General features: G+C 36.4%; 7 protein-coding genes across 7 annotated transcripts in view; 1 reads left to right on the forward strand and 6 right to left on the reverse strand.

The window, feature by feature from the left end:
* The window catches only part of nptna (neuroplastin a), a 54,787-nt gene extending 50,612 nt beyond the window's left edge, over positions 1-4,175 (reverse strand). The window contains exon 1 of the mRNA XM_056452194.1: positions 3,820-4,175. Within this exon, the coding sequence (XP_056308169.1) occupies positions 3,820-3,892 (73 nt within the window). The 5' untranslated portion in view covers positions 3,893-4,175. The remainder of the gene's footprint in view (positions 1-3,819) is intronic.
* A 3,769-nt stretch (positions 4,176-7,944) lies between these two features.
* On the reverse strand, positions 7,945-10,587 carry ugt5a5 (UDP glucuronosyltransferase 5 family, polypeptide A5). The gene is made up of 2 exons (XM_056452191.1): positions 10,505-10,587; positions 7,945-10,406 (listed from the first exon to the last, which is right to left on the reverse strand). Exon 2 carries the CDS (start codon positions 10,393-10,395, stop codon positions 8,818-8,820), a length of 1,578 nt encoding a protein of 525 aa, XP_056308166.1. The 5' UTR covers positions 10,396-10,406; positions 10,505-10,587; the 3' UTR covers positions 7,945-8,817.
* Positions 10,588-18,170: 7,583 nt separating this feature from the next.
* LOC130219738 (UDP-glucuronosyltransferase 2A3-like) lies at positions 18,171-31,274 on the reverse strand. Its single transcript, XM_056452193.1, has 2 exons — positions 31,189-31,274; positions 18,171-20,093 (listed from the first exon to the last, which is right to left on the reverse strand). The coding sequence occupies exon 2, from the start codon at positions 20,078-20,080 to the stop codon at positions 18,506-18,508; it is 1,575 nt and encodes a 524-aa protein (XP_056308168.1). The 5' UTR covers positions 20,081-20,093; positions 31,189-31,274; the 3' UTR covers positions 18,171-18,505.
* Positions 22,777-31,277, reverse strand: LOC130219740 (UDP-glucuronosyltransferase 2A1-like). Its single transcript, XM_056452196.1, has 2 exons — positions 31,189-31,277; positions 22,777-24,283 (listed from the first exon to the last, which is right to left on the reverse strand). Exon 2 carries the CDS (start codon positions 24,268-24,270, stop codon positions 23,131-23,133), a length of 1,140 nt encoding a protein of 379 aa, XP_056308171.1. The 5' UTR covers positions 24,271-24,283; positions 31,189-31,277; the 3' UTR covers positions 22,777-23,130.
* Positions 24,780-31,279, reverse strand: ugt5a1 (UDP glucuronosyltransferase 5 family, polypeptide A1). Its single transcript, XM_056452192.1, has 2 exons — positions 31,189-31,279; positions 24,780-27,345 (listed from the first exon to the last, which is right to left on the reverse strand). Exon 2 carries the CDS (start codon positions 27,330-27,332, stop codon positions 25,758-25,760), a length of 1,575 nt encoding a protein of 524 aa, XP_056308167.1. The 5' UTR covers positions 27,333-27,345; positions 31,189-31,279; the 3' UTR covers positions 24,780-25,757.
* Positions 31,280-43,440: 12,161 nt separating this feature from the next.
* On the reverse strand, positions 43,441-67,558 carry ube2q2 (ubiquitin-conjugating enzyme E2Q family member 2). Its single transcript, XM_056452197.1, is given in 15 exon segments — positions 43,441-45,929; positions 46,019-46,065; positions 46,067-46,083; positions 46,160-46,255; positions 46,331-46,379; positions 51,316-51,361; positions 51,364-51,373; positions 51,483-51,573; positions 51,665-51,725; positions 56,078-56,162; positions 62,481-62,618; positions 62,715-62,771; positions 62,868-62,990; positions 65,873-65,977; positions 67,294-67,558. Coding segments are annotated over 15 exon segments (1,116 nt in total). The 5' UTR covers positions 67,453-67,558; the 3' UTR covers positions 43,441-45,897.
* A 9,915-nt stretch (positions 67,559-77,473) lies between these two features.
* Positions 77,474-99,025, forward strand: il17rel (interleukin 17 receptor E-like). The gene is made up of 18 exons (XM_056451928.1): positions 77,474-77,666; positions 78,816-78,843; positions 79,002-79,142; positions 79,503-79,609; positions 79,764-79,878; positions 80,055-80,099; positions 82,230-82,372; positions 82,463-82,534; positions 82,611-82,665; positions 88,192-88,352; positions 88,454-88,498; positions 88,891-88,948; positions 89,034-89,182; positions 89,491-89,556; positions 89,650-89,707; positions 96,667-96,789; positions 97,153-97,205; positions 98,793-99,025. The coding sequence occupies exons 1-18, from the start codon at positions 77,562-77,564 to the stop codon at positions 98,799-98,801; spliced, it is 1,533 nt and encodes a 510-aa protein (XP_056307903.1). The 5' UTR covers positions 77,474-77,561; the 3' UTR covers positions 98,802-99,025.
* Positions 99,026-144,179: the final 45,154 nt, after the last annotated feature.

The raw sequence follows: 144,179 nt of genomic DNA on the forward strand, positions 1-144,179 counted from the left end.
GGGGGACAACTGGGGTGGGTGGCTCTTTTGCAAGAGCGAGCCGCGATCTTAACTGCGCAACAGACATGACATCAGTGATGGTATGCACTGCCCGCGAGCACCGCATTAACATGCTGGACCCCCAGACATGAAACGCTGTGCTCGTGCCCATCATCCGGGGATAGGAAACCACCGCATCCAGAAACGCACGGTCGGAGTGACGTCTTGAAAAAGACGCGCTGCACGACCGTGTTGCTCTTTTAGGAAAGCTTTTTTCCTATATACAAACCGCTCTTGGAGGACCGGACCCAAAGGACGCCAGGCAAGGGAGAAATACCCAGCTCGACCATCTGCCACTGCGTATACGCGCTCTGGACCGGGAGAAGCTGCTTCTCGATCTCTCTCTGTAGACACAGGTTGGAGATACCCTCAAAGACTCTCTCAGAAGCTTCGTGAAAGGCTCTGAAAGCGAAAGGATGTCGAGCATGGCACTGGCTGCGTCTTTATAGCATGACTGATTGTCATTGACGCCAGCTGTGCACGCTGACGCTGCCAACTCATTGGCATTTCATTGGCCCGTTTTTATACTCTTTCAGATGATTGGATTCTGACGAAATCCCCATAGTGGAAGTTTCCACATAGCATTGGAGTTCCCCATCCGAAGGGGAACTGATGTTCTCCACTGCTGAAAACTTCATACGCGATCAGAGGAGTCTGTTCTCACCTCTCAGAGCATTCTGATCAGTTAAAGAAAAAATATTAATGCATTAAAAATATTACAAATATTTATTGCATGATTGTTTATTCAAAATAATCCAGGGCTAAGCATAAAAACTTTCCATGTTTTCATAAAATAAGTTCATCAAGTTGTTTAAAGTTTACAGAAAACTAGATAGCAATAATTGACTATTTAGACAGTGTTTTCTTAAATGCATATTCCACAAAATTGAGATTCTGTTGCTATGATAGAGATGATTGTGATTTTCAATCACAAACTGCTCTTTGCATATCAGCATTGTTAAGTTGTTTGACAGCGGAGCGCTTGTTTTACATTGTTGCAATTTTATAAACATGCTGTCATTAAAAGAAACGCATCATAACCTTTTGATGCATTTTTTCCTTTTTGCATTTTTTTTTTATAAATTTTTTTTCATTTTTGATGCATTTTTTTCATGATATATTTGTGATTGGTTTTCTGTTGATTTATCGCAGAATCACTGATATCGTGATATTACACAGCCATTAACTGTGGATGGTAAATACACTGCAAAAATGATTTTCTTTCTTCTTTTTTTGTCTAGTCCAAATATCTAAAAAAAAAAAATTTACCAATAAACATTTTCTAGACAGATTTTTAGTCAAAATTATGTGCGTTTTTTTTTTTTTCATAAAAAAAGCTCAATAATCTGCCAATTAGGGTAAATAAAAGAATATTGTTTTTGGTTTTAAATAAGATTATTTTACTTATCTCATTGGCAGATTAATTTGTTCACTTTACAGAAAAAAATTCTCTTAATTTATAATTATTTATGAAAACTGAAATTTTTTTTCTAGATATTTAGTGATATGCTATATGCGAATACGTCTACAAAATGCTTCCTGATTTAATTTGAATTTGATGTAAATAGTTTTAAGCTATTTGAACTACAAAATGCATTTATGTTAACATTTATCCATTTTTAAAAAATTATTTTTATTGTCACTATTTTTGACTGTTTGGCAGCGTTTTGTGACTGAATAATAATAATAATAATAATAATATAATAATATAATAATAATAATAATAATAATAATAATAATAATAATAATAATAATAATAAGTATGCTATTGGCTACTTCCAACTGTTTTTGTTTCTGTCAACATTAATTACAGCTTAGATTAATGTTTTGTGTCTAATTGTTTAGTTTTGTGGCAAGTAGTCATATAAAAAGTGGGATCAATAGGCAGTTGATCAATAGGCAGTTGTTTCTGCAGTATAATATTTGGAATTGTCTTTAAACATATCTTATGATTTAAGTAAAACAACTACAGCAAATAAAATCGATAATGCATGTTTTAAATTTACAGTGTGCGAATAATCAAGGATCAACGATAATTTGTCACATTGTTTGCACCAAGGGGGCCCCAACTAAAATCCTGCTTAGGGCCCACTGAAGGCTTGGGCCGGCCCTGGCCCTAGTTATAGGTAATAATATCAGATGAATAATGAATAGTGGCCTAATAAAATGCTCGCGGTTTAATCGGCAATACTGCGGACGAAGACCAAGCGGTGAAATCGGACAGGCTCATTGTGTTACCGCTCATTAACTGAGCGCATCCGTGACGTCATAATGCACCGCGGTGTATGGAGAGAGATTAGACTCAATAATAATTCACGCAAAAGACACGATGTACACATGCGTAGCCAAATTCACGTACGTAAAATATTTATTTATACTTAAAAACAATTCACATGCACAAAATAAAAATACATTTTCATAAAATACGTTTCACAAATGCAAAACACCATTTGCAAATATATAAGAGTGTACAAAAAGTTTTGAATGTTTAAAATTCACGAGTTCATCCTGAATGAGAATGTGCAAATCCTCTCTCATGTACGACTCACCCTGAATACGAGTGTGTGCATTTTTGAGACTTTCCTGTCAGCACACACCTCCCACGTGAGTCACTCGTGCCCTGTAGCCAATAAGATGCGAGCTTACATGTTGGTTAGAGGAACAGACTGCGCAAAAGGAGCGCAGAGTGGTTGACATCGAGTACAGCTCTCATCTGATTGGCTGAGAGGTACGAGTTGCCTGTTTCTGGCAGGAAAGTCTCAAAAGTGCACACACTCGTATTCAGGGTGAGTCGTACATGAGAGAGGATTTGCACATCCTCATTCAGGATGAACTCGTGAATTTTAAACATTCAAAACTTTTGTACACTCTTATATATTTGCAAATGGTGTTTTGCATTTGTGAAACGTATTTTATGAAAATGTATTTTTATTTTGTGCATGTGAATTGTTTTTGTAAGTATAAATAAATATTTTACGTACGTGAATTTGGCTACGCATGTGTACATCGTGTCTTTTGCGTGAATTATTATTGAGTCTAATCTCTCTCCATACGGTGCTCCTCCGTTAAGACTTTAACGGGTCCGAGCGCACGGGGAGGACATTAACGCCAAGCACACCGCTGCTGCATCGGCTCTATAAATAGAAACATGCAGCAGAACGGACTGCTGCTATTTACGGCGCTGCAGAGGACCGCTGTTCAAAGCGGGTTCCTGCAATTATACCGTTGTTTCTCGTTTGAAGCGCGCAAGGATGCGTCAGTAAGTGCGAATTCCTGTCAAATAATCAAGCACAATTGCGAAATCTGCATTCCGGTATTATCAAGTAGGTTTGGGCTGGTGACAAGCAGCCGATGACCCATCTAAACACATCCAAAGATTCCTCTCTAAAAAAAAATCCATAATCGCAGCCACAAATAGACGCTCCCTGTGGGACAAGCCGCCAAATATTAAAATGTAACCTATTTGAGCATTTGAAGCAGGGCGGCGAGCCGCATCAGTGTGACAGAAATTGCTCTTTCAAGGAGGAATTGCAATGCGCTTTGACGTTTAAACCAGCAAGGACACGTTCTGTTAAATATTTAATTCACATAAATGTCACCTTTCGCAGTCTGGCTGCTCGTTTAGTTTTGGGCATTTCCAAAAGCATTGCTGAGGGTTGCTGAGTTTATCCTGTGTGGTTGAGGCAAATTACCTGCACGTGCCGCAACATACCCTAATTAAAGGAGCCTCCGCAACCCCATTTAACCGTAAAACACTTTTGGTTTTTAAAAACACCTTACCGTTTTGAGCAGAGCCCGAATGCAGCATCAAGACTCCGACTAATATCACAAATGGATTCCCGGCGAAAGACATTTTTCTAGGTCGTCCGTGGACCCGGAATATGTGTGTGAAGGGATGCGGAAGAGAGGGAGAAGAGAAGAGGTGCTGCCGAGGAGGATGGGAGTGGAGCGGGAGCTGCTACAATGACGAGCGACCCTGGATGGAGCTCGAATCGGGTCACTCAAAAAAGCCCGTCGCCTAGCAATAGCGAACACGGTAAGTGGATGCCGCCGCTACGCTTACATCCGGTTTAAAACGAGGCTTGTAAAGACGGTGGCGCTGTACTCTTAATCCCGCGATAGCACGAACACACACACACACACACGCACGCACTCCTGCCTACATCCCGGAAAGGTGGATGCAATCCTCAGGTGATTTTGAAATACGTGTAGGAGTTTCGTGGAGAAAATGGACTCGTTTGCTCTTAAGTTTACTCCTACCATACTAAATAGAAGGTTGCCGCAAATAAATAAATAAATAAATAAATAAATAAATAAATAAATAAATAAATAAAAAGATTTGTGACTAAATTATGTTAGTTTTTTGGCAGGCTGCGAAGCTGGCCCATTAAATGTTATTCACGGACACAAAACAAGCACATAAATTTACATTAATGTAGTAAAGCTAACTGCATTAATGTAGCTAAAGCTAAACATTAACTAGCTTAAATAACATTACATGTAAATACTCAAATGCAACAGATAAATAAAAATAGATATTTTTTATTTACAAATAACACAAGATAGCCTAGCTTGTGAATGAAATACTAGAATTCTTATTTTAAGTAAGTTACATTTTGATTTATACATTCAAACAATAAAAACACATTTATATAGTTTAGTCACCAAAATATGTAAAGGGGAGAGTGGGGGCAGTTGCAACATGGGACAGTTGCAACAAGACTTGTTCCTCCAATCAGTAATGTGCTATAGTGATACTACATATTCTCAGTTAGACCCTCCTTCAATCTGAGAGAAATCAGCCATTTGTGCCCATTCCTTCAGTATAAAACTCATTTTTTAAAAATAATTTACATTTTGCCTGTTTAAAATAAAAACCACCCTGATATTTTAGAATTTTTATTATTATTAAACTTTAATGAATGTTGCAACTGTCCTTGTGGGTTGTTGCAACATCCCCCTGCTCGGAGTCAGTTGCAAGTTTGTTCAAGTTTCAGTTCTGCATATATGATCTGGGTGTCTGATAGGGGTGGGTTTATTATATTATGATTTGGGGTTTCCACAAAAAAAATTGTCTCTGAGAAACTGAAGGAAATGTAAAAAGTGTTGCATCTAAAGTAGGCCTAGGCCTAAAACAATTTTGTTGAAAGAGCCAATTTACATAAAAAAATAAATACTCTTCAGAAGATTTTAGTTTAATTACGTTTTTGTATTTTTTCTACTCATTAAATTAGTTTATTTATTTATCCAATTTTTTAAATATGTTGTTTATATTATTATTATTATCAAATGAAAGATTATTTATAGTTTTGTATAATTTATTATTATTATTTTTTATTTTATTCTGATAATCCCATCAGATCCCCATCAGTTATGTTATTATTCAATAAACATGTACACATAGACATCACGTATATGCAATAAAGTTGCAGGTTAACTATGTCTGTATATAATAACTTATAATTGATTGTAACTTTAACTTGTAAGTTTTAACTGAAACAATAATTATTGTAAAAAGCTCTTTACAAATAAACTTGAATTGAATTATTGCAGTTACAGCCGTTAAAGGCTTTAACTGTATGTATGGATGTGTGTGTATGTGTGTGTGTGTGTGTGCGTGTGTGTGTGTGTGTGTGTGTGCGTGTGTGTGTGTGTGTGTGTGTGTGTGTGTGTGTGTGTGTATATATATATATGTATATATACACACACACATGCACACACACACACACACACACGCATGCACAGTATTTATGCATCATAAAATGTTTTAGTAAAACAACAATGATTTATTTAATTATATCTACAGATATAGTTCTGTAGCGAAACGGGCATTGCTCATTGTTTAGTTTATTGCAGGGATGTAAAATTAGGTTCCTGGGGGGTTGCTGCCCTGCACAGTTTAGTTCCAACCCTGTTTGGTTTCAACACATTAGCCTGTGGGTTTCAAATAAGCCTAGCTGCATCCCTCCAGGAACTGAATTTGACACCTGTGGTTTATTGTATTCAGACTAAACAGTCTATTACTGCCACACTGATCACATGACAGCATTGCCATTCTCTGACAAAACAAAGCACTTAAAACAAAACTAATTTCCCAACATTCTTCAAGTTTGTAGTGGAGAGTGGAAAAAATGATGGCAGAAATGTATTCTTTGGTGAATTGTCCCTTTACCTTTCATTTTTATTAGTCTCCTGCCATCTATTGGACATAGGAGGTACTGCTTCAGCAGAATAGTATTTCCCTTATTCCCTCGAGATTAAATGTTAGTAATAATATTAACAAAATGGAGTGCTGCAGTCCTGCCGTTAAAAGCCAGAGGCCTATCTGCTCCCTCCAGAATGTTCTATGGGTTTTCCTGTTTTTTTTTTTGTTTTTTTTATACAAGTCAAATAAGTTCTGTGTTGTAACATAGATCATAGGTCTCAAACTCAATTCCTGGAGGGCTGGTGCTCTGCAGTGTTGCTCCAACCCTAATCAAACACAGCTGATCCAACTAGTCAAGGAGTTCAAGACTACTATAGAGAGCTGCGGCCCTCCAGGAATTGAGTTGAATTTGAATTTTGAATTTATTGAATGGCATAGCCCCTTGAGATGAATCATCTAATTTTCGAGTCTCTAAGTTTGAGAGCATTGCGATACTAGGACATTTTGTTGGCGCATAAACTGCACAGATTCACATTTCAAACATTCTAATATAATTTACATTCCATATACTATAATAACCTTGTTTTATTCGGAAATGGAAAAACACCATTATGAAAAATCTTAAACAAAAATCTTAAAAAATCTTATATATATATACATTTTGTCATTTGTAAACACTTTTTTAATAAATACAGCAATAGTAATAAACGATATTTGAACAATGCAAGTTTGATTTCAAGCAAAAGCATTAACAAATCTCCAAGATTAAATATGAATAAATAACACTGTTGTAGCAATTCTCTTTTGTCTTCATGCATTAGTTTGTGAATGCTTGCACTTTTAGCCTTCTGATTAGACAAATTTGGCACTTTATCATGCACAAGCTGTTCACGGTGAATCTGATCAGAATAGATGCTATCTGTGAATTTTTCTATTATTTTTTATTGTATTGTTGTAAATGTCATTTAATATACAATTTCAGCCACAAGTGTGATAAGCGTGAAACATTAAGATAAAGATATAAAATCTGGGTAATACTTTATTTTGATGGGCCCAATTGCACATTTTGTTGACTAAAAGTTGCATTGCAATTACATGCCAATTCTCATTTGAGTATTAGTAGACTGTCTGCTTAATTTTTGCTGATACTTCTCCTTTAACAGACATTTAACTAAGAATCTTTTCAAGAACATGTCAACTTACACCAACCCCAACCTAATAATCTGTTTATAATCTAATGGAATTAGTTGGCATGTAGCTGCAATGTAAGCTAAATTCAACAAAATGCATTAAAGGGACCATCAAAATAAAGTGATACCAAAATATGTACTCTTACAAACACAGATATTGCACCAGGAAATAGAAATTAAGCCGTTAACTGTAATAATTTTGTGTATTTCGCCACCGTTTAATTTGATAGTCTGTTTGTTGAATTTAGGTTACATTACATCTACATGCCAACTAATTCTCATTAGATTATAAGTAGACTGTTAGGTTGAGTTTAGGGTTAGTGTAAGTTGACATGTACTTGCAAAGTTTATTAGATTTAGTTAAATGTCTGTTTAGCAGAAGTATCAACAGATATTAAGCAGACGATCTACTAATACTCAAATGGACCATTAAAATAAAGTGTTACCATAAATATTTTTTATTTTGTCTAAATATGAATTTATGTTCAAAACCTTTATATAATATGCATTTATCATCAATTTCAACTGTGAACTTCAAAATTAAGTTGACATCAATAACAACAATAAATGTAAAACAGAAAACAATTTATTACACTTTCTAAAACATCCCACAAAATGTCCCAGTGTGTACATTTAAGTACTGATCAATATTAATTAACAATTAATAATATTAATTAATTATGCACTTGTAAGTTATAGCTTGGAATTATTGGATGTAATTATTCCCTGTTATTAATACAGTAAGTAGCTGAAATGTGTGACAAAGACAGTGTAAATCTGTGTGTAAACCTCCTAAAACTGAATTATTTTTATTAAAAACTTTATTAGTATTTATGATCAACTTCCCACAAAACATTGAAATTCTGAATTAAAAAATAATAATAATAATAATTCCTGAGATTTGAGCAAAATATTCATTTAAATCTTCAAAAAGACATTGCAAAATAGTGTTAACAACCAAAAACAAAAACACTTTAAAATTGAATAGCTTTTGAGATCATACTGAGCATGTCTACAATAGTAAAAATTTCTTAGAAAATATATGAGATGTTCAAAGTCAATAAAAGGAGCCATCAAAACAGTCCATGTGACTTCAGTGGTTCAACTGCAATGATATGAAGCTCCAAGAACACTTATGTGCCATCAATCTGTAAAAATGACATAGTTTTTCTGTCTTCTCTTCCACTCATTTACATTAGAGTCAACAGTGCAATACACAAGCATAATTTTCAACTATGGTAAATGTGCACCCTGATCTGAGATGATAGGCGAACAGTCATTTTTAAGTCATTGTAGAGAATGCATGGAATGTTTTGACAATGTTTTTGGTTCCTTTTGGACTTTGAATGTCTCATGACCATTGCTGTCAATGTAGGATGAGAGAGCTTAATTATTTTGGGTGAACTAACCCTTTATTCCCTCAGATTTCAGCCAAATATTCAATCACTGAGTTTTTACTTTCTTTTTAAACACTACTTTAATACACGTGTATTTTACGATAGAGTAAATTATGACACAAAACAACACCAATATCATCAGCAGAGTCAAAATAACATCTATAGAGTTGTACTCAATCCAGGACATTCTGAAAGACTGCGTCCGTAAATGGGAAGCTCCTTTATTCCTCATGACAAACTCAATCCAGAACATGGCACGATCGAGAGGTTTCATTGGCTGGTCATGGTGCAGCTTGGACAGTCTCTGAATGTTTTCCTTGTAAGATGGGTTGTACAACACTTCCTTTAACGCCTCCAGAAACATTGTCCTGTTTAACTCCGCAATATCCACAAGATTTGCTGTGCCTCTAACTTTCATTCTAGACAAGTTGTCAGGTTGATCGAACACTATAGGGAGACCCAAAATGGGAACTCCATGATAAATAGCTTCTTGGATTCCATTGGTGCCTCCATGTGTTATAAACACTTTAGTTTTAGCATGTCCAAGCAGGTCATTCTGAGGTAACCAATCGACAAGTAATGTATTATCACCAATATTGACAGGTCGAGGTCCGGCATGTCTCCAAATGATTTTTTGGGGCAGTCCTGCAAAAGCTGCAGCAATTTCCTCTGTTATATCTTCTGGAAGATGGGTAAAAAGAGTCCCGAGGGACATAACAATGAGTCCATGATCTCCAGAACTCTTCACAAACTCTTCAAGAACATCTGGAAGTGGCTTGGATGGTTTGCACTGGAAGCCTCCCATATACACAATATTTGGCATTGTGGGTCGTGGAAACTCAAACGTGAAATCGTTTCTCATAAGCCAGATGTCTGCATCCTGAAGGATAGCTTTGTAATTGATTTCTGATCCAAAGTATTTTTCGCAGAAGGATTGGTAGTGTTTGGAGACGGTCCTTGCTTTCTGGAATTTTAAAAACATGTATACCAAAATGTTCTGCAAACGTTGACCAAAGGTCATCTTATCGGTCAGCTCTAATCCTGGAACAGGAATATATGAAAGAGGTGAAGGTGCTATTTCAAAATGTGCCTCTCCATTCATCGTCCAGCGGACATTTAACACAAGAGGAAGTCCAAGACGGTGGGCCAAGAAAAATCCACCACCGACAGCTGGATCTGTCAGAAGTAAATCATACTTTGCTGTCTGAAGTGAATCTATCAAGTCTTTATTTTCAAATATGCTCCCCATTAAGTGAAGCTGATTGCGATGCATCTCTTCAAATACCGCTCCAACCTCTGAAACTAGTTTGAGGTTTGTCCAAAAGGACCGTTTCTGTCTCCTGATGACCAGAATATTTCTTGAAAATTCCTCAAACAGCTCTTTTTCAATGCCACCTTTATTATAAACAGTGATGGAGGTGTAGAAAGGAGACTCCTCTTTGATATACCAGCTGTTTGAGGCTCTAAGCACTGTCACGTTGTGTCCTCTTGTATGTAACTCCTCAATCAGGACCTTCATGTTCACCCAGTGACTTCCATCCAGAGGAAACACCAACACTTTACCTCCAAACACTAGAGAAAATATGCTCAAGAATGCTAACAATGTAGCAGGAAGGGAATGCATCTTTATTTTACCTTTAATAAAAAATTACATTGATTGTTACTTTACATATCAATTTAACACCGCTTCAAATAACTGTTGAGGTAAAATGAAGTTAATCACTCTCACTTACCAGGCCGCCTGAAAAATACAACCACGCAACCAGCAAGGTGAATTACTCACTGCATTCCGCTAGTAAACTTGTGTGGAAACAAGTCCAGCCCTGCTAATATGAGCAACACAATGGGAGTGTGCATTGGAATATTACACCTCTGTCGTACAAAGCATGTTTAAGCTTGTGCATGGTTTTGTTTAAGGAAAGTGCACAGATTTAGTCTTACATTTTCTTCTGCGCAAGTAAAAAAAGCCTGCAGAACCACTACGACACTACATTTTTTCCAAATGTTCATTACATAATTCACAATGTAGACAATGGCGCAAGTGAAAAGCTTAAGATAAAACACAAATCAGGAAAGTAGAGAACATTTCAAAGTATCACTTTGTATAATACACTCACCAACCACTTTATTATGTACACATTACTAGTACCGGGTTGGACCCCCTTTTGCCTCCAGAGCTGCCTTAATCCTTTGTGGCATAGATTCAACAAGTTACTGGAAATATTCCTCCAAGATTTTGGTCTATATTGACATGATAACATCATTCATGTGCTGCAGATTTGTCGGCAGCACATCCATGATGCGAATCTCTAATTCCACTTCATCCCAAAGGTGCTCTGTTGGATTGAGATCTGATGATTGTGGAGGCCAATTGAGTAGATTGAACTCATGTTCAAGAAACCAGTCTGAGATGATTCACGCTCTACGACATGGCGCGTTATCATGCTGGAAGTAGCCAACAGAAGATGGATACACTGTGGTCATAAAGGGATGGACATGGTCAGCAACAATACTCTGTATTCAGTTGGCTGTGGCGTTGACATGATGCTCAATTGGCACTAATGGGCCAAAAGTGTGCCATGAAAATATCCCCCACACCATTACACCACCACCACCAGCCTGAATCGTTGATACTAGGCAGGATGGATGTTTTCATATTATTGATGCCAAATTCTGACCCTACCATCTGAATGTTGCAGCAGAAATCAAGACTCATCAGACCAGGCAACGTTTTTCCAATGTTTTATTGTCCAATTTTTGGTGAGCCTGTGTGAATTGTAGCCTCAGTTTCATGTTCTTAGCTGACAGCAGTGGCACCCGGTGTGATCTTGTGCGTTCAGAGATGCAAAAACATTTGCATTAACGAGCAGTTGGATGTGTTTATTATTTTTGTAACTGATATTTAATGCAAATAATAAAGAAAATTTATGTGTAACACTACTGCCACAGAAGGATTTAAAACACAAAACATAATTTGAAATGAAAATGAGTGACACATTTCTGTATAAACACAAACCAAACGTGCTGATATAGTCGCAGAGCCATTCATATGTTTACCTCCAACCACAAAATGCAAAGAAACTGCTTGAACTCATTGAAGTTTCAGTAATTTACCTGCTGCTTTTCTTTTCGACACAAGATGGCGATGAGGACTAACGTTATTTGTAATTGAGGTCCAGTGAAGTAATAATTTTAATAAGTCTTATTCGTTCATTCATTCATTTCTTTCCGGCTTAGTCACTTTATTAATCAGGGGTCACCACAACGGAAGGAACCACCAACTTATCCAGCATATGTTTTAAGCAGCAGATGCCTTTCCAGCCGCAACCAAACACTGGAAAACACCCATACACTCTTGCATTCACACACATACACTATGGGCGATTTAGCTTATTCAATTCACCTATACCGCATGTTTTTAGACTCTGTGGGAAACCAGAGCACCCAGAGGATACACGAGGAGAACCAGCGACCTTCTTGCTGTGGGGCTATTGTACTTGGACGCCCTTAATTATTATTATGTTTACAATTATTATTACGAGAGGCTGATGCTCAAATAAAGATGGTTTCTTCATTTATTTATAATTTTATTTTGTCGTTTTATAAAATATGCATTTGCTCAGCTGTCACGTGCTCCGCGCAAGTGCGTGGCTGAAACGGCGAGAATTTTACTTTATCCTACTTAAAATACCACAGTTTGAGTAAGTTATGGATCACTTTTTAACTTTGTATTATAGTTTTGCATAACAAATAAAGGAGCTTGGAAGTCGTTGTTTATACGTCCTCAGATGACGCAAGTAAGTGAAACAGTGCTATATTTATTAAGAGACAGTTGTTGTAAAAATCAAATCATAGCTAATAGATAACAGCAGCATCTCTCTCTCTCTCTCTCTCTCTCTCTCTCTCTCTCTCTCTCTATCTCTCTCTCTCTCTCTCTCTCTCTCACACACAATTGTTTTATAAGTTCCTAAATTAAGATAATATCCAGACACAAACTTGTTTTCCATCAAACAAAAATGATATGCTATTATCAAAAGTTAATACTAATTACATAGCGAAATTTTCATTTTTCATAAAATAGTAAAATCAAATCAAATCACTTTTATTGTCACATCATCAGCAGCACGTGTGCTGTGATGATTGAAAAGCTTAGGTGCTGGCTCCAGACTGTGCAAAATACAACAACATACAACAGCATACTCCCATAAAAACAGGACAATATACAATTGGCAGTGTTGACAGCAATATGTACAATGAATAGGTGTATACATAGTTGTAGGCAGTATTGTTTTTAAGTATGGATTGGTTAAAGTGCAGTGCATGCTACATATTGATGGTGTGCAGTGAGGGTGTGGAAGAGTTTGTGTGGGGTGTGTTAAGTCAGCCTGATAGTCTGAGAGAAAAAAATTTCCTTCAGTCGGCTGGTGCGTGACCGGATGCTGCGGAACCGTGTGCCTGAGGGTAGCAGAGAGCAAAGTCTATGGCTTGGGTGGCTGGAGTCGCTAAAGATTCTCTTGGCTTTCCTCATGCACCGCCTGGTGTAGATGTCCTGGAGGGAGGGAAGCTCACCTCCTACTACGCGTCCAGCAGTTCGCACAATCCTATGTAGGCCTTTGCGATTGCTGCTGGTGCTGTTTCCATACCAGGTGGGGATACAGCCAGACAGGATGCTCTCCACAGTGCAGGTGTAGAACGAGAGGAGGATGTGGGGGCTCATTCCAAACCTCCTGAGACGCCTGAGGAAGAAGAGGCATTGTTGTGCCTTCCTCAGCACTGCGTCTGTGTGAGCAGTCCGTGTCAAATCCTCAGCGATGTGGACTCCAAGAAACTTGAAAGTGCTGACTCTCTCCACTGGTGTCCCGTTGATGGTGATGGGAGTGTGTTCTCTCTTCTCTCTCCTGAAATCCATCACCAGCTCCTTGATTTTGCTGATGTTGAGTGAGAGGTGGTTTTCCTGACACCACTGCGTCAGAGTGTGCACCTCCTCTCTGTAGGCCGTCTCATCATTATTGGTGATTAGGCCCACCACCGTTGTGTCATCAGCAAATTTAACGATGACGTTGGAGCTGTGTTTGGCTGTACAGTCATGTGTGTACAGGGAGTACAGGAGTGGGCTGAGAACACAGCTCTGTGGAGCACCAGTGTTGAGGATCAGTGTGGATGAGGTGATGTTGTTCATTCTGACCACTTGGCGTCTGCTTGACAGGAAGTCCAGGATCCAGCTGCACAGACAGCTGTGTAGGCCCAGAGCCTGGAGCTTCACCACCAGCTTGGCAGGCACTTTGGTGTTGAATGCTGAGCTGTAGTCCACAAACAGCATTCTCACATATGTGTTTTTGTTTTCCAGGTGAGACAGAGCAGTGTGCAAGGTGAAAGCAATTGCATTATCAGTGGAGCAGTTATTTCGTCACCTTAGAATTGTTAGGTTCTATCTGCGTTCTGAATGATTTTGAGATATTGGGCTTCAAAGTTTTTGCATTCCATATAGCAAACAATATGTGTGTAACAGTTCTCTTTCGTACACTAACATGACAGAGACCCTAAGGGTTCTCTAAATGTAAATGATCAAAGTTCTCTTACATTTGCAAATTGGAGTAAAAAAAACACAGTAAATGCAGATAGAACCTTCTCATTCTGAAAAGTCATTTTCTACTTGGAATTATAAGGTTCTATCTGTCAAATCATTCATTAAAACATTACTTTTCAAGAAATACAATCAAAAATATATAATTTGGTGTTGTAACAATATGTTGATGTTTGAGAAAGTTGAATTTTTGCTTTCTATAACATTTATTTTATGTTTTAGGATGAATATTTTTCTTGTTCAAATTAAGCATACAAGGCTGTGCTAAATAATTTTTTTCTAGTGCAGATTTATCTAATTAATATGTTAATATTTATAAAAGTTTTATGCTTTATATGAATTATTTAATTATATGACCCATGAATTAAATTAAGTATTTGCCCTTCAAGGCTTAATATTAAGTTTAAAGAAAGAGACGATGACCAGTTGAGTTTAATAAACACTGAAAAGTGTTTCACTGGCTATATGTAAACAAATAAATATATATTCACATTTAATATATAAATTTTTTAATATTCATCTCTTTTTCAACAATGTAAAATTTTACATTTCATCTAAATAAAGAAACACACACCTCCTCCTTTGCTTTTCCCTGTGAGTTCTTTCGTTATTTCCGCGCGGTGCACGGAGAACCCCGAAAGTTAAGTCAATGAAATCAGCCAATGAAAAGAAATAAAATAATTTTAATATTCTTCTTTGGTGTGTAGAACGTGAATGAGTTCAATCAAAATATCAACCAGAACAAAAAACAAAACTTCATATGAACATAATTAGAAATGTGATCGTAAAATGTTATTACATATTTTTTATTTCATGACTGATCTGAGACAAAACAAGGCAAATAAGTTAAAAGAATTACAAACGTGCAGTATAGCCTACATCCTATCAAATTACATTTTGTAAATTGTGAAGAACTTTTGAGTAAGAAATACATACATTTTCTTTTTTGAGTATGCTTTGAGTAACACTCAATCTCATCAAACCTTTATCTCAATAAGATCTCGATAAACCAGATTACAGTACAATCAATCGAACCTAATAATTAGAAAATAGAAGGATGCTTATTACCTTTGATAATCCATTCATTGATTTTCTTTTCGGCTTAGTCCTTTTATTAGTCCGGGGTCGCCACAGTGGAATGAATCGCTAAGTTATCCAAGATATGTTTTACACAGCGGATGCCCATCCAGCTGCAACCCATCATTGGGAAAGATCCATACACACACATTCACAATTTAGCTAACCCAATTCACCTATACCAAATGTTTTTGGACTTGTGGGGGAAACCGGAGCACCCGGAGGAAACCCACGCGAACATGGGAAAAACATGCAAACTCCACACAGAAATGCCAACTGACTCAGCCAAGGCTTGAACCAGCGACCTTCTTGCTGTGAGGCGAACGTGCTACCCACTGCGCCACCGTGCAGCCGCAAAAGGGAATAATATCACGGTTAAATAATCAAAACTGATATTTCACAAATTGCAATGATAAAACGATTCTGCACTGCTGTCAAAAATAGAATTAGGTGTTAAATCTTTAATATTATAGCTTGACTTGTGAGTAATTCCAGCGTTATGGATGTGACATTTACAGTAAAATCTCAAAACACAAGTCTCAGAGAAAGTATATGTTAACATTAAATTGAAACATCTGTTTATATTTTCCAAAACAACTAACCACATAGTTATGGATTAGAAAAATATCAATGTATAAACATATTTCATACTTTAAATGAGGGAAATAAACATGCGTTATGGATGTGACAAAAAACCATTAGCGAACTGTACAACTGTAATGTGTAACTTTGGTAAATCAAATGTAATAGTTTGAAAACATTAAAAGAGACATTTGAGAATTTTTACAGTACTGTAACATTCAAGCCTGCTCAAAAAACTTAGAAAGGGTTTCACTATTTTAGTGAACACTTAATTTTTTATGGCAAGGTTGACATTTGCATGGAATTCCTCCTGTACAACTGGACCATTATTTGGGTATATTTTAGCTTTGAAAATGTAAGATAACAACATATAAGTCCCTCTGCATCAGATTTAAAAGATTCTCAATCGGTATAAATGTTAGGAAGAGATAGTATACCATGATTGGATGCCTCTTTATAGCATGGTATTCACAGAACTTTGTCAGATAAGCGTTATAATTCAGAGAAGACGTCATAATTCTCTTGATTTCATCACAAATGCAAAGGTTAGAATAATAGCCCTTGTAAACTCTTTCTCTAAACTCTAGACTATGTTTCCATCTAAAGATGTGAATTAAACTTACAGTATGTACAAAACTGTAATATCGCATAAAACATTTGAGAATAAAGCAACGTTTCCATTAAAACAGTTAGAGAACAAAATCATCACTTCCTGATAAATAGGTGCTAAATATTTTAGAAAATGGAATTCACCGGTTAGGAGAAGCAACTGGGGGCTTTTCTATATAAATCACTTGTGCCTCAGAAAAAGAATGTAAAACTCAATGAATGTGCAGTGGCTTTTGGCAGTGTGAGAGCACTCTTTGGAAGAGCAGCCACTCAAGGCAGTTCTGAGATGTAATAATAAAACTGAACCACTTTGATGATGGACTTTGGCTAAGGGCTTTTAGAATGACCAAAAAACATTTCAGATGTTGTGTAGTGTGGTTGGTACCATCAAGACCATTTTCGTTATAACATGTTTTTGATGTACACGCTGGAATGGTTAAAGTGTTTCCGTCATGGTTTTGTGTGCATAAGTTAACCCATATGTACTGTTGGGGATGTTTTCCTCCACTCTGGGGTGATTTTGTGTCGTAATTTAGCCATAACTTTTTCTGTGTTTCAGCTAGCAGAATGATTTTTGGTGACAAATCTTATTTTGAGAAAATGCTTTGCTTTTCTAAAAAAAATAAAATAAAATAAAAAAAACCCTCAACAATAGACTCTGGGCAAATTTATTACCCTTTTGTTATGTTAGGGATGAACACATCCACTAAATTAACTGCTGTAAAAATCAGATAAAGATTTTTTGCATAAATCTGTTAATCTCAGTCCTGACCAAAACTACTAAACTACTTTTAGAAAATTACAGGATTTTAACTCTTTAATTGCCAAATTCACAAATGATGTCACTGATTTGGTGAAAAACACACACAAAATGACATAATTTCAATATAAAAAAGTAATCGTAGACTGGATTTTATTTAACCTTTTATAAAAGTCTTGGACATGTGAAACAACATTGCCTTTGATGCATTGTTTTTAATTAATTTAAATTTTTTTCTCCTAAATTTACAGTTTTTTCCCCATTGACTTCCATTATAACCACATTTTTTAATTGCAAAAGCATGGCACCATATAATCCATGCATTTTTGATTGTTGGTGGTTTTCCCTGTTGGAAAGAGGTAAAATTTGTAATTTTTACTGTTGATCATCAGTTGGCACCATTAAGCCCTTAGATAGGCCTGTGCAAAAAAAGCTTTGTTTCTGGATTTTTTTATGGAGTATAACAGCAAATTAAAGTGTGTGTATGTGTGTCTGTAAGTGTGTGAGAGTGACCTTTGCACACTTACTTTGATGTGTCTGAGAATATCAAAATATCCATCTCAGCTCTCAGAACTACATGGAGTAAACGAAAACAAGGACTGTGTATTTATGCACTATCAGATGTGGTTATAATGAAAGTCAAGGGGGCAAAAGCAGCCAGCAACAGTAAATTAGGGAGAAAAAAATCATAGCCAATGTTATTTTTTATATTGAAAATACGTGCTTTTTTTCACCAAATCAGTGACATCATTTGTGAATTTGGCAATTAAAGAGTTAAAATCCTGTAACTTTCTAAACAATTTAGTAATTTTGATGAGGACTGAGATTGATTAACAGATTTATGCAAAAACAAATTGAAAAAATTATATATCTGATGCATTTTTACACCAGTTTAATTCAGGTTAGGGTTAATGTGAATTTTCAAAATTTATGCACAACAAGTCTATTTTATTAAAAATGTGAATAAAAATTGTTGAATGGAAATAGCTACTGATGGCTGTAAAAATTATTGTAATTGTCAATTAAAGGTATTGACAGGACTAGATTTGTCATTTTATGTTTATACACTAGATTAAAATGATGTGGGAAAAATTCAAATTAATGATATTTCCAGTCAATATGTCACTCACGCTTTACTTTCTTTCTGAATAAACGAAGGCAAAAATATTTGGTCGTATAAGCAGTCACCAATGCAAATACAAAAACCATCACCATTAATGTCAAAATAACATCTATAGACTGATACTCAATCCAGGACATTCTGAAAGACTGTCCCCGTAAATGAGGAGCTCCTTTATTCCTTATGACAAACTCAATCCAGAAGATGGCACGATCAAGAGGTTTCATTGGCTGGTCGTGGTGCAGCTTGGACAGTCTCTGCATGTTCTCTCTGTAAAATGGATTATGCAACACTTCCTTCAACGCCTCTAGAAACACAGCCCTGTCCAAAGTTGCAATGTCTACAATTTTTGCTGTTCCCTTTGCTCGCATCCTGGAGAGATTGTCAGGCTGATCAAAAGCTAAAGGAAGGCCTACAATGGGCACCCCATGATAGATGGCCTCCTGAAGTCCATTGGTGCCTCCATGTGCTACAAACAGTTTAGTTTTAGGATGTCCAAGCACGTCATTCTGGGGCAGCCAGCTCACAATCAAAGTATTGTTACCGAGGTTTGCAGGGCGTGGACCTGTGTATCTCCAAATGACTTTTTGAGGCAGTTGAGCGAATGCTGCAGCAATTTCATCATTGAGTTCACTCAGAAGCTGACCAAAAACTGTTCCCAAACTCATGATGATTACCCCATGTTCTCCAGAGCTCTGCACAAACTCCTCAAGATCACCTGGAAGTGGCTTTGCTGGTTTGCACTGGAAGCCTCCCATGTAGACCACATTTGGCATCGTGGGTCGTGGAAACTCAAAAGTAAAATCATTTCTCATGAGCCAGAGGTCTGCATCCTGAAGGAGCGAGAAGAAATTAACATTGGGGCCAAAATATTTCTGGGTGAACTTTTGGTAAGGTAAACCAAAGTACTTGGTATTTTTATAAAGAATCATTATATATGTCATCATGTTCATGACTCTCTGACTGAATGTCATCTTGTCTGTTATTTGTAATCCTGTAACAGGTATATATGAGAGAGGAGATGGAGCTATATCAAAATGGGCTTCTCCATACATGGTCCAGCGGACATTATACACAAGAGGGAGACCAAGGCGATGTGCCAGTAACACTCCACCTCCAAAAGCAGGATCTGTCAGGACAACATCATATGCAGCATCTTTAAGAGAATTCATCAAGGTTTCATTTTCAAACATTGTAGCTGTCATATTGCATATTTGCTGATGAATCTCTGTAAATCTGTTATACGTTTCGTCAGCAAGTGCCATTTCATTCCAAAATGATTTTCCTTGTCTCTGCATTTTCAGTAAGTGGGGGAGGAACTTCTCCATGAAGTCATCATCAAATTCACCATTGTCCACTGTGATAGAAGTGTAGAGAGGAGACTGTTCCTCAATGTACCAGCTGCTAGAACCTCGGACCACAGTGACACTGTGACCCCTCATATGTAATTCCACAATAAGGACTTTCATATTGACCCAATGACTTCCATCAACAGGAACCACCAGTAGTTTACCAGCGTAAGATCTTGAAAGGGCACATAACAGAATGAACAATCCAAGATGGGTGGAGGGATGCATCTTTGCTGCCAACCTTAATAAAGAAAGAAAATAACAAAGAATTAAAAAGTCAAAACTAGTGATAAACAAATTATCTGTTATTGCCTATAAATATCACTGAACTGTTACACCCCTTCATCTAAAAAAAAAAAAATTACCAAGATTTGCAGATCATCGTTCACACTGGAAGGTGTATATAACTGACAACAAATATGTTTCTAACATCTCAAGCGTGAGTCAAAGAGAACAAAATTGTCACTTTTTGATAAACTGGCGACAAAAATCAAAAAGAAATTCAAAAGTTCACATTTAGCTGATGATTGATTATAAGCTTGTTTGGCATATTGTCCTGGGAGAGGGCCCTGAGCTCAAAAGATCCTTAAGCCCTCGGCTCCCTCCCGTTTGCAGTGCGAGAGGGGAGTTTAAGCTCAGTTAGATCTCAAGGACTCCCCAGCTTATTTGTGGCTAATCACAAATTGCTTTATGCGGAAAAATACTGGCTAGGAACTTGACTATAGTGCCAATTTGGTTTAGTCAGTTTACTAATGACACATGTCTTTGGACGGTGGGAGGAAACTGGGGAACCCGGGGGAATCCCATGCAAACACAGGGAGAACAGGCAAACTACGCACAGAAATACCAATCAGCCTGGCAAGGACCAGAACCAGCTGTGTTCATGAAGTGAGGCAACAGTGCTAACCACTGGGCATCTGTGTCGCCCAATCTAGAAAGAAAAAGTAGGGGAGGAATAGGGGAGGACGGGGGTTTCTTCAGGATGAAGATGACTGTGATATGAAGTCTATAGTTATTTATAGTGACTTAGGAATCATCTGATAAGAGAATCGTGTATTAGGTAATGCGGGTCCAGCCATGATCAATCATAAGCACGTGATCCTCTTGAAATTAGTTCATGAATAAATTTCACAAAATGAAATTTGCTGCATTAGGAGAATCAACTGTGGGCCTTTTTTTCCTTATATAATAAATGACTTGCATATCAGAAGACATAATTTAGATGAAACTCAGTGAACGCAGTCATAATTGGAGGAACTCAATACAGTTCTGGGAGGTATTAACAATCAAATTTCAATTTGATGATGGACTTTGGCTAAGGGTATAAGGTTTAGAATGACTAAAACAACATTTTCAGATGTTTTATAATTTGGTCGTTTCGCCGCAGTTTGTCCATTAATGCCGTCCCACCTCACACATTTTCACATAAGTTATCACATCATCTATTAAAACTAAATCTTGACTGGTTTAATGAGCATGCTGGAATTATTTGGTAATGTTTTTTTATTATAATTTAGCCTACAAGTTTTTTATGCACATTTTCAAAATGTATGCACATCCTGGCATTCCCATTAAGCATTTTATGCAATATTCCAATATGCACAAAAATAGGTGGAGAGAAACATATATAGTGAGAAAGAAACCTCACCAGGAGGCCATTATCAACTTCTTTGGTGTATCAATTATTAAAGAAATGACATTGATGTTTTAATGTACCCTGCAGGCACAGGACATCAACATGACGTCATATTGATGTTGTACCCCAACGTACCCCAACGCCATGGGAACGTTGGATTTTGTTTGGAAATGAAAATCGGGTTTACGTCAGAACCCAATGTCAGGCCGTTGTCAATGTCCAACTTAAAGTCAACCTAGAATCAACCAAATATCAGCGTCTAATCATGTTACACCTTGACGTTGTGTGGACGTTACCACTATGACATCTATCAGACGTAAGATCTTTGTCAATTTCCAACACAAACTAAAACCAACCAAATATCAACGTAATTTCACGTTGCTATTGGATGTCAAAATAGCGTTGTCCTTAGACGCTGGCTAGACATTGAATTTAGGTCACCTGACATCATGACCTAAATTTAACCTAATTTTAGCGTCTTATGATGTTGTGTGTTTGCTGGGTAACTACTGAAAAATGAACTTCATTTTAATTGAAGGACTTGCATCTAAAAAGAACATCATCTCAATATTGAAAAGAGTGCACTAATGGTTTTGCTTTAAAAACATTCATTAAGAAAGGAAATAATCTGAATGAATATGCTTTAGAAAAATTGCCTATTAATTTCCTAAAATATTAAGCATTTATTCTATATTTCAGTTGTTTAGTAATATATATTTCATCTAAAACCTTCACTACATTTACATGATTATTACTTAGTCCATTCATAAGGATAAATTGCAACGTCTTAAACTTGCAAACGTCTTAAACACAATGCAGAAGCTAGTTGTAATCTGATTAAATGTTTGGTATCGCTTGTTGGAAAAAAATTGCAATGGTGCAAAAGTCTCAAACTCAATTCCTGGAGGGCCGCAGCTCTGCACAGTTTTGCTCCAACCCTATCAAACACAGCTGATCCAAATAATCGAGGTGTTCAAAAGAGTCACGAGCACCTTCATTAGTTGGATCAGCTGTGTTTGATCAGGTTTGGAGCAAAACTGTGCAGAGCTGCGGCCCTCCAGGAATTGAGTTCGAAACCTATAAGCCATGCAAATGACATAAAAGTTTGATGAACTTTTTAACCTCAAGTAAAGAAGCTTATTACCTTGAGCATAAATTCAATAATAGCGTCTCTCATAAAAAGTAAACATTAGCCATCGCGTGACATTGACAAGAGTATTTTCCTGTACTTCCAACCACAAAAACAGTATGAAATGATCAGTAAAATCATGAATCGGTGAAATGAATTAAAATTTTAATCTCATTGAAATTATCTTTTACATCTCAAACAAATTCTCAACATTGAACACATACAGTAATTACTTATATCAGTCATGTTGTACTTTCTTTTTTAATTTAATTCTAAAAATGTATTGGATCACATATATAAACAAAAAAATCTAATGCTAAAAATGTTGCTGTTGAAGTTACATTTACATTTCTTATGACAAACTCAGTTCAGAATATTCCATGTTCTGAAGGATTCATTAGCTGATTGTGGAGGAACAATTGTGAATGTGTTCTGAATGATCATTTTATTTTGATGCACTGGATTAAAATAAAGTGAAACAATTTCAAACTAATGATATTTCCAGTCAATATGTCACTCATGCTTTACTTTCTTTCTGAATAAACGAAGGCAAAAATATTTCATTGTATAAGCAGTCACCAATGCAAATACAAAAACCATCACCATTAATGTCAAAATAACATCTATGGACTGATGCTCAATCCAGGACATTCTGAAAGACTGTGCCCGTAAATGAGGAGCTCCTTTATTCCTTATGACAAACTCAATCCAGAAGATGGCACGATCAAGAGGTTTCATTGGCTGGTCGTGGTGCAGCTTGGACAGTCTCTGCATGTTCTCTCTGTCAAGATCACCTGGAAGTGGCTTTGCTGGTTTGCACTGGAAGCCTCCCATGTAGACCACATTTGGCATTGTTGGTCGTGGAAACTCAAAAGTAAAATCGTTTCTCATGAGCCAGAGGTCTGCATCCTGAAGGAGCGAGAAGAAATTAACATTGGGGCCAAAATATTTCTGGGTGAACTCTTGGTAAGGAGAACCAAAGTTCTTGGAATATTTATAGCGAATCATTATATATGTCATGATGTTCATGACTCTCTGACTGAATGTCATCTTGTCTGTTAGTTGTAAGCCTGAAACAGGTATATATGAGAGAGGAGATGGAGCTATATCAAAATGGGCTTCTCCATACACGGTCCAGCGGACATTATACACAAGAGGGAGCCCAAGATGATGTGCCAGTAACACTCCACTTCCATAAGCAGGATCTGTCAGGACAACATCATATGCAGCATCTTTAAGAGAATTCATCAAGGTTTCATTTTCAAACATTATAGCTGTCATATTGCATGACTGCTTATGAGTTTCTGTAACAAAGCGAATCATTTCGTCAGCAAGTGCCATTTCATTCCAAAATGATTTTCCTTGTCTCTGCATTTTCAGTAAGCGAGGGAGGAACTTCTCCATGAAGTCATCATCAAATTCACCATTGTCCACTGTGATAGAAGTGTAGAGAGGAGACTGTTCCTCAATGTACCAGCTGCTAGAACCTCGGACCACGGTAATACTGTGACCCCTTGAATGTAATTCCACAATAAGGACTTTCATATTGACCCAATGACTTCCTTCCACAGGAACCACCAGTAGTTTACTAGCGTAAGATCTTGAAAGGGCACATAACAGAATGAACAATCCAAGATTGGCAGAGAGATACATCTTTGCTGCTAACCTTAAATAAGAAAGAATATAAGAATTAAAAATATATACAAATAATTTATCAAATTGAGTGGTAAATAAATGACATTTTATTGCCCTCAAGTTTCACAGAATTGTTGCAGCTCTTCATCTTAAAATTATTACCTAGATTTGCAGATCATGGACCATGGTTTACACTAAAAGGTGTATATAACTAAAAAGCGAAATAGTTTCTAACTTCTCGTAGGAGCAAAGCTACAACAAAATAATCTTTACCCTATATTGTCTAGTGAACAGTTAGCACAAGTAGATCATCAAGACAATGTGCCAGTACTTTGCATATTTGCTTTTAAAATCTTAAAGACCTATCCCATTCTAAAATAAACTTGTCTATGGATCTGTAGTAAAATGGGCAGAAATTTCACTGAAATCATCATCATGTTTTTCAGTATCCACACAATGTGTAGAGAAAAAACTGCTTGTCAGTGTATCGACTACTAGAAAATCAGATGACGATGAAGACACAAGCAAAGTTTCCATCCAAAGATGTGGATTAGATTTATTCACAAACCTGGAACATCACATAAAACATTTGCATATTAACCACTACTACCAAACAATGAATCAAAGAGAGCAAAATCGTTACTTCATGATAAACTGGGGGCAAAAAGACAAAATGAAATTTGCTGCATTAGGAGAATCAACTGTAGGCCTTTTTTCATATATAATAAATTACTTGCATTTCAGAAGACATACAGTAAATCAAACTCAGTGAATGCAGTCATAACTGGCTTTTGGAGACATTCAAGACAGTTCTGGGAGGTATTACCAATCCAATTTCAATTTAATGATAGACTTTGGCTAAGGGTGTAGGGTTTAGAATGACCAAAACAACATTTTAGATGTTTTACAATTTGGTCGTTTCGCTGTAGTTTGTATATCAATGCCTTCTGACCTCACCTATTTTTGATATCACATGATCTGTTATTACAAAATCAAAACTTGCTGGAATTTATTAGGTAAATGTGTTATCATCATAGTTTAGCCTACAAGTATTTTTTAATGCACATTTTTAAAATGTATGCACATCCTGGCATTTCCCTTAAGCATTTTTTATGCAATTTTACATTCATTAGGGAAGTATATAATCTGAATTAATATGCTACAGAAAAAAAATCACCATGAATTTCCTAAAATACTAGGCATTAGTCTATATTTCAGTTGTTTAGTAATACGCTGCTTCCTAAACCTTGTTACTAAGTTCAAGAATAAGGATACATTACACTGTCTTAATCTTAATCTTTGACTTTCACAGCATTCACACAATGCAGAAGCTAGTTGTAATCTGTAATCTGTTCAGTATTGCTTGTTGAATGTCTGATGCTGAACCATCATTTCAGGGACAATTGTGTATTTGTTCTGAATGATCATTTCAGTTTTATGCACTGGATTAAAATAATGCTTCTTAAATTCGAAAATTTCAAATAAACAGATATTCAGCCAATATGTCACTCACGCTTTACTTTCTTTCTGAATACACAAAGGCAAAAATATTTCATTGCATATGCAGTCACCAATGCAAATACAAAAGCCATCACCATTAATGTCAAAATAACATCTATGGACTGATACTCAATCCAGGACATTCTGAAAGACTGTGTCCGTAAATGAGGAGCTCCTTTATTCCTCATGACAAACTCAATCCAGAAGATGGCACGATCAAGAGGTTTCATTGGCTGGTCGTGGTGCAGCTTGGACAGGTGCTGCATGTTCTCTTTGTAAGACGGATTATACAAAACCTCCTTTAATGCTTCCAGAAAGACAGTCTTGTCCAAAGTTGCAATGTCTACAATTTTTGCTGTCCCTTTTGCTTCCATTCTGAAGAGATTATCAGGCTGATCGAAAACTAAAGGTAGACCCAAGATGGGCACTCCATGGTAGATGGCTTCCTGAAGTCCATTGGTTCCTCCATGTGCCACAAATACTTTAATCTGAGGATGTCCGAGCAGGTCATTCTGGGGGAGCCATTCTACAAGTAAGGTGTTGTTACCAAGAGTCACAGGTCGTGGTCCTGTATACCTCCAGATCACTTTTTGAGGAAGCTCTGCAAAAGCCGCTGCTATGTCATCAGTGATATCTTGTGGAAGTTGAGCAATAAGAGTGCCTAAAGACATGACAATGACTCCATGCTCTCCAGAGCTTTCAACAAACTTTTCAAGATCATTTGGAAGCGGCTTGGCAGGTGTACACTGGAAACCACTCATATAGACAATATTGGGCATTGTAGGTCGTGGAAACTCAAAGGTAAAGTCATTCCTCATGAGCCAAATATCTGCATCCTGGAAAAGTGAGAAATATGTAACATTGGGGCCAAAATGTTTGTGACAGAAAGGTGCATAGATGGGTTGAACCATAATTTCCATTTGGATCTGGCTGATAAAGTATGTCAAAACATTCTTGACACGTTGTAGGAAGGACATCTTGTCTGTAAGCTCTACTCCTGGAACAGGGATATAAGACAGAGGAGAAGGAGCAATAGCGAAATGTCCCTCTCCATGAATTGTCCACCGAACATTGAAAACTAGAGGAATATTAAACTTGTAAGCTAGGATTGGACCACCACCAACAGCTGGGTCTGCTAGCACCACGTCAAATTTAGCATCTTCGATGGAGTTCATAATTTTTTCATCTTCTAACATTCTGTCCATCATCTGCAACATTTCTTCATGCATGGTTTTAAACTTCATCATGATTTCAAACTCCAGACGAACACTGTTCAGAACAAAATACCCTCCTCTTTTAATTTCCAAGAGACGGTTGATCAATAAACCAGTAAACTCCTCATCAAATCCTCCTGTGTTTGGAATTGTGATAGAACTGTAGAAAGGAGACTCCTCTTTGATATACCAACTGTTGGAAGGTCTTACCACTGTCACATTGTGACCTTTCCTATGCAGTTCCTCAATAAGGACCTTCATGTTCACCCAGTGACTTCCATCTAGTGGAAATACCAGCACTTTACCACCATATGTTCCAGATAATACACATAAAAGAGAAAACAAACAGAGTGCTGTATGATGCATCTTTGTACGCGACCTTTGAAAACAAAAGAGAAGAAATCAATGATTGGTTCATATAGAGTGATTTTTTTAAAGAAATTATAACAGCACACAATCTCCCCATAGTCTTCCTGTTCTCTATTGCAGATATCTCTTTAACATCCTCCTGTCCAATCACCCCTGTCCGGTTTTTCAATTCCATCTCATCTCCTTCAAACCATTTGTCCTGTTGTTCTCAAATCATCAACACATCTCTTCATACTGATCTTTTTCTTACTTCTTGTAAGCAGTTTTGGATTAGCCAACTGCTTAAGAAACACACTAAAAACCCAGCAGTTTCACAAAACTACAAACTGGATAACTTCTTTTCTACCCTTCATTGCTAAATATACTTTAGCGAGTCATGTTCATTTCTGCGTTTTGTCACAATGAACATAGATAGACAAAAAATAGAAGATACTGATGAAAATTGTAGCAACTTATCTGGTAGTTGAGAACACGCCGATCCACAGTGTAGAAAAACCTGCTTCCCGAGAAATGCTGGCAGCGGAAAAATGAAGCAAGAATCCCTCTCTTGGCCACGGTTGCAAAAAGTTTCTGCATTTATGCTACAAGCACACCATCTGAACGAGAATTCAGTGCTGCTGGAAACATTATAACCCCAATTAGGTCTGTATTGTGTAGTTTTATCAACGAAAGTTAAACAATAAACACGTACGCTTGTGCGGTTATTTTAGCTTAATTCTTTGGTCTTTGTTATTTCATAATTTTACATAAAATGTTAATTAACTTAGGTAGGCTACTTGGGTACATACAGAGGCGTAATTTGTTAGTTGTACGGGAGGAACATTTTTGCCTGAATATTGTCCTCACCACTTTAAAAAAAAAATATATATATATATAAATAAATAAGCAAATAAAACACCTAGCGAAAAGGATGCTATAAAAGAATTAAATTATATTTTATTCACCTTGTTTATAATTAAGATTATCATTCAGCCTACCTGCAGCGCATGTGAGAGGTTGATCCGGGGCAAATGCACTTACTCACGCACTATATACCTATTTCATTTAGAACACTGTAAGCTTGAATTAATAATTAGTTTTTAATAAAATTAATAATAATGATTATAATTAATTATAATATTAATTATAGTGTAGACTACTGTGGGTCTGTGCAGTGTCCAACTAAACATTTTTATTAGGCTACTCTAATATTAATCCCTAACTAAAAATAAATGTGAAAATGACTGCAGGTTGCGTCTCTGCTAAAATTAATTTAACGGCAAATTTCTTTTGCAATTTTTTCCCTTTAGAGCTCAAGCGAGTTGTATTTAAAGAATTAGTTAACCAAAGCATGAAAAGAATTAGGCCGTTAGCCTTCATTTTATCCACTTGTCTAGTTTTCTCCCGTGTGAGTTTAAAGTGCACCTCAGCGTGTGGACACACCCTGACCTGACGCTGGGACCAGATCTCTGGGCTATTGCTTTAATTTCACAATCTATATAATTTAATTGCTTTTTCATATTTGAAAGTATCTAAATTTGTGTTCTGATGGTTGGAATGATGGGAGTGTTAGTAATTAATGACTTTTGAGTGAACTTCTATCACAGATTATTTTACAGCAGAATTGACCCAACGCCCCAACACCACCGCAACACCAATGGTTGTGGGTGATTTCCTACCACAGTGGTAGCTCAGACGCGAGAATACACTGAAGCAGATTTCAGTGCATGCCAGAGTGTGTATGGTCACGTGATGTGCAATTTCAGCGGTGTAGTGTTTACAGAGAGCTTTTCAAAAACGCAAATTGACACGCATGTGTGGACATAAACAAACGAAAATGTATTAGAGTACAGGGCCTAAGAGACCATTTAAAGGTCTTTCATTTGGGGGTTTTTATTAGTTGTCATCAAAATAATCAAATTAAAGGAAATAAACATTTAAAATATAGAAGTCTGTGTGGAATGAATGTACACATTATAAAAGTTTCACTTCTAAAATGGATTTAGTAAAATAAATCAGCTTGAAGATTTTCTAATGATATGACCCACCTATAAATGTCACAACTATGATCTGTCATTCAAAGACATGGCAAATAGACAAATAGCTGCTTTGCTTATGACACCCAACATTTCATTCAACCCGAATAATTCACACTATGGCCTTTGCCTAAATGAGAGAAAATACAGTATGGCCCGGTTACACAGAGTGGTACAATATGGCACGGTTCGGTGCGCTTTTATGGCCGTTTCCACTGTCAAAAGGTACCTAAAAGCGAACCATACCATCCCACTTTTTGGGTACCCTTTGCAAAGGATATATATATATATATATATATATATATATATATATATATATATATATATATATATATATATATATATATATATATATATATATATATATATATACACCTAACAATGAGCTATGGTCGACACGAGCTCAAACAAACCTTGTCGTCGTTTCGATAAACAGCCACAAAGCCAAGAAGAGCAGAACTACACTGTGCCCTAGAGTTATTTACAATGGCATCTAAATTGCGAGCAGTTTTGCTTTCCAAGCTTGCCAAGCGTCTGTATTTGAAATAACTAACTTCTTGAGCTCATGGAGAAGGAGAAGCCGGACAAAAAAACAAAGGAGCAAAGGATTCTTTCAGCAACCTAAATCATGAACAAACGGCCACATTTAACTATTATGAATTCGGAATGACGAAAATACTTTCTAACGAGAGGTTACATGTGCTGGCAAAGATTAAAGATAAAGATGAGAGGTTTGCATTGACTGTACAATTTGTTGCGTGTTGTTTTTAAACCCAATTAAGGACTAAATATATGCTATGTGTAGTCTTTCTGTAATTGATAACATATCGGAGACTGTAAGGGTCTGTGTTTATTTATGTTGCATTTATTTATTTTATATAAATCGCAGACGTTACAGTAGGCTATTTCACCTTAATTTCGCTATTTATTTTAGTAATGACCATTTAATCTCATTTGTGACAGGTGCTTCTCATATGACATGTGAACGACCTGTACAGCTTTACTTTGACATTTCCTCAAGTGAAAATGACGTCGACTGAAACTTTCTGTCGTACAGCATGCCTACCAAAAGAGTACCATTGGTACCCTTTTAGCAGTGGAAACGCAAACCTGATAAAGGTGACCTGCACCAACCCATCCCGTATCACTCAGTGGAAACAGGCCAAAAGTGTATTAACAGGTATTCTTTGGCTTGAATTCTTTGCTTGATTTCATTAGTTGAGCTCTATTTCTCAGCTTTAATGTACTGAACTCGCTAAACTGAACAGCCTATCAAGTTCTCGTTCTCTCAATAAAGCAGTTTAGTAATTTACTCTGACATGATGATTCTAGAACTTGCACGTTGAAACTCGTTTTTAAAAAGCTGCCATTTTCAGGCCTCCAGAAATCAATGTGGTGACAAAAACAGAGAAAATAATTGTGTACTTTCGGGTTGAAGCAGAACATCTTGACCATTTTGCATCAGAATCACAAGGCAAATAAGTACTCTGTATTTCACAATTAAAGTTATGCAATCTTTCACTACTCGTGCTTTAAAATCTGTACATTTTCACTCCAACAAAGAAAATAGCTTTGTGTGTGCGTTAACCCCATAAAACAATCATTAAAAAAAAACTAAAATATTTTGACACTTTTGATATACATTTATCAGAATAACAAAAGTCAGATGCTGAATTTTACAAATCTCATGTATGATAAAGCTATAAGAGTGTTATGCTGAGATAATACCTAAAGAACAGCTAAATGTAAACCTCAAATCGTACCTAAAGACTAAGAAAGAACAAACATCTACTTTTCCCAATTAAATTTTGAAAAATAAATAATATTTTAAATCTCACCTGACAACCTGCAAGTACTCCTTGAATTTCACCTCAGCGCAATGTAGCTTCCGAAACCTTCAGCACATTTATAATGCAATGCATTTACAAGCTTTTCAACTGCATTCAGGTGAAAGGTTCCTTTGAACGTGAACACAGCAAAAGCCTATCAGGTGCCTTCAGGCAGAGCAGTTAAATAATGCCACCGTAATACGGGTCAAAGATCTCTGAACGTATTTTGAACTATAAACAGCCGAACATCATAGAGTGTTTAAAGAAATGTGTTAGATTTAATAAAATAATAATAACTGATTACACACATGCCAGAAGTCCACATGATACTTCAGATTAAATGTCTGCTTTTGTAAAGACTGAGGATCATGCTACACTCTCACCATTAAGACATTCCGGGGACGAACTGTACTAAATGAGTGATATAGTCCGAGTTGGTTAAATAACAGGGAAAGAAAAAAAAGGGAAACCTGAGCTTGTTCTTCTTTTGTGTATAACAGAATGAATAAAGCCAATAAGGTTTGAAACTAGTAAAGAGTGAGTAAAGGATGACCAAACTTTCATTTTTTGGGTCATTTACACCTTTAACCACTTATCTAAAAAGGGCAAAAAGTTCATTGGTGTCTTTAGGACTCAAAAAGACTGAATTGCGCAAGACAGTGTACACTCACCGGCCACTTTATTAGATACAACTGCTTGTTAATGCAAATTTCAAAATTCAAAAGAATCAAATAGCAGCAACTCAATGCTTTTAGGCATGTAGACATGGTCAAGACGATCTGCTGCAGTTCAAACCGAGCATCAGAATGGGGAAGAATGGTGATTTAGGTGACTTTGAACATGGTTGTTGGTGCCAGACGGGCTGGTCTGAGTATTTCAGAAACTGCTGATCTACTGGGAATTTCACACACAACCTTCTCTAGGGTTTACAGAGAATGGTCCGTAAAAGAGAAAATATCCAGTGAGCGGCAGTTCTGTGGGCGCAAATGCCTTGTTGATGCCAGAGGTCAGAGGAGAATGGCCAGACTGGTTCCAGCTGAGGCAACAGTAACTCAAATAACCACTCGTTACAACCGAGGTATGCAGAGCAGCTTCTCTGAACACATCAGACCTCTACAAAAAAAATACACCAAGAAAAGTAGATGGTAATGAGGAAGTCATATGACGAACAAACGCTTATCCTCAAGCAGAGACACTTACTAATATATAGAAGGTGCTCAGTGTCATTCTCGCAACTATTAAACACCATCTTGGTAACACACATAACACTTACAGTAAGTAATGTGATAAACAATATCAACATTAGAGTAACATGAAACTCACTAAACAAAAAACCCAATAAGAACCACAGACTTAATGTGAAGTGTCTGGAAAAGTCCATTTCTGGTTATTCAGCGCAAATAAATTACTTGCTGTGCCGCAGGTAACTGATTTACTGTATGCAAAGCTTACTGTAGCATTTCTTTTCTTAATGTACCTTTAAAATGCCTATTTTGGCCTTAAATATAAGCAGCTTTCCCTTAACGTTATTATTTGGATAAGGCACTTACATCTCCTTTGATTTAAAAAATGTCTGTGGTGACTGCAATATACGTCAAGTTAACCTATTGATCTTTGGCATTTGTTGACTTGTAACAAGAAAAAAATATATGAAAACATTTATTTTACAAGTTATTTTATAGACATTTAAGAAAATATGACAAATGTTTTGTGCAAAACTGTGATGGAAACATTTGTGACTGATGGATTAATGGTCCATTTAATGTGAGGTGATACTGTACACATGGAATCTGCGCACACAGATATTCGCAGATTTCCCCAGATTTTTAGCCCATCATTTAGTCTATTTATTTACTTGTGTATATTTATATTTATTCAGTTTTTAAATTAATTTTAGTAATATTATAATAATTCAGTAATAATTCATTTGACTTACAATACAGTTTGTAAAGTAATATTTTCTATCTTTTAGTAAAGATATTATATGAGAGACTTGCTTTGTTTAAGTGAATCTAGATGGATTTGCATTGTAAACTTTAAATAAAAGTTAAAAACGTATTATATGAGTTTTTTATTAAGTTTTTACTTATGATACTCTCAAAATAATTGCGGATAAATCCACAGATTTTCACAAAACTCTCCGCAGAAATAGCAAACAATTTCAGCAGAATCTGTCTGGCCCTAGTGTTAAGTGAAAAAACCTCTTTTCTCATCAAAAACACGCTGGAAGCTGTTTTATTCTGGGTTGAGCAGCATTTCTGCACGCAATAGTGTCTGAACTAGTGGGATTATGAATGCTCAAAGTACAGACAGGTTTAAATCCATTATGGCATTTCTTCTAGAAAGCACCTCATTGATTTTTTTGTTCAGTGTCATAATGATTCCAAACACACTTCTATGCAGTCATGTTTGTTTGTGATATATACGTAAAGACAGGTCATGACATGGCCTGCACAGAGTCCACACCTGAATATTATTAAAGCAGTAGAGTTACCTGAAAAGAAAAACAAATATATGACTGACTAAATCTAAAGAACTCTGGGAAGTGCTAAAAAAGGCTGACATTAGAGCACATTTCAGAAAACTTCAGGAAAGTCTCCACAAGAAAAAAATTAATAAATAAATAAATGAACAAATAAATAATTTTTTTTTTTGTGGATTCTTCTTTTTCCTTTTTTTTCTCTTAAATAGAACCTCAAAAATTAGATATTGATAAATTATTTTCATTTAAAAAAAGGCTTTTAGGATCAGGTTTTCAACTGAAATAGCTTCAATCACTCCTTAAATTACCCTGTAGATCAGTGGTTCTCAAACTGTGGTACATGTACGACAAGTGGTAAGCGGGCTTCCTTCTGGTGGTACGCGGAGAAATCAAATGACATATATACATGCTATACATATTTAAAAATATATAAAAAATGATTTGTATATAAATATGATGACATATAGCCTATATTTCTGAGGTCCAGACAACATTTCCAGGTGTTAATAAATTCTACTATTTGTTAATACTTTACATTTGAGTACAGGAGTTTTTTTATTTTTTTTTTACTTTTTAAGAAAAGTAACCTTTCATTTTTAACTTTTAAAAGCATATTTTAATTTAACATTGACTTTTTATTTGTTTGTTACATATAAACACAGTACAGTGTTAATGTTCAAACTATTTCTAATGTTAAAAGTGGCTGACAATAATGAATATTTTTAATAATAGGAATTAATCTGCCTCGTTTTTGAACTGCACAGTGCTGTAGCTGCTTCATCGGGCCTACTAAGTTACTGTATTTCAATACTGCTTATTGAGGTGGTACTTGATGAAAAAGTTTGAGAACCACTGCTGTAGATAAAGGATAATTTTTCTACTCTTGGTTCCTTCAGGTCTTGTTTCAGTTGGAATAAATGTCCTTTCGCATGACTAAACGTGAGAATGCACAGCACTGCACCAAAGCTGGTGGTGGCTCAAGACTTTTAGACATTACTGTACATTACATACAACAAATAAATAGAAATATCAATTTGCTGTTTATAGACATTCACATTTTTTCAGTTACAGATATATTACAATAATAAAATACATGTTAAATACATTTCCTAATGTTAAGCCTCATGGACTTGAAGGGTTAGTTCACTCCCAAAAACAATTGTCATTAATTAATTACACAAAAATATAAAGCAAATCAACAAGTCAGAGTTCTGTCCATTCAAAACAATCGGACTTTGCAAAACATATTTTTAAAAAATCAAAAAATAAATCCATTGAAATGGAGTAACGAAATCCAAATCTTCTGTGTGTTTACAGCAACACATTTGTTCACAGAAGCTTGTGTGTGTTTGTTTGATGTGCAAGAACCAATGAGGCCCAATCTCGCATTACAAGATATGGCTGATCTTCACAGATCAAAAAATATATGTAAATAAATTGAAAAGTATTAATCATAAACAGCAAGCTTTAGAAGACTTGCATTAACACACTCAATTCCTATAATTTTTTAAAAATAGATGACGTGAGGAAAAAAATGTTGATTTAAGAGCAAAATTGGAGGGACAGAAATGTGTCAGACTAGAAAATAATAGATTGACATAAGGGTGAGAAATTGATGAAAGTGTTCGATACACCGCAAATTAAACCTTTAAGTATCAATTGCAAAACAAACACAGAACATTGTAATACAATGGAATGCCATAAACACAAATCTCTTCAACTTACAAAAGAGAACGCAAATGCTTAGTCTGGGCGTCAATTAAAGAGGGGAAACTGCACACATACAAAAAAATGGCAAATAGCTCCCCCATGTGGCGACACAGAATTATAAAACAAACGAAATCTTCCATTTTGAAAGTCATATATTTTCTTTCCTCATGTTTTCATTCATAGCTCAATGACTACTGCAAATATACTGGTATCTTATGATGAAAACAGACTATATATGAAAATAAAATAGTACTATATTCACGACGTTGAAGACTGTAGATTAAAAAGTGTTTCACTTGTCACTAGTTTCAGGATATTGTAATACTGTACATTTTAAACATATGCACACATCAAGCTGTTGTCTAGCTGAGTCCAAAGCCTCATGAATAATTTCCTAATATTTGTAACCGGGACAATGCTTTTAACCAAAAAGTCTGATATTCACTAATTCTGAAATTGATTAACTAAAACATATCTGATCAAGTCAAGGGAAATCTGAGGCCAGACACTTTGATGATAACATTCATAATAAAAATTAAGGCTGATCATTTCATATCACATTGCCCTTGCCATCCTGCACAGTCATGATGAAATCTTGTTTAGCTATCAGTGAGATTGCCATGTTAACCTTTCACCAGCTACATTAAGATAAAATAGATTTTCATCAATCAGTATAACTTTAATAGCAGAAAATGACTTTGGTCAAATTAGAGAGAGTTTAAAGATCTGTGATTACTTGATTGTCTGTTTACACAGAACATTAAACATAATACTGATTAATAAATTTAACGGTATCACTTTATTTTGATGGTCCCTTTAATGATTTTGTTGAATTTAGGTTACATTGCATCTACATGCCAACTAATTCTCATTAGATTATAAGTAGACTGTTAGGTTGGGTTTAGGGTTAGTGTAAGTTGACATGTACTTGCAAAGTTTCTTATAGTCAGTTAAATGTCTGTTTAGCAGCAGCAGTATCAACAGATAATAAGCAGACAAGTCTACTAATACTCAAATGAGAATTGATTGGCATGTAATTCAACATTGCAATGCAACTTTTAGTCAACAAAATGTGTAATAGGGACCATCGAAACAAAGTCTTACCAATTTAACTAAAGGAATTTCATAAATCTTTGCTGTGTTATATTAAATGAATATGCCATCTGAAGACTGGCATTATAAAGCTTGATTCATAAGAATATCTGATTATTTTGGAGCATCTGGGTCTGGGGAAAAAATTGTGAAGGGACAGAAAATTAAAGGGTTAGTTCCCACCATAGACTGTAAAAGATATGGACGTGGTATCCGTGACGTCACCCATAGGTTTCTGAAGAACGCAAAAGAAACTACAAGTGGGCGTGGCCAACCGTCGCCATTTTGTTCGCACGTCATCGCACCGACCGGGGGATACCAAACAAGGGAAAAGAGATGCCTGCTAGCATTTTGCTTACACAGGCTTTTCATCGGGAGAAACGCTTAATACTTCATTACCTGCGACTTGTTTGTGTTCTGATGACATGTGCTTGGTTGTTTACAATATCAATAAAGTGTTTGGTCTTTTAAAAACATTGTTGTAATACATTGAGCCACTAAACATTGCTCTTATCATGCTTTTCTACAGGAGAAAACGCGAATAACTTCCAAACACTTCAAATATAGTCTGTGTTACACTGTAAAAATAACTCATAATTATACGGTTTATTTCCGGCAGCAAATATCAATTATGTGTTATTAATGTGGACTTAACTTTAGGACAATAAACTGTTTATTTTAGCCATATATAATTGCAATCCAGCAATAATTAAACAATTACTAGTTTGTTGTTCAGTTAATTAAATATGTAATGAATCAAAGTAATAACATACGGCTTATCAAACTGTACTACAGTGCATCCGGAAAGTATTCATAGCGCTTCACTTTTTCCACATAAACATGTTTATGTTACAGCCTCATTCCAAAATGGATTAAATTCATTTATTTCCTCAAAATTTGACACACAATACCCCATAATAACAACATAAAAGAAGATTTTTTTGTAATTGTTGCAAATTTATTAAAAATAAAAAAAACTGAACAATCGCATGTACATAAGTATTTACAGCCTTTGCTCAATACTTTGTTGATGCACCTTTGGCAGCAATTACAGCCTCAAGTCTTTTTGAATATGATGCCACAAGCTTGGCACACATCTCTTTGGGAGTTTTTGCCCATTCCTCTTGCAGTGCCTCTCAAGTTCTATCAGGTTGGATAGGAAGCGACAGTGTACAGCCATTTTCAGATCACTTCAGAGATGTTCAATAGGATTTAGTCTGGGCTCTGGCTGGGCCACTCAAGGACATTCACCGAGTTGTTGTGAAGCCACTCCATTGATATTTTGGCGGTGTGCTTTGGGTCATTATCCTGTTGGAAGATGAACCGTCGCCCCAGTATGAGGTCAAGAGCACTCTGAAGCAGGTTTTCATTCAGGATGTCTGTGTACATTGCTGCATTCATCTTTCCCTCTATCCTGACTAGTCTTCCAGTTCCTGCTGCTGAAAAACATCCCCACAGCATGATGCTGCCACCCCCATGCTTCACTGTAGGGATGGTATTAGCCTGGTGATGAGCGGTGCCTGGTCCTCTCCAAACATAACGCCTGGCATTCACTCCAAACAGTTCAATTTTAGTCTCATCAGACCAGAGAATTTTGTTTCATATGGTCTGAGAGTCCTTCAGATGCCTTTTGGCAAATCACCATACTGACTATGTGGTGGATTGCTGCACAGATGGTTGTCCTTCTATAAGCTTCTCTCTCCACAGAAGAATGCTGGACATTTGCTTAACGCTTAATTTGCTGGACAAAGTGACCATCAGGTTATTGATCACCTCCCTGACTAATGCCCTTCTTCCCCGATCACTCAGCTTAGATGGCCAGCCAGCTCTAGGAAGAGTCCTGGTGGTTAAACATCTTCCACTTACAGATGAAGGAGGCCACTGTGCTCACTGGAACTTTCAGAGCAGCAGACATTTTTCTGTAACTTTCCGCAGCCTTGTGTCTCGAGACAATACTGTCTTGGAGATCTACAGACAATTCCTTTGTCTTCATGCTTGGTTTGTGCTGGGACCTTATATAGACAGGTGTATGCCTTTTCAAATCATGTCCAATTAACTGAATTTACCACAGGTGAACTCTAATGAATCTGCTGAAACATCTCAAAAATGATCAGTGGAACCAGAATGTGTTCAATTTAGAGCATCACAAAGGCTGTGAATACTTATGTACATGTGATTTTTCAGCTTTTTTATTTTTAATAAATTTGCAACAATTTAAAAAAGTCTTTTTTCACATTGTCATTATGGGATATTGTGTGTAGAATTTTGAAGAAATAAACACATTTAATCCATTTCGGAATAAGGCTGTTACATTAAAAAATGTGGAAAAAGTTAAGCGCTATGAATACTTTCCAGATGTACTGTATAGGTTCAGTTAATTGTGAATTATACGTTTGCTCATGCTTAACTGATGCATAATTGTGAACAAGTTATTCATGGTTAAAAAGTTTAACTGAGCTTAACCACTGCATAATTCGGGACCCTAAAAAGGTAACCATTAAATACTAGTGTTTTTTCTTTACTAATGCTTAATTGTGAACAAATTAACTATTAAATAATGCTTACCTAATGCATTATTTTGGACCCTTAAAATTAATTGTTACAAAGCATTTCAGTATTTGTTTTTTCTATATGGAAGAGACAAGTTACAGAAAAAATTGTCTGCAAAATTGTTGCAAACAATTGTGTTGAATTTAAACAAATTAATTTGAGTAGTTCAACTTAATTTGTTTAAATTCAGCCCAAATAAATTGTTTACAACCCACTTAACTTTAAAAAGTTGAGTAAATCCAAGGAATCATCATTGAATGTTTTTTTTTTGCAGTGCAGGTTCAGCTATCTGCTAAATATCTTTTGTTCAAGAGAATAAAACCCATAAATGGTTAAAACCACTTCAAGATTAGTCAACAGTGAGTCAATTTTGATTTTAGGGTGAACTATCCTTTTAATAACATCATCCCTGAGGCCTTCATTCTTTTTCTGAATAAAATCAAAATATTTTAGATTAAATCTGAATGCTCCCTCATCCTTCATAGACAGAAAGGTTTCAGACTCAAAGTCCAGAAAAATAGCAAAAAACATCCTCAAAACAAACCATTTGCCTTTACTGGTTCAATTGTAATATTTTAAAGCTATGAGGATACTGTTGTGTACAAATCAAGGAAAAATCCATTCAACAGTTTATTTTCCTCAGTGTCAGAATAGGGCACACATTCACAAATGTGATGTGCATGTCACGCTGATACATTAGATACATTAGTGCCTTTGCTTTCTTTCAAAAAGTGGAAGTGCACAGGCATCTAGGGTATAGACTGATTTCACGTGGCCGCCATTTTAAAAGCGAAAGTGAAGCTGCGGTGGGAAGAAACCCGGAAGTTTCACCTGGAGTCACACAGGAACGGCATCCGCATCTGTGTACCTGGTAGGGATGTCCAGATCCAATCACGTGATCAGAAATCAGGCCTGATCACGCAGTTTCAGACTCGATCGGAATCTGACGTTACTTCCCGATCAGGTCTTGAATATATATTCTCATTACTTTTTAAACCCATTTATAGTTTTATAGACGGATTTATACTTCTGTGTCCAGCGCACGTGTATGCTCCGGCGCAGCCTGCATGTGGTAGCACAGCCCTCGCCGTGGTCGTCGCTGATGCTGACGCGCACCTCTCAAAAAATGTAACTACACTTCGCAATGACGCACATCGCAAGATCTGTGATTGGCTGGCTTGGTATCGTTGACGAGTGTGGGTGGGGCCGAGAGCCACGCGAACCCATTGGAGCGAGTTTACAAGTGTCGAGTCTCGTGAAGGAGGTATAGATGGAAAGTTTTGTTTGTGTTTCCCCTATGATTAAAGTTGCTGCACGTCCGCCGGTTCCCACCTCAAAATCAGCGAGTTTGAGCTATTTCTACATTAAGGTAGCGTTCAGAAAAAAACAAAACACCAGGGAAGAAACTCAACACAGAAGTAAGTACAAACCTCACTGTCAGCTAGGTCTTTCAGAAGTGTTGTTGCAGAGCAACATAAACAGCGCACAGTAATGTAAATGCACGACAACGCGCAAGGCATGCGCCATGGGTCACGTCGATCACTCGAGGCAGAAGTATAAACCAAGCCTTAAATTTCTTTCTGGACAGAAACAGCAACGTGTGCGACATGACATCAATAGTGTCTCTGCAATAAAGTGGTTTAACGATGGCAAAGTAGAACATGAAAGCAGCTTGAAGAGGAAAGTGCGAGTATGTCTGCGGTCTGGAGGTATTATAAAGTTGATGATGACAACATTGCCACAGCAAACTGTGAGATATGTAAAATTGGGATTGCTTGCTGGGTATTTTACGTTGAGGAGCTCTTTGTTTTTATATTAGATTTTTTTTTTTTTACATTTACTGTCACGCTAAAGTCCAAAAGTGAAGAATTTATGTTATTTATTACTTGATTGTTACCTCAAAGAAGTGCTCTGTTTGTTGTCTAGGAGTTGTTGAATGTTCAAATAAGGTGAATTAATAAAAAAATAAGGAACATCCTGAATCTGTTTCTTCACTTTTCTTTATTCTCTTTTTGCATTATAGAAGTATTGGATCGGGTTTCGGTATCGGCAATATCGGGCAAAAAAAAAAAACCTGATCGGGACATCCCCTAGTACCCGGCTGTATATCTTATCAGCAAAGAGAAAGTGCCACAAATTTATATTTTCACTGCTTTCCGAGAGACCCGAAGGTCCATTCGGAGAGGATAGGGAAAATAAAATGAGGATATTTCAGCTACGTTAAGGGAAAGGGCACTACTTAGCTAATGCTTACTTTCCCAAACACGTTTTAAATGCCATTTATCAATCTCACGTTAATGAACTTCTTTCACTATATTAGACTTGAATTTCGGAACTGAAATTTATAAAAAAACATCAATTTAAGCACTCTTAAGAGCGTTCTTAAACACCACTGATTTGCCATAGTATTCACCAGTGCTCAACAGGACATAACTGTGATGGCCATGAAAGTCATCCAGTTCACTGCACTTCAACGATGTTTACCGAGTGCAAACACAGACAAGCGATCCGCTGATGAACCGACTGATCTTTAAATCACTCCAGTGTCCGTGTATCTGTGTTGGTGAACTGATGACTTTCACAGGCATTTCTGCTAAGCACTGGTGAATACTACAGCAAATCGGCAGTGTTTAATAACGTGCTCAACAGCACTTAAATGCTAGAGGGAAATTGACGTTTTTAACATTTTAGTACTGGTACAACACTATTACAGACAACACGAGGGTGTGCTACAGAGGACTGCATTGTTTTATCGCTCACCAGGTTACATAAGTTGAAGCAGGGAAGCGTCCCCATGGTGTTTACCTGGTGACATGAACTGAAGCCTAGGACGACACCTAAGCGTATTACTCTTAAAAGGGATTATAATTTTGTTTGATGCCTAATATGCTTTTAATTGTTTAAATTAAACTTTAATATCATTCAGTTAAGTGATGTTTACACCATATCTGCATTTGAAAATCACGGCAACAGCTGAAGCAGCCTCGCTTTAATTTTTCAAAATGGCGGCTGCGTGTAATAAGAGTATACATCAATGATTGTGAAACCTGGTTTACACTCAACGTGTCCGGTAGTTTTCTTGAGTGCACGGCGAATGTGACGTCATCACTGTGTTTGCGGAGTTTCGATTTGGGTGCGCGCTACATGATTTTGGCTGACGGAGCGCACAAAATTTGACACTCGAGCAAACGGTTCATGCGGTGCTGCATTTGATTTGAGTTGAATATGAATCATTTTGAAGAGATTTTGTCTGAAACAGGTATGCCTGTACAGACATCTTTATGATCCATCCATGCGTGACCATAAGGATAACCAGATGAACAATAAATATTGGCTAGAAATTGCAACAGCCATGGGAAAGGAAGAAAGTTTTTGCTAAAAAGATTAGAAAAACTTGAGGGATAAATTTGTTAAAAGCCAAAAAGAGAGGCCATGGCAAAAGTGGAGACCCGGGTGGTTATTACGGAATATGTTTTTCTACCATTCATAGGTTTTAATTTAAGTTATAAATCTAAAATGAAGTTAATTATTTCTTTGATAACTGGAAAAGAATATTTGAACCTATCGGTTTACAATATAGTGATGCCCTGTTTTTCTAGGCTTTATTGGTGACAATGCTTTATTCTTTCCATAAAAAAAAAAAATATATATATATATATATATATATATTTGTAGAGCAACCAGTGTTCTGTTGTCATTAATATTTTAATACATTTTAGAAGGTAGAGATATGAACAAAAGCAAGTGATGCATCAAAGTTTGATTTAAAAAAAATCTTTAATGGTTACAAAAATAATAATAATTCATTTAAAAATCTTGAACGATGATATGACGTAGTTCCGGAAAATCCCTACTTCTGTTTATCCGTCTGATATTATGGTGTTTCTTTTGACTGCCCCCTGTCGTTTTAAAGAATATCACAATGGCGAACACGTAGGGCATAAAAGACTCGTCTGTTTCGTGAGGTGCGCACGCACTCAGCAGAGGTGCGCAATTCCAAGTATAAATCAGGTTTGAGAGTGCACCCTATACTGACACTGAGTCAATGAAATTGTTGAATAAACTCTTGAGGACTTTTTGACTTGAGGACAGTTTCGAGGACTTTTTGAGAGAGTATTTATCAGGACTTTGAATGAGTCAGGACTGTTGCAGTCTATGGAGGATGAGGGAGCTTTCAGATTTAATCTAAAAGATCTTAATTTGTAATTCAAAGATAAGTCTGAGGGGCTTGAAAAGTGAGGTTGACAAGATAACTAATATAATTTTAAATTATTTGGGTGAACTAACCCTTTCATAAATCTCTGTGATTCAAATGAGACACAAGAAGACTTTTAGAATAACGTGTGAACTAACCCTTTGAGATGGTATTTATATCCATTCATGAAAATACAGCAACCGGACGACTCACAGATTCCCCAACAAGGCTCTGCGTAAAATTCTTTATTCATAAACTTGATGCAAGTTTACAAATATACTGTACATGGTCAAAATTCTCTTGTAATGGAAAAAAACCTAACAAAAAAAAAAAAAAAAAAAAAACCCCAGAAAGCATGCCAACAGTGTGAGCTTCAAGAACCATTCCATGAGATGGCACCAGAGACGAATTCTGTTATTGGTTACTGTGAGGTTCACGATCGATGTGGAAAAAACAAAAACAGTTACTGTTTGAACAAGGAAACAAAAGACAACTAATCAGTCACAGAAACCTTGGTCATTACAGACGAGCCCAGGTCAACAACTCTGAAAACACAGATGCACTTCTGAGATGAACCCCCCTCTAGAGTCTGCCTTTTCCAACATCACAGATGAAAACGTCTCTGAATCAAGCCAGCAGCCATTATTTGCAAAGCGAACACTCAAGACATTCCTGCTGCAATGTCTCTCATACACGTGATTGAAGTTAAAATGACATTTGCATCTCACGTTTTCATGATGATAACATGTATCCAAGAGACTGCCAGTTACGAAGTTCAAACTCGGGGCTGATCCATGAGGCACAATCACAACATTCTGTGCAAATACTAAGCCAAAAGTCCCAAAATATTTACAAGTGGGAAAGCTGAACAGGTGCGCGACAACAAAAACATTACGTTTGACTGTTAACTCAGTAAACAAAATGGAAATCTGATACTTTTAATAGAGTCATCCAATCAGAATTGGCCTTTAACACTTGTTACGACGGAACCAAGCGCCATCAGAAAATACTAAGCAGAGGAAGCTGTTAAACAACTCCTTTTCTTAACTTTCAAAAACTAGAGAAAGTGGAGAAGCAGAGCAAATGTGTTTTCAAACAGAATGGATTTTCCTGAGTTTTCCATGAAAATTGTGAGACGTCGTCACGAGCGCAAACCTTTCTTCGAAAGCCAGTTTTACAATACACTGCGAAACAAAGACTACGGTAGGGAGGGTGTGGTGAATTTCCAAAAGTTTGCCTTCGCCGTGAACGTTAACACATCGACCATTCTTAAGACTTTATACTGGACATTCAAATCCAAGAGGTAAAACAAACATGTTGAGGATTGTGAGAATTGTCCATGAGGTTTAGAAAGGAACAGTGCTCTTGAAGTGTTGTGCTATGAGAAAAGTATTATTTGCGCTCTTTAAGATTCTCACAAAACGAAACTTTTAAGTCCTGCTGATCATGAGAGGTCCATTAGTAATGTAAACCTCAATCTGTAACAGCTGTTTTTGTTTTTAATAGAGCAGAAATTATAAACATCTTTCAAAACAAAAGATGACAATTAGGTGGGAACAAAAAAAAAAACCCAAAACAAAACGAAAAAGTTATGTTCATATCACTTATATAAATACAATTTTTAAGATATTACCCCATTATTTTGAGAAACATCAACCTTTTTTCCCCCATTTCGAGTCCCAAAGTCTGTGAAAACAACTCGGATAATTCCCCCACTTCACATAAACACCACATTTAAGACGCCTCAAATCCATTTACAAGTATACAAGTGGAGCTCTGTTCAACGATGGAGCGACGGCTTGTTCCACTTCGCCAAAGCTCACGTTTGTCCATTATTGGTCAGATCAGCCACATGCTAAAAGCAAGCGTAAGGAAACTGATCCTTAGTGAAGAGGGAAAAAACAAAACAAAAAAAAAAAAACAACACACGAGATCTGGAGCTGGAGTTGTATAAGCGCTCCTTACTCTCGTCCTCTGCGTTATCGTTTAACATTAGGGTTGCTTAGGAAGCTTGCGCATATAATTGTGGCAAGTAACGTTTCTTCGACGACATCAGCATTAAATGTACCAGTACATGTTAACTCGGAACGCATGAGGTGGGGACAAAAAGTCTATAGATACAAGAGCAGTGGCACATTGTCTTCACATTGTCTCTAGTTGCATCCATTTCCTGTTTTAAGTTCAGTAAACCACCATTTAAAGTCCACGGCCATAAGAACGTCCTTTAAAAGCAGACGGAGAGGATCAGATCCAGCATCTTCAATGAGCATCTCCATCTATGTAATATCCTGAACAGAGCCATGCTCCAGTAAAAGTGTGGAGGAAGCGATGGAAGGAAAAAAAAAAAGAGAAAAAAACTTTTCAAATTGCCTCATTAGTACCAAGGCTCTGAACATTCCATGAGAACAGAAGAAACTAAATGAAAGAGGGAAAGAGAGCATGAGAAATGGACAGAAATCCAGACGTCATGGGATCTGGTCAAGAGTCCAGCCTTGCAGAAGATAAAGGACGATGCAAATTTCCGAGCATTCCAGACAGCGAGAGGGCGAACGTTTCCCCTGATGGTTTCCACTTACACGCGAGGGGGGCATCATACTCAAGCTGAAGAGGTGAAAAACATTAGTAAAATAAAGCGAAGGTTTGACCAGACATCCCATGTTTGCGGTGCGCAAGCGGACCAATGCCTTTCCTAGCCATCTTCTTTAGGAGGTGTGTACCAGCCTAGAGGAACAACAGCAGAGAAGAAGATCAGCTGAGAACAGTTTAAAGTGTATCAACTCTATTTTTGGGTTTGTAGTTTCTTCACCTACCGTTCTTTTCGTGAATCTGAACCAGTGATTTGTATGACTGTTGGCTCTGCGAGATTGTATTGATTCTGCGCAAAAAACAAAAAGGCACAGGGTTAACATTCCTGCAGGCAAATTTTTAGTCATTTTGAGGCCTGGACGAACCTTATTTGCTCCGAACTGCACTCTGGCTTTCCCTTTGACTAAGGTGGCATTGATTTGCATGATGACTGACTCTATTGAGTAGGCACTGCTCCAGCCCTGTGATCGACAGCACAGGTTAGATTCAGTTCTGACTTTAATGTGCAAAATGTGGAATTCAGAGAGATCGCAAACCTGTTTTGTAAGTAGCTCCATACACAAGGCTCCTCCTCCAAGAACATAGCTAAGGTGAGAAAAAATAAAACTATTTAGCATGGCACATTATATTTTTCTTCAAGGTGTACAGTTAAAAACTGGTCTAGAGAGGCATCTGCTGTTAAAAGCTAAACTCAGAATCCATTCAAGAATTAATAGTGAAGCATTTGGAAAATCTCAGAATAGATTTCCCGCCACAACTATTTGCACAAACTAATTAAAGGAAAATAATAGTTAATAAATTGGTAAATCTATCAAATCTGCGTACATAGTACTAACACAGTGCTTCCCACACAGACTTTCCTTGGGCGGGCTGCCCAAGTATATTAACGGCCGCCCGTATATTTAGTATATTATTAAGTATATTTAGTGAGGTTTTTTTTTAACTAATATTATCATTCTTTCACACTTTTTTTTGTATCTGCCAAGGATAACCAAACATCCACGTTCAATTAACCAGTGGACAATCTTCTCTAGCCCTACACATTTCGTACTGCTCATTGTGTGTGTGCAAGAACTGTCAACAACACTTCCTCAAACAGTCTCACATGCTCTGCAGAAACGCACAGAGATTCGCCTTTTTTGATGCTTAAAAAATGCTTCCGGCCAGTGCTTCTAATCCATAAAATTACCTGAAGTCCACATTTGCTTTCGCTTTTTTTAAAGTTGTTGCGTTTTTGCGTTACTCTTTTATTAAAGAGTATCCGCTTGGCTTCGCAGCTCACAGCACGCATAGCCACGAGACAGAGAGAAAAAGTAAATAACAGATTCTTTAGTCTAAACGATAAAAAAAAAAAAAAAACTTTACCAAATACCCGGAGAGGACGAAATGACAGTCTAACTAGCTGCAAATATATGTACAACCATTAGAAATGGTCAATCAACTTATTGCCTCAAGAGACTGCAGCTGTGTGCACATTAGGTATGGGACAATAACCGTCTTCAAGGAAACCGCGGTTGGGAAAAGTCAAGGTTTTAAAACTGCCAACATTTTCTGTAAACCGTTCCTAAGGCTCGTGTAAGATTATTTTTATTTAGTTTTTATGTTTGGTTTTTAAGACAACAGTTATCTTCAGCAGAAAAAAATATCCAAAGTATTTCCAAATGTACAAATGTCGTTTTAAATAGTAAAGAATTCTGTTTTTTTTAAACAAATTAAGACAGCAGAAGTCAATGATTCATTTGAATTATTTAGCCTGACGCGTTTACCTGCTCCAAAATATCATAAATCTTTCAAGAAATAGAATATATTGTTTTCAAAGGGGAAAAAAAGTCTTAGTTTTTTACCCAGACATTTAAAAAGAATATATTTTAGAGCAGTTTTTATCCAAGGTTATCATACCGTCAGAATCTTACACCAGCCCATGCCTAGTGCACATGGCTGCTAAATAGCATTTTTTAATTCTTAACCCATTGAAAAGAAACTGTGTAAAACAAGTGTAATAATAAATAAAAGTATTGTTAAAAATATATTTTTTTGTGTCACAATGAAGTTAATTATGTGCCACGGGTAAAAGATGTTTCAATCCTGTTTCTATTTGAAACCTGTGGGAAGCACTGTAACTGAAATATGAATTACGCACACTGCATCAGTTCACATAAGGTACAAAATGAATCCTTGACATGTACTCCAGTAAATCAGTCATTTTTCTGTGGCACAATGTAACTTAATCAGAAGTATATTTTCATCAACTTCAAACTGCATTACCAGTGATTATCAGCCACCTTACATTCATTCCAAGGCATTTCTGTCTTATATAAAGAGTCATCTATAATATCATACATCCCTAATTCATTAAATTAACAAATATAATAAAGACGCTATGGGATTGTCGCCGATGGAATAAGCATAAACTAAATCTTTTCATTTCAGGTACAATTAGAAAGTTGTTTGAAGATTCATTAAGATGCATTTATACAGCTCAAATGCCTTTACATAACATGAAACACTAAACTCTATCATTATAAATTGTAATAATAAGGGATTGCACATAAGATATATCTTGGAAAAGTGCAATACAGTGTCCCTCATTATTCGCGGCAGTTTTGTTCTAAAATGACTCCCAATAGGCGAAATCCGCAAAGTAGTCAGCTTTATTTTTTACAATTATTATATCGAATGTTAAGGCTGTATAAAAACCCCTTACTACACTCTTTATACACTTTTCTCAGATAGGCCATCAACATTCACATTTTTCTCTCGCTTAAAACACTCTCTATGTTCAACCTTCATAGAAAAGAAGTCTAGTATTATAGAACGAAACTAAAAATCTGTTTTCAGGGGCAAACATTCATCGCGGTAAGCAAAAGTTCATAAAGCGATTTAGCGTTTGTGCAGATAATGCTGAAACCAGCATAATGGTCTTTTTCCTGCAGTCACTGATCCACAAAAACTACAGACTCCATCCTTAAAGGGGGTCGCACACCGGATGTGCCACGCACATGACAGTAGGAAGTAACACACACCGGATGTGAAAATTTGCATGGTATTTAAAATGAAACTATTTGCGCTCTGTGGCGTGGCAGAAATATGAACAGAGTATGGAGTCATAGCTGGGCATCGCAGACAGCTGCTGACTTGCGGCGCCGGTATGCATGCCCTGATATAAACTTGTTTACAATTCTAAAATGCATAGTGCTGCGTGGCACATACGTTGTGCGACCCCCCTTTACTATGATCTTGCTGTGGACAGTTACTACCCTTTTTGGCTTCCTTGTTGGAGCTCACACTACTAGCCATCAAAGCTTTATGTCATTTGGCTAGCGGAACGCATGCTGTACTTTACAAGAGACACGGAGGAGGATGCAGAACACAATGCGCTGTTAAAAAAAAACATGTCAAATTGCACTAAAAGAAATCCGCAAAACTGCGAGGGCTGTAAAGGTTAACCGCATTAAAGGGAGGAACCACTGTAATATTTTACATATTAAATAAACCTGCAGTAGGGGGCAGTAAGTGCTTTTTCGGAGAGTTCAATGATTCACCCAACCGTCTCAGACTGCAAAGTCATTCAAGGAAACAAGTGTCTGTCTTTTTTTAATGGGTCACTGAATCATCCTACATCTCAACTCATTCATTCAAAATTGCTGAGTCATTCAGTAAGAAAACACTATTGTGTATGTTCAGACAGCAATGGTTAATACACAAGTCAATTATTACTAATTGCTAGTGCTCACTAAACCAAATGTCCTTGGTACTGTGTCAAAACCTTGTTACTGTTCGTATTTTAATTATAAATGGCTGTTTAAACAACTTAAAACTAAAAACATTCCTGCCAAAATTTTGATGCTTTCCTACCTTGCCAGTAAAAACTTTCAGATACCCTTAGAAATTGCACTAAGCATTTCTTCACTTGTTAACTAATAAACATTACATCTAGATCAAAGATGCTCAAGCTAGGGCACATGGGCCTAAGTGATTTTCTTTTTAAAAAAGCACATACTATCACCCCATGGATAGAGTACAATGCAGAGACATCAGTGAGCAAATAGAGACAAAAGCTGATTCTGCTTGACTGGTGTATTCAGCATTGAACTCCACTGTGCTCTAAAAAATGTGATCGTATTTTTATTGTAATACTGTTATAATTAATTAAAATATACTGCATAAGTAAAAATTTCTATTTATTTTTAAATATTCTGAAATGAATTAGCTATAGCCACTTTAATGTAATATAGTTTGGAATATTTACCTTCATATGAAAAAGTTTGGGCACCCCTGGTCTAGATCAACACTGTGTTGGGTACTATTTATTAGTATCTTATATATATGCAAGCATTATGCAAACCCTGAATGGACACTCATCACATGTAATAAATGACTAATTTCAGCAGCAGCTGTCTTGCAATGGGCGGATTGATTCAGTTTCAAGAGCACATCTGATTGGTGGTTGGAAGATTTGAGTGTTGATATCAATTAAAAATCTCTATATCCATATTGGCAGAAAGTGAGAAATGACAAGTTTTGAATGCTTATATCTAAATGCAAATCTTAACTTAAAAAGACAGGCACTCAATTTTTACAAAGTTTGGTGTTAGTTTCGGTCTTCTGTTGAACACAAAGATGACATTTTAAACAATATGGAAATAGAATACTCAACATTCTACAAAATAACTTCTGTGTTTAAATGGAACATAGAAACTGGTTTTTATGGTCTGGAACAAGTAGAGGGAAATGATCACAATTTTCATTGAGTTGAACAGCCTCTCTTTAAAACTAACATATGGATGCCTTTAATTCTAATTTCAGGAAGACTTAAAATTTTCTATAGACATCAAGTCTTGGATAAATCACAATCTTTTTTTTTTTTTTTGTTTTTTTTTACATTTCCTTAAAATAACTGATCAAACAGCGTATATAAATACTACAAAAATCATTGAACTAACACTTTCATGTGCATTGTATATTTGCATTCACTACTTACTTGTATTTTTTTTTATATATATTTATTATCTGTTTTTTTTTGTCCTGTCTCTGTAATGCTGTTGCACTGTAGAAGCTCTGTCACGAAAACAAATTCTCGTATGTGTGAACATACCTGGCAATAAAGCTCTTTCTGATTCTTGATAGAAGTGGATCTGTACTTGTGCCATAAATTATAGCAGTCATTGCAGTTCATTGTGTTTGCAAAGTGCTTTTTTTTGAAAGTTATGATGTTTTAGTTCCAAAAAAGTGACATAAAACTATCAAAATTTTAAGCAGCTGTTGTTGACAGTCTTCCACTCTCCTTCATTTTGCAGCTGAATGCTCACTCTGGCAGCATATTTCACTATATTGAGAACTAACCAACTAAAAACCTCCCATTAAATAAGTTTCGTACATAATTTTAATACATTTTGTGCACGAAAACGAGACATTTGTGTAACGTCAAAAATGTTCTCATTAAATTCGCACAAAAGTAAATACAACTTTTAAATGTAGAAATAATTATACAAGATAGGTTCAGCAAAGTTCTCATGCTCACCCTCCAGACAGGACAGGAGACACAACCCGTACGAAGGGAGGATCAAAGGAAAGTTATCCTGCCATCACAAGGAAAGGAAACCAAAATTCAGTTGTTATCTCTCCTTTTAATCAAAGCATCTTCAATCAGTAATTTGTTTGTACACCAACGAAACCAGCAATGCTCACTTTATAGGAGAAATTGAGCAGAATGTAGTCCTTCCTCCTTCTTTTCCTTCAAACCTGCAAGTCGCTGTGTAACGGACTGTCTGGGTCAACCCTTAAAAACCAAACAGAATCAGTTTACACATTAGTGACTCAAACTGTCATCATTCTACACATTATTTCTAATATTATTTAAGCATACTTACGTCCTTAACTTGACATGCCACTCATACAGGCTATCGTTTACTAGCTCCACTGAATAGATACCTGAAACCAAAAGAATAGAAATGTAAACAAACAGATCATGCAAACCTGAAAAATTCTTTTCACTAAGACTCATTCACATGCCAACAGATTTCACACCACACCAATGTTGTCTGTGCCTAACTTTTTAGATGTTTACAGAGTGAAAAATATCAATCAGGGTATATACATTGAATAAAATTCAATACCTTTTAAGTCATTTTTTAAGACTTTTACCATACATTTAAGACCTCATCTGCGACATTTTAACTTACAGGTTATTTACTAAATACTGATGGTAAGAAAATAATCCTAAACTAAAACATTATTCATATACTAAATGAAAATGCTAATAGAGCAGGTGGCGCTATAGAACAGTAGGAATAACTGTTATTTACTTGCATTTATTTACAGTGTTATTGACAGTGTTATTTACCTAGTTACTGCAGAAAACAAATCAGCGTGATGTCAAATCTAGCAGGATTTTATCGATTTCCTAAAAACTACACAACATCCCAATATTCAAAGATTAAATTTATGCAAACTTTAGCATACTGATACAAAATGTAATACCTTGTAAAATATCATTAAAGACTTTAATACTTTTTAAGGGCCTTAAATTTTCTAAATGGATTTATCAACTTTTAATTCTTTGTAAGACCCTGCGGACACCCTGTCAATATACTGTCCTATGCATAGCCACGTGGACAGACAAAAACGTTACTTTATGACACCACAATATAGGGCACTAGGTATGCTCATTTAGGGCGAAGCAGTAGGTAGTGCTGTCGCCTCACAGCAAGAAGATCGCTGGTTCGAGCCTCGGCTGGGTCAGTTGGCGTTTCTGTGTAGAGTTTGCATGTTCTCCCTGCGTTCCCGTGGGTTTCCTCCAGGTGCTTCGGTTTCCCCCACAGACCAAAGACATGCGGTACAGGTGAATTGGGTAGGCTAAATTGTCCATAGGGTATGTGTGTGTGAATAAGTGTGTATGTGTTCCCAGTGATGGGTTGCAGCTGGAAGGTGCAACCCAAGGTTTTATCCAGGTAAAACAAAATGCTGGATAAGTTGGCGGTTCATCCCGCTGTGGCGAACCCAGATTTATAAAGGGACTAAGCCGAAAAGAAAATGAATGTAAATTATTATTATTATAACTGAATATTTACCTTTATCCTGTGAGATTAATATTAAATTATTATTTAATAAAAATTATTACTGACGTCTTTGTTTTGTGACGCATTAAATATTGCATTTTAAATTACTGATTTATTTTAACATGCGAACAACAGCATTCAGAACACTCAGAACATCCTTCACGCACCTACAATGTTTCCAACAGCATTGAAAAAAATACCAGAATAAAGTATATAAAAATAAATAAAATAAATAGTCCTGCCCTAGACATTTTCACTTAAATTACAAATTTAGATTACAAAATGTAAACACTGACTAAATCCTTTTAAGAGGCGGCACAGGGTGTTTTATCCAATCATATGTCAAATATATAAATAAAAATAATAAAAAAATAAATAAAATGATAAAAGTCAAATAAAATAGCAGGCTACATCAAACCGATCGCTCCATGGAAAATATGCATTTAAGTAATGCTCCCCTGTAATTCTTATCACAAACCTTTGTCGGCAATTTTAATAAAATTCATTATTTTAAACATTGTGTCTTGAGCGTCAGATTTTACCTTCTGATCTTTCATTTTCTCTGTCTTGCTCGCATAATAGTAGACCAACAACAAGGCGCATATGTGTACTTTTTTAAAAGTATAGGCTACTATCGCATACAGTATCAGGGGCGGACTGGCCATTGGGAGCACCGAGACATTTTCAGGCCTGATGGTCTATCTGGCCTGCCATCGTGATTCTGGCCTAAACATCTCATTAATGTGCCCTGTCACTAAGACATAAAAGAATGTTCTTGCAACAATTTCACATCATAAAATCTAAGTTTTGCACAGCCGTGAGCACTCTTTAGAACGGACTCGCACAAACTCCAGTGAGCATCTGAAAGCAGCCATCTGTCAGCAAGTCAGTTTTGTGGATTGAACATGCACTGCATTTCAAACTTCATAAATGATCTCTTTACAAAGCATCTGGAAGGCAGAAACACTGCTGTGTGTGAATCTCTAAAGTTGTGTAAATCTCTTTGGGGTTCATACAAAAATATTTATGTATACCACCCAAAGAGATAATTAAGGACAAAAAGACATTTTGTGCATCTGAGGTTCAGCCAGCTGGATTTGTAACTTTCAGAACCATTTTCCAGAATCGTTTTAAAACCCATTTCACATTTGTGATTATGATAATGTTGATGATCAGGTAAATGTCACCTACAGTATTACTTAACTATGGCTGTAGCGCATTCCAAATTGGTTGAAAATCAATTGAGATGTATGTTGGTTTAAATCGGTTGAATACACAAATTCATGATAGAATCAAAGTTTATATTAATGAAACTGAGGGGAACTGACTGAATCCACAAAGGTTGATGGTATTTTCTGTTCAAAAATGCTTGAACAGAAGCATTTTTGTTTACAGTAGTAACTGAGGAAACCCTACACTCATTGGCCACTTTATTAGGTACACCTGTCCAACTGCTCGTTAACACAAATTTCGATCAATCACATGGCAGCAACTCAATGCATTTAGGCATGTAGACATGGTCAAGACGATTTGTTGCATTTAAACCGAGCATCAGAATAAGAAAGAAAAGTGATTTAAGTGACCTTGAATGTAGCATGGTGTTTGGTGCCAGACATGCCTGGTATGAGAACTTCAGAACTGCTGATCTACTGGGATTTTCACGCACTACCATCTCTAGGGTTTACAGAGAATTTATATAGCTTTGTTGATGCCAGAGGAGAATGGCTAGACTGGTTTGAGTTGATAGAAAGGCAACAGTAACTCAAATAACCATTCGTTACAACCGAGGTATGCAGAAGAGCATCTCTGATCGCAAACCTTGTCGAACCTTGAGGTGGATTGGCTACAGCAGCAGAAGACCACAATGGGTGCCACTCCTGTCAGCTAAAAACTGGAAACTGAAGCTACAATTCGCACAGGCTCACCAAAATCGGACTATAGAATATTGGAGAAATGTAGCCTGGTCTGATGAGTCTCGATTTCTGCTGCAACATTCGAACGGTACGGTCAGAACTTGGCATCAACAACATGAAAGCATGGATCCATTATGCCTTGTAGCAACAGTTTGGGCTGGTGGTGTAATGGTGTGGGGCATTTGTTCTTGGCACACTTTGGGCCCATTAGTACCAATATGCCTCTACAGCCTACCATGAGTATTGTTGTTGACCATGTCCATCCCTTTATGACCACAGTGCACCCATCTTCTGATGGCTGCTTTCAGCAGGATAACGTGACATGTCAAAGCGTGAATCAACTCAAACTGGTTTCTTGAACACGACAATGAGTTCACTGTACTCAAATGACCTCCACAGTCACCAGATCTCAATCCAATAGAGCACCTTTGGAATGTGGTGGAATGGGAGATTCGCATCATTGATGTGCAGCGAACAAATTTGCAGCAACTGTGTGATGCTATCATGTCAATATAGACCAAAATCTCTGAGGAATATTTCCAGTACCTTGTTGAATCTATGCCACTAAGGATTAAGACAGTTCTGAGGGGAAAGGTGGTCAAACCCAGCACTAGTATAAGTATACCTAATAAGTGGATGTTGAGTGTACAATCGCTACTGTTCAAAAGCGCCACCTTCTGGCAGAGAGTGAATGCGTGTCTCATTCAGCTCTTCAGCCGTTTCCTTCAGATGTTTGATGTAGTAGGCTAATAATTTCATAATTTCAACTAGACAGAACGTTCCATTTTCAAAATTATGCACTCCATTTTGGTTTTCACAATCCAAGCAGACACCTATAAGCTTTTTTTATGCTTTGTGATTTGATTTGAAATGTACAGTGATAGTGCAGAATGTGCAGCCTAATAAAAAGGATACCTTATCCTTCGCTGTATTTTCAAACGTTTTCAATCTTATTTTGTTAAAAAAAGAAATTAAAATCGTGAATTGTGAATATATCAATTAAAAAAAATTAAGACAACTATTTTTTTTGCTATTAAAAGTCCAAGTACAAGGCCATTCTTACTCTTTTCAATAGCTTTCATCACACGAAATGACTGACATAGTGTCAAACTGTAAATTTAAGTTGCAATTATATGCATCCTTCATTAAGGCAATCTTAGAAATGCACTGTGAAAAATGGACAAGCAAAGTGTTCCAAATTAGCCATTCACGAGGTTCCAGAAGAGTTAAGAAGTTCCTATTAAAAGGCAGCTCATTAGGTTTGAAAGAGACAAATGAAAATGTCACTGCTGTAATGTGCAACTAAAATTACCTGTCTTATAACTCTGTGATCTATAGATCTCCCTGAGTTCCTTCATGAGGCGGTCAGAGGCCTGGACTGAACCGGACACCGCACCCTAAACACAGCAAAATCCAAGCATTAAGGGAACATATACGCTACTGTCGACCACAACTTAATCTTAAATTACAGACTTAGAAAATGAAGAAAAAAAGCTTCTACTTGCTTATAGAAGAAATCATTTGCTTGACTGCATTACATTACACATGAGGAGAGGATAAAATAGTCAGTGCAAACATCAAATGAGGCCCAGTTTACACCTGGTATTAAAGAGTGTCTGTCAATTTAATAGCAAGTGAATGAGGTTAAATACTAGTGTAAAACAATTAGAGCTTGTCCATTTTTCAACCACCTCTGGTCTGTTTACACCTCGTATAAAGATGAGTCTTGTGGCAATTTGTTAGCCAGTGGACACTGCCAAATAGAAGCATATAAAAAAAGGTAATAAATTGAGCTTGTCCACTTTCAACTACATCAGCCTGTTTATACCTGGTTTTAAGATGAGCTTTGGACAAAAGCAAATATATGAGGGGCACATATTCCCATTACATTTGGTGTTTTGACTTCACTTTTTTCCAGCTTCCTTATTTACTTAAAATAGTTTTTCCTATAAAGAGTAAAAAAAAAAATAAAAAATCTAACTTGATTGAGAGCTGTGGGCTGAATATATACCAAACTATACTACAATGAATTTGCCAAGGGGCATTTCCTATAAATATTGCTTTTAAATCATACAGTAAAAACATAAAACAGTCCCATTATAACACAATGGAGTTCAATGTTGAATACACTAGTCGAGCTGCTCCTGCCTTCACCTTGATTTGCTCACAGATGACTATCTGTCAAGTGACGGTACTTACATTTTAAAGTCTGATTTATTTACAACATTTAATTAAATCATTTAATTTCAGGTAATTTTTTTGGTAGCTCAGCGATAAAACAAGGATTCAAAAGGATACATTAAATTTTAAATGAGATCTCTGTCAAAAAGCATTCACCTCAACCACCTCCCCAACATTCTCCCTCTCTTTTCAGATGGGATGGCGGTCAAGCCACCCAACCACCTCCCCATCATACTCCCTATTCTTTTCAGATTAAATGGCGGGGCCAAATCAAACGGTTATTTGAAATTTCTGCTGCAACATTCGAACGGTACGGTCAGAACTTGGCATCAACAACATGAAAGCATGGATCCATTATGCCTTGTAGCAACAGTTTGGGCTGGTGGTGTAATGGTGTGGGGCATTTGTTCTTGGCACACTTTGGGCCCATTAGTATCAATTTAACATCGTGTCAACGCCACAGCCTACCATGAGTATTGTTGTTGACCATGTCCATCCCTTTATGACCACAGTGCACCCATCTTCTGATGGCTGCTTCCAGTAGGATAACGTGACATGTCAAAGCGTGAATCATCTCAAACTGGTTTCTTGAACACGACAATGAGTTCACTGTACTCAAATGACCTCCACAGTCACCAGATCTCAATCCAATAGAGCACCTTTGGGATGTGGTGGAATGGGAGATTCGCATCATTGATGTGCAGCAAACAAATTGCCTTCACCTTGATTTGCTCACAGATGACTATCTGTCAAGTGACGGTACTTACATTTTAAAGTCTGATTTATTTACAACATTTAATTAAATCATTTAATTTCAGGTAATTTTTTGGTAGCTCAGCGATAAAACAAGGAATCAAAAGGATACATTAAATTTGAAATGATGATCTCTGTCAAAAGCATTCGCCTCAACCACCTCCCCATCATTCTCCCTCTCTTTTCAGATGGGATGGTGGGTCAAGCCACCCAACCACCTCCCCATCATTCTCCCCATCTTTTCAGATTAAATGGCAGGCCAAATCAAAGGTTACTATGGGCCAACTTTGGCCCGCATGCCCGTCTTTGGGCATCTGATTTAAAAGTCTGGGTTTTTCTGATGTTTTATCTAATATTGCAGAATATGTTGGGACTATCTAATACTGGCAAAAGTATGAAATGGGACAGTCGAACATGATATGAAAAAGAAGCTGTTTCTTCCTCTGGGTAGTTGTACAATACTGATTTCTGTCAATTTTTTTCAGGATTGATAAGAGTATGGTTTGCTGGGTTTCACACAATTTCTTCATGTTGTCCCAATCCAAATTGATGAAGTTAACTTATTTGTTTTAACAAATGTTGATTAAACATAAAAATTAAGTTGTCCCCCCCAAAAATCTCAAGAATTGTGTTGACTCAGCTACTTTGAACAAGCAGCAAAATATTGAGTGCAGTAACTATAATGACTGCTACACTGTTAAAAAAAATCCTGGTTGCCTTAAATTAAGCTGAATCAAATTAACCTTATGAGTCCATTGAACTTATATTATGTTAAACTGACTTGCGTAACAGCTTGCGTAACTTATAAAATTAAGTTAGAACATGATTAACTTACTTTAATAAGTTACGATGAACTAAAAAGTGCTATCTGTAATAACGCTTTGTAGATCATCATGCACAAGTATAACAACCTTACTACCATAGTAAAAAGTTACCCAACTTGATGCTTTCAGTGACATTTGTTTAAAATATGGCTGAGCGATATGGCAAAAAATGCAATGTTGATTAATTCTTTTCCATATCTAACAATATCTTCCAAATTTAAAGGAGTATCCCAACAATGACCGAAGCCACAAAAATGAGAGGGTCCATTAAATAGCATAACCTGTTTCTGGTGGCCGATCTCTAATATTCATCTCTAATATCACACACTTCTAAATTCCCACTGTTGCACATTTTTGTTGTGTGATTGCCTCTTTGATCAATATAGAGTGAAAAAGATCCAGAGCTTATCACTGTTATTGAATAATTTTATCATGATTCAATGTCATATCGTTCAACGGCCCAGCCCTAGTTTTAAATGGTACTTAGTTCAAATTTAGTAGATTTAGTAAAAATGCTCAATATTAATATGACCATAATTACGTTGCATTACGCATTTCAAGTTTAATTCAGTTATATTCAATTCTGATAGCTCACATTTATGCTAATATTGCAAATGGCTCCTAATAGTGTTGCCACAGTAAAGTCATGGTAATAGTTGGTGATGCGAGCAACAAAACCTGACCATTGTTGCACACTTGTTCAGCTGTTTGTTTTTTTTCTTCTTTTCACAATAAAAATCTCCCACACTGCTGACATCATCTCTCTAGTGGCATTAGCTCTTGTAAGCCACACATCTGCTTTGTGCTACGTCACAGGCAGCAAACATGTGAAGTGATTTAACCAGGGAAAATAATGCATAATTTATTGGTTTAAAGATATCGACCAAACTTTATAAGACCGATAACAAAAATATTAAAAATAGTATTTATCGTCTGATATTGATATGGCTGTCGAAATAAGGTCATCCATAAAGATGAGACTAAGGTATTCAGAACATTGAGCATTTCACCTTTTTAAAAAAAAATTGACAGAAAGAGTGGATGGGGAGAAAGTGGAAAAAAATAATTGTCTTTGAACAAAAGCACAAAAATCTAAAGTAAATCAGAGTGCTGTCAAAGTTTTCTCTTAAAATTGTTTTTGTTAATGTATGAATTTTATAAGCTTTTCTTTATTTTAATCTTTTTATATATATTATAATATATTTTAATGGTCATTACCAAGGTGGCTTGGACATCTGTTTGGATGTCTCAACGGGTGCCTATCTAGAGAGATAGTTTGGTTTGATGGAAAAATCTAACTGAACAATTAAATTTTTTTGTAATGATTGAAGCCCCCAACACACAGGGCCGCAAAACCAGGATTTGTTTATTTAAAGAGATAGTTCACCCAAAAATGAAAATTGTCATCATTTGTTCAACCTTTATTTGTTCCATACAACTTTGATCTTTTTGTTTAGTAAACAGAAAAGGAGATATAACAAGATTCAGCCCACCAAAACATACATTTTTGAACCACTATCATTGTTGTGCTGGCGCATCTAGCCACTTGTGGTTTTGACCCGCCACCTAGTTGACATTTAAAGTACTGCATTCAGATTAGTTTTACTTTCATTTTCTCCCAGTGTACGGTCCAGAGTAACACACGCGCGTTTTAATTCTGTGACTGATTTAAATGTTAAAATATATGTCCGTAAGTACTCTATTTTCACTAAAGCTCTATTTTTGTAAATATTCAAGGGTCGTTTGATTATTATCAGTTTTATTCCACTTGTGTTTTATTGTACAAACGCTTCTTCGTGGCTTACAGATTATGGTGGTGCAAGTATGATAATTTTGCTAATATTCGATTCAAATGGTCTCATTTAATACATTTAATTTAATTTAATACATGCTTAAGATTTGCAAAAAAACTATGAACATTAGTAAAATCGTACTGCTAGTTGAATTGAACTTGTTAAAGTAAATGTGAATATGTACATACTTTCCCCCTCTTTGTTGTAATTTTACAAAAAAAGAAAGATATCGAGAAGAACAATTGCCAGTAAATTCACTCAGTAAAGTTACCCAAACTGCTTTCTGCTGTTGTTACGCTAATGGGACAATACAATTGGTTGGGACAGAATAATAATTATTTTGCCTATTATTTGTAGTATTTTCATAGCAATTTAAACTACCCCTTCTTTTAGAGCTGCACAATTCTCGCTAAAATGAGAATCACGATTTTTTTGCTTAAATGAAGATCACGATTTTCTCACGATTCTGTAGATCTAAAATAAAGGTTAATATGAGTAGACCATTATTATTTACCAAACATGAGGTAAAACAACAATATTATGTGTAGATCTACTGTTGGTTAAAATGCTAAATTTTGTATAGACTTGGAATGGTGGACTTGAACAGACTTTATGTCCTGTTTGTTAATTCACAGTGAAGTGATGACATCAAAATATAACTATTCATAATTCTGAAGTTGAATTATTATGTTTAAGATATATGCTTGTCACTTGTCCTTGACAACATTATTAGACTTTTTTTTCCATGGGTAAAATGAAACATTTGCCATTATCAGATTCCCTCTTGCAATATAATTAACACTATATAGGGTAGAGAAGTTATACTGACACAGTAAACATTTATTTTCATGTGCAACACTGTGTTCACTATGAAAGAAAAAAAAAATATGAAGCACTTGTTAAAATCATAACTTTAAAACACGATATGATCGTTTAAGTTAAATGATGTGCTTGCCAGTTTCACTTTCACTGCCGAGTGCGGCTCATGACTGCAGTCACATTGGGAAAAAAAAAACACACAGGCAAATGATAGTTCATGCTCTCAAACACTGTGCAACAAACCAAACCTTATTTACAACTTTATTAGCTGTTATTCACAGCCTATGCAGGTTCTGTTCACTAAAGTAGACATCAATGGCAGACACGCGCATGTCTTCTCAGTAGCAAACAAACAATGCGTCAGAAATTACATTTTTGGGTGAATTATACTTTATAAATACAGTATGTGATACTTTTAATGCTATTTGGAGGAGTCCATGTTGCTTATTGCTATCCAAGTTGCTGTGAAGACTTGTGTCCGCCTTTGTGCTTCTGTCCTGACCTGAATTAAGATCACGTGTAGGGTCGAATCGCGATCGCAATCTTTTTTCCATTAATCGTGCAGCTCTACCTTCAATATGTACAACAAGAAATGAAAAGCTAGAGTTTTAACTGCATATACTCTGTGAAAGAATGTCTCTACCGCTCGACCATACACACACACAACAACCACAGATATAGTTCAGCAGCTGATGTGTGACACGATAAATGTGCTGATTTGCATTATCACTGGTGGCAGATAATGCTTGAAATGTAAAAGTCATGTCTGTTGTCCTAAGATGCACCAATTATGTCAGTTTTCCAATTTTTTCTTGTGGTTGAATGTTAAAGCGGCCCTCCTGAATTGTCAGTCACTGAAATGGCTCCCACCAATTTGAGTTTGAGACCCCTGTTGTAACCATTAACTTCCATACTATTTGTTCTTCCTATTATGAAAGTCAATGGATACGGGTTTCCAGCCTTCCTCAAAAAGAAATTGAGTTCAACAGAAAAAAAAATTAAACGGGTATGGAAAAAGGTTAATAAATAAAGGCAGAATTTAAATTTTTAGGTGAACTATCACTTTTAATAGAGCTACCGTGTCACTGCTGTGAAAATGTTTGCAAAAACACGGTGAAATAGGAAGCAAGGGTCTCTGTGATATCTAATACACAAGCGGTCACAAGAAACCGCTTTTAGTCATATTAACACCAGGTTGAAACAAAGGCTTTGTTTGATAACTTGAGATTAGATCTTTAAAAAACACGTTAACAGCAGGTGGAAACTGGGCCTAGCTTTCTTATTTTAAAATGAACCACCCAACCCCAAATTTAATAAAAAGGTACCTTACCGAATGGACACTTACGTTCAAGTGGTCCTGCCTCTGGTTCTTGCGGATTTTCTCCAGAATGGCCAGGTTTTCCTTCTCTATGCCATCGTCCTCTGACTTTTTTCCATCCACTGGTTCCTCTTTCATCTCATAGTGGTCTAGATCTTCAATATCCTGCTGCCACAGAAACAAACAAAAGAAAGCGTTAGGCATCAACTAGTCTTCTCATTATAACCAGCATCAAGAAGAACCCATCGCAAAGCTGAATACCTCTGCCATTTCCTCTTCCTCCTCTTCTTCTGATGTCACTTCGTCTGTTGTTCCATGCTGGGAAGAACAAGAACAAAATGCTTGCATTAGCTTGCATGCCTTAAAGGAAAGTGCTGTAATAAGGCTGTGTATGCCTGTGCTGATTTGGACTACCTTCTTATCATTACTGATGGGTCCAGCAGGAAGCGGCTGATCCAGCATCTCCACATCAGGATGCTGGGGCAGGTTATAGAGTCGGCATAAATCACAGATCAGCCTTTTCAGCTGCTGTAAGAGCTGCATTAGAAGGAAATGTGGTGGCAAACGGTAAGCAACATATACTTGATAACAATTACAAAACTGATAGCCTGAAATCTTTCACTGGGTCAGACTGAAAAATGTTCAGATAATTAAAAAAAAGTAGATTTTGGTTCATTATGGATTAGCGCAACATGATTATGGCACATTCTCATTTGTGTGCCAATGTCAATCAAGCATATGTAGAATAGTTTTTATGACAACTACATAAATATTACCCAGGATAAAAAACTACATCAGAACAACTCAACATAAATGTAAATTAAACAAAATAAGTCACCATTTTGCTTTAAAGGCTTAAAACATACATTTAGCTGTATGTGAATGTGAAATGTCACAGTATTTGACAGATTTAAGATAAACCTAAAGTATGGTTGTTCACTTAAATCATATGGAATAGCACCTATTAATGTTAAACCACAGTTAGATTTAATTTGACAGGAAAAGCATATCATTACAAGATCACAACATCACAAAAACAACAACAACTTGTAAACCACACAATTTAACCAAACATAAAAAATGCTGGGTTCACTCAATTCCTTCCAGAGTACATACAAGAATCAGAGAGTGAAATTCAAGACCTTTTAGGACTCCATATATTTCACATATTTTAAGACAATATAACCACTTTTCAACCGGAAAGACTAGCAAGATTTTACATTACATTAAATTTACTAAATATTAATGTAAGAAATTAATCCAAAACTAAAACATTATTCATACTGAAAAAAAATCTATTAAATCTTGCTAATTAAGCAGGTTAGCGCCTATAGAACTGCAGAAATAAAAATGCTGCATTGGTAACTGCAGTAAACAAATTACCATAATGTCAAATCTAGTAGGATTTCATTGATTTCATAAATTACACAGCATCCTTATATTCGTAGATTTAATTCAGGCAAACTTTAGCATACAATTATACATTGCATAAACTAAAATTATATTAAATTTAACACCTCACAAAATAGCATTTAAGACTTTTAAATATTTTAATGGCATAAAATTTCTTTATATTGATTTATCCACTTTAAGACTCCACAGACACCCTGCCATCATGTTGTTCCAAAACAAATCGATTAAGTTAATTTAATAGTTTTTACAAATTTAAGTTGATTCAACAAAACAATCCCTTAAACAATCAATTGTGCTGATTCAGCTCATTTTAATTAGTTTGAACAAGATGCAAAAATATATATTTAGGAAAAAAAAAGAAAAAAAAAAACAATTTCTAAAAATGCCAATTAAATGCCAATAAAAATGAAGATTTTCAGTCCCTACCCTTTTCTATTGTAATTTTAGAATAAATGAATAGATCTGGATTAAGAGGATCAGATGAATTAATAAAAGATTAATGCAAGAAAATGTTAAACAAGATTGTAAATGATAGAAAAATCTTACAAAATGTTTAAAAAAATGCACATTTGTCAAATTCATATTTTTTTCTTATGTAAAAAAAAACTTTAGCAACAATCAACAACATTAGATAAAGCACACACATTTGAACTATTAATAATAAAAACCCTTTTAGATACAAGCTTTACAACTTAAGAAAAGATACATTGAATTTGTGCTCCCATACCAAATTTATTTTTAATAATGAAATAAACAAACATGCTCATTATAAAGAGATATTCAGGTCACTACATGTATTTTTTATATTTAACACATTTTTGTTAAAATAAATAAATAAATGAGCAATTTCAGCGTTATGGATGTGACATTTGAAGTAAAATCTCAAAACTTATATCAGAACGTATATGTTAGCATTATATTGAAACATCTGTATATATTTTCCAAAATAACAAACCACAAAGTTATGGGATGAGAAAAATATCAATCTGTAAACATTTTTTATATTTTGAATTTAAATGAGAAAAATAAACATGCGTTTTGGATGTGACCAAATAAAGTTAGCGAGTTTGCAGTATACAACATGCTTTGTAAAAATTCTGTAAATTAAACTGCACAACCCAAAAGAAACAATGCTAAAGGATAAGAGTTGGCCAACTATAGCACAAAAATTATCTTTTTTTTTTTTTTTTACATTTATGAGGAAAAAGTTTCATTGTGGACGTGACAGATATGAAATTTGCACTTGTGTGACTTTGGTAAATCAAATATAATTGTTTGAAAACACTGACAGAGGCATTTTTGAGTATTTTTACAGTACTGTAATAAATATGCCTATACAAAAAACTTAGAAAGGGTTTTGCTATTTTGGTGAAAACTTCATTTTTTTCATGGTATGGTGAAATTTGCATGGAATTTCTCAAATTATTCAAAAAGTTCAATTTTGGCAAATATTTACACTACTTTTTGACATTTTTCAAAAAAAATAAATAAATAAAAAAAAATCTCATTTTCACCAAGCCACAAATAGTTAAGATGGAAAAGCAGTAAAAACAATCTATATTAAAAACATTTACAATTAAAATATTTTTTTGTGGTAATCACAAAATTTTCAACCCTTACTACAGTCTTCAGTGCCACTCTCAAAAAAAGATCCTTCCAATATTCAGATTGTGTCAATAAAAATTCCATTTTAATTCTCAAAAACCATTATGTTGCTTAATATCTGTATGTGTTTGTGTGTGTGTGTGTATATTATATATATATATATATATATATATATATATATATATATATATATATATATATATATATATATATATATATATGTGTGTGTGTGTGTGTGTGTGTGTGTGTGTGTGTGTGTGTGTGTGTGTGTGTGTGTGTGTGTGTGTGTGTGTGTGTATGTGCTACAGTTCTGTCTGGATGAAAGGGAAGTATTCTTATAAAATAATTGGCACCAATCAAGCATCTCATTACCATCTCAGAGGGAGGAAACACTTCCTTACCAACGCATTGCCTTTTCTGACATCCTCCAGTCGCTCAAGGACTTCAGTCAGACTTGGATCATCTGAATCAACAAACCATATTGGTGGTGTTGAAGGATAAGACTCCTACAAAAACATCAAGAATAAAAATCAGCATCTTTATAACCGTATCAAACCCATGTGTCCTTTCACAAGGTTACTAAAGTCTTCTCAGCTCTATTCAGCCACTTGCATGATAAACATCCACATTAACAGCTGCCAAACTCTGCAGCCTCTTCTCTCAATGAGAAAAGACCACAGCAGACCCGCGCGGTGTTGTTTATTTCAGAGCTGATGATCTTCCACGTAAAATCATGTGAACATTATGTTCTCATCCACTAGTTAGAAATCTCCTCCCATTGTGTCCTCCGTCAAGGGAGAGCAAAAATGATGGCGATGTGATTTTCTTTTGCTTGTCAGGATCACAAACTGACCTCAGAGCACCTCAACATCAGTATAAAAGCTCAGCAAACTAACTGGCCTCTATAACACAAAAACAGCAGCCACTTGCACTGCAGTGGCGTCGTTTTGCAAAAACAATGTAGGTTATGACAACACTTCTTAATGTAATGCAGTTAACGTTAGCATACACTCAACATACATGCAGATTTTGTTCAGTTAAAAAATGCGAAATCGCAAATAAATGCGATGACTGAAAATGCGCTAATGTTGCTAGCACATGTAACGCAACATTAACAGTTACGACGGTAATTATAAAAGTATGATAAAATCATCTACATGACGAAAAACTTAACAAACTTCGAGCATTTTAAATCTACGCATTTCGCAGCAGGCCCAAGTTAGCTGAACGAAGAACTTCGACAAACCAGCTAAAGAAATTGAGAAATCGGCTAGCCAAGGATATAACTAACTGTTGTGTTTACACAAAATGCATCAACGCTCGATAAATAATCCAAAAACAACATCCCAAAGCCGCGATAAAAAGATTTAAAATATAATTTCACGCAAAACGTCGTTTAGCAAGCTAAACTTACGTTACCAGCTTAGCCAAATTAGCACACAAGCTAATTACATGACAACTAATTTAAACTGACGCAGAATACCAAACATCCATCGATCTTGATCAACCATCTCTTGTACACATGAATAAATAACGCTAATGATTAGCTGATGGTTTTATTAAAGCAACAAAGTGAAGCCGAGAGCAAACGCAGTTAACTTTGTTAGCTAATACACCAGCAAGCTAAACGTAGCTCGCGCTGCTTGTTTAGCTGTGATTTTGACACCCTTTTGATTCTAGAACTGAACACTGATCACTCTAAATGCTTTTATTCGCAATATCATGGCTTTATTCGAGCAAACAGGGGCTTGTGGGTGGTGTTGTTTCACTCGGCCTTGCCTTGTTCGCATGTAAACCTACACACGGGGCTGGTGGATCTTACCGTGATGTTGCAGTGAATAATCAGCAGCTTTTCTCCCGTCACATTAAACTGGCAGCTCAGTTCGTCTGGCTTCCAGTCGATTATTCGAAATCGCTCATGGTTTGGGTCAAAGATTGACTCCAGGAACTTTAATTCGGCCTTCAGCCCCGACACCGACATCTTCCACTCATCTCATCAGCAGCCAGGCCGCGGGGGGAAGGGACGCACGGAGACCGCGAGCGCGCAGCTGATCCAGCGAGAGTGCGTGTGTGAGCGCGCGGCGGCGGAGGGAGGCTGGAGGAGAGAAACAACAAAGAGGGGGCGGGGAGAGAGAAGCGCACTGGAGGCCGGAGAGACGACAAAACAACGCCCGCCAAGAAATAATGCGAGAGAGGGGAAGTGGGTGATCGGGATCTACGTGGACTGCTGGGACGCCAATGGTGTTTTTCTCAGGTGAACGTGTAGTTGACCATTCTTCGTCTTCTGTATGACAGTCCTCTTGCATTATCCAACATATAAAAGAAAGAAAATTACATAATAATAATATTTATTTATTTTTATTTTGCAAGAAAGAATTACAAAGATACAATATGAACAAAAAGAGTTTTACATGCAATATAATTGTTAGAATCTTTTAAGGAGTTCAAATATAAATCAAAATCCTTTTGAAAATAAAAAATAGGGGTGTTTCTTTGAAAATGTACATTTATGGATGTAAAATTTTGCTAGAAAAAGCTATAGATTAATAATAAATTTACAATGAGAATGATCTAAGTTCAGAAAGTAACCAAAGAATAAAATTTTTTGGGAAATACAAAAGTTTGGAAATAAGATTTTATTAATGAAATTGGAAAAGTCAACCAAAAACACTTTAAAGTAAGTAGAAGTAAACGATTTAGTGTTTAGTCATATTGAGTACAAAATGAGCATCAGGGGAATGTTGTTATTAAATTTAGCTACTTTCCAAGCAGGTACAGAGAACTATTAATAACTAAGTAATTATCTATGTTTGACACAGAACTGCGAAGACTAAAAGGTCAACTAGAAGGTTTGTGTTGTCAAAAATAAAAGAATATAAAGAACCTTTTGGGCCAGATTTAACACAATCAGGGATTGCACCAAAATGGCATATTATTTGGGGGAACGGGAAAAGAAAACTGATGAATAAATTCTTCATATGAGAAAGGGACACCACAGTCATCTAAGAGCTGACTAACTAAAATAATATTCTTATTAAATCACTTATTTAAAAAAATATTTATTTTTATGTCTAATATTTTTATTATTCTAAATGAAATAGGTACGAGGAAAAAAAATATAACAATTTGTAAGGGACAAACATGTTAAAGTCTGTTTATAAAAACTAGATAAGTTTAAAGGTATTTTAGAGATGTCGAAATTACAGCACAACAAAAAAATTACATGATAATAATACATTTCTATATAGGTTTTTAACGTGATATTGCATTGTTGCAAAAATAATATATAATTACCATTGACATCATTGAAATGCAGTAAATGGTCAAACATTTCATTGTCTCTCATGGACCTCTTGTTATAGAAAAATTATGTATAGTTACTTATTCATTTACATTTTACAAATCTCAAAGCTGCATTCATAAATACCTGGGCATAGTTTTACAAGTGGCTAATTTTGTTTACTTTTTTCTTTCTATATATTTCTAAAAACAAAGGAACTTGATACATTTTGTAACTGAAAACCATGTCCATCAGCAAATACCTTGGAAAACTTGACTGAAGCCCATGAAGTGCACATGGTAAGTTGTGTGTGACTCCTTATATTTTCTGAAACATTCTTATAACTACATAAATATTTTAAAAATTGTCCTTAAAAATGGTGTTTTACGAAAAGCACATTTATAATAACATGTATTGCCCAACTAGCCAGAAACTAGCCATATATGGTGTCTTGCATGAATGATTCCATTTCTTAGAATAAAACTGTTTTATTTAACAATTAGATTAATTAAAATAAGAGTGTGATCACCTAACTTCTTAAGAATGAGGTAAAAAGTATTAAAATTGAAATAAGGTATTGCAAACAAAAAATGAAAAACAAATCAACAAAATGTAATGTTTTGTAGGGGAGAGCGGGGAACAAGGTAACACTTTTTGGTTTTGGCCAAATAATGAACAAAGTAAAACAGAGGGTTAGTTGTGACACATGCTTAAAAAGTCACACAATTAATTTTAATACTTACTTTTAAATTTACCTTAAATAGTATATTTCCGCAGTACTTAACTAAATTCTTTTATTCTACATAGCACACCATGTTTATTTATTTATTTATTGGATAAACACATTTAGATTTATTTGCATTATTATCCATTATTATACAATGCATTTATTTGCCTTATTAGCAATAAAATCATTTTTTTCTAGTAAAAATATTTTCAATTAGAAACGTTTTTTAATTAAAAAGTTCCCAACATTACACTCAAAATTCAAAAATTATTTTGTTAGTTTAATTGGTGTCCAACAGTGTGTGGCTTATGTGTAATACCCTGTTACAACTAACCCCTATGAGTTGTGTATTCCTCAAAATGGCTAGCTGTCACTGTGTTTTTTTACATCTTTCAAAATGGTTCCATCTTTTAGCCTAGAAGACGGTAATCACAACAATGTAAGATTTCACTAACATACTTTACAGATTTTTTTAAATAAAAAAATAGAGTTTAATAAAAAACACTTTCATGCTGCTAAAATGGTTTCTCCTGCGTTTCTCATCCAATTTTCACCAAACCTTTTCAATAATTGGTAGGAAGACACCTGAAACCTCAGAAGCATGCCATGGTTAACCCTGAGCAAATACCTTTAAACTCTGTGTTACATTTTACCCTGCGTTACTTTGTACCACGTGCTCCCCTATGGTCTTCTTGACTTTTCCTATTTATTAAAATTGTATTTGATATTTTCCTCTTCCGTATTCACTAGAGTGTACTCATATTTGTACAGGGATCTTGATTAATTGTTTTCAGTTTTAATACAGACTAATAATGTAAAACCAATAAACCAGATTTGTTTATTTGTTCCTGAGACATGGGTGCACTCCTTCATGCTGGGTATTACAACTAATAAACACACAAGTCTATTTTATAGTTGTAGTTATTATATAATTGTTATATATCAGTCAGAGCAAACAATATCTCATGTGATCTTTGCACAATCATGCAAATAAACCAATAAAGAAAATTAACAATGCAAAATATTTAAAAAATCTGCATCTGGAAAGTGTTCACAGCACTTCACTTTTCCTACATTTTATGTTACAGACCAAAATATTATTTCTGCAAATAATATCTCATAAATACAATGAAATTACATAAAATTGTTTGAAATCTTTGCAAAATTATAAATAAAAATAAATTAATAAAATAAAATAAATCACATGTAAGCATATATAAGTAATCCCAGCATTTGCTATGTCACTCAAAACTGAGCTCTGGTCTCTCCTTTTTCCACTGATCATACTTAAGATGTTTCTACAACTTGATTGTATTCCATCAAATTCAGTCGATTTACTTGATTTGGAAAGGTGCACACCTGTTAGGATTAGATCCCACAGATAACAGTGAATGTAGGTCAGTGAACAGAACAAGCCATTAAGATCACTGAATGAGCACAGTGGCCTCCATCATCTTCAAATGGAAGAACAGTGGAACCACCAGGACTCCTCCTAGTGGGCCACCTGGCCAAACTGAGCAACTGGGGATAAGGACTTTAGTTAGGGAGGTGTCCAAGAACACGATGGTTTTGAAAAAAAAACATTTCTATATGGAAGAAGGAGAACCTACCAGATTAACAACAATCTCTGTAGCAGGCCTGTATGGCACAGTGCCCAGAAAGAAGAGTAAAAGGCACATAATGTCCCACCGTTTGCTAAAAGCCACCTGAAGGTCTCTCAAACCAGGGCAAAAATACATTGATATTTTAAAATGAAATACCAAATACCTCAATTTTATCAAAATAAACTACAAAATACAACAGTCACAATAAGTATCAAAATAAAATACTGTATTTTGAATAAATTACTGTAAAACCCAACAGTTAACTTTATCAAATGAAATGAGTGTAATTAACTTCTACTCATTTGAAGAGAGTTTTCAACTCAGTGTTGAATGAGTTATTTAAACACCTCATTACTTTAACTTAAATGGAGTAAGCTCACAGTACTCATTAGTTTTTTAACTCAAATGGTTTGTAGCAGTCGGTTTCTTCATACGGTTTGAGTTGTCTTAACTTATTGGGTTTTACAGTACTCAGTTTGAGTTCTCTTTATTTATTGGGTTTTACTGTGCTCAAATTGCTTCATTTACTCAAATGGATTAAGTTTACAGTACTCATTAGGATTAGTTTTTGAATTTAAATGGTTTGTTGCAATCAGTTTCTTCAAATGGTTTGAGTTACCTTAACTTTTTGGGTTTTTACAGAGTATGAATGAAATGTCTTTGCAAATCTTCCATGAGCAGGCCTATTTAACCAATCCTTTCACTGTTAAACCGACTTATTGAAGTAAACAGTGTTTGACAGCAACAGCTTTTCACTGAGCAAGTTTAAGTCAGTTTCTCTGCACCTCATTCACCTACTCCTGTATGGAGGAGGTATTCATAAACTTTTATTTCTCTTTCATTTTAGTATAAATGTTATGCAAATTTCATACAGAAAGTTCGTCTTGAAGATTTTCTCTTTAATCACTGTAAATGCAGATAAAGAGTTGGAATATAGCACTATATCTCTTCATTGCGTTTCCATCTACTGGGAGGCCAGTGAGATTGATACCATCTCTAAACATGTCTTATATTTAAATAAAAAGTGCTATATGAAGAGGTTATTTACATTTTTTTGTGCACATAAAATAAAACTAGTTTCTTTGCCATTAAAATCTTTAATACTTAATGTAAAAACATGATTTCTGAAAACTACTAAAGTCTCCAGTTTTAATCATTTCCATAAATCATGTTTTTTGGAATTTTACTCTTCAATGCACAAACATGATATATGGAAAACCTGGAGTTATCTTTTTTTGCTAATAAACTCTGCATGTATTTCCTGCTGCTGCCGTGTAACAGGAATCTGGAGTTTTTGTCCAGCATGTACAGACTGGAGTATTATTATATACTGTATTTGTCTCTAATATACTGTACGGTGCCATTTTGACATCTTTAGACAGACATCTTTTCTCTTCATTAACTACAGGCATCTGAAACAGCTTATGAAGTATATATGAATCACCACTTTAGGACTTATATTTATGTTTTTTTGTTTTATTTTCTTGGCTTCTACATCAGCAATCCATCTAAAAATACTATTATTATTACAGTATTCTCATTCTCCTAAGAGTTTTTCAGTTCTTCTTTAACTGGAGAGTTAGTGAACACCCAGGCCCGTAGGCTGGGGGGGAAGGGGAGGGGGTTGTGTTGGGGTTTAGGGTTCAGGTGGTTCGAAAGACCCACCCATAACTGACAAAGGTCCAGAATTTGTCCCATATATGAGCTAGTTTGTCCTATTTTGACTGCTATACCATCATAAATAGTGAAAATAACCCATCGAAAAAGGTTTTAAGACAAGAAAAATCCTCTGTTGGGTGTTGCTTCAGTGTGACTTCAGCTAATCAGTTTTGGTCAGTGCAAACAACTATTTTTCATGAGTTCAACATCCAGCTGTGCAAGAAAACATACAACCTGACATAAGTGAAGACATCTTTCACCACTGTATTGTTTTTTATTATAGAAAACATTGTACAAGTGACTTTTATTCTAAATCTTGGACCTTATTCTTGACACAAAAATGACCAATGAAAAGATGTGAATTTGAATACTACTTTGGCTATTGTTGTTATCCATGAATTTTCAAATGTACTTTTTTTTTTTGCTTATAATTACCATCCGACAATCTATTTCAGCTAAAATAGTGCTTAAAATGTCACTAAAATGCAGTGTTCAAATCTTATAATTAAATAAAGGCCTAAATGAGGCCTATAACCGCAAAAAGTACCACTTTTTGAGAAAAAAAAGAATCACCCCTTTCACCAGGCTGGCTACGGGCCTACTAAACCTCCTCTGCATTTCCACCTGCAGCACTGAGACTGAGAATGTTCTAAAAGATCCTCATCCTGTTCTTAAGGACCTTTATTTTATTACATCGCTTTTCTTAAGCAAAGACGCTGATGCCAAGTTGTACACTATACTGGCATTATTACTGGTCTTAGCATTGTGCAGTATACTGTTTTTAATGATTGTTGCCATTTGTCTGTTATTTTCTTTATGTGTGTTATATAGTTTCCATCCATACTCCAATCATTGACTACCTTCTTCAGTTTTCTGTTCTGATCTCAAGCCTAGGCAAATAACTGAGAAAACACCAATCAGAGGTCACATTTTTATGATGTCATCATGTAGACTTCTAACAAAGTATTTTAAAAGTACAAAACACTAGAATATTTTAATACAAGAATTAACATCTTGTATTAAAATATTGGTGTTTTCTCAGTTATTTGCCTAGGCTTGAGATGTTAATTCATTTTCATAAACCCTATCAAATACAAATTACAAAATACTGTTTTGTATTTGAAATAAGTATTTGAAAATACTTGTATCATAAATACTGCCCATCCCTGTCTCAAACCATGAGAAATAAAATTGTCTGGTCTGATTAAACAAAGATCGAACTCTGAGGAAGGATGGGCAACTTATACAGAGCCACTGTCCTGAATAGTGTAGCTCCAACCCTAACCAAACACACCTGCTTGCAGTTTTCTTGTGATCCTGCATGCTGACAATGGCTCTGTTTTCATCCAATGTTTTGAAAAAGATTTATGCGCAAAACTATATATTCCATAAAACATTTGCAATTAAATCAGTATCCATTAACTCAAAGAGAATAAAATCATGACTTCATGATAAAGTGGTGGCAAATATTGAAAAGAAAAATAGAAATTGCTGTGGTAAGAGAGGTCATTGTGCGGATTTTGAATTAAGATTTAGAATTTTTGAATTTGCGGATGAATTAAGACCACTTTGATGACAGACTTTAGCTAAGAGATTTTAGAATGACCAAAATGTTATCGGTAAACTTACTGCACCCATTTTTGTTATCACATGATTTGTTAAAACAAAGTCATACATTTTTAATGTGCATGCTGGAATTAATTTGGCAACTGTTTAATTTTTTTTAAATTGGATAAAAACTTTATCCTCCTCGTTTGTGTGCATAAGGTTTTTATGCACATTTTCAAAATTTTCAGTTGAAGTCAGAATTATTAAACCCACTGAATTATTAGCTTAAAGGGGCTAATAATTTTGACCTTAAGATGGCATTTAAAAAATTAAAAACTGCTTTTATTCTAGCCAAAATAAAAAAGACCTTTTCCAGAAAAAAAATGTTATCAGACATACTGTGAAAATTTCATTGCTCTGTTAAACATCATTTGGGAAATAATAAAAAAAAGAGGAAAAATTCAAAGGGGGTTTAATAATTCTGATTGCAACTGTATGCTTCTCTTGCTCTGTCCATTAAGCATTTTTATCAACCTATTCTAAAATGCACATGGAAATATAAAAATGGAAATACGTCATAAGATGCTAGTAAGTGTTAATAAAGATTATTAATAATTATGAACAAATCTAAATCTGTATTCTAATAATAATATTCATTATTTTAGGGTGGTGAGTAACAACAAACAATCAGTAACAAATTACAAATACTCAAATTAGCCTATTGGAGTAGTTTTTCCTCAGAAATTGTAATTTACTAAGTAGTTTTAAAGTAGTTTTACTTTTCACTTTCCCTTGAGTACATTAAAAGTGTTCAATAAGATACTTTACACGCAATGACCCAGAGACTGTTTAGATTGAATGTCACTGATGGATGTTTACTGTATGATGACCAAAATGGGCTTAAACAATAACTAAATGCACTACAGAATGTTACGTTTACACACACACGCACAAATTATATGTAAACGCATCAGCTTTTCACAGCGTAATACTCACCACTTACTACTCATGAATACTTATAAAAAGGTTACTTTCTACTCATACTTTGAGTATAATTTACAACAGATACTTTTACTCTATTCAGACAAAGGTCCAGAATTTGTCCCATACTTGAGCTCATATGTCCTGTTTTGTCTACTACGCCATCTTAAAATAACCATCGAAATAGGCTTTAAGACCAAGTCCAATCCTCTTTGAAGTCACATCATTGTGGCTTCAGCTAATCAGTTTTGGCCAGTGTGAACAATTATTTTTCATGAGTCCAACATCCATCTGTGCAAGAAAACATACAACCTGACATAAGTGAAGTCATTTTTCGCTAATGCATTGTTTTAAATAGAGAATAACATTTTATAAGTAACTTTTATGCTAAATCTTGGACCTTATTCTTGAAACAAAAAATGACAGATAAAAAGGTAAGAAGCAACAAAAGCAGACCATATTGAAATTGATTGGAATACTATTTTGGCTATTGTTGTTATTCATGAATTTTCAAATGTACTTTTTTACAAGAGAGGCAAGAAAAATTGTAAAACCCTTGTAGTATTATTATTATTACTATTATTATTATTATTATTATTATTATTATTATTATTATTATTATTCAAATGGATTTCTGACTCTTGACACTTGAATGTGCTGGCCAGTTTGTTGCCTAATTTTTTTAATGACATATAGTGTAATAAATTTGTATTTTTAAAAATGTATTTATATTTCTTTATTCTAAATCTTTAGAAAATATTCTAGTACATTAAAAAGTGTGGTTATGATGACCATCCGACAAAATAGTGCAGCATTTAAATCTTATAATTAAATTTCAATGGGTCGAATAACTGCAAAACGGTCCATATTTTGAGAAAAAGAACCACCCCTTACACCAGGCTGGCTATGGGCCTGTATTTTGCCTATTATTTGTAGTATTTTCATAGCAATTTAAACTACTCCTTCAATATAACAAGAAACAAAAAGCTATAGTTTTGACTGCATATACTCTGTGTAAGAATTACTAAGTGTGTGTCTAACGCTCGGCCATACACACAACAACCACAGATATAGTTCAGCAGCTGATGCGACACGATAAATGTGCTGATTTGCATTATCACTGGTGACAGGTAATGCTTGAAATATAAACATCATGTCTGTTGTCCCCATGCTTAAGTCAGGTTTCCACTTTTGTCTTGTGCTTGAATGTTAAAACATATCAATTGTCAGTCACTAAAATGGCCCACCGCCAGTTTGAGTTTGAGAACCCTATTTAGCCTAATATTCAGTCATTCACTTTCTTTTCGACTTAGTTCCTTTATTAATCAGGGGTCGCCACAGCGGAATGAACCGTCAACTTATCCAGCATATGCTTTACACAGCGGATGTTCTTCCAGCTGCAACACATCACTGGGAAATATTTTTAAACATTCATTCATTCATTCATTTTCTTTTCGGCTTAGTCCCTTTATTAATCCGGGGTCACCACAGCGGAATGAACCGCCAACTTATCCAGCACGTTTAACTCAGCGGATGCCCTTCCAGCTGCAACCTCTCTGGGAAACATCCACACACACTCACTTACACTCATACACTACAGACAATTTAGCTTACCCAATTCAACTATACATGTCTTTGGACTGTGGGGGAAACCGGAGCCCGGAGGAAACCCACGCAAACGCAGGGAGAAGCTGTGAGGCAAGGCCAGTGCGTCGCCTGTATTTTCAAACATTGTTAATAGATTTTTTTTTTAATGACTCTGATATTTTACATCTGACTGTGCTTTTTGTAAATATGTAATGTTTGGAATGCGAAAGTCTTTTTGAAATGCGAAAAACAACAACATTTATTTGTGATTTCTGTGTTTTTTCCTGAGAAAGTTCTCGCCAGTCTGCAGTTTTTGTCTGTCCCCATCTAGCGGCGAACATAGAATTTAGCCTACACTTCATTACAACACCTTGTGTAAAATGATAGTCAAGCGTTGTAAAATAATAAATGGCAGCGTGAGCGATGTTCAATGAATGAATTGATTTATGAGGCAGTCTTTGTTTTTATAGCCTATATAATTTACCTGAATTGTGTTTACTGTAATATCACATTTATTTTAAATCTATGGATGAGCAACTTTCCCCTACTTTCAAGTTTTTTGTTTTGTGGGCGGGTCAATTTCACTCTAAATGTCAATGCCGGTTGATTTTCAAAGCGTTATATGTTGTGTGACAGACAGTCAGTCATTCATAGCGATAAAGCAGGTTTGTACAGGAGCGATATTCTCTCAACACTGACCGAAAATGAACTGTTTTTGTCTTCCTCTTCTGCTCCTCATCCTTCAGAAGCACACGGTCCAAATGGAAAGGATTGAGAGGAACCAAGATTGTGGTTGGAATTGTTCTGAGGTTTGTCAGTTTTTGTTTACATTTTATTTTGCTCTTACCTATTAGACGATTTGTTGATTATACTTAATTTAGAATTTACATGTTTATTAATCTGAGCTTTAAAAACGGTTAGGTTTTCAGTCAAAGCTTTCTATTAGAATAGGTTAAAATCTCTTTAGATTTTGTCAGAAGTTTGTATATATTAAATGGATAGTTCACCTAAAAATGCAATGTACTCATTATTTACTATTTTGGTTGAACACAAGATACTTTAAAGAAATCCATTGAATTCCATAGAAGAAATAATGCATATCTACTATGAAAGTCAGTGGTTACAAGTTTCCAACATTTTTCAAAATATCTTCTTTTGTGTTTAGCAGAAGAAAGAAACTAAAGGTTTGAAACAAATGATGTAAATGTTGACCGAATTGTAATTTTAGGGGTAAACATATGTTTACGTCTACTCACTGGTAGTTATTAGTCAACCAAATGTCTAAAGGGGACCATCAAAATTACTGAATAAATTTCACATATTTGAAAAATATGCTTATATAAATATTTAAAACTTTAGATGTATAAATGAGAAATTTCACTTGCAGAAAAAGATATAGAATTAAAAGAAATACACTAACAGCTTTGTTGCACGTATTAACATTTAACCCTATTACGCCACTGTGATTTTGGTACAAGGTATTTCTGTGTTTCAACAGTAGTGACAGACTGAAAGGATTTCAATTATGAGTCATAATATGATCTCATCTAAAACAACACAGAATTGCGTTTTATGTGACGCTAAATAATAATTATTGCTTTCAGTCTTACAGAGGCAGACAAGTAACTCACTTTCACTCATCTACGTCTTCGGACAGATTTTTTATAATTATTTTATTATCATATGTTTTTTTACCGTAATCGGATATGAGGATATACAAGACTTATTTCATCTGCCTGATAGCCATGATATAGTTGCTCTGTCTAACCAGGAACTTTCAAGGTGTCAGAAGTGAGTGGGAAACCCCTGTTTACTATCCTTAGAGTACATTCACATTTCCTGTTAAATGATGAAGCCTTTTGTGGTCCTTGCATGAAAACAGTTTACACTATCAGTTTACTACACTAAACAGTTTACCCTTGGCATAATGTCAAATCTTTTTTATCTCTTCAAAACAGGGTCTACAGTGTAAACCCAGAGCTTACTGTGAGTATCTATCTATCTATCTATCTATCTATCTATCTATCTATCTATCTATCTATCTATCTATCTATCTATCTATCTATCTATCTATCTATCTATCTATCTATCTATCTATCTATCTATCTATCTACACTGGCAATAACACATTTTATATCTTACAGCTCCACTGTCAGCATTTCACTGCAGGAATCAGCCTATTAGCAGTGTCGTCTTTAATGACGTGATGTTATCTACTGTTTTGGCATGTGAGGAGAGGAAATGTTCACTGCAGCTCAGGATGGCAACATCAGTAAATGTTACTGGTATGTATGATTCAGCTTGCATGAATAAACCATTAGACAGCTTTCCTATGTATGTTCAATGAACTCATTTAAGGCAGCGATGTTGAAAAAGTTCAACAACCCCTGTTAGATTGCTTTATAATTATTTACAGTAGGTAGACCTGTTGAGTCATTCCTAGATCACTGACTGCCATACAACTACACCAATAACAAGCAAGTGAATCATTAAACAATTTAAAATTGGAAAAGTCTAATATTAACTAACCACAACATGTCAAAATAATTACTAACTTGGGTACTAAAATGTTAATTCAACAAGAGGAAAATGAGTCGGCACTTTCCACCACCCATAAAATGAATGGCGTTTCGCATGTTTTCCAGGTAACATCCGTGGGGTTTCAGTGTGTGTCGATTCTGCAGGAATGATTGGACATTGCCAGATTTATACATTTGGCCGAGTTGGTGGTTTAAATGTCACAGGAAAACAGGTAAAGTCTAAAAAGTTTACCTGATGTGAGGTTACAGTATGTAAATAGATCCCTAACAACTGACGATTTTATCAAATAGATAAATCTGTCATTTTACCATAGATATAACGATAAGCTTCCTGGTATGAGTGTACAGCTTTGTTTCTGCCTCTAGGTTGATGTACGGTTTAAATGTGTTCCTGTTCGACCTGGGCAGCATTTGTTTGTGACTCTCAAAACAATTCCAAACTACTGTAAAGCCATGTGGTCACAAAGACATCTTGTTCCTGGTATCAGTATTTAATGTTTTCTTTCCCCTTGAACTTCTTCCTTGTGATGTATTTGAATATGTATTTAGCAATCTATAGATAATATTTACAAATGTTGTTTGTACATTTATAAATAAAATGCAAATGTAGTCAAACAGCATAAATAAACATGTGTTGCTCTTTTATTTTTAATATAGACTGCAGACATGAAGGTGTCAGAGATGAAGTTGCAGAATGCATCAGTAAGTTTCATTATATCAAAACAGAGATGGATGGACAGACGGTTGGAGGGATAGATAGATAGATAGATAGATAGATAGATAGATAGATAGATAGATAGATAGATAGATAGATAGATAGATAGATAGATAGATAGATAGATAGATAGATAGATAGATAGGAATGTACAAAACAGAGAGATAAGAATGTACAAGATAGATAGATAGATAGATAGATAGATAGATAGATAGATAGATAGATAGATAGATAGATAGATAGATAGACAGACAGATAGATAGATAGGAATGTACAAAACAGATAGATAAGAATGTACAAGATAGATAGATAGATAGGCTGACAGATAAATAGATAGGAATGTACAAAACAGAGATGGATAGGAATGGGTAGCAATAGGTAGATGACAGAAAGACAGACATACAGGTAGATACAGTGCGTCCGCAAAGTATTCATATCGCTTCACTTTTTCCACATTTTTTATGTTAGTCTTATTCCAAAATGGAATAAATTCATTTATTTCCTCAATTCTACACACAATACCCCATAATGACAGTGTGAAAAAAAGATTGTTTGAAATTGTTGCAAATTTATAAAAAATAAAAAACCTGAAAAATCACATGTACATAAGTATTCACAGCCTTTGCTATGAAGCTCTAAATTGCTCTAAATTCTGTTTCCACTGATCATTCTTGAGATGTTTCAGCAGCTTAATTGGAGTTCACCTGTGGTAAATTCAGTTGATTGGACATGATTTGAAAAGGCATACACCTGTCTATATAAGGTCCCAGGGTTGACAGTGCATGTCAAAGCACAAACCAAGCATGAAGACAAAGGAATTGTCTGTAAACCTCCGAGACAGGATTGTCTCAAGGCACAAGGCTGGGGAAGATTACAGAAAAATGTCTGCTGCTCTGAAAGTTCCAATGAGCACAGTGGCCTCCATCATCTGTAAGTGAAAGATGTTTGAAACCACCAGGACTCTTTCTAGAGCTGGCCGGCCATCTAAGCTGGGTGATCGGCGGAGAAGGACTCTCAGACCATAAGAAACAAAATTCTCTGGTCTGATGAGACTAAAATTGAACACTTTGGAGTGAACGGCAGGCGTTACGTTTGGAGAAAACCAGGCTTCGCTCATCACCAAGCTAATACCATCCCTACAGTGAAGCATGGGGGTGGCAGCATCATGCTGTGGGGATGTTTTTCAGCAGCAGGAACTGGAAGACCAATCAGGATAGAGGGAAAGATGAATGCAGCAATGTACAGAGACATCCTGAATGAAAACCTGCTTCAGAGTGCTCCTGACCTCAGACTGGGGCGATGGTTCATTTTCCAGCAGGACAATGACCCAAAGCACACTGCCAAAATATCAATGGAGTGGCTTCACAACAACTCAGTGAATGTCCTTGAGTGGCCCAAGCAGAGCCTAGACCTAAATCCTATTGAACATCTCTGAAGAGATCTGAAAATGGCTGTACACCATTTCTTACCATCCAACCTGATAGAGCTTGAGAGGTACTGCAAAGAGGAATGGGCAAAAACTCCCAAAGACAGGTGTGCCAAGCTTGTGGAATCAAATTCAAAAAGACTTGAGGCTGTAATAGTTGCCAAAGGTGCATCCACAAAGTATTGAGCAAAAGCTGTGAATATTTATGTACATGTGATTTTTCAGGTTTTTAATTTTTAATAAATTCGCAACAATTAAAAAAAAATCTTCATTTATGTTGTCATTATGGGGTATTGTGTGTCAAATTTTGAGGAAATAAATTCATTTAATGCATTTTGGAATAAGGCTGTAACAAACAAATGTGGGAAAAAGTGAAGCGCTATAAATAATTTCGGGATGCACTGTAGATATATGGATGGATGGATGGATGGATGGATGGATGGATAGATAGATAGATAGATAGATAGATAGATAGATAGATAGATAGATAGATAGATAGATAGATAGATAGATAGATAGATAGATAGATAGATAGATAGATAGGAATGTACAAAACAGAGATGGATGAATAGGAATGTTCAAGATTTATAGATATACTGTATACAAGATATATAAATAGATAGAACGATATCTAACAATGTGAGACAGATACACGATGTGAAAAACTTGAACAGTTTGTGTTTGTTTGTAGCTGGGAAGCTGGCATACACTGTAGATAAAGCCAAGAAACTGTTCTCAGTGAGAGTGACTGGAGCTCCTGAGGACACAGAGTATAATCTCAGGCTCTGCCATAAACGCAATGTCATCTGTGCAGGGGAAGGGATGCACAAAACAGTAAGAACTGAAAACACACTTCCCCTCAAGTTTTTCAAAGACTTTGCCATTGTTTCATTTGACAATTTTGTGTTTTGCATTGTCTTTCAGATAAAACCACAACATCTACAGAGAAGTGTACAACTTCATTATTCCAAAGCATTACCCTGTTTGTGCATTGAGGTATGAAAGCTTTATTCTGTGGAGAGGATCTGAACATTCAGCACACCTGTTACAGAAATCATTTCTTTTATTTCAGGGTTGGCCTGCCAAAGTGGATGCACGAAGAGTTCAAGTGTGTCCATTCAAAAACAGTGAGTAAAAATCCCTATATTTAAAACAAATGAACACTAGATGAATTACAACACCTCAATCGTAAAACATCTATGTTTAATAATGATGGCTGTTTTCATTATTCCATCAAATCAGTAGTTTGCGATCATTTACTCACTTTCATGTCCTTTCAAATATGCAGTAATGTCCTTATTTTGTGTTCTAGCATGAATTTAAATATTTACTTCACAGAAAAATTTTAATTCTGTTATTAATTACTCATTCTCATATCCTGCAACAATCAAAGTACAATAAAAAAACACATCACACATTCCATGTCATTTGGCTCCTTTGCGCTGCATGGCAGAAATTCATCTACATTCATTCATATGCATTGCCTTTGTAAGTAATCTAATCACACAAATACTTCATTTTGCTTTTGATGTGAACCAAGCATATTATAAGACACACACTGCAGTGAAATGGCGCAAATCCATGAATGGACGTTCTGAAGTTAAGTAAGGTTTTCCATGCTCAGGTTAGTGAGGAGTAATGAACACTATCTAGGGAAGCTGTAATTATGAACACAGCTCACCCATAAAGCTCTCATCTATCACACTGGTTTTTGGAGAACAGTGTGGTCAAGGACAAGAACTGAGAACCATTTGTGTAATCATCACTTAATTGTCACAAAATGCCCAGCCAATGGCAAATAGCTTTGATTTTAGATTTAATTTGATTACATTAATGTTTAATTTAGATTGACAAGATCTTTTTACTTGTTAGTAAGTCAGGAAATTTTGCTATATATAACACCTCAGTTGTTTAAAGCAGTGGTCCCCAACCACCGGGTCACGGACTGGTACCGATCTGTGGATAAATTGCTACCAGGCCACAAAAGAAATTATTTAATTATTTTATTTATTATTTATTTATTATATAAGTTTGAACAATCTTTTATTTAGAAAAATTATGTATTCTCTCAGTTACATCTCGGTCGCTTGAGTGTGAAAATTTAACCCACAAGCTTTGGCAAACTGAATTGTAGATCCATTGGCGCAGCTTCAGTGGGAGTGTTGGCAGGTATGGTCAGCCGCAACTTCTGACACACCCTCCATCAAACATTGATGCTGAAGCCCCATGTGAATCGAAGGGCAGTTTACATATTGTGTCTTTTCCGTGCACAATTTCGTTATTTTTAACGCCCCATTCGCCCAATGCTTCCCTTTCACTTTGAATGGTTGCCGAACTGCATTGTGGATCCACTGCAGAAGTTGGGAATTACTCAACTTTTCCACCGCCAATGGACACGTCAGCCAATCAGATACCTTTATCCAAATACACTAGCTCAGTAGCTGATAGCGAACTAATTTAATTGACTGGCGCTGTTATGACGATCCTGTCTGACACGCCCTCTGTCAACTATAGACGCTGAAGCCCCGTGTGAATCGGAATGGAGCCGTGCGGCTTGTGCGCGCATCTTGGAAGTGCATATCTTCGTGAGTCACGTGACAAAAACTGATAATCTTCAAGACAAACGCTGCAGTGCTTTTTAATTTTCTCCATAAATAAAACATGTATCTGAGTTGCAGCCAGTGTTTTGTCAGTCATCGTCTGAGAAAAAGGTTAATGGTCGCCTAGCAATCTACGTACACCTACCCTCCCGAGGTAAAATTGTCAGTTGTTGACCGGTCCGTGGGGATAAAAAGGTTGGGGACCACTCCTTTAAAGTGTTTCATAGAACAGAACTTTTCAAATAAAAGTGCGCAATACCTTCAAAAATATCTTGAATTTTGCATATTAGAATGTGATTAAACCAGAAAAAATCAATGAAATGTTTTAATCATTGCTGAACACTAGTCATTTTATTATCTTGATGAGAGCACTTAACGTGGTGTTATTTTCATTTTGGCTGAATGCTTTAAAATGGAAAGTACATCTACTAACTTCATTTTCCGGTTTCTGTACTATTTATTGTGCAATTTGGTTGCAGATAAACACAGCTCTTCCAGAGTCAATGAGAGCATGTTAATTAAAAGCCAAAGCACTGGTTTACAGTGTCATATGACCTGAATCTGCGGTTCAGCTCTTCTACCAATCTGTCAGTCACAGTCTGCTATAAACACGTTAGATCATGGCCTGATCTGTTTTCAAGAGCTTTTTCTGCTTATTTTGGCACCAAGGGTCTGATTTATACACCGCAAAAACGGTTAGAGACATTTGTTTTGCCATTCTTCAAAAATGTCAAATGGATTTTGAAAGATTTATCAGCATACTTTTACAAATATTTAAATAATATTTATATCATTCATTTATTCATTTTCTTTTCGGCTTAGTCCCTTTAATTATCTGGGGTCGCCACAGCGGAATGAGCCGTCAACTTATCCAGCATATATTTTACGCAGCGGATGCCCTTCCAGCTGCAACCCAACACTGGGAACCACCCATACGCACTCTTTCACATACATACACTATGACCAATTTGGCTTATTCAATTCACCTATAGCGCATGTCTTTGGACTTTGGGGGAAACCCACTCAAACATGAGGAGAACATGCAAACTCCACACAGAAATGCCAACTGACTCAGCCGGGGCTTGAACAAGTGACCATCTTGCTGTGAGGCGATCGTGCTACCCACTGCGCCACCGTGATGCCCATAATATTTATTATTTTTAACAATTGTATTATTATTATATTGTGCAGTAAATAGGCCCCTCACCGAGATGGGTTCCTGGGCTGCAGCCTCTCTAAGCCTGTGCATTAATGCACCCCTGGTAAATACGCACCCTCACCTGCAGAACAAAGTCACAAAAGTGACTTCGGTGCATCTATTTGGTGAACAAAAGCGTTCTTGGAGATTCCAATGATTACAGTTGAGCCATTGAAGTCACATGGAATGTTTTGATGTTGAGCATGTTTACATGAATCATCCTAATATGATTATAATGGGATTTTGGCAATTATTTTTATTATTATTAATATTATAACCTTTATTTTACCAGGAAAAGCACATTGAGATTAAAAATCTCTTTTACAAGAGTGCCCTGGTCAAGATTAGGCAGTATAAAGTTCATATGGGTTTACCAAACAAACAAACCAACAAATAATAGGTAACAGCATTCATTCATCAAAATAACGACTGTTAAAAACTATTCAGAACATCCAAAGGCCAATGTTTCAAACTCCAAATCAATTAAAATCTTTTTAAAAGCATGTAGTGAACCCAACTCTATAAAACTGCAACTTTTTTGGAGGTTATTCTATGCAAAAGGTGCTGCGTATTTAAAAGCCTTTTTTGACTTTTCAGTATGCACCGCTGGTACAGACAATAAATAAACTTCCTCAGAGCAAAGGCCATAGCTAGAGATATGAGGGGAGTAAACCCAAAACAGATTTATAAACAGAGATATGCCAATGCTTGAGCTTACGAGTGACCAAAGCAGACCATCCTACTCGAGTGTAAAACACACAGTGATGAGTGAGGAATTTAAGATTTAATACATTTAATACCTTATATGCAATAATTCAATTTAAATAATACAAATAAGCTCATAACTGCAGTAAGCATAATCTGATTAACATAGGTGGCGTATGCTGATTTTAATCAAAAAATTCATGCATGTAAACGGCTCAATCAATCTGCAATGTGCTATCAAAGAGGTTCACTGCTCCAGTGGTGAGGTGCATGAACGGGAAACTCTTGTGGGCTCATTCAGTGACCAACAAGTTTTCTCCCCAAAGTTAGTGTTTCTCCCATACCGATAAATTTCATATAAATTGACTATTTTTAATTTCATATGGTTCCTTTTACGTCATCGATGGTGAAATGTAATTACAATACAATCAGTTAAATAGACTTCACCACTCCTTTAGTTGTTCAACCGTAAAACGAGATGAAAAGCCATGTAACCGCTAGCGCCGTCAGGATCAGCAGGCTAGCGCAGAAACTCCATTTAAAATACTGGGGTAAAATAAATGTTCAAATATTTAAAGACATGGCTGGAGAAAATGTAATTTAATGCAGTGCTTCTTGTATATTCTGAGACCCACGTATATTGTAAATCAATCAGGCACTGGAGATAATAAATAAAAAAAAAAACAGACCTTAAACACACCAATTTTGTAACTGCATACAGTTCACTGGAAGCGCTTGACCCCAAATGAAAAGTCCCTCTGCATACTTCTGTATATACCCCATTCTGTTAAACGCAAGTTTCTGCCATCCATATTCCCTCATGCACACAGCATGAAGAATGAGACAGACAAACCCAGCTGAAGTGGCATTTCTAAAAAGCATGGAATACAACCATACAAAATGCTTTGCATTAGATGAAAATAAATTAAAACTGTGGTCAGTAACACCTACTCTCTTGTCACCTACAAGTCTATCATTTGTGCTGTGCAGTGAGCCATGTGAATAATGGCGGTAAGAAAATTCTGAGGCAATAATATGAATAATGGAAATTGCATGCAAACGGGACTAAGAGCTTTGCTCATAGCATGTTATTTTACGAATAAGCCCTTACACTGATTATTGGAAATAAATGCATTATTCGTGCAGTCAATGTTTTTGTTTTTTTGTCCGAAGGTTTCAGGACCATTGCTGTAAATGGATGAAAGAGCTCTCCAATTTCATCTAAAATATTTAAATTTGTGTTTTGGAGATTTGTCTATTAAATAGTAACAGAATTTTCTTTCTTTTTGTGAACTAAACTTTTAATTGTGAGGGGAAAACACTTTTAAAAAATTAATGAAGATGATTAAATGAGTACAGAAATGATTGTTTTGGTGACTTTAGATTATACCGTATATCCAACTCAGGCTCATTCTGAAAACGTACCTCTATATACATTTCTGGAGATCGCCAAATACGTCCCAGGAGCTACATTTTTTTTTGCAAATCTACCAGAGGCCACTGTATATGCTTTTAGAGATCTCAAATTTCTCTCGCAAGTGCCATTCGCACCTGCTGTTCTTGCTGTCGAATGACTGAAAGACTGACGGACTGACCGATCGACTGACCCACCCTCCTCCTTTCCTAAACCCAACCAATAGTATTTTAAAAAGCACAGATTGACCCGCCCACCCACTTCCCTAAACCCAATCGACAAATGTAAAAAGCAATCCAGAAAAAGAACAGCCTTCCCCTGATTTTTACCATGTTTTACCACATTTCCACCCTGTTATTTACTAGTTTATTTTATTTTTTGTATTCTGTTTTTTTTTCTGGAACTGTTCTTCATCGGACTCAAACCCTGTCATCATGGTCAACTTCTCTCTGCATCTCAAGTCCATGGACATACATGGCAAGCTAACTGGAAAAACTGGTACCGCCGTCTATACGGTACCTGCTGGCAAATGCGAAAAGGAACGGCATACCATACCGCCCTGTAGCATTCGTTTTAAAAGTTAAATGCAGCCATACGTACTTCTGGCTACATAATTCGTCATCTCCAGAAACGTATATAGGGCTAAGTTTTCAGAATGAGCCTGTGTATATCCCTTTAAATCATTTTGAATATGGTTTTGATTATTGTAATTGCCAATATATAATTTCTCCAACAGATTTCGAAGAGCTGTGGTCAGGCATAACTTATGACCTCAGTAAGGGTGAGTTAATATGGGAGCCGCTGTGTCCTGTCAAAGTGTTAGTGTCTCTGTGTCATGACGAGGGAGGAAAATCCTGCCAAGACCTTGGAGAGGCATTTCATTCAGATGGACAAAAAGTATGTTATCTGTTATTTAATCCTTTGTTCGTTTTTATTACACCTGAAGTCATACCTGATGATTGTAGGAAGTCTTTCATAATTATCTGTTTTTACCTCAGGTGGTATTCTCCTCTGTGGATCCACACCCTGCACTTTGCACGAAGGTGGGATGTTTTTACGGCATATTTACTTTCATCCGTAAATGAAAATTTATCGTCATGAAAAACATTGACAGCACTAGTCAGTCCCATTTGGAGGTTTTTTGGTAGATTTGGTTGCATCTGATACGGCGCCATCTGTGAGAGACTCTGATTGGCTGAGTCAAACTTGTGGAAAGCAAGCAAAGAATTCAAGATTGAACAGGCAATGCTTCTAATTTTATGTTACCTGCATTAGTTTTTCAGTATGTGTGTTTGTTGGAGGTTGGAAATTTTAGAGTTGTTTGGACATGAAGACAAAATTAAAACCTTGGGTGTTCTTTTTCTTCATATAAATTATGACTGTGACAGAAAATAACCTTTTGGGTTGGATTTGTAATGTAAAACTTTTTTTGTAGTTTACTACTGAAGTCGGAACATGGATTAGGTGTCCTTTTTCTGAAGGGAATTTCTCAGGTAAGCAAGTAACAATACAGCTTTAACAAGCAGTTTCTTTGCGTTGCATGATGTATGAAGGCTAAATATCCTTTTATTTGACAAGTCTGGACAGCAAAGATGGCATTCAAAGATAGGCAGCAATGGGCAGAGATATCAACGTGGGTAAAAGCCAACTTCTCCGTTTCCATCTGTGAGATGAAACCTTCTCAGTGCAAACCAATTGAAGGAAGCAACTTAAAAACCCTTTCTGTGGTAAGGAGCCTTGAACAGGATTATCAACATGTAGGTGTTATAAAAAGTTCAAAGCAAATGTACATGATGTCATACAGATGTTTTTTTCATTCCTATTATTTTGTTTCTCTGTGCTGTCTTATTCATCTTTGTAAAGCATGCCTTAAGGCATTCGCTGATAGCAATTCCCTTGTCAAAGTAAAACTTTTCACCTGCTTTGTACCTGCTGACATGGCATAGAAAAGGGTCTGTTCTAGGAAAACTCAATGCACAAGGGCAGTCTTGTTTAAGCTTGTTTGATGTCACGGCAGCACTTATTTGTTTTCTAGGACAAAAAGAAGCCCACAGTTTTCAACTTGTCTGAAAGTGCATGCAAAGTGTGTGTTTGCATCCAGGTAAGGCAAGAAAGGAGTGTGACAGTACGCTAACATTGCTTGATAAATTATGTTGGATTTATTTCATTGTCAATTTTTATGTTTTCTTAAAAGGTCCAGAGGGTGGATGTACTCTTTTCAGTCCCTGTACTTCAATGCGACTTGCAGTGTCGTAAGTATATAGTGGTGTTTTGTTGAGGCTACAAGTTGCTCATAATTTCAAGCTTATAACTATTAACTATAAATAGCTATAGTTGCTAATAATGTAGCTACAGTACAAGCTATAAAAATGACGTAATTACATTGTGGACACAATATAGCAATTATTAGGGGTAAAGATTTTTGTATTTAGTCAACTAATTAAATCTTTATTAATAAACCATTCACTCACTATCCTTCAGCTTAGTCCCTGATTATAGGAGGTCGCCAGAGCAGAATGAACCACCAATTACTCTGGCATCTGTTTATATGTGACGGATGTCCTTCCAGCCGCAGCCCAGCACTGGGAAACACCCATACACTCTCCCAATCACACACACACTCATACACAATGAACAATTTAGTTTATTCAATTAATTTACACTCAATGGTCACTTTATTAGGTGCACCTGTCCAACTGCTTGTTAACACAAAATTTCTAATCAGCCAATCACATGGCAGCAACTTAATGCATTTAGGCATGTAGACATGGTCAAGACGATCTGCTGCAGTTCAAACTGATCATCAGAATGGAGAAGAAAGGTGATTTAAGTGATTTTGAACGTGGCATGGTTGTTGGTGCCAGACAGGATGGTCAGAAACTGCTGATCTACTGGGATTTTCACACACAACCATCTCTAGGGTTTACAGAGAATGGTCTGAAAAAGACAAAATATCCAGTGAGTGGCAGTTCTGTGGGCACAAATGCCTTGTTGATCCAAGAGGTCAGAGAAGAAAGGCCAGACTGGTTCCAGCTGATAGAAAGGCAATAACCACTCGTTACAACCGAGGTATGCAGAATAGCATCTCTGAACGCAGAACACATCAAACCTTGCGTCGGATGGGCTACAGCAGCAGAAGACCACACCGGGTACCACTCCTGTCAGCTAAAAACAGGAAACAGAGGCTACAATTCGCACAGGCTCACCAAAAATTGGACAATAGAAGATTGGAAAAACGTTGTCTGGTCTGATGAATCTCGATTTCTGCTGTGACATTCGAATGGTAGGATCAGAATGGTAGGGTCAGAATTTGGCGTCAACATCAAAAAAAGCATGAATCTATCTGCCTTTGAATCAACAGTTTAGGCTGGTGGTGGTGGTCTTGACACACTTTCGCCCCATTAGTACCTATTGAGCATTGCGTCAATGCCACAGCCTACCTAAGTGTTGTTGCTGACCATGTCCATCCCTTTATGACCACAGTGTACACATCTGACGGTACCAATGGCTACTTCCAGCAGGATAACGTGCCATATCATAAAGCGCAAATCATCTCAGACTGGTTTCTTGAACATGACAATGAGTTCACTGTACTCAAATGGCCTCCACAGTCACCAGAACCCAATACAATAGAGCACCTTTGGGATGTGGTGGAACGGGAGATTCGCATCATGGATGTGCAGCCAACAAACCTGCAGCAACTGCGTGATGCTATCATGTCAATATGGACTGAAATCTCTGAGAAATATTTCCAGTACTGTGTTGAATCTATGCCATAAAAAGATTAAGGCAGTTCTGAGGGCAAAAGGGAGTCCAACCCAGTACTAGTAAGGTGTACCTAATTAAGTGGCCGCTGAGTGTATATCATATGTCTTTGGAGTGTTGGGGAAACTGGAGCACCCGGAGGAACTCCATGCAAACACGGGGAGAACATGTAGTCTTCATGCAGAAATGCCTTCTTTCTCAACCAAGATTTGAACCAAAGGCCTTCTTGCTGTGAGGTGACAGTGCTAGCCACCGTGCAACATTATTAAACCACTGAAGTCATTATAATAAGTCTTTAATTACCTAAGTATATAAGTACCTAAGGAATGATCAAGCATGTGCATGAAGCACTTGACAGCACACTTGCAAAAGTAGCCTAAAGATTGTGATTGTGTACATGAAAACACATGTGGAAGCTGCATTAACATTTTAATATCTTATTGACAAGCCAGTGCTTTCTTTGTTTATTGGTGCAAAAGATGAAGTCAGAGACATGGATTTATCATCTCCACAGTAGTGGATGCACCTTAATATTACAGAATATGTCATCTGATATATGTTTTCCAATTGAATTGTGTAACACAGTTACAACTCATGGTTCCAATGAAGCAGGAACTGGCAAAGATTTCAAACATTTTTAAGAAATAAAGAAAACATATAATAAACAAATCAATCCTATATCGTCTAACACACTATAAACACTCCCCCTTTTATCCTTCCAGATCTCCACCTTGAGCTTGAGAGCAATGTGACGGTCACTGAAGGTGTACTCATATTATCTGAGTTGTGCCTGAACGCATTTGACCCCCAAATCCCAGATCATTTGACTAGTATCAGCAATTTGATTAGCTTGCCCTGGCGAGGAGTAGAGGAGATGGAGTAGATGGTCCAGAGCATAGCTCACTTGGGCTCAGGCATAGTACGCATGTAGTGTAATGCGTGACCTAGTGTGAAACTGAAGATGCAACCTCACTTTTAAGGGACTGTTCCATATGTATTTATAACTCACGTTTACTGACCAGGGGATGTGCAAACTCTTTGAAGCATTTCATCTGCCACCTTCAGCAAACCTCCTAATGTGCAGCATTCTAACTGTTCAGCAAAGTATTCGGCCATGTGTCACTTCGTCTCAAACTACTCAAAATATGACACAAAAATAGAACTAAAGCAATCTCCATTGAGCTCTTCTCTTCATTTTTCTTCTAAACTGTTACATCGATTGCCTCACAGCAAGAAGGTTGCTGGGTCGCTGGTTCGAGCCTTGGCTCAGTTGGTGTTTCTGTGTGGAGTTTGCATGTTCTCCCTGCGTTTGCGTGGGTTTCCTCCGGGTGCTCCGGTTTCCCCCACAGTCCAAAGACATGCAGTACAGGTGAATTGGGTAGGCTAAATTGTCCGTAGTGTATGTGTGTGTGAATGGGTGTATGTGTTTCCCAGTGATGGGTTGCAGCTGGAAGGGCATCCGCTGCGAAAAACAAATGCTGGATGAGTTGGCGCTTCATTCCACTGTGGCGACCCCGGATTAATAAAGGGACTAAGCCGAAAAGAAAATGAATGAATGAATGACTGTTACATTGATGACACAGGTATGCTTAGACTCGGAGATTAAAAATGCAATCTGAGTGCGGGCCATCAGGGGTATGAGTCGGGAAGAAGGACAATTGTGCCTGGGCTCGATTCAAGGCAACCAAGCCTAGTGTGAGAACAGCCTAATGAATAGATGATGAGTAGGATAAGTAGATACATAAGAGAGTGAGCAGAGAGCAGAGAGTAAAGGAAAGAAAGGAAAGTTGTGACTTTGCCAACTGTGGTGACCATACTCAGAATTTGTGCTCTGCATTTAACCCATCCTGATGAACACACACACACACACCTGGAGCAAAAATGGTGCCTGAACTGAAACTTTTGAGCAAAAAAATTGTGGTTGATGACTCAAGAAAATTCTTTTTTCATATATTTTTATCATTTTAATTGAACGATGTAATTTGTATTCATTCAATTCAATTCATTCAATTCATGTTTTATATATTTGAATTGCATTAATATATTTCTTTTGATCATTTGTTTGATTGTTAGCATGAATGCAAGTTTTGCATTATGCAATTAACATTACGTTAGCTTACTAACCTGTGGAAAGGCTGTCATCAAAATCACGGAGGACCTTTTTTCTAGGGTTGGGGTTTGTGACTACATTTACATGGACATCAGTAATCTCGTGATTTGCCTTAATCTGAATAATACAATAATATGATTGAGGTGTTTACATGAGTTGCTTTTTAAATGTTCTTTTCATGATTCTGTTTTACATGTTATAGCACATAGATCAATTAACATCACTCCATCACGCTATCAACGTTTCCTCCGGCAGGCACGTGCACAAGTAGGGCTCAACCTGAGTTGTGGATAGCGTGACGGAACAACGTTAATGGATCTATGTGCTATAACATGTAATGCCCCTTTTTTTTCTTGGATGCCTCTCAAAAATGATTGAAAGTGCCCCCCGCTCTGCAGTTTGCCACCCTCACCTTCCATTGATGACAGTGTTCGTATTCCTCAAAGTTTAGAGTTTTAGTTTTAGAGATGGTATGACACAACGCGCATCTAACTGTGTCTTTGATGCACCCCTTGATGCTGCTTACGTCCTTGTCGCAGCACCAGTGACACCGCAATTAGGCACTGAAATTCATATGCTGATTTGATCCGGTGCATACATAGGTATTGCACTGGGTTTTGGTACCCAACCCTACCTACAACTGGTGCCGGGACTTAAACTTGCAACCTTGTGGATCACAAGTCGAACTAAAACCAATAGGCCATGACTGCCCTGCTGGCCACGGAAAGAAATAAAAAAAACTGCTGAGTCCAGTTCCCCGTACACACTTACGATGCCTGGCAGCAGCACTGGTTGCCCCTCGGTAGATGGCCTTGAACTCCTCTGTATCCAGATGGCTGGCAATGGCAAATGAACACACGGCTGAGTTTTCTGTTGAATTATTTTGCAAAATGCAATGTTTTGTTTTTATTGTGAGTGCACAGAATTAAAGCTAGTTTTTAAATAATTGAAAGATGTAGGACTATTGGAGTATCTGTAAGATCAATAGTTACAGCGTAAACTGCAGTGAACACAGTAATGCTGTTCAGCTTCCACACTGCGCACAGACACAGACATATTATAATGTATAAACAAGTTCATAGATTGAGTGGCCATAAAAGTTGCTATTCAAGGTCAATGAATGGTAGGAGGGCATTTGCATGTCCTGCTCAATGTACTGTCACCACACAGAACAGGCATAAATGATCTCATTCATCAGAGACAGTGAGATACAATAGTTGAACTGCAGTCCAGCTAATATTTGATAAAAAAAAGTGATGTAGCTGCAACCGCAACTACAACAGCTATGCTGGGGGTATAAAACAACATGAATGCAAGCAATCCGCTTGTAATTGGACATAGCCCAATCCAAATAAATATAGTCAAATGTAACAACATCAATCGGAATAAATTGACCAGATCTGATTAAAATCAATTTGGATGGTACGGGTTGGTTTAAACCTTTTCAAATCTGATGTAGACTTGATTGGATTGGAAATTTTGAGCATGTGCAGTGACATAGACATTGCTTAATGGTATATGACACACTGAAAATGCTGCTGTTGATGATCAAATGATTGCTTTTCCAAGTTGTCATGATGAGTGGCTGAGTGTCTGTTTCACATCTATTTGCACTGTGAGCTGAAAGACTGTAGACAGTCAGTTATTTCAATCCGACTGAAACAAAAAGTGTCCATACAAACATCGCTAAAATGGTGAAAAGTATAATCCAGTGATTTGTAGTGTTTCAGCTTCTTGCTGAAATTTCAACACTATTTTAAAAAGCTAGACACGTGTTATGTTCATGATAACTGTAACTGTAAAAGTAACACTTTTTGGACAACTAGTGTCAGTAAATGAACAACCCCAAATCAGAAAAAGTTGGGACAGTATGGAAATGTGGATAAAAAAAGAAAATAGGGATTTCTAAAATTTATTTTGACTTCTATTTCATTCCAGACAATACAACAACACATTATTTAATGTGTTCATCATGATTTTTATTCTTTTTTTTTTTTTTTCAAAACAAACAATTTTGGTTCTTGCAACACATTTAAAAAAAAGTTGGAACAGTAAAGCATTTATCACTTTGTAATGTTGCCATTCCTTTTCACAACATTTAAAAGACGTTTAGGGAGTGTTTAAGGTGTAATTTTGTCTTCAAATTAATAAAGTCTTCAAAATACACCACAGATTCTCTATTGTAGACAAGTCAGGACTGCAGATAGGCCAGTCAAGTACTTATATTCTCTTCCTCCGCAGCCAAGACTTTGTAATGTGTGCAGAATGTAGTTTGTTGAAATATGCATGAGCGTCCCTTTAAAATCTCTGTACACTTTTCAACATTAAAGGTGCTATCACAGAAGTGCAAGTTACCTTTGCCAAGTAACTACTTATTGTGGTACTTGACAAAGATTTGCCAAAGTAGTCAGCCCATGTGGTGATATCGCTTATACTGAGATGAATGACGATTCTTGATGGAGTGCCTCCTGAGGCACCGGAGATCAAAGTTGTTCAGCTTAGGCTTGCACCCTTTATGCACTGAAATTCCTCTAGATTCTTTGAATCTTTTATTATGGTATGCACTGTTGAAGGCGAAATATCCAAATGTCTTCCTATCCTAACATTTCAATAATTTTCTCACATATTTGTTGGCAAACTGGCGATCCTTGGCCCATCTTTGCTCCTAAAGGACTAGACCTTCATTAGATACCTTCCACTTGTTTCAAATCACATCATTATTTAACCAATTTACCTGATTACTAGCCCTAAATTGCTCCTGTCCCTTTTTTGGAATGTGTTGCAGGTCTGAATGACAGGAAAGGATATGTATTTTTAAATGAATTGAAGTTGACAAGACAAAACATGAACTATTTTGTGTTCATATTGTTTGCAACAAATAGTTAAAGTACATCCGACAATCACTACTTTCTTTTTATTTGTGTTTGCCACACTGTCCCAACTTTTTCTCATTTGGGGTTGTAAATATAGCATCACTTAAAATGGTACAAACGTTTGTACAAAATGCAGGAAAGCTAAAGGTTTGAAACATTGAATGCTATACGTGCTTTTTTGTACCAAACCAAAACATTATCAAACTTCATTAATACTTCAAAAATACAGAACCTCATGTAAAAATAAAAAATACCTCACTCTGTGTAGATTATTTTACAGAAGAAAAATGATTAAACATTTATTAGAAATTTGTGACCACAAGTTAAAGCAATGAACATGTAGCAATGTAAGAATTTACTGGAAAAATGCTAATATATGATTATCACTTGGTATGTTTCACTTTAATTTCACTAAGACTACAAGCTCTATTAAGGCTGTGCACTTTTTTGTTTAATCACACAGCAAACTGGTGCCTTGCCTCGGACAGTGAACACTCTGAGGACATTGAGATGATCTTACTTCCTGCTGTAATTTTTCTGACTGTGATTCTGGCAGTTGTCTTGTTTGGTGGATTGACGATAAAAGGTAAAGGTTACTGTGGTTTGGCACACCTTTAGCTAGCCTAGAGGAAAATAGAGAGATTTTATGGTTCATGGTATCATAAACATTGTATTGGAAATGAAAGATGATATATAAACCATTATTTATAGAGCAATTCATTTTAACAACTCATTTAAAAGTAATAATTCAATAATTCAAATGACAAATATAAACATCAAGCATAAGTAATAGTGGTACTACCAGTTCCAAACCTGCATATACACTTAAGAAAGGAATCGGGTGTGGACGTATTGCGATAAAAGAGATGAAAATCACTGATATACAGGTTGTGGCTGTCAGTTTTTCCAGGAAATATCTTGTGGTTTATTTTGAGTTGTCATTCTTTAGATGGAGACGAGAAGAAAGGAAGGCTTTGGACAAAACTCAGGTTTCAGGGGATGGTAGGTTTTACAATCACATGGTTCATGGTGTCTCTGAATGGCAGACATGGACATCTATCTATCTATCTATCTATCTATCTATCTATCTATCTATCTATCTATCTATCTATCTATCTATCTATCTATCTATCTATCTATCTATCTATCTATCTATCTATCTATCTATCTATCTATCTATCTATCTATCTATCTATCTATCTATCTATCTATCTATCTATCTATCTATCTATCTATCTATCTATCTATCTATCTATCTATCTATCTATCTATCTATCTATCTATCTATCTATCTATCTATCTATCTATCTATCTATCTATCTATCTATCTATCTATCTATCTATCTATCTATCTATCTATCTATCTATCTATCTATCTATCTATCTATCTATCTATCTATCTATCTATCTATCTATCTATCTATCTATCTATCTATCTATCTATCTATCTATCTATCTATCTATCTATCTATCTATCTATCTATCTATCTATCTATCTATCTATCTATCTATCTATCTATCTATATCCCTCGCAGATCTCACTTTTCTATTGTCTATAGCATTCTTTACAATAATATAGTGTATATACATTAAATTAGTCAGTTCTATCAATAATTAGTACACCCAAATTAATATGTTGGAGGAAAATATTAAATAAAAGTTTAATAAACAGGAAAAATGAAGAGAAGTATAAAGAAACAAACATCTTTTGCTGAAATCTTGTAGTTTGCATTTTTGTCCAATAAACCAAACTTATTTTAAATGATAAAACTGTTTAATAAAAATGTATAAGTTTTGTTTAAATGCACCATAGTATATTGCTTATTTATTTACTTACAAAATACATCAGATTTCTCTATGGGTTATTAGAAAGGTTGATTTGTGTTCTGTATTGTGCTCTACTATTGGAATTACAATGTATATATGCAGAGTTCAGATGCAAAAACCTCCAAGTGCCATCTGAAATTTTCTCCTAAAGTGAGCTTTTCTCAGCGTCCTATGTTTATGTTCAAGTATTTCACTTTAAAAGCAATAAAAAAAAAACTTTTTCATCAATATAAAAGTCAAATTTCTGAGCCTACACGCAAGTGTCGGAGAAAAATGCTGATTTTTAAAAGAAAATATCAAATGGAATTTAGAGATTTTTGCATCTAAACTCCTCATATGTTCAAATATATTAGATAGAATTATAGTTAATTAGATATTATAAAATTATATCATATTTGAACATATAATTACACATTTGAAAGACAAATGGAAGTGGCCATTTTTGCAATGTTTCAAGTTATATGCTGCAAATGACATATATATATATATATATATATATATATATATATATATATATATATATATATATATATATATATATGTATATGTGTCAAATTCAAATATTAACTTGGATGTCATATATGTAATTTGCATAAATTGCCATATTTCAGATGTGTATGTGAAAAGACCTTATTAACTATTTTACGACTGTATTACAATGCTTTGGAAACCACATAGCACATACAAATGAGTTATGAATGGGCAAACATTGCTCACTTTTCAATAAAAACAAACCAAATTTTTTTATCTTCCCTTTAACAGGATCAGTGACCCGTCTGTACAGCAAGTGGGGATGCAAATGTGGGACAGTTCTCGAAAAACATACATATCCTATTAGATTCTTTGATGTAAGGACTGAATTATTGTATGTAAATAAATATGTATTGTCTGTTTTTGAGTCATGCAGCAGGTGAGTTCATACCATTAGCAAAAAACAAAACATTTGTAAATACACAGATTTTTTTTATGTTAGCCAAAATAATGCTAATGCTTAATTTGACAATAAATATTTTCTGTCATATTTCTTGCTTTGCAAATGTTTTTGATCAGTTTTGTACACTAGAGGGCAGTGTCGCACACAAATGAATGTCTGTGTCAGCAGTGTGGATGAGTTTTTCCTTCTCATGTTGATATTTCTCTCACGTAAGGCTTAAATCTAGGTCACAAATGGGTGGTCAGCTTACAGACGCTTGTGTAACCCTGTGCGTCGGTTCATTGTCGTAGACAGTTTTGCGGCTGAGTATGTTGTCGCCGGTGTCCACCGTCATAATAAATGACACATGTTCCTCTGATCCTAAGGATGCAGAGATACTATATGATATTCCTGGATGATTCAACTGCCGATGGGAGGGGTGGAATCGGCTCTAGGGTTTGCTGATGAAAACATTCCTGAACGATAGAGTAAAGCCCAAACAATAGAGTTCAATCATAGATGTAGGACAAATACAAATTTGGGGAAATCTCAGGCAGTGATTCTGTTCTGTGTTCATGGTCATAAATAGGCCGTTTTTTTGAGAGTTCACAGGGTTTAGCTAACATTGTGGTGTGTGGGTGCTAACGCTAGGGAGCTTTGACTGGGGTAAACACTGTAAAACAAACCCATGTGAAAATTGTTGGCCCCGATGACCTCATCGCTGCCTCCAGACTCCACCTGCTGTCTGCGAGGCTTCAGTGGGGAGTGAAAAATGTTGATACTTTCCATACAGTCCAGAGCTCTACCTTTTCTGTACCTCCCTTACAGAATGTTCGACTGGTTCTGGTTGTGCTTTGCCTCCAAAACCTGTTTGGGATAAAGGGATAAAGCGGTGAAAAAACAAACGGAGACAAAAGCAATTGCTGAGTTGTCGTATGTTTAGGTACTTCCACTTTAGCTGCCAGTGACGGCTTGTGACCTCTCTGGTTGGGGTCAATAGCCACCAGCCTTGTCCTCTAACCTTTTGGATGGGTCAGTTTTATTATTGCAGACTCATACCATCTGTTGGTCTTCGAACCTAAAAATCCCGACGCAGAGAGTATAATACCATTGTAATCTGAATGTGGTTGCTTCACTACTGTGTAGTATTCAAAAAGTAGATTTCCAAAAAAATGTACTGTCACAGTGGGTTCTACACTTGATGAGGAATTTACTTTGTGACTTAAAAAAACTAGTAGTGTGAATTCAGTTTGTATGATCTACATCACTTGTGTTGCCACTTAACTTGTCTTTTGGGCCTTGACTGATGGGATAGAAGTAGTAGGTCAATTCATGTTTATTTCCATAGCGCTTTTACAATGTAGATTGTGTCAAAGCAGCTTAACACAGAAGCTCTAGTAAACTGAAAATGTGTCAGTCCAGTTTTCAAAGGTGAAGTTCAGTTTAGTTCTGTTCAGTGTGGTTTAAATTTCCCTGCTGAAAGTCTGAACACTGAAGAGCAAATCCATTGATGTGCAGCTCCAACCAAACCAAGCAAGCCATTGTCAAGTGACGAGGAACAAACTACACCAATTGACGAAGTGAAGGAAAAAAAACCTTGAGAGGAACCAGGCTCAGTTGGACATGAACACCTCTCCTCTGGCCAAACTTCCTGTGTGGAGCTGCAGTCTAGGCGCTGGAGAACACAGGATGTCCATCGTGGAGAACTGCAGGTGTGAGTAGGTCAGCGGTGGGTGATCATACTGGCCCACAGGATCAATGTGAAGACTTGTCTTTCACTGTGGTCTCTCAGGAATCAGGTCATCTATATACTTGTTTCAGGTAGTCATAGGATCCAGGTATGATTCACAGAGAACTGATTTCCCCCTGACCATTTTACTGATTGCATTTGCACCTTCAGCTGCAACTGAACTGATGTAGTCAGCCTACAATGACATCAAGTGATGCATTTGGCAAAATCAACAACTGGAGGGTTGAGGATACCATGACTTTAGCTGTGTTTTCATTGTGTCATGTTTTTTACCATAATGGTTACATGTCTTGTAACACCTAAATTATATATTATGGCATGAATTTGCCCAAAATTGGTGTACATATAAAGAACTGTAGTTCTTATTAGCTGCATTTCCACTGTATGGCCTGTGTGAGCCAGGGCTTCTATTGGGGTGGGCCGGGCCAATAGCCCGGGAGCTTGAGCAGTGAGGCCAAAATCATGTCACATTTCCATTGTCGGGCCAATAGCTGGCAGCGCAGCACGCAAACCCCACCCCTACAACGTCCCTCGAATCAAACGTCACACACCCCGCCCAGTTTGGCGGAATCAGTCAGGTAAAGCACCATCACCTCATCACGAAATGATCAAAATGGAGACAACTGAAACAAATTAGACGTTACTGTAAAGCATTACATTATATGTCTTTACACATAGGCCTATGTATTATTTATTATATTTGTTTACTCGCTGACCAACCTTTGGGTTCGTACATCGAGTGGTCCTGCCATTAACAGAGGGATGACCCGGCACACCATCCATAATGTAAAACCACAGAATTTCTCCGGTAATGACTCGGCATAAAACATATTTTATGACATCCTCATTTCGGTAGACGCCATTAAACATTCAGCCCAAATGCTCATATACAACATATCAGTTTTCCCTAGGTTATATGACACATAACAGGTAATGCCCTGATTAGGCCCTGGAAGTTACTGGAAACGAGACTGGCCTTGGCTCTCTTTAGGCTCGCTTTAGGCATGACAGTGGAAACATGGCTATTTTGCGGGATTAGATCCTGTGCTGAAGTCTAATTTAGTTCCCTCTAAATTGCATTCCTAAAAGTAAACTTGGACCCAGTTCCATACATGTCACAAAATGAATACTTCTTCCAATAGTTCTAGGAACGGTGAAAAAGTTAATCTATTGCGAATTAGGGAATAAAATTACTACTCATTCCCATTTTGCCATTGTAAGCTGCAGACCTATGAAGTGAATCTGCTGTTCAAGCACATGTCAAACGTGCTCTATTGGACTGAGGTCTGGTTACTGTGGATGCCTACTCATTGTCATGGTCAAGTAACCAATCTGAGATGATTTGAGCTTTGAGACATGAAACACTACTCTGATGAATGTAGCCATCACAGAAGGGTAAACTAGTTATGAAGTGATGGACATGGTCCTCAACAGTTCTAAGCTGGAGCATTTAATCAATGTTCAATTAATACCAAGGGGCCAAATGTGTGACAAGAAAATTTCACCCTTTACATTTGCACCACCATCAGCAGCCTGAAGTGGTGTTACAAGGCACGTTGGATCAATGCTTTCATGGTGTTTACAGCAAATTCTGATTCTCCAGTCCTAATGTTGCAGGGAAAATTTAGACTCACCTGACCAGGCAACCATTTCCATTCTTCTGTTGTTCGATTTTGGTGAGCCTTTGTGAATTTTAACCTCAGTTTCATTTTCTTGGCCACCAGAGTAGCAGTCATGTGAACTTCTATCTTGATCTCATGAAGAAGCATAACTATTTTAGTCCAGTAAATTTTCACAGTACTTGTCAATCATCAAGGAAGGACTCATTTGTCCAAATATGTCTGATAATCTAATAATCCATTTGCAAATATTTGAGAAACGCAGCGTTATTACAGCTGGTTTCTTTGTTCCCACTTGACTTAAACCTTTTGTTTGGTTTCATCACTTCAGTTTTTGTTTTTGCGCTCTGATTTGTTGCTGAATTATCAATCAGAGTGATCTCTTTTACCAGCACTAATTCGAGTCAACTTGCTCTTACACACCAAACAAACCAACCTGCTGACTGACAGCACCGAAGCTGCCCAACAGCCGACCGTCAGCTTGCTATGTCCTGGTGTTTAAGTGGAAAATGATAAATTAAAATGTCAGAGGATTTCATTGTAAGAGAAAAAGAGCATAAGTTTTTAGCACAACCAACCATGCATCATATTTCAAGTCAGGTCAACCAAAAAGTTGTCAATAATGTGTGTTTGGCAGCTGCTAAAAAGCCAGTGATTTAAGTTTATTATTCAAAATAATTGAAATGTTTTTGTTATTAAAACACATCAATTGTCTTCATAAGACACCTCCTAGTGGCATATGGATTAGTTTTTCAACAGATTTATGTGCTTTTGGAAGCCCAAAGGTGTGGTCTAGAGTGTATTTTTAAGGCTTGGTTGTGTTTATAAGATGCAAAGCAATGTGTGCTCCTGCTATATTTGTAAAAAAAATCACGTTATTTTTTCATATATCTTACTTTAATTGTTTACAGCTACTCAGCTAACATGAAAACAAATGTCATATTTCCAAGTTCCTCCAAAAGCCACCCTCAAGGGGCTCTGATTGGTCAGCTAGCATAATGTACTGTGATTCGTGGATTGGCTCTACGTCACAAGAAAGCGCCACGTCTAGTCACTCGCACGCGCTGTGCCTCTGCTGTGTAAATATTGTCAGTCAGTGTAGCCGTGTCAGTGTGAGCCTGAATTAGACAGAAAATAAAGAGGACACAGCTGAACCTCAAGCCTGCTCTCTAAAATAAAATCTGACAAGTGTCTTTTATATATATTCAGATTATAAGCATGTATAAGTAATATGAAACGTTCACTTATCTTTTGCGAGTTTGTTATTTGAGATGTAGAAAGCATGGAATGCGGCCGTATAAAGTGACACTGCAGCCCTGATGAAGATTGTTAGTGTTTACAACGGTTTGATGGATAAATAAGAACGTTTAGCTAAATTGTTAGCGGAGCCAACAGCATTTCCCATTGTTTACATCCTTGTTTATGTCCTTGCTACAACATACCGTTAATGCTATAAAATATGGATGTAATAGATCAATTTTAACAAATAAAAACAGGAGCTGCTCCTTCTTTGAGGAGTTTTTAGCCGAATCCAGCACTGAACTGGGAGAGATTCTGGAAGCTGTCCTTTGTCAAATGCTAGAGCTATATCTTTTTTAATAATTCTCTGGAACATAATTAGAATTAAATTGTAAGCACTTCTCTCTTTGTGTTGTGTCCTTTGGAAGCCAAAATACAGAAACAGAACAAACTCTGTGGAAATATTGGCGATTGGATGACATTTTAGCTTTCTCTGCTATAACATTACAGTGCCTCTGGCCACACCTCTCACTGCGCAGGGTGAACGTGCGTAACCTAAATGGTTTATGATCTCATTAACCCAGATGTATTTTTATGTAGTCCCCAAACTTCATTTGCTGTAGGTTTTGCTAAGCTAACTCTGTAAAGCCAATGTCTCATTTTGCATTGAACTTTGAGCGTGTTACATTCAGAGATGTTGTTTATGTTCACACAGCTTCATTACACATGAGCTTAAGTTTAAAATATGATATCGTAGTGGACCACATCTTTAAAAAAGGGCCACTACGAACACCATTATACAGCATTATACGGAAAATCCAGGATTAAATTTAAAACTGCTGTGACTGTATTGTCTGAAAGAAAGTCCAGCTTGATCTCACGAGGAAACATAACTATTTTACATTTGGTCAGTTTAGTGGCTAATTTGTATAATTGTATACAAAAATGTAAGATTTTTAAAAAGATGTTTGGCACCAAACCCCACCCCTAAACCCAACCATCATTGGGGGTTGAGTAAATCGTACCAAAATGTAGAAATGAGATAGAAATGGGATAAAAATTCATACAAACTAGCAAAATAAATGAAAACGTTATGAATTTGCATGAAATAGCATGAGATAGCGAAAGTCATACACTGAGTGAGTAAATAATAGGGTAATTTTCATTTTGGGTAAACAATTCCTGTGAATCACCATTAGTGGATTGTCTAGTGTATTGTCTTGACCATGTCAACATGCGTGGATATCTTAAGTTGCTGTCATGTGCTTTTGAAGCAGTTGAACGTGTGTACCTAATAAATAGCCTGTAATTGCAGTTGCATACCATTATAAAAATCAACACTTGATTATATTAAGTCAATGCCACTTCCAAAGTATACTTGATGTCGGTAAGAAGCCCTTTAAAATATTTAGGACGTGGTATTCTAGTCTCTGCCATATTTGTCTTCAGACAGCTAAGAGAGTTAATGAGTTCAGTGCTGCTGTTTGAAGTTTTTTGGAACGGATACTTTTTAGCTTCATCTAAATAGCAGCGAATAACAACATGGAACACTGGGAAACAGAGAGTAAAGAACATAGCCCATAAATTCATGGTCCGGTGCCTCCAAGGACATCATAATGGTCCATTGGGCACAAACCCCTGTGGGGGTGGTAGTGGGGTCAGGCTTGCATTCAGCACCCTGGGACCATCTATAATGAATCTTCCTCTGCGTGGAGTCCAGCCAGCTCGCTCAAGTACAAACCAGCACACCAAGGCCCTTGTCTAATGGTGATAATGGTCTGCTGGCACTGGGCACGGAATCCATCGTGGACACTGCCATGCTCACAATGACATTGCCAGGCAGAGATGCTCTAGCAAAACAGGCACAAATAGATAGGTGGAGTCGACTTTAACCTTGCGCATGTTTACTAACAATGGAGCCATTTGTGCTGGTGCAAGTGAAACATGGGTTACACTTTACAATGAGGTACCGTTAATTAAAGGGATAGTTAATATTTACTCACTGTTTACTCTCCCTCAAGTGTTTCAAAACCTTTATGTGTTTCTTTATTCTGTTGAACAATAATAAAGGTATTTTGAAGCAAGATTTTAACACTTTTGGATATTTCATTAGTTTTAGTTTTTATTTTGACTTACTGTTTTCAAATTCAGTTAGTTTTAATTAGTTTTTAGAGATAGATTTCAGATTTTATTATAGATTTTAAGTTTTAAGTTTAGTTTTTATTAGTTTTAGTATTAGTTTGTTGGGTGCAAGATACAAAATCATCAGAATATTGTATAATAACTCAACCAAATATATATTTTTGAAATCTGTATTCAGAGGACACATGACGACTACCATCTACCCTTCCTCAAATTCAAATACAACAGCCCACAAGATAGCAGGCTTAGTACAGTTCAATATGTGTGCAAGGCTGCTTCTGGGGTTAGATACACAGTAGTGATGGAAAGTTCAGATCTTTTCCGTGAACCGGATCATTTGTGACAATTCTCTCATGTTTGGGCTCATCATATCAAAAATATGCCAGCAATCATAATTTCAGTCAGTTAAAACATCACCATGATCTGAAAAGTTTCTTAAAATAAATTTTTACAACCCAACTGAAGCATGACTCATTATTATGATTTTCTGTTATTCTGTTATTTATTTCTGTGTTTCGCCAGATCCTCTCATTTAATCCCGCACTGCAGTTGTTCAGGTTTAGTTTAGTCACAGCAAGCTGTCATGTACTGTTTGTGTTTGGTTCACTGAATCACACATGTGCATTATTATGAGTTCACCCGTTCTCAGATCCGATCTCTGTGTAACATACTGTTCCAATAACTGAATAACTCGGGAAATTGGTTTATTTTGAGTCAGAGGGGGTATCAGGCATGTTAAAAAGTAAGTTTTTGTGGATATGTGTTTACTGGAGACGCGAATCATTTCAAATGATTCAGTTTGATTTGGCGAATTAGTTTAAATGGTTCATTTAGAAGATCCGGTTAAATGAATGATTCGTTCGCGATCAGGACCGCTTATACAGAAATAAAACCCATTATTCGACACAAATATGTTAAATTAATACTCTTAAGTGTCCGTTCGGGTCATATTTAATGTGTAACCATGCTGCTGTCATGTCCAGTTGTTGTTTTTGTCATGAAAGAAACAGCAAGGACCGACTGGAGGAGGACCGGCTTGATCTGGCCAATGGCATCAGGATTTTGAGGTGCTTTACGGTTCAAACACCCGGTGTAAAACTGGCATCGCGAAGTAAATATATTTATTCTAGAAGGCTTATGTATTAAATACACGAGACTAAAACGAAGGATGTTTTTGCTATAATTTCAGTTAGTTTCAGTTCGTTTTGTATGAACACAATGCAGTCTTTTAAAAAACTCTGGTTTTATGTTTATTTCAGTTAACAAAAGTGTTTTTTCAATTTTAGTTTTCGCTTTTTCTTTCATTTTCGATAACTATAATAACCTTGTTTTGAAGAAATCTCAAAACCTAACCTTTTCACTTCCATAGGGAAAACAAATAATATTTAAATCAGTGGTTACAGGTTTCCAGCTTTCTTCAAAATGTATACTTTTTTGTTCAACAGAAGATAAATGAACAGGTCTGGAACAAGTGAAGCGTGAGTAAATGATGAGAGAATTTTGATTTTTAGGTGAACTATCACTTTGAGGGTGCAGTATGTAAATTTGACACCCAGTGGTACAACTAGGTATTGCATTCCGGGATTAAAACACGCACAAGTGCAGGTTGCCAGATTAAGGAGCGTGCCTGACTATTGAGCCTAAATGCTGATTTAAGGCTGATAAGTTGTGTTCTAAATAAAAGCAACAGCACATGATAGAAAGAATATTTTCATATTAGGAGTTTTTGTCCTAACCAATACCTGTAATTTATATTTTAGAAACGGCTTCTATTTCTTGCAGCTGAACAACAGAAAACTTGGTGACATGATACACCTCATGTGCTTTATTCAGTGTTAAATGCTAACAATGTGAGTTTGAATGCCATTTTACATGACATTTATTGCCATACTAAAGCAACAGATAGTTCCCCTCAGATCTTGAAAATAAAGCATTTGAAATTGAACTTTAGAACTGTAACTCAGTGCAAACCGACAAATATCAATCATTCAGCATCTAAATTTAAAAATGTCAAAGAGGTTATATTTTAAACCTTAGCATTTCGCTGGAGTACAGTGAATGCACTATTCTGTGCTTCTGAATTGCTGTATATTAATTTCTGTCGTGTTTCGTCTTGTGCAAACAGCCAAATTGCTTATCACTGCAAATCTCGTCAAGAGTTGTTAGGACACGGGATTACAATGCAACCTGCTCACCTTATGTTTACATTCGTAATATTTATATCATTCGCTAAATAATAACCTCATGTGGAACTCTGAATCTGCGTCTCATTTTGGATTCTGCTACTGTCCACCGGAGGTTGCATTTTAGTCATGGACGCATGCTTTAAGAGCCTTTCTGACTGAATGAATTAAATATGCTGATTTCCACCAAGGCAACCCGAGGTGCTGAAATATAATCAACTAAACTGGCATTGGGCGGGTTAAAAGAACTAAAACAAAGACAGTGTTCTGGCACATAACTTCAAATCAGAATATCTGACTATAGCATTGTTTTTCAGATAAACATGTTAAAGATAAACTAGTACTTTTATGCTTTAGAAGAGCCAAAAACTTACATACAGCACCTTTATTATTTGTTAATGCATTTAATAACATGACCAAACAACAAAAAACACATTTATTATTTATTATTTATGTTACTTTGTTAACATAATATAAATAAAGTCATTTAGTATTCGTTTTTGGTAACTTACGGTTTATTAACTATTGTTAACAACACAACTTTGGATTTTAATAATGCATTAATACTGTACATTGCAACTATGATAAATCAATTCTGTGCCCGTATTGTTCATTGAAAGTTCTTTTTTTATAATTGAAAATCATGGCTTAGTTTCACTGCTTTATAGACTTTAAGACCTGTGCTAGCAAAAGTAATCTCCACCAATTCCCCATTAAATATATTGTATTCTATTTTGTACTATCATTGCATAATTGCCTTCAAAACCTCAGTTTCTTCTTGGTTTGGGTCGCTTTCAGAGGGCAATATTGCTAAATGGACAAAAATTTGTCACATGCAGGAAAACTTACATTTATTTTTATTTTGTTTTTATTTTTATTTTTTTTCTGGAGCATAAAAACAAGTGGTGATGAGTGGTGAGTGGTGATCTTGTGATGAGAAGCTAATCTAGTAATTCTGTCTATAATTGAAAGCTATGTGACACAAATGTCTGGATAAAGAAAGTGCTAAAACCAGAACTGACCTTATTAGTGTTATTTTTCCATGCTGGATGCAGCTGTCTGAAAATGACACAATGGGATGATTTTGTAATGAAGTATCCATTTGATGTTGTTTGTTTACCTATGAATTAGCTTAATGCTAATAGCAGCAATGCTCTAAGGATGTTTTACTGTACATTGGTAAACAGTTGAGTTTTACCATTTTTGAATTAATTCAGCCGATCTCAGGTATATACTAAAATGGAGGAGTGGCATGGTGGCTCAGTGGTTAGCAAGATGGAAGCTGGTTCAAGTCCTGGCTGGACCAGTTGGCATTTCTGTGTAAAGCTTGCATGTTCGCCCCGTGTTAACGTTGGTTTCCTCCGGGTGCTCCAGGTTCCCCCACAGTCCAAAGTCCATGCAGTAGAGGTGAATTGAATAAACTAAATGGGCCATAATATGTGAGTGTGTGTGAATTAACTGGGAAGGTACCTTTTCAAAAGATATGCATTTTGTATTTAAAGGGTCCATATTGGTATCTCAAAAGTATATATTAGTACCTAAAAATTTTAAGAGGAACATATTTGTACTTTTTTGTACCCTTGAGGTATTAATAAGGACCACCCCAGTGACAGCTTGCGTACCTTTATTTCTGAGAGTGTAATAGCATGTTATTGCCTGAGGAAACAAACCAAAATCTGGAGGGGGTAAGGGGAAGCACATTTTAAGATTGATTTATTATAAGGGACCCCCAAACACCACAAAGAATCCTAAAACAAAAATTCATGCTATAGAGCAGGGGTCACCAATCTCGGTCCTGGAGTGCCGGTGTCCCTGCAGAGTTTAGCTCCACCTTGCCTTAACACACCTGCCTGGATGTTTCAAGTATACCTAGTAAGACCTTGATTAGCTTGTTCAGGTGTGTTTGATTAGAGTTGGAGCTAAAATCTGTAGGGCACCGGCCCTCCAGGAACAAGTTTGGTGACCCCTGCTATAGAGGGTTAATAATCAAGGAACTTTGCTGCTGTGCCATGGCCGCCAGCCTGCCACAATCACAATGATATCAGCTTTTTAGCTTTAAATAGGAAAATTATTAACTCTTCTTTGAAAATCTTAAACGAGATGCTAATGGTCTAATCCAAGTTAAAGTTTTATGCTAAGCTAAGCTAAAAGTTGTCCTGACAAACCTGTAGATTGGCTGAATGAATAAAAAAAATCCACCTTCAACTTGAATGCTCCTTTAAGGTTACTGATTTACTGATGTTTTTTTGTTGTTTGTTTTTTAATGAAGTCACTAACTACGTAAGGATATCTCTCCATAATATCAGACCCTGAGAACTGGTATGGAATTTTCATGAGACAATACCACAAGAATTGCTATGCATTAAAACAATAAACTTTCAAGTCTGAGTAGTAGACCTGAAAAAGAGCCAGTTCTTCATGTGCCACCCTCTCTGCCACCTGCTTCACCTTTTCACTCAGAGTGACTGACATTCCACACCTAATCTTCATCCTCTTCATATGGTGTCTTTTGTGAATCTGTAACTTTAACTTGCATGTTTGGTATCATTTTAAATGTCCCTGTGTGATTGGTAAATGGTCTAAATTTTGCAGTAGTCACTTGTATTATGATAATTATTGTCTGAGTTTGGGTAAAGTCCTAGTGAAGTGTGAAATTGTCTGTCAATTATGAACTTTTCACTCCAGGTGGTGATTAGTTTTTAGTTTAACATATGACCAGACAGAGGTCTCGATGAAGCTTTTATTGTCTTTAATTCATGGTTCTTTGTTCTGAGTTAGGTATTTAAGGAAATGTGCACAAATATCATTGGGATCTTGTAGCCAAGACACCCTGTTGCAGTGAGTTTCTGAAATTTCTATGCTGCAACATAGCTACTTTTCGGGTCAGGTATGCATCTCTAACTCTTTGATTTATCATTGAATAATGGATGTTGTATTTTTACAGTATCATCTCTAAATTGGCTTTCTAATTGTTTTATTATGTAACTGGCATAATACAATTTTACCTGACAAATAAAATGATAAGTTTTGACTCACTCTGAATTCTCCTGAAATTTTTTATATCCAGTAGATTAAGTGGAGTCTGCGCTACCTTTATGATTCGACATGATTAGACTTTTGATTCTAAAGCACATTTGACTGTACAGAGCCATTCTGACACGATAGCATGGAGATTTTTAATCATCTAATCGCTGAAATTAGCAAGTTGTATGGAAGTGGCTAAATCTACGACTTTTCAGGACGAGTGAGCAGTTGTCAACCAGTCTATTTAAGTATTAGCTAAACCTACATCCTCTGACTAACTTCAGAGTGTCGATATACTGTCCGTGAGAAGACACACAAAACCCGGTGTGTGAAACTCTGAGCGGCCCTAATGAACGTATAACTGATTTATGAGAACAGATATAGATCAAAACTCTAAATTGAGTCATAAATGATGAATGTAATCCGTTCTTACAATTAGAAATACAGTCTAAATTGAATGATCACTTGAAAATTGGAGTCAGATTAAATCCGGAGCTGAAAAACAAATCTAAATAAAATCTAATAAATAACACAATTCTTTTCAGAAGCACTAGAAAAGGCTTAAATGCATTTAACTTCGACCATGCTGTTAATTTTGTCATTGGGCTAATAGATGGACTTTTACAACTACAAAAGGATTAGAAAATATGACAAAATATTACCAAATTTTGTAGATAAAATTCTAATACCGCATATAACAGTACTACCAAAATGTAAAAGCCACATTGGCTCAAGCAAAACAACACCTTAGATTCAGGTCATGATACACACAGGAACATTAGGATTACTAAGACACTGCTTGTCAGTACATGATGATCCATCCCCACTAGTAAACATATATTCCAGGAAACTGCATCCCTAGACAAAAGTTATTTCCTAGAAACAGCATGTTCCTCACAAGCTCAAATTACAGTCCCTAGAGGAGCATTCGGTGGTAGTTGATGTCAGTGAACAATTGAATTGTTTCTGGACTTGTGAAGACATTGTTTTCTACTTTAACACGTAATTTACTCCATTTGTTATTTAGCTTGTTACACATTTAATTAAATTCTTTAATGGTGCCTCCAATTAAGCCATTAGGGAAAACATGTCATAATAAAGTTGTCAAATTGGCGACATTTCTGAATCACAACAATAGACACGGCAATGAAAATGTTTGAACAATATTGATATTCTGATGACTCGCTTCAGGCAAAACAATGCTTTTCTGACGTCTGCATATCTTGACCCTGTGTTATCTGGTTGTGATTTATGGGCCCGCATATGTTAAACTTGATGTTAACTAATTCTCTTAACCAAACCCACTTCGCTACATGCATAAATAGATCAGTAAACCATCCATGATGAATGGCTCCAAAGCATATGGAAACGGATTTGAAATAAATACACTTTCCCACCCCCCATGGAACACATTCAAACTCACTTCTCAGATATTCATGAGTCCAGCAGTACCTCATTGTCTGGCCATTCTGAGAGTCTGTCTCCATTCTGGACAAAGAGGACAATGGGATGGACACCTGTTACCAGTCTATGGGCGGTAACAGAGACGTCACATCGTCCTACTAGCCCCTGTTTAAACAATATCCTGTTTAATTCTACTGCTTGTTTGTTGTTGTTGTTGTTTATTCCATTTTTAGAGTTTACATTTTTGAGTTCTGTACTTTTCGTAATCAAAAAGTAAGGGCTGTTCGATTAAAAACATTTTTTGTAATTGATTCTGATTCAGGTTCTTATTTTTAAGGATTGATTCTTAAAATCTTTTTTAATTCATATTAGAAACTGGCATATGGCTGGGTGATATGGCAAAAATGCAATCTCGATAATTATTTTCCATATTGAACGATCGCGATGTAAGTTGTTAATGCTTCCAGATTTAGAAGAGTATTCCAACAATGACTGAAGCCACAAAAATTAGAGAGTCCATTAAATGGCATAACGTTTTCGGCTGATACATTTTCGGTGGCCGAAAATTTGTACATTTCTAATATCAGCACACTTTTAGATTCCCATTGTTGTACATTTCTGCTGTGTGGTAGCCTCTTAGATCAATATAGAGTAAAAAAGTCCAGAGCTTATCATTGTTATTAACAAATAGTATCGCGATTCGATATAATATCGTTTATCGGGCCAGCCATAAACTGGCATAGCTTGGTGTATATGGAATTGGGCAACCCAGGCTCATTCTGAAAACGTAGTCCCGAGGACGTTTCTAGAGGCCGCGAATTATGTAGCCGGAGGTACGTATGGCTGCATTGAATTTTTTAAGCGAACGCTGCGGGGCGGTATGACGCCGTTCCTTTTAGCGCTTGCCGGCTGACCGCTTACCTTCGTGTGGAGGGCTTTCCCTCCACAACCAGTTTGTCCAGTTAGCTCATCCTGTACGTAGGCGGACTTGAGATGCAGAGAGGAGCTGACGATGACGACCGGATTCGAGTCCGGGGAAGAGCGGTTCCAGAAATCAGGTAAGACTAAAGTGAAGAAGTTCATAATAGGGTGAGAATGTGGTAAAATCTGAAAATGTGGTACAAAAAAATCAGACGAGGGCTTATCTTTTTCTGGACGGCTTTTGTAAATTGTTGGTTGGGTTTAGGGCGGGCGGGTCAATTGGTAAAATTGGTTGGGTTCAGGGAAGGAGGAGGGTGGGTCGGCCGGCCAATTGGCCGGTCGCTCAGTTAATCATTCAGCCAGTCGGACAGACAGACGTTCGTTCGACAGCAGCCTCTGGTGGGTTTACGCGAGAACAGCGCGGGCGTGAATGGCACTCGCGGGAGACATCTGAGAAGCCAAAAAGGCGCACACAGCGGCCTCCTGCGGATTCGCGAAAACCAAAAACTGCAAAAATAGTCTCCAGAAACGTCCTCCAGACTATGTTTTCAGAATGAGCCTGGGTTGGAATTGGGCTACTTTTAACCACGTTTTTTCATATATAAAATTTTTTAGTTACGATAGTCCAAAAATCATTCTGCATAAATCTACAGATTTTGACCACCTGGTGTAATCTTACATTTTGTCATCATAAAATGAAAACAGCTTCAAATACGCCTTCATGTCAGTCTCATTTACACAGAGTCACAGAGTCTGTGACTTGATCTGTAGATTTTCCATGCACTTTTTGAGTGTCTTCTGTTTGTTTGTAGAGGCTCTTGTAGACAGAATTGTTCTGCCTTGACCTGAAGTCCTCGGATGACCCCTGTTGAGCTCTTTAAGGGGGTATGAACAGATGGTCCCTGCTGAACCCCCACGTCGGACACTCTCTTCACACTACATCACTGTCACTTAAATGTCACTGCATATTGAAGATATCTAAAATTAATTATATTCAAGAACCTGGATATTACATCAATTCATCAAGTGCAGAGTGAGTTTGCGACTAAAATGTGTGAGAGGGAAAATGCTTTGTATATTATTTAGTAGTTTTAAACAATATATAAATATATATATATATATATATATATATATATATATATATATATATATATATATATATATATATATATATATATATATAAACACGCACACACTAGTTACTAGTACAGACTTGGTGCCCCTTTTGCCTTTAGAACAACCTTAATCCTTTTGTGGCATAGATTTAACAAGGTAGTGGAAATATTCCTCAGAGATTCTGTTCCATATTGACATGATAGCATCACGCAGTTGCTGCTGCAGATTTATTGGCTGCACATCCATGATGCGAATCTTTCATTCCACCACATCCCAAAAGTGCTCTATTGGATTGACATCTGGTGACTGTGGAGGCCATTTGAGTACAGTGAACTCATTGTCATGTTCAAGAAACCAGTCTGAGATGATTCGCGCTTTATGACATGGCATGTTATCCTGCTGAAAGTAAATTTTCCTGAGTAAAATTTACTCAAATTGAAGAACATTTTACTAGATAACATTTTTCCCTCTCTAGAAAGAGTAAAATTGACTCTTTTAATAGAGTAATTTTTCCAGAGTTAATTTTACTCAATCTTGTGGAAATATTTTACTCTTTAATGTAATATTTGACTCTGTTTTGTGTTTTTTGAAATTTACTCTCAAATTATTTTACTCCATTGAGAGCTATAAGAATTTGACTCTGATATAATTTTTTTAACTCTGTACAGAGGAACTTTAGATTTACTCTGCCAAAATACTTACTCAGTTGAGAGCAATAAGAAATTGACTCAGCTACTATTTACTGCACAAAAGAGTTGTTTATTATCAAATATGTAAATAAATAATAAAAAAATAATTCACCTTTTTCAGAGATACTCTTTTGAATGTTCACATTTTACCTGTCAAAAATCCTTAAAATAAACTTGAATTTCAGAAAATAAAATCAAAACTGTTTACTCATGTTGCACCATTTTATTTTCAGGATCTTTAATATTACACTTCATGAAAAATGATCATGAAAATAAAGAAAATAATAATAAATTATACAAAAAACAATCACAGTGATAATATAACAGAGGGGATGAAGAAAAATCAAACGAATAAAATATGGTACAATAAACAAATCAAAATCACAACCATAAGACATTGTAATGTCAAACTGCTTGTGCTGCAAAATATATCCTTCATTTCCAAAACATAGCATGTTTCTATGGTTTGTGCACATTTATAAGCATTAACATGTTAAACTAAACAATGTTTCCAGTGCAGCTGTAATAAAAAGGATTCTTGTTAAGTTTCTCAGCCAACTCAACACCAACTTCCAATTCTTTCAAGGCAACAATTTTACCAGGACCTAGGGTTCCAGGATACTGGAATTCGGTACCAATTGAGTACTTAATTGTGGTCATCAAAGGATATACATGGTCTGCAACAATACTCAGGTAGGCTGTGCTGTTAGCATGTTGCTCAGTTGGTACTAATGGGCCCAAAGTGTGCCAAGAAAATATCCCACACACCATTACACCACCACCAGACTGAACCGTTAATACAAGGCAGGATGGATCCATGCTTTCATGTTGTTGACGCCAAATTCTGACTCTACCATCCAATTGTTGCAGCAGAATTTGAGACTCATCAGACCATCAGAATCAGGTTTCCAAAATTCAATTATCCAATTTTAGTGAGCCTGTGCGAATTGTAGCCTTGTAGCCTAGTTTGTTCTTAGCTGATAGGATTGGCACCCGGTGTGGTCTTCTGCTGCTGTAACCCATCCGCCTCAAGGTTTGATATGTTGTACATTCAGAAATGCTCTTCTGCATACATACAAAAAAAGAATTTGACAACACGTTAAAAAAAGGAAATACCACAGACACGGTATAACAAAATTTTAGCAGTTTTAAAACCTTGACTTTTCCAAACCTTGGTAAACCTTGAAACCGGTTATTGTCCCATGCCTAGTTCGAACTGCAGCAGATCATTTTGACCATGTCTACATGCCTAAATGCATTGCTGCCATGTGATTGGCCGAATAGAAATTTGCATTAACATATATAAATATATGTTATAATAAAATATACACACACAGACACACTTTTTATTGATGACTTTTTTTTTTACATTTTTTAATTGTAATTAAATATTAATTAGCAATATTGAATATTTCTGTTAAATTTTATGAACACTTCATTCAACTTAAATAAAACACCACAATGTTTAATTCAAAATAAAAATGTAATTAAATATAACAATATCACAGCACACTGGATTTTATTTTTAAAGACGTTATAATGTAGACTTCTCTAATAAATATAAAGTTCAAAAGAATTTAGTTAGCTTGAAATTAAAATATTTTTTACCGCTGCACATGCCTTTACTGTAATGTTTGATTATTTTAATTCATCCTCAGGGGGAATACATCTTTATAATATTTAATTAACGCAACTATGCCACACTGGATTCATTTAGATTTCACCTGTTGTTGTGCTGTTTTAAATCTGATATTGAATGTATAAGTAAAAATGTATATGATAAAAATAAACAAGACAGCTTGCCCTTTCCCCCCCAGGCCTGTATATTCCATGTTTGCATGAACCATTTAATCAATATTTCACCTTTCTTTTCTTCTATGTGAGCTCCACTCATTGCCCTGGAGGACTGACACCTAGTCAGGGTTAATTAGTGAGCAACAGGGATTGACAGCCGTACATTCACTCCTACAGCTTAATTATCCCACCGGAGAGATGCATGATGTCCTTCCATCCCCCATTAAAGCATATGTAAATACGCACACACACATACACATTTCTGCAAGGACACACTCTTTAAAGGCCACATTACACTCATGCTGCGTTATTGCACACCTCTGACATCATATGGTTATAATAGCGTTACATGCGTGTGAAATGAGGTTTCTGTATACAGTGGTAATGATGTAAGTTCTGGTTAATGGCTGAGCTCAATATGTCTTTACAAGATCCATCATTACATCAGCAAGGAAACATGATATTCAATGCTGATGTAATGATGTAAAGGCCTCAGATTTAGATCATGAGACAATAACATTGTTCTCATAACAACAAACTGGCATGTTTCATGTTTTCATAAAGATTCAGATTTAAGGTGACGTGATCTTTAAAAATAGTTAATGGTTAGGATGCATTGTGACTATTTTTTACACATCAAGCCCATTAAAAAAGTCTAACTCTAATTCAGCCAAATTTAACAGCAACAATAACATTCATTCATTCATTTTCCTTTTGCTTAGGCTTTATTTCAGAGGTCCTGAACCGCCAACTGTTCCCGGATATGTTTTATGCAGCGGATGCCCTTCCAGCTGCAACCCAGTACTGGGAAACACTCATACACACTCATAAACTACGAAAAAATTAGTTCATCCAATCGAACCCAAACATTCAAACTCCACACATGAACATGCAAACTTCACACAGAATACATTTGTATTTCCCCATTAATGTGGCTCAATGGTTACTACTGTTGACTGCTGACTGCCGTGTTCACCTGGGTTTCCTCCGGGTGCTTCAGTTTGTCTGTGTGAATTAAAGAGTATATGGGTGTTTCTCAGCACTGTGGGGTCATGTGTACTGAGTGTACTCTCAGTGCTGTGTTGCTTTTGAAAGGACATCTGCCACATAAATTGGCAGTTCATTCTGCTGTGGTGACTCCTGATAAATCAGAGACTAAAATAAAGGGAGTGATGCTTGTATTAGTAAGGACTTTTTTTCCAAAGTATTTCTTATTATATTTCTTCTTCTGGAGAAAGTGGAAGGAATTTTTCCAACTTTATAATCCCCTTTAAATTCATTTTTATATTTATTTTTTAATTGGTTACAGAACAAACCACTATTTTTTTGAAATTAAAATGTTTAATAGCACTTATTATACATATAGTAAAATATAAACATATTATAAAATACACAGGAGGGCTAATAGTTTTGTCTAATTAATAGTTTTATAATATATATATATATACTATATATACATGTATATTAAACCCACAGGTCTGTACCCAACTCACTCTGAGCTGGGATCGAACCGGTGATTCTTTATATGGAGGTTGGTTGTTCTAACAAGGAGGCTAAAAACCATAGCTTCTAGTGTCTGTGTAGCGTCACCTTTAGAGGTCAAAAGAATGAGGTTTACCTGCATAACACTTCACTAGCTGGCCTCTGTTACATTCACTCCCCTTTTGGCCCATTTCCACTGAGTGGTACGGTATGGTAGGGTTCAGTTCGGTACACTTTTATGGCCGTTTCCACTGTCAAAGGCTAGTGAACGGTACTGTACCACTTTTTGGTTACCCTTTGCAAAGGGTTCCTAGCATGAAAAAAGGGTACCAAAAGGCGGAGCTAGACATGCAGCTGATTGCTATTGGTTTACAGAGATACGTCACTGTCACAGAATACGTCACAGAAGCAGGAGAATGAAAACAAAGTAAGTGCCGTTTTTAAAAACTAAGACATTACACCGTAATAATATATACATATAATAACAAGCCATGGTCGACCCGAGTTCAAACAAACCTTGTGGTTGTCTTGATGAACAGCCACAAAGCCAAGAAGAACAAAATCGGCTGTGTCCTGTTGTTGTTTTACGAGCCTGTATGTGTTCATATATGTTGCATTTATTTATTTCATTTAATTGCAGACGTTACAGTAGGCTATTTCACACTCATTTTTCCGAATCATTGATCTGCAGTTATAATCAAATCATGTTTATAGATAGGTTAGTAATAAACATTTATACACAAGTATTTATGTGTATAAAACATCTGTTTTGTGAGAAGTGCTTCTCATATGATATGTGAACGACCCGTACGGCTTTACTGTGACATTTTCTTGAGTAGAAATGCCGTCGTCTGAAACTTTCTGTTGTACACCATGCCTACCAAAAGGGTACCCTTTTGGCAGTGGAAATGCAAGCTTGATAAAGGTGACCCGCACCGACCCGTACCTTACCTCTCAGTGAAAACGGGGCCATTAACCTCACTCCCATCCCGGACGAGTTAAAACATGCATCCATTTATTGTTGCATATAAAATCATGACCTTTTAGGAATGAACATATATATATATTTATTTATTTATTTTTTATTATTTTTTTTCTCAAATGTATTGTTAAACATTTTTAAACGCCCTTGCTGAACCCCTCTGCAAAGAATTTTGGGCTTTCCATATTTTTCTCATCTCAAATTCTGCAATGATAGAAAGAACAAGGTCAAGATGTGAACTAGCAGGCCTCGAGTTACAGCACATTACTGAGTAACACTGAACAAATATTCGTTATGTAAAATCCCACACTTATCTACATTCAACCACACTCACGTTATCAAATTCTTTCCATTCAAAATGGCAAGACCAGAGGAAACTGATAATATGGGAAAACACAGTGATTGGAGAAGGATTCCTCACCGTGCGGCTCAAATGTGGTCTGTCAAAAGTAAATATTTACCTCTGATAGCTGAGAAGAACTCATGCCAGGACAAACTGACCTCTTTTCTGAACAATATGAATGTCTCCTGACTCGCTGTTAGTGCATTACATGCGACGATATATCAACATGATATCAGAAGTAAACTGTGCTTCCTCCACACATGCATTATGTATGGGGCTCATAAAGAATAAAGTTACATTAAAACCAAGCACACCATTGTTTTTCTTGTGAAAATATCAATAAATTTGATGTGTCACATGACCCTCTTTCTATTGAAAAAACAAAAGTTGGATCCAAGATGGCCGACTTCAAAATGGCCACCATGGTCACCACCCATCTTGAAAAGTTTGCCCCCTCACATATACTAATGTGCCACAAACAGGACGTTAATATCACCAACCATTCCCATTTTATTAAGGTGTATCCATATAAATGGCCCACCCTTTACATTTACTTAATCTATAATATGGAAAGCAATCAGTGCCAAAACTTCATGAGGAATGAATTTGCTTCGACTTCAAAGAGTTTTTGTACCATTAAAACATCCTTCAGGTTTTATAGCTTTAAAAAAAGACCTTCTCGTTGTAAACAAACAATTAATTTAATCATGCTTAAAAAATGTCTTTTTTGTATACAAGATGTCAACGTTGCCTCCACAGAAATACTTTGACATCACTGCACCGCAGGCTCCCACCACGAGTGTTTAGTCATTTCACACTGAATGCAAAGGTGCAAAATTTGATTGTGTCAACATGAGTTTTGCATGTGTATCTTTACAATGTGTAGAGACACAAAGTTTGACACTGTTCAGGTGATACGTTTTATAGAATGCAAAATAATGCTCTAATTTCTTACTCTTCAAAACATAATTTTAGAGCCAGTAATGGAGGATTGTATTAGAGTTATTAGAGAGAGAGTATAACACGATCTGTGCATCTTTCAACAGTGCTCAGAAGTGTTTTTACTCCAATGCTGCAAGTTTACCTGCTTCAAGGGCAGCACTGTTATTTACTCACTACTAAAGTGCTGTACATGTTGCTGTCATATGAGCAATTATTTCCTAGTTGATTCTCGTATGGCCGTGGCTCATACCATGTGAAAGCCTCTGTAAGCAATGAAAACCTCTGTCCATGTTTTTTGTTATGAAGTGAAGTTTATTTTGAACTAATTTTGAGAGGATCACGTGCTTATGATTGATCACGGCTGTCTAAGTGACTATAAATAACCATAGTCTTCATTCCTCAGTCATCTACAACATGAAGAATCCCCCCATCCTCCCCTATTCCTCCCTCTTTTTTCTTAGATTGTGCTGCATGACGGTCCAGTGGTTAGCACTGTTAAGTGGTTAGCACTGTTAAACCTTGCTGGTTCCGATCCTTGACGGGCTGGTTGGCGGTTCTGTGCAGGGTTTGCATGTTTTCCCTGTGTTCACGTGGGAACAGGTTCCCCAGTTTTTTCCGACCGTCCAAAGACATGCGTCATAATTAAACTGACCAAACCAATTTGGCATCATAGTCAAGTTCCTAGCCAACAGTATTTTTCATCATAACAATTTGTTATTAGCCACAAATAAGCAGGGGAGTTCTTGAGATCCACCTGAGCTCAGTCTCCCCTCTGAACCTGCAAACAGATGTGTTTTCAGTCTTAATTTGAATGTGCCTAATGTTGGAGCACATCTGATCATTTCTGGAAGCTGATTCCCGCAGCGGTGGCGTAATAGCTGAAGGCAGATTCACCCTCCTTTGACTGAACTCTTGGAATTTCCAGTTTATATGATCCTAAAGATCTGAGTGATCTGTTAGGTTTGTATTCAGTGAGCATATCTGTAATGTATTGAGGTCCTAGGCCATTTAGTGATTTATAGACAAAAAATAATACTTTAAAATATATTCTGAATGTAACTGGAAGCCAGTGTAACGACCTGAGGATAGAGGTGATGTGCTCTGATTTTATTGTTCTGGTCAGAATTCTGGCAGCAGCGTTCTGGATGAGCTGTAACTGTTTGTCTTTTTAGGAAGGCCAGTAAGGAGGCTGTTACAGTAATCCACCCTGCTGCTGATAAAAGCATGACCAAGTTTCTCTAAGTCTTCACTAGAAACAAAGCATCTAATTCTCGCAATGTTTTTGAGATGATAGTATGCTGATTGAGTTACTGCTTTGACATGACTACTAAAACTCATATCTGACTCCACAATAACAACCAGATTCTTGACCTTAATTTTTGTTGTTTGACCCTTAGAGCCAAAGTACGCATTCACCTTGAGAACCTCATCTCTGTTCTCAAATGCAATGACTTCAATTTTCTTTTTGTTTAACTGAAGAAAGTTTTGGCACATCCGACTAATTTCATCAATGCATTGGCAGAGGGTATCAACAAGGCTGCACTGTAAAAAAAAATTGTGGCAGCCAAACAAAAACCATAAAATTACAGTAAAATTTCTTTGTTGAAATAAAATGCAAAAATAATAATTCTACATATATTTTCATTAAAATGATTACACAAAAACAATGCTATTTTACAGACTTTTCCTTGATTATTATGATCAAATCCGTTCAATAAAGTTACACAATAAGAGTTTTACAAAGATACACTGTTATTTTACAGACTTTTCCTAGATTATTGTGATTGAGCACCATCAATAAAGTGACTTCACTAAAAGTTAAAGAGAAAATAATGTTAAAAGAATTTTTCCTAAATTATTACAATTAAACACTTTTAATAAAATGCCAAGACATGCTCAAGGTTGTAATTTAACAGTTTTCTTTTGGATTAAAAAAGTCTGGAAAAAACAACATATAGGAGATACAACTGATTAAAATTCTCACAACTTTAAAATTACAGTTGTTACATTTTATTGAATAGTATTTATGTAAAACATGAAGTCTTAATCTTAAATGAAATGGAACTGTAATGTGAAGGGGACGCTGATAAAGGAGTGTGGATCCAAATGCATATTTATTACACAGAGATGGTCAGGCAAGCAACAGTCAACACAGGGACAAACAGATGTAAGCAGGAAATCCAGAGTCATTGTCAAATAACAGGCAAATGGTCAGTCCCGGCAGCAAACAACGTAAAAAATTAACAAACTAAGCAAGAGAAGAGAAGAGGAGAGAAGAGAGGAGAAGAGAAGAGAAGAGAAGAGAAGAGAAGAGAAGAGAAGAGAAGAGAAGAGAAGAGAAGAGAAGAGAAGAGAAAAGAAAAGTAATTACTTACAGAGCATGTAATTACAATTTATTACTTTAATTTTACGTCATTTTAAAAAAATAGGAAAAAACACTGTAAATAATACGGCAATTTTACTGTATAAAACAGGCAAATTGCTGTAATTTGTCATTAATTATATAGTACATAAAATAACAGTCAAGCTGTTAATTTACGGATATTGCTTGTAACTTTTACGGACTTTTGAATATTATTTAAAATAACAGAAAAAATACTGTATAATACTGTAATTTACCTGTATAAAACACAAAAATGTCAGTAATTTGTCTTTAATGATAAAGTACCTAAAAAGAAAGTCAAACTGTTCATTTAGAGAGATTGTTTGTCATTTTACTAAGTTTTGAATATAATTTAAAATGCCAAAAAGTATTTTCTGTAAAATTAGGGGTTTTTTTAACAGTGTGAAGTCATTAGGCAGTAAGGGTAAGTAAATCTGAGTGTCATCAGCATAGCTGTGATAGTAGATTTGGTTCTTTCTCATTATTCGGCTCTGTATAAGCATGTATAGGTGCCAGAACAGGAGGGGTGCCAGAATTTAATCAAAGTCCACCTTGACCTATGGTCACCTATACTGACATAGTAACCTCTCCCTTCAAGGTAAGATCTGAACCATTTAAGGACCGTCCCAGACAGCCAACCCAGTTCTCCAGCCTATCCAGAAACCTATCCAGCCTTTCACTAAAGAAAACATAAAATTTGCTGCCTCTGCACTCATTCATTTATTACTATGTATTATTTGCTGTTTCCTAATATAAGGCTGTATTATTACAAAACTTGGAAGTCCCATCTTTTACATCACCATGGATTACCATGCTTTTTAGCCATGACACATTGGGATGATGAGCAATTAAATCTGATGATAAACTTCAATAATTGATCAGCAGTACAATAAGCTGTTCTGTACCTGTATGTGTTTGTTCTGCTGTGTGTTTGAGAATGTCCTCATCCTTCTTGTTTCAGGAATCAGAACATGATGCACCTGGTGAGTTCTTTCCATTTAGTTTCTATAGCAACCCCCAAAACTATCAGCCATGAGTAAGTGTCTGTCAGGTTTGTAAACAGCTTCTTTTGTTCCCTAGAAAGAGTGTGTAACATCTTCATCATTACAAAAGACAGCTGTTTTAAAAAGTGGCAAGTCAACAAAACCTTGAGCACGTGCATATTTATGCTTTCTCCAGCTGAGCATATGAAAATGAGAAAATGGACTTGCCATGTTCTCTGTCACAGCTGATGCGTACAGTGATTTGATGTAATTCAGTGTGTCTTTAAAGTAAGATACAGTTTCTCCTTCTACAAGGACATGAAAACGTTTTTTTTTTTGTATTAATATTTATTACATGAAGCAAACTTTTATACTTTTTCAGATATTTCCCAAATGATTTTTAACAGAGCAAGGATTATTTTCACAGTATTTCCTATAATATTTTTTCTTCTAAAGGAAGTCTAATTTGTTTTACTTCGGGTAGAATAAAACCCAACCCAGGCTCATTCTGAAAACGTAGTCCCGAGGACGTTTCTGGAGACCGCAAATTGTGTAGCCGGAGGTACGTATGGCTGCATTTCATTTTTTAAGCGAATGCTGCGCGGCGGTATGACACCGTTCCTTTTAGTGCTTGCCGGCTGACCGCTTACCTTCATGTGGAGGGCTTTCCCGCCGCAACCAGTTTGTCCGGTTAGCTTGTCCTGTACGTCGGCGAATTTGAGATGCAGAGAGGAGCTGACCACAACAACGACGACCGGGTTCGAGTCCGGGGAAGAGCGGTTCCAGAAATCAGGTAAGACTAAAACAGAATCCAAGAAATAAAGCGAAGAGGTTCATAACAGGGTGAGAATGTGGTAAAATCCGAAAACGTGGTAAAAAAAAAAAATCAGACGAGGGCTTTTCTTTTTCTGGACGGCTTTTATAAATCGTTGGTTGGGTTTAGGGCGGGCAGGTCAATCGGTAAAATCGGTTGGGTTCAGGGAAGGAGGAGGGTGGGTTAGCCGGTCGCCCAGTCAATCATTCAGCCAGTCGGACAGACAGACGTTCGTTCGACAGCGGCCTCTGGTGGGTTTACGCGAGAACAGCGCGGGCGCGAACGGCTCTCGCGGGAGACGTCTGAGAAGCCAAAAAGGCGCACACAGCGGCCTCTCGCGGATTCACGAAAACCAAAAACTGCAGAAATAGGTACCTCCCGGGACGTATTTCGCGGTTTCCAGAAACGTCCTCGGGACTACGTTTTCAGAATGAGCCTGGGTTGATAAAACCAGTTTGGAATGTTTTAAAAACCATTTTATTGTCAATAATATTAGCCTCCTTACGCAATATTTCTTTTTACAACAACCATTGTTACACAATGTCTTGCCTATCTACCTTAACTTGCCTAAATAACCTAGTTAAGTCTTTAAATGTCGTTTTAAGCTGATTACTAGTGTCTTAAAAAACTATGTAGTAAAATATTATGTACTGTCATCATGGCAAAGATAAAAGAAATCAGTTATTAAAAATGAGTCCTTAAAACATGTTTAGAAATGTGTTTATTTACATATCAGGCCCCTGAAGTCCCTCTTCAGGATTTCCGTCTGCATCCCAGTGTCGTTCATCCCCAAGCAGAGGTGCTCAGGATAACAGGTATCTTAGCAGAAACATCATTAACACAGGCACCGGGAAAGCAGTGAGGTAAAATTGTTACCTTTAGTAGAAGCAGCTCAGACATGACGAACGATGGAATTGCCTATGTAATCGCCAATAACTGTGACCCATCTCGCTGAGGGTGGCGAATCGGTTCTTCGTGGGGATCTCGAACACAGGAGGAAGAAACGTCCTTCCTCGGGTCCTGATGCGCTTCCTAGGCTGGTGCACCCACGGTGGTCTGGTGCCGGAATGAACGACACCTTGGCGTGCCGCATTCCCGATGTGCTGGGCCTGGAAAGAGAAACATGCAAGGTTGAGGTGGACGGAGTGTTCAGATTGTATCGCACACTTACCTTAGGTGAGTGAGCAGCAGCCAGGGGGACGTCAAGCAAGGCCTGTTGTACCCAAAGCTGTGCTTGTTTCATCTCGAGGTCACGAATCTGTGCTTCTATTGCCTCCAGCTCCAGCTTCAACACCTCCACCAATGCTTCTCCTACACTCAAAGATAGACACACAAGCGACATTGTAAAAGTTGAAGAGCAAAGACAGTAAGTGAAACAGTAGGTTCATCCCAAAACACATACTTATGCACTATTCTACGCCATTTTGTAGTATAAATAGTGTACGTTTTCTAAAATAATAAGTGCACTTTACCTGGATGATGGAATGATGGACACTGCACGCACTCATTGACCACAGCTTTGCTTTCGTAGCGGAGGGGGCGGAGCTTTCAGGCACTGATCTTGGATTACTTTATTTATTTTGGATTGTGAAAGCAAAATTTTCCTATGAGAGCGATTATAGCGCCTCCCGGTGACGAATGCGGTTATACTACTCATGGCCGGTATTATATGGTAGTTTGGTCATTTATTTCACTAATTTGGCGACCGTTAAACATCATCAGAGAAGCGGTTTGAATTTCTGCTTAGTAAAAAACCTCTAGTGTTCAGTTTGGGAGGACACTACATTCATATTACTCTGCTGTTGAGTGTGTAAGTGTGTAAGTACATAGTGCATAGTGTATAGTGTGCCATTTGGGACGCAGCTAGTAAGTGAAAGAAGCCAGCAGCTTTAGCTGGCTAGTGATCTCCCTCAGTAGGAAAGACAAATACTAGCGAACGGGGATGTATTTTATGATAAAAATGGAAATTGTGAAACTACACAAGAAAGCTCCAAACACACGCGAGACAACGAGACAACCATAACAACATACATATATAAAACATGACATGTATATATAAAATATGTATATATAAAAATATGACATAGAGACGAATTACCAACCTACGTCACACATGACGTCACATGGGTTCTCGGTTGCAAAAAGAGACCGGTTGCAATAGCAAATATGTTGTGTTGTGCAGTAGGTTGCCAAATTCGAAATTTAACTTTTACCGTACACCACACTGCTTTTAATGCCAACTGCAGACATATTTGGCTAAAAGGGAGCTGAATGAAGTGAGGACCTAATTAAAAAATGCTGGACTCTGCAGTTCTCATGTTATATCAGGTAAGTTCACGCTATGCTGAATCATACACATTACTCGTTTTTGATTGCAGCAATGATTTCAGCAAAAACAGTTACATATGGTCAATTAAACTGCGGACACTGAATGCTAAGAGTGAAACGTGAAAGTGTAAGTTATTAAGGGAATGTTGGTTTTATATTCACACATTCATTCAGTGACAACTTGTGACACACTCCCTATATTGTTTACCATGGCACTTTGAATATTCGGTCTGAAATAACCTGCAAGTGTGACTTGAAAACAACATTAACACTGTTTATTTGACTGTGAACAATGTTGTACTTTGATAGTCATTGGCTGCTAATATGATTTCGCTATTTAGAGTTTGCAAATAATACTTTTATAAAATTATATTATTAAGGAGAAAGTCTGAATGTGTGAATATAAAACCAACTTTACCTCTATGTTATGTGTAGGTTCACATACCCTGCCGTACAGGTGCAGTTTGCTGTCAGAATGCAGTTGTTCTACTTGTTGATGATTACATGTCTTTTTTTCTTGTTTTCAGCTAGGCAGAACCTCGGTTTTTAGCAGTACAAAGTGTTGAATCTGGTTATCATGGAACGTTATTTCTTGCACATGACCACACAGAACAAAATTGTTGGCATCCAAAGACTTGTAGGCCTTTAACTTCTCTCTTGTTAAAATACTAGCTTCAATGAGATTGTATACTTGGGGCTGGATGCTTGGCCATTTCGTCTCATACAATATTCGTTGGGAAGGTGCTATCACAAATGGACCTGTCAGATAAACGCCGCTCACTTTAACTGTAATTTTGCTGAATCACTGTGCTTATCACTGGTTGACAAGCGGTTATAATATGCTGAAAGCATTATGTAAATAATATTTATAATATGTTATCAATATAACTTATTTCTAAGACAACAGCAAACTCTGTATGTACCGCATCATATATATATATATATATGTATATATATATATATATATATATATATATATATATATATATATATATATATATATATATATATATATATATATTAAGTTTTCTTACCAACAAGTCTAAGAATAAGATAAATTATTGTTTTTAATTATTATAATTACTTTAAATAAAAATATTATAGACGGTTTTATATATATATATATATATATATATATATATATATATATATATATATATATATATATATATATGACTAATTTAAATAAAATAACTTTTACAACGTTTCCCCCTCACACATTGAAACAATTTGAAATATCTGAAGACACATATATAGATGCTATAAAAATCTGCTGCGGCTGATTTACCAGAGATGAGCAGATCCTTTCACTGTGGTTAGGACTTGGTTTAAAGCAAACATTAGCGTCCAGATGAGAGTCCAGCTGTTCGTGACTCACTGCGCCGTCTGCCTTTCAGGGACATTTCATGGAACCTATGTATGAAGATGCATCTCTGCAGATAGACAAGAGCTCTGTATAATTTACAGAGCTTGTGAAGTCACATCTGTTGCCGCTGGCAGTGGGTGGGTGTCTATGATTGGTCTATTTGTGAGGCAGAGATCAGCCAATCATGCCCTTTTTAGGGCCGAGAGGGGATCCATGACCCAAGATCGGAGCTAAATGTCACACAACCTGCTGCAGAGCTTTCTCTGAGAATGTCCAGGCGTGGTTACTTAGCTCTTTGTTATGTTCGAAGAAAGAGGAATAATGATATGAGAGGGAATGATGGATGGAGGCTGGCTTTTTCCAATAGCAAGCAAGCTTTGTTGCTGTCTTGTGTCTGTATATAAGTGGCTGCCATCTAAACTAACATGTTAACTGCTAGTATGGAATCTAATTAACAGTCACTCAACAACTGCAAATTGTAAGAGTGGCTGCAGAATTGATTTGAGTAATTAGCTTGTTGCTAAACTAGAAAAGTTATTACATTACATGTAGGAAACATCCATAGGTCATTATTTTTGACGAAAGTTTCACTTATTTTGAATAAGGAATAAGACATTGATGGTACATAAAAATAGCATTTGCTAAAAACAAGTCTTGATGAGCTCACATAAAGCTATAAAGCTATATATTATATCAGATGTAGCTCATTCTTTGCAATGAATTAATCATTTTCAAGTATTTTTGTACTAAACAGTTAGCATGTTGCTAAACACTATGCGGCCATCTAGGAGATACTCAAATGGAAACACCAGCATTTGATTGTACAATAATCTACTACTCATATGTTCTGCTGATTTAGGCTGTCTAAACCATTAAAAAACACTGTTTTCTTATCCACAAAAGTAAAGGAGTAAAGTAAAGTGTAAAAGTAAAGTAAAGAGAAAGTAAAGTCGAATGAAAGGCCGAATGGAAGAGCCTTTTTATCCTTTATCCTTGCACAGATGGTCTGTTTAACTATTTAACTGTTTAACAAAGTCCGCCATGTAAATAGCAAATGCACCATGACACAACTGACTCTTAAAGGAAAGGGAGATGAGATTCTGATTGGTTTAATGCACATTATTCTCAAAACACATCCATAACTTTGTAAATGACTTTTTTTCCAGTGCATCTGATTAGTACAGGACAAAACATGACAGTAATTGTTCATTTTCAGCATTAATAATAAGCAAAATTAGCAAGTTTTGTTCAGTTCAGTGGCATTGTTGATCTGCTTTATGACGTGACTGACAGATGACACATTGTGAAAACAATATTGATAGCTGTTAATTTTATGTAAACCACACATATTTGAAATCAACAATATGACAACACTTTAAATATGGATTAACAACCTGTATTTTTTTTCAGGCTGAGCAATCTATGTTCCCATAAAGTTAAACTGTACTGTGACATGATACACTGAGTTTCTTAGTAATGGGTTGCAGCTGGAAGAGCATCCACTGCGTAAAATATATGCTGGATAAGTTGGTGGTTCATTCCACTGTGGAGACCCCTGATTAATAAAAGGACTAAGCCGAAAAGAAAATGAATGAATAATACATTGATACTTTATGCAAAGAAATTTAACGCAATTTAAGAAAACACACTACCAAATGTGTCCTGTGAGAAATGAGATTCTGCATTCTGCCTGATGGTCATGTGACCTTCACACGTTTTTAATGGGAATTTATTTAAACATTTTAGCATTCATACAATGATTTATTATATACTATGCATAAAGACTTTATAAATATATATTGCACAATATAAATAAATCAGATTTTAATACGAATTTCAGCAAATAAGCACCCTTAATGTGTTTATTCCCTTATTAAGATTTTCATATCAATGCTCACGTTCACCATTTCATTTAGGGAAATTTCTGAGATAACTAAGGCATATCTCTGAACATTAATAATGGCGATGCAGTGGCACAGTAGGTAGTGCTGTTGCCTCACAGAAAGAAGGTCGCTGGTTCAAGCCTCGGGTGCATCAGTTGGTGTTGCAGTTTGCATGATCTCCCTGCATTCAGGTTTCCCTCACAGTCCAAAGACATGCGGTACAGGTGAATTGGGTAGGCTAAATTGTCCATAGTGGTATAAATGTGTGCGAATGAGTGTGTATGGGTTTCCCAGTGATGGGTTGTGGCTGGAAGGGCATCCGCTGCGTAAAACATATGCAGGATAAGTTGGCGGTTAATTTCGCTGTGGCGACCCCAGATTAATAAAGGGACTAAGCCCAAAAGAAAATGAATGGATGAATGAATGAACTTTAATAATAAACCTATATAAAATGCTGCGCTTCCTACCTCCAGTCGCAATGACTTCTGGGTATTCTCGAGTGCGTTTAGTGCTCAAGTCTGCATCGGTGCATTCTCGATATCAAGAACACATCCAGGAAGTTCCACGCGTCCTCCATTCTTGCGGTCTTGAGTATTGGAACTGAAATTTGGCAGTTGATGATGATGTTACACAAGAACACGAGGACGCAAGATTGAGAAACAGTCTAAGCAAATCCCAGCCGGGACTGTCACATTTTTGGGTCTAAGTAGTCTATCTCATGGTTATTATTGTTTACAGAAAATTGCAGAATTTAAATAATAAATTATAATTTTAATTACTTGAAATATAATTAGCAATAGATTTATTTAGCTAAGGGAACATTTCTTTTTCATATATAACAAATATAACAATATTAAAAAGACTGGAATAAAAACATGGTCATTCTCCACTCATGTTTATGTTCTCTAATGTGCTTCTCTAATAAGCCTAATAGTACGCTGTGAATCAAAACACGACAAATATGTGATATTAATATGCAACATCAGTTATGGAAACATCAACAATCAAGATTTTCAATTTTGATCGATTTTGAGCAGCGGATTTTCTCTGTATGTGGATGCCACCCACAGCATGTTTGTGAAAGAGGCATTCCTCGCCGTGCAGCGTGGGAACAACCTGGACCATCCATCCGGAATTCCAACAGAGCATTGTCACACCAGAGCCAGCTGTTGCCATGGAGACCGCCACAAGTGCTCTAGTGCGTGTCCCTTTTTAGAAATGAGTTCTGAGGTGGGAAGTGCCTCAGGAGAACCAATCGGCAGCGTTAATAGCACTGGCTGCTCTTTGAAGCCCTGAATTAATGAGGTTGCACAACATTTTCCCAAACCACCTGCTGGACGGCCACATGTACGTGAGTTGTTAGTTCACCTATGGTATAACAGCAGTTGCCTTACTTTAAATGTCACTATGGGAACTCAGCATGCCAGAATCCAAGGGATGTGGGCAAAGGTTGACAGATGGCTTAAATAACAGTTTGCTGCAGAACAAACCGTGAGAATAAGAACACTGGAAGCAACAAGCGTATATGTTCAAATACACACACACACACACATATAACCTCCAGGCTTGCACAATGTCAGCGGCTCACAGCAAAGCACTTCGCCCCCTCCTCGCATCTGCTTTGAAGACAGGGAACACTGTGTACCCGACTTGTGCACTGGCATCAGGGCAAATGAAGCTCCAGCCTGCGGATATCACATTCACACTTTCACAGTGCACAGATCTGACTGCAGCAAATGAATGTTTTATCAGACATCATTTCAACTTTGCACTGTCAAACTTAATACATCAAGCGTTCTGTGCAATCCTATATGCAGTACAGCATAATCTATATTCTTAAACGCTTGCAGAGGTACGCTTACCATACACTTTACTAGGTACACCTGTTGAACTGCCCTTTAATGCAGATATTTAATCAGCCAATCACATGGTAGCAACCAAATGCAGTTAGGCATGTACTGTAGATGTGGTTAAAGCCCTATTCCAACAGTATTTGTTTTACTGGGGGACTTAAGAGATTTTTATTTATAGAGATTTGATAGCTGATAGAGATTTGATAGCTGTCTAAATCCAGAATGTTGACGTTTCACTCACATTTTTTTTGGCAAATATTAGGTCCTTAACTGCAGTCTAAATTTACATATCTGAGTTTCTAATGTTGATCAATCAAATGATTTGTAAAGCATAGGTCTTAAACTCAATTCCTGGGGGCCGCAGCTCTGAACAGTTTTGCTCCAACCCTGATCAAAAACACCCAATCCAACTAATCAAGGTGTTCAAGACTACTCTTGAACTGCGGACCTCCAGGAATTGAGTTTGAGACCTATGTTGTAAAGCCATTAGGTTTTTTGTTGCACTTCACAGCATCTTGTGAATTAAAAATGGATACTCCCACTGAAGTACAGCTGTTGTAGTGTTCTGAGTAGCTCTATGAAATTGCTTATTGCTGTAATGTTGCTTGGGTGTTGTTAGTCATTGCTACAGCCATATCACCCTGCAGCCCAAGACTGGTTACTCACTAAAGCTAAGCAGGGCTGAGCCTGGTCAGTACCTAGATGGCAGACCACGTGGAAAGACAAGGTTGCTGTTGGAAGTGGTGTGAGTGAGGCCAGCAGGGGACGGTCATCCTGCGTTCTGTGGGAGTCCTAATGTCCCAGTATAGTGAAGGGGTAAATGGCATCTTTCGGATGAGACATTAAAACCTAGGTCTTGACTCTGTGGAGGGGTGTAACCTCAGTGTCCTTGCTAAATTCCCTCCATTGGCCCCTTCATGATTGTGAAGCACTATGGGTGTATGGCCATACACAATAAATGTGCTACATAAATACACATTACATTACATTGCTAGGGCAGTACCTGGTTGTTAGTATGAAGTTACTATGTTTTATGGATTGTTGTTAAGGTGTCCCTATTTTACTTTAAATCAATGGGTAAAACATCCATGAAGTAACAAGGTAGTCTGAATAAAAACAACAAGAAAAACAATAACAAAACACTCTTTAAATGAGCTTTGTGTCCAACTTTGAAAAGTCTGTTACTTATGATATTATTGACTGCTAAGTGAACTACAGCCAGCAATTATGCTCATCTTTGCATCTGTTCATAAATTGTGTACAAGAGACTGAATGTGATTTGATCCCTGATATACTCACAACAAAGTTCTTTTTTGGCTGATTGACCAGTACCAGTACTGTCTCTGGCATCCTGTTCCTACTGATCAAGCTTGTAGCAGAGACAATTCTGAAGTCTCATCTTTCCCCAGACAGCTGCAACATGACAATGATGTTCCAATCGCATTAAAGACTTACAAATTAGTTCGAGTTAGTGAACCTAATAAACAAAGGAAAACCCTAACTGGTGAACTCATCATGCTGCTGAATTTGTCATTGGAGTTTTTCTGTTTGTCTAATGTTTTTATTGCGTCTGCATTGGCAATTAAAGTGATTACGATCAGTGGGATGTAGACTAGTCTTTCCAATCAAAGAGACAGAGGGAATCATATTGAACAGTAGGTCTTGAATCTTAAATCAAAGTTAACACTGTTATTGGAAGACAATGCCACTTTAAGAGCTTACACAAGATGTTGTCTCATGGTCTTAATACCAGAAGATTGTGTTCTTGGACTTCCAGAGGATTCTGTAGAAAAGGATGACAGGTAGTGCAAGGCATGATGTTCTTGTTAATGTCCTTTCTCCCCAGCTTGACCTTAACAAAGCCAATCAGTGCTTGAGACAGGAAGATGGAAGTGAAGATGAAAGATTTGCACATAATGAAATTCTCTTTTGAATTCTGCTCTAAAAATGTATTGTTCAAAGTCTGTTTTGCCATGATTTCTTGCAGGTTGAAAGATGATTACCTTTGAGTCAACCTTGCCAAGACAAAACTGTTTGCAGTTTAAGCCAACCCAATGTTTTATCATAATTTCTAAATCCAGCTAGGCTCAACCTTCCAGGACATCCAGAAAACTTGGAATTGTGCTTGATTAACAGGTGAGTTTTGTAGACCACCCAATCCTGCTGATTTTTGTAAACATTACAAAAATTACACACTTCCTATTGGAACAAGCTGCACAATGTCTTGTTCAACCTCTTGTTCTATCCAGGCTCGAATATTAAAATTGATTTTTGGGTGGCCTCTCAACCAACATTTCAAGCCTCTGCAAATGACCCAAGAGTGACAAGCTGATGAGAAAATGTCATGCCTCTGTTCATTCATAGGTTGCTAATAGGCGCTTGCATAAAATTAAGGCACTGATTTTTGCATACCTGGTTTAATTACTTCAGACTAAAGTTTGCAATCTGCAAGTAAAAGCACTCTCAAAGCCACCCCAAAGAGGAACAAAATCACTATTAGGTTCTTCCTAAAATACCGGTCCATACTGGTGGAATAACTTTAGCTTTAGTCTTTCAGGATTTGCTCACATTAGAACATCCAAACTGTGTCTAGGTTCAATTGACCCCTCGATCGAACAGGAAATGTCAGTGTAGTTTATTAAAGATGCAAACTCATTGCTGCACTTCAACTGCCACCTTCAACAAAACCATCAAAAGCGGTGGGTCTGTTCATCAAAATATTTGGTCATGTGTCACTGTGTCTGGGGATTGAAGAGGAGGGACAACCAGGGCTTGGTTCAAGGCAACCAACCATAGTGTGCCTACACCAATGTTGTCAACACTCACCCCAGCATTTATAATATTAATAATAATAATAATAATTCGTTATATTTATATAGATCATTTCTGGACACTCAAAGCACTTGCAAATTAAATAAATCCTTTTTCCTTTGAGGTAAATATTGGTTCAAGTATAATTGAAAAGGAGGACAAAATGATTTGTCTGCCACCACTGGTTTTTCTGACCTTAAAAAGTCACAAAAGCTTTCAATTTGTGTATATACACATGACCTTGGCAAGAAAACTAGATGCACATCAGGTCATTTTCCTATATGCCTTTTCTGCATGTGACAGACTGAACACAGCACACACAGGTGCACACTGATTCTGATAGATTTTAATGCTGTGCTGAGAGCATAATGTCACCGACAACTACACGACACTTTAAATCTTGTCAGAAGTCTACATGTGTCACCTTTATTGCACCCAACCTTTCAGTTCGATTCACCAACATCTGTCAAGCACATTTTGTCTAATCCTGCTAATTGCACCGCCTCCTGATCCAAAGTCAGACTCACTTGACTCACTCCCTTTCTGGTCATCTACACAAAGAGACAGGCCATCCTCCATGTGAATGAAATTTGATTCTAATTCGATGAAGTCGCTAAAGTAATTACATTAACCGAGAGGGTGCCCAGCAGGGTTAGATTCATTAGCTATGTTAGCACTAGGCCCGTGCCAAAGCTGCAGTCTGGCTTTATGTATAAGCAAGCCTGTGCGACTATTTATTTTCCATGGCCGTGTGGTTTGCAATGGAACTTATCTTTCAGTTTTAAACCGAGCACATGGACTAGCATGAATTTTCCAGGGCCAAAACGAGAGTCAACATTCATTGTATGAACGTGCACACTGAGGCTTTTGTCCGCTGACTGGAAAACGCTATGGTTTTCCTTGAGATGGATAGACAAGCCTGAATTGCTCCATGCAAGTGTGAATGCATGCGGGTGAGTCAGAGCTGGATGGACGGACGGGGGAAATGGGGATGTAATAGAGATTTTGTTGTCCACTAGGACCCAAATTGTTCTGGACTTTTGAGGCTAAGAAAACAGTTTGTGTTTCTTGAAGAAAAGAAGGCCTGTTCATGCACAGAGTCTCTGTGTTCCTGCGCTTTTCCACTCCAACTGTGGTTTCTGAAAGAAGATAGAGAGAGAGAGAGAGAGAGAGGGAGAGAGAGGGAGAGTAAATAAGAAGGTGATGCAAGTACAAACTATACTTGGATAATATTCAAAGGAGATGCACAGAGGAGGAGTGGGCAGATGTGAAAAAAAGGTCAAAAAAGGTTATTACCTTCTGTTATTATGCTTATATTTTTACAAACCCATTGCTTAACAGGAATAATAATAGATTCAATTAAAAATAAATTAACGAACAAATACATTTTTAAGTATATATATATATATATATATATATATATAATAAATAATTTCTCTTTGATTTAAATTATTCTCAATATTATTATACATACAAAAACAATAACAGTAATTTACATCAAAAGAGAAGAAATAAGTACATTTAATTTAATTATATATATGTAGCTTATATGGTGGAACTTTTATTATGTAATCACTATATATAGTGGAACTTTTATTATGTAATCACTATATAATCTGCCACTATTAAAATATAGATTACTATTAAAATATACTGTTAAAACTTATAGAAAGACCTATATTCAAGTGATGCAGAAGAGACATACAAACATGCAGGGCCTTATAATTGAGGGCCTTACAATTGAAGCACAGCAGGTCATGCGCCAAAGTGAGAACATTATGACAGAGCGTATGCAATACATTTAGACAATGTATATGTTGAACAAGACAGAAACAACCCTCGCCAAAATAGCATACATAAGGAGAATCATTTAGAAAGTATGGAAACAACATGATCATATGCAAACACATGATTGTAAGCACATGCTATGTGACCTTTAAGATATGTAAAAACAGAAAAACATACAGCCATTAATTAAAAACCTAGGATCCTATTGGAGCCGGGAATAGGGTGATGTTAAATCATATCTCATGATACCTATGGATAAGAAACTGTATATAAACTGTGGGTTTTTGGACATTGAGTGGGAGAGAGCTCGATCGACCATCTCTGCTGTAACAATAAACTGCTTCAACTTGAGAACTTCGAAGACCTCAGCCTCTTTTTTGAAACCTAGAAGATGTTTGTCGAGATCCAGCGCAACTTTCCACAACACTTACAGGGGCGACGCAGTGGCTCAGTAGGTAGTGCTGTCGCCTCACAGCAAGAAGGTCGCTGGTTCCAGCCTCGGCTGGGTCAGTTGGTGTTTCTGTATGGAGTTTGCATGCTCTCCCTGCGTTCGCGTTGGTTTCCTTCGGGTGCTCCTGTTTCCCCCACAGTCTATAGACATGCGGTACAGGTGAATAGGGTAGGCTAAATTGTTCGTAGTGTATGTGTGTGTGAATAAGTGTGTATGTGTTTCCCAGTGATGGGTTGCAGCTGGAAGGGCATCTGCTGCATAAAACAAATGCTGGATAAGTTGGCGGTTCATTCCGCTGTGGCGACCCCAGATTAATAAAGGGACTAAGCCGAAAAGAAAATGAATGAATGAATGAATATAGCTTACAGGGACTAATAATATTGACTTTAAAATGGCTTTTAAAAAATTTAAAACTGCTTTTATTCTAGCCAAAATAAAACAAATAAGACTTTATCCAGAAGAAAAAAAATATCAGCCATACTGTGAAAATTTCCTTGCTCTGGTAAACATCATTTAGGAAATATTAAAAAAAAAATTATCAAATGAAGGCTAATAATTCTGATTTCAACAGTATAGTTAGTTTGTGAACTTGTTTTTTTTTAATTTGTGAATTAATTGTACTTAATTAATTAATACAGTTATAAATTAATCTACAGAGATCAAAATATCTATAGAGAATGACTGTTTTGAGTTAATGCCAGAGCCCCATACCTGAAATTGCTATAGGGCCCCCAAATCACTAAGTCCGCCCCTGTCTATATATACATACAGTGCACAGCATCAATGAGTACACTCCATTTTGAAACCCATTTCTCAGTGAATATGGGTAATTTATTTATTTTAGTCGCGGAACATCTTTAGAAATAGAAAGATAATACATTTAAATTCATGCAAATTAAGGGGGGGGGGAGTACAAAGTACAACATTTCAATAAAATATATATTTTTAGTTTCTTTTGATTTTTGCTTTTTTGACATTTTTATTTTAGATTTTTCCCTAACATATAAATAGTTAATACACTATAATGATAACACTATAATAATATTAGTGTAAGTTATTTTGTTAAATTAGCTCCAGATTTGCTTTCAGTACTAAACTAATGTATATGAACAAATATAATATTGTAAAACATCCTATAGAAAATATGAATTGAAATGAGAGATTTGTGAGGGGTCTATAAATGTTATATACATATATAAAGATAAAAACCGTAAAGGTCAAACTATCCAAAAGAATAAAATTATCATTGGAGTAAGTTTTGTAATAAAAAATTATTTGGCCTTTGAATTAATAATTGTTTGTATTTAATCAGTGGCTGAAAACAAAACACGGTAATGATCCCTATTTAAAAAAATAAATAAATAAAATTCACAAAAACAGCGCTCTTTAAAATTATGCAAGCTTTGTATAAACATTACAGCACAACGGTACAGTAAATGTTCAATATCTAGACAAATGCATCACAATATTACAATCTAACACGAGTCTGCTGTGAGCAAACCAAAGCTTTGTTTATCTTAGTTTAGCTGCTTATAAAAAATCATTATCTAAATGTTACGTTTGAAATAATAAATAAATAAATAAATAAATACATTAAAAATAAATAAATAACATCTTAGAAATGTTTGCAATTTAGAAATATTTAGCAAGCTTAATATAAACTTGATCAGAACTGTAAAAAATATGGACAAATTAGAATAACAAACATGTTTAGCATGCCAGCCAAGCAAACCAAACAGTCTTCTCCAGCTCTGTGAAATAATAATCATCAAAAATTGCTACATTTGAAACTCTAATTACCTTCAGACATAAACAACACTCATGAGCTGAAAGTTCCCCGCTTGTCCAGCAGGGCGCTCTAGTCCCTGTTGTGTCCGGGTTTGCGAACGTGGAGTTCGGGAGAAAGGCGTGGCTGCGACTGCAGGTCAGTGGGTTCGTTGTGGTGATGGGGAATGAATGCAGCGCCACACAGACGCTCTGTTAACTCCATCACACAGACACACACACACACACACACACACACACACACACACACACACACACGCGCGCTGAGGGCTGCACCCGTTCTTTCTCCGCCGCCAGTCGCAAGTCTTCAGGCATCCCGTTGATTCCTGATAGACGGGGGACAAGAAAGACAAAGAGACACAAAGAGCAGAGGTCATACATCTCCACTGCACCCATTTCAACCTGAACGATATTTAAAGAGCGAGACACTGAGCAAGACGCATATTGATTCCAGTCATGTATATTTAACATCTTAACGTAATCTCATAATGTTTAACTAGGAATAAATTAGATGAGATATAAATTTGGATGGACAGTGACCCTCTAGCAAATCTGTGTCAAAGCAAAAAAAAGAGTTGGCATTTTAATTATTTAGCCAAGTGAAAAAATATACGTAGGCCTATTGTGAAATCCAGTTAATTTTAAAAAGAAAAACATTTACTATTGTATATAATATATATTATAGTGTAGAAATACATAAGTAATTGCAACATCTCATTATAGTATTTAAATGGTTTAACTCTTAATTGAATAAATATATGTTTAATACCCCTATTTTGTTTAAATGTACCAAAATTGTCTATATTCACTGAGAAATTGATACAAATATTAATGGGGTGTGCTCATTTATGATGTGCACTGTATGTATGTATATATATATATATATATATATATATATATATATATATATATATATATATATATATATATATACATACATGTATATATGTATATGTATATATACATACATACACACACACACATGCATACTCAAACTCATTTATTAACTTAATTATTTGTAATATAATTTGTAATATTACTTTTATGATTGAATACAACAATAATAACGTTGTAAAATGTAAAAATTTGCTTCTAGTTTCTGTATAACTGCTTTATTAAACAATTAAAAAGTCTCTTTGTATCGCATGCCATTTATTATCACCTGCCTAAATGCATTTTCTAAAATAAGAGAGCGAAAAAGAATTACTATAAAAAAAAGTATGTGTATAGCGCAAACGCTTGTTATGACAGCAGTAGCATCACTTGAACGCGAGCTGTTGGCAGTTTTGCTGTAGTAGGCAGCAGGAAGCTAAGCGTGACTGTCTGACTGTAGTGAGAGAGCGTGACTACATTTGGAAAATGCCGGAGACAGAAGGGCGGTGTTCCTTTAAGAGTGCTGCAGTACGGCAGACAGGTGAATCGAGGACACGCTGGCACTACATGTTCCAGAGAGAGCAAGCAAGAGAGAGAGAGAGAGAGAGAGAGAGAGAGAGAAAGAGAGATGTTACACCCCTTCATTTTCAGACACAAGACTTAAACCACACTACTGCACTGAGAGAAAAGGAAAAAAGGGACAGAGGATGGTAATTCTTCATTATTGAGGCTCTCCACACTTTCAGGAGGGGCCACTATAATTATGCTGCACTTATAATTTACATAAGCTCTAAATAACCTCAGCTTTATTGATGATCTCAATGTAAATGCAAGCCTGTGCAAAGGCAGGGGTTTCTCCGCCAACAATAGCACTGAAGTCTAACCTGTTCTGACAGATTGCCCCCTTAAATGGTTGCTAACATAGCAAACATTTGACGTTATGAATAACTTTTATGCATCAAAAAAGGCGTTAAGTAATGTCCAGCGAGGACTAGACATTTTCCATATTTGTTCTGGTAATTCCGAACACAATTCATTTTTTCAGCATAGAATTGTGGAGCTCACTCGTGTACATGCTAACTTAACTTAGCTTTTAAACATGCAATTTAACAACAACCTACACTTGTCAAATGGGATGATTTGACATTCGCACGTTAAAATTAGCATTATTTCAAGAAAACATTGACTAACAATTTCACCAAGGGTTCTACAATACTTGATAGCAAACATGTTGCATGTGAAGGGTTAGCTAGCAGATGCTAGTTACTATAAGCAAGTTCTACCTCACAAAACATACAGATTACTGTAAAGCAAGCCTGGAATCCAGAGGGTGTACACAATGCATTGTTCAGCACTTTATTAGTCTATGCTTAAACCATACCTGTCAACCCTCCTGTTTCCCTGGGATTCTCCTGTATTTTACAGTTCTATCCCGCTATCATTCCGTAAAGGCCTTTTCCCGTATTTCTCCCGTATTTTCATGCTGCTTCCCAATCCGGACACTATGCGTCCTAATTAGTTTTTGAAAATAGAGTTAATGTGTCCCAAACCATCGTATGTTGAAAAAAGTATGCCAGAGGTTCCCGGATTGTTTGCTATTTTCGGTAAAAAAAATTTAAGTGTAGAACCGTCCATACACTAACCGCTGATATTGCCCACAATACATTGTGCATTGGACGTGAATGCAATTAGAACTACAAACGCGTGTGAAAAGTGTAAATAAACTACAAACATGATGGATGCGCGAGACCAAAAGTCAAGTAGAGAGGCTTTGGTAAAGTTGTTTGAATGACTGTTAGTCAATATCTAGCCCACTGGAAAATATTGAAATCACATTATATGTGTTTTATTTCATCTGCAACAACAAAACTGAACTTATATAACGCGTTTGGACATTAACGTCTGAATGCATAATTACCCAAAGACCTGAGGAGATTTCTCTGCATGAAAGACTCGTGAATGGAGATAAATCTGCTGCTGCTTCTCCAATAAGGTAGGAAATTGAATACAACAGAAATGTGAATGGTGTGTGGATGATTGACAGGGGGCATAACTAAGCAACTCAATGATCAAGAGGAAGTAGTATGTCCCAAAGCTTGCATACTCTTCTGTTACACACTCAAAAGTATAACTTTTCCTTCACAAAAAAGTACACTTTATACTACACCTTTTAGGGTGTAGTATAAGTATACGAATTGGGACGCAGCATCAGTCTTTCTCTGAAGGGTGACAAATAAACATTAAAGAGCCAATCCTCCCTATACGCACACCATGAACCACCAGGAGCCACCCCTTGCTCTTAAATGTGAGTCTGTTCTGTGCTTTTACTTTATTTAGGCATGAAAACACTTTGAAATAAATATTAAAACGGCGGGATTCCCTTCCTTTTCATTACAGATGCCAACTCCCATTCATATGCAATCCTCTAAACAGTTATATAGCGGTGCATGACTGTCAGCTGACACACTCCATAGTGGTAAATAGACGCTGGTTACCCAAGCGGATTCTGTACACGTGATTTGAAAAGGAGCGAAAGTCTGGGTTTTGGGTGTGTGTTTAAACAGACATATACACATAATTAATAATAATAATATTATCTACATATGTCGATCTTGGTGAGTTTTCCGGGGGGAGATCGGGGGAATCCCTTATTATGGTGGGCATATCCCTTATTTTCACATCCCAATGTTGACTGGTATGGCTTAAACATGCTGTATTTTTGGTTAGCAAACAGGCTAACACTTTGAATAGCTTATAAATAAAGTTTTTTTAGTAATGCTGAACCTGCATTTTAAAGGAATATTCAGTAACACTTTACAATAACAGTACATGACTAATGATGTGTTAATATGTAAACTAAACATTGTTTTATTATGAACTAATGATGAGATAAGACGTGTGCTAATCATGAACTAACTTTAACTACAACATGAGTCACATGAGTTCATGTGTGAATAATGTCTACCTTAATTACTTGTTAGTACATGATTGCTTGTTTATTAATATATTAAATACCACATTAGTTTATGCTTAATTTAACTATCATGAACCAAATGAATTATCTATAACCTCTTATAGCATAACACTTTTAACACAGTGATTGTTCCCTTTCTTTAAATGTGCTTAGGATATTCGGTAAAACAATGTAAAATTATATCATGACTTTATGTGGAGGGTTACATCATGATTTACTCTTTCTTGACTACTCATGAACTCCTTATGCACATCCGTCTAGTCCATTTACACTGAATAACAATAGAAAAGTGGTTCTGTCAACATCAACATGAACAGTTTAAACTCAGGAGTTCATGAGTAGTTAAGGATGAGTTGATGATGTGCCCCTCCAAGTAAAGTCATGACATAATTATACATTAACAGCTCATGAGCTCATGTTGCTTACACTTAGCTTAAATCTAAATGTTAATTAATACATTAAATAACAACATGTACTAATGTAGTAATTAAGGTAGCGGTTATTCAAACATAAACTCTTGTGATTCATGTTGTAGTTAAAGTTAGTTCATGATTAGCACACGTCTTAACTCATCATTAGTTCATAATAAAGTATTGTTTAGTTTACATATCAATACATCATTACTGTTACTGCAAAGTGTTACCGAATATTTTAAGCACATTTATAGAAAGGGATCAACAACTGTGTCAAAAGTGTCATACTATAAGACCTAATAGATACTTAATTTGGTTTGAAAGTTACAACAAAAGCGAAGAAGCTGTTACATTTTTGTTAGCAAACTGACAAAGACTTAAGATATCATTAGTAATTAATGCCAAACACTAAACAATAATACGAGTATTTTGAGAAATATCATACACTACATGTTAGATTATGTTAGTGTCAAAACAAAAGTATTTTTAGCATTTCTCCTAAATCTACACAAGGCAAACATTGTAGACTTGATACAGGATAAACAAATTTTCCCTCAAAACTTTTTCATTTAATTTAACCTGCTTTTCCGGGGCCGGGTCTTGGGGGTAGCAGTCTTAGGAAAGAACCCCACATTTCCGTCTCCCCAGACACTTCCTCCAGCTGGAGGGATCCCGAGGCGTTCCCAGGCCAGCCGAGAGACATAGTCCCTCCAGCATGTCGTGGGTCTTCCCCGAGGCTTCCTCCTGGTGGGAAATGTCTGGAACACCTCCCTAGGTAGGCATCCAGCAGGCATCCGAAACAGATGCGCGAGCCACCTCAGCTGACTTCTCTTGATGTGGAGGAACAGCGGCTCTACTCTGAGGTCCTCCCGGGTAACAGAGCTCCTCACCCTATCTATAA

The sequence above is a fragment of the Danio aesculapii genome, chromosome 25 (genome assembly GCF_903798145.1).
Source record: "Danio aesculapii chromosome 25, fDanAes4.1, whole genome shotgun sequence".
NCBI lineage: Eukaryota > Metazoa > Chordata > Actinopteri > Cypriniformes > Danionidae > Danio > Danio aesculapii.

What these genes read in the sequence shown, in the direction of transcription:
- ugt5a5 (XM_056452191.1), bottom strand. Translation starts at nt 10,395, where the DNA reads ATGCATTCCCTTCCTGCTACATTGTTAGCATTCTTGAGCATATTTTCT.
- LOC130219738 (XM_056452193.1), bottom strand. Translation starts at nt 20,080, where the DNA reads ATGCATCCCTCCACCCATCTTGGATTGTTCATTCTGTTATGTGCCCTT.
- LOC130219740 (XM_056452196.1), bottom strand. Translation starts at nt 24,270, where the DNA reads ATGTATCTCTCTGCCAATCTTGGATTGTTCATTCTGTTATGTGCCCTT.
- ugt5a1 (XM_056452192.1), bottom strand. Translation starts at nt 27,332, where the DNA reads ATGCATCATACAGCACTCTGTTTGTTTTCTCTTTTATGTGTATTATCT.
- il17rel (XM_056451928.1), top strand. Translation starts at nt 77,562, where the DNA reads ATGAACTGTTTTTGTCTTCCTCTTCTGCTCCTCATCCTTCAGAAGCAC. An exon ending in GTGGTTGGAATTGTTCTGAG is followed by an intron (nt 77,667 to 78,815) that starts GTTTGTCAGTTT and finishes TCTTCAAAACAG; the next exon opens with GGTCTACAGTGTAAACCCAG. An exon ending in TTCATTCAGATGGACAAAAA is followed by an intron (nt 88,353 to 88,453) that starts GTATGTTATCTG and finishes TTTTTACCTCAG; the next exon opens with GTGGTATTCTCCTCTGTGGA.